The following is a 144,179-nucleotide window of genomic DNA, read 5'->3' as shown; positions in this document are numbered from 1 at the left end:
TGGGTCCCATCTCACTTGCAGTGCCACCATGCTGACACGGCACAATTCAGTTTTTCCTGATTCCCATCAGCTGAATGGGGATCCCAGCCAGGGGCTGGACACTGAGGTGAGCCAGTGCACATGGGTACCTGGGGAGAGGGCAGGAGGGCAGGCTGGCCTCAGGAGGCCCTGGGGAATGAAGAGTATTTACCATTGCACTGAGCCCCATCAAGCCATGGCTGGGAGGATCCTGTGGAGACATCAACCCCAGGTCCCCACTGCCACCATTGCCACATTGTGCAATCCTCCCCACAGACCAAGTGAATGCCTTTCTGCCATATCCCCTGCCCAAAAGCAGCCAGAAACCCTCCAAGTCTCAGTGCAGCCATGGATGATTTGTATTTGTCCCTGTGCCAGCACTGCCTTGATCTCAATTCATGCTTTCCTCTCCTTTGCATTTACCCACTGCTGTATTTAAAGAAAGCTGCCATGCCCCCTCTCAGCCACCACTTGCTGGGCGATGGAGGCCAGAGCTGATATGGTGGGCTCCCTGCTACCCTGATGCTCCTAATAGCCCAGTTCTGCACCTGCGCTGGCAGGGCTTCTTCTGTCTCAACCACAGCAGACAGCAGTTTTCCAGGGGAGATCTTGTCCCTCTCCAGTGGCATTAATACTTCGCTGTCTCTGGGGAAGGCTGTGACTCATACACCCTATGCTCGCATTTGTCTTTTTCATGATGGTATGATATCTCTGCTTCTTAGTTACTCCCATCAGCTAATACACCCAGGTCTTTCTCTTCTACGCTTGTTTTGAGCTGATAAGCTTCCAGCTTATAGTGGAAATTCATGTTATTAGTCCCTAAGTGCATGACCTTGCACTCTGTAATATTGAATTTCAACCCATTTCTATTAGTCCGGTCCTCAAGGTCAATCAGTGCTTCCTGTATCACTCCACAATCTTCTTGCAGAGTAACTGCTCCCAAATTCAGTGTCATTTGCAAATTTCATCTACACATTCCTACTTTTCATGATGAGGCCATTACTGAAAGTATTAAGCAGAATCAGTCCCATGATTACTCCTTAAGCAACTGTACAAGTAGTGCCCCTCCAGCTGATCACTCCCACACCAACATCACCTGTGTTCATCCCTCCCTTAGCCAGACCTCTGCACACTGTTCTTCTACCTAACCCTATCATCCCCTGCTGAACAGATAATTTCCCATGTGGCATCATATCAAATGCTTTGCTGATAGCCAGCTAGATCAGCCGCGTTTCCTTTACCAGGAAAACCAATTAGCCTTCTCTGATAAGATATCAGGTTCTGCTGGCACAATTCACCTTTGATTAAACGAGGCAGCGTACAACCTTGCTTTTGATTTGTATCCTTTATTCTTCCCTGCCAAGACCCCGAAGATGCTTGCCTTGCACAGAGTGCTGCTGAAAGTACACTGGCTGTGCAGGCACAAGCAGCGAGCATTGCCCCGTTAGCAGTATTTTCACCAAAAAGACACCAAAAAGAAAGCGCTGCCATTGCAGTGATCACTCCTCTGCCCCTTTTTCTACAGCCCTCGTACAGTGTGGAAGTAGCAGCATCTGGCACAACCCGTGTACGAGTCCAGGTGTGGTACGTGGTGTAGAATTCAACTACGCCACCAGAAATCAGTGTTCATTGGAAACGCTACAGAGCAGCCTAAGACCAGACACTCCTGTTTCATTCTTCCTGTGCACAGCACTTTGCGGTCCTGCTGAAATACGTAGGACTGTTCACAAAGTAAATTATTACTCTATGAACAGGGTTCAGTGGCTGCCATCTGGAACAATTTCACTGCTTGCCTGAGTTGTTTCTATTATCAGTATGGAGAGGGGTCAGCCTATATGAGAACCTGGCCTACATTTGTTGTCCTGATGGTGGTTGTCGCTTATCAGAGCATCCTCCTGAGGAGTCATGCCTTCTGCAGGCTCCACCGTAGGGTTGCCCCTGAACAGATATGCAGTCAGTGCCAATCTATGGTTCAGGAAGTCACAAAGAACTGAGGTTTTGCTCTTCCTGCATCAAGACAAAACCACCGGTCTGCATTTGCTTGAATCAGTGTTGTGTATCTGCAGGGCTCAGTTCTGCACAGCCTGCTGTACGGGGAGGGAGGTATGGGCTGAGGCTTAGGGTGCTGATGCCATAGGCAGGATATGAAACATTTAGATCACCCATTTGTACGTAACACTGGCAGGCAGAGTTTACTCCATGTCTGTATCGTGGCTCTGTAGGGGTTCCCTGTATCATACATAGCCCTGTGAGCGGAAGGCAAGGAGAGACAGTGGCTCTCATCCCCTCCCATCTTCTTCCCTGGTGTCAGGACTGACAGCACAAGGCAGAAGTCGGGTCTTCTCCCTCTGAGGCAAGGCAATGCCCTCAATTCCTTTAAAGAATCCCCTTAAGTCTTAGAGGGCAGCACCATGGCTTTGAGCAGAAATCCCTCTGGGTCCCTCTTCCCACTAAGTCCCTCCTCTGGCTTGCAGGGGCGCAGACACTTACTTGCTGCTTTGTCATGGACTCTGACGCAGCTCAGGAGGGAGGGAGACGGGCTCTGTCCATAACTGCCCATCATTTGCTGCAGCAAAAGAAGTAATCAGGCAAACAGTCCTATGTATTTCCATATGTTTGGATAAAAGGTGGCATCATCCTATTAGAAGTCTGAGCGGAATTCTTATCCACCCTGACTCCTTTGCACTGGCACGTAGTCTGGGTTAAAGACCAGCCAAGAGTAAATTCCTACTTGTAACTCATCTGAGCATGGTCAGGCAGGTATGAATCTGTGTGTGTCACACGGAAACCGCCTGCTTTCTTCTTCCCTGCTCCTGGATGGTAAAGCACAGCATAAAAGCAAGTCATCATCTGAGGAATTTTGTTGGTTTTGTAGGGGGGGTTTATTATGGTTTATCCTCTTCCCTGTAACAATGACATTGTACCTCTCCAGCTAGCAGTTCAGCTCATAAAGTACACTCTTCCAAGTAAAAAATGATCATGTCACCTAGAAGTCTTAATATTACTTTTAAGGTTCTGCTGCTCTGATAACCTCTTGCAAGGCATTCCAGAGCATAGGAACATTAACAGGCAAATGCTCTGGCACCAGCTGTCTTAAACCTAAATCTAGTCTCCACCAAAAGGCTGGCATTAGATGTCTTCTCATTTTACGTGTTTGCATTTTTACAATGACATTCCACAGTTTTGAGGCTGTTGTAGGCTGGCTGAAGAATTGGTTTGGTGACCTGTATGCTGAGCCTTACCCTGGGAGAAGAAAAGCAACAACCACAACAGAAAAGAAAAATGTAATTTGTTCTTTGTGTTAGCTCTAGAGAGCGTACATCCATGAGTGCATCTCCCAAAACATGGACATGAGCTAGTGTGGCGACATCATTCATTCTCCTGGGCCCAGGGACCTGTCTAACCTAAGTAAAGGAGGGTGTTTTGTCTGCACATTGGTTGAAACACATGAAAATGCTCCCCCCTTCTTTTAATATTGCATGCTGCTGCACTTTTCTTGCTGTTGCTTGTGACAACGATGTCCTCCTGCATGCTGCTCTTCCACAAACCACACTGGGCAAACAGGAAAGGCAAACACAAGGGGACACAAAGTCTATTTCAGCAGCTACTAAGCCAGCACAACTAGAAGTCCCAGGGTGCTAACCAGAATCACCTCTCCCATCTTGTAATGCATAGTGATTTTAATTTAAGAGACATCAAGCCTCACTCCTTCGTCCCGGTGTCCCTTTTCACAAAACATGGGAAGCAAAAACCACAAACCACAGAGAACGTAACAAAATTCAACCAGGCTACAAGTTTAAACCTCTAGTTTGGAGCTGGCAGGGAGACACTCTAAATTTGTCCTGATGCATGTGAGATCAGCATTTCGACCTGTTTCTTTCATAGCAGTCTGCTAGTTGTGATCAGAATCTACACATGGGATTTGCTGCTTTCACTGTTGCAAACTAAAGCATGGAAAAGCAAGTACGAAAGTCAGACACAGAGGAAAGGAAGGCAAGATCATTTATTATAACCAAACTTTGCACTTCATGTCACCAAGTGGGCTTGTCAGTCTCACATGCATAGCCAAGGAAATCAACCCTAGACCCCAGAAATTATGCTGCATATCATATGACCTGCTGGCATATTAATACCCTTTCCTTTTTAAATCTTTGCTTTCCCTTTGGAGCCTGCCCTCTCAGTGGGGATCAGACTGACACATTATAGGCTCAGTTTTCTTTCTGAGCTGACAACTCATCCAGGAAGAGCTGGCTAGGATGTCGGTCTTTGGAGGATACATAGAAAATTCCAATGTAGAATTTGCATATCATCACTTTACTGGAAGGTATCAAAAGAAGAAAAAATACTTCTCTTTTCTAGGGCAATACCTTCAGCTTTTAGCCAGCATATCACTTGAAATAAAAATAAAGTTGCACTGAGTTTCACTAGGTGACAATCTTCTTGGTAATGCCAAGCTGAGAAAAAGCCAGTGCAGAGACACAGCCGCTCTGGGCATCTCCCTTTCCCCTTCTCCCCACATCTATTTATGGAAATATTTGGAAATTGCAATATAGTCCTTATTTTAGGTAACTAGTTGTTACCTTTAGAAACCTTCCTGAAAGTCTGCTTATAAAAAAGAATTCTGTATGAAATGAAGTCTAGAAAGACAAAATAGGAATCTGAAAAATCATAGAGATGGATTAGTTGCTTCCACCATCTTCCAGACGGACAGACTCCGATCTCAGGAAAACCACACCTGAAGTCAGCGCTGGCTGTCCTCATTACTGAAAATGCTATGTTGTTTTTTAAACAGAATAGATGATTACTTAATTATGGCATATTACTTCATAGTTATACCAGAGTGATCAGCCTGTGAGTATTTTTACTATGCAGCAGAGTCTTCATTACCCAAACCACCCTGTAAGCATACACTGCTTGGATACAGAATTAAATTAAGAGGAAGAGCTACACCTGGACACCAGAAGTCATATAATCATACTAGCGAACTTCTCAAGGTAGCTCTCACGTAGGACCCCAGATTGACTGGTGTCTGGAAAATGTGTGCCTGTCTTCTCCACAGCTGGGTCCTCAGCAACGAGGGTTACCAGTTATATTAGTCCATATACAGGCTGGCTACTCCTAGTGCCTAATTTAGAAACAAGCCCTTGGGTGATGTCTGTGGTCAAGAGAGGGATGAGTGAAAAATCTTATCTGCCAGTGCTGCCTGCCCTCAGCAGAGAGAATTGGCCCCAGGACCTCAGCAGGTCCAGCAGGCATCCCAGTAACACATGGAGATGGGACAAGCACCACCAGCAGCCTTGGAGGGAACATGCTCAAACGCAGAAACTTTGATATCTCTTTTTGAGCAGTGTCCACTGCAGCTGATGAAAAAACAAAACAAAACAAAACCAACAAGGCTATGATTTTGTCATCTTCCACAATTCCCTGCTTTTTACCACACTGGAAAGACAAACTGTTCTCTCCTGCTGAAGAATGGATGTGAAAACAGGGGTTATTTGTGCCTTCCCAGCCACCACCATGTCCCCCGGTAAGGCTTGTCACAACACAGCCTCAGTGACCCAGCCAAATTAACAAAAAGCAGGCCATATAAGATTTTAAAAGTGAAGAATGCGGGAAACTACCTACATCCTGTGTTTATTCTATGATCTGCTCATATATGTTTTGGAGCTTCTTTCACCAGAAACTCACGGGAAAGGTGTTACCTCAAGAGACTTACCACCAGGAGAGCAAGCTCTTCAAGCTTCCCCCAAACTTGTACCAGCAGGACAGATGAAGGACCAGAAATGTACAAATGCTTTTCTCCCAACATTTTTTAGGCAAATTCCTTTCTTCTAAAAGTTACTTGCAGAATTGATTCTGGGTGACTTTCTGGAGACCTTGCTGTTTTCTCTGGAGAGCAATGCCCACGTGATCACAAGAGTCCCAGGCTGCTTAAAAGACCAGCGTGACTTAAACCAAGGATGGACTGCTGTGTGTCCAAGAAGAGTCTCTTGTGCTTTGCTTCCTAAAAAGACAGTCACTCTTCAAGAACAGGATGTGCTTGAAGTTAAATCCTTTCTTCTGTATCCTCGTATCCATAGAGCAGAATGTAAGCAGGCTGTGGCTCCCCAAAGCAGCTTTCAATACAGACATAATCCTCCAAGCCCCAGACCATCAAGAGGTATTCAGCCTTGCAGGTGTGAATCTACCAGCCTCAACAGCTTTTTCCACACCAGTCTTGACATATTTTCACTGCGGTCCTTTCATGTCCCATTCATACTGGCCAGCTCACTGAGGGCCTGACTTGTGTCAGGCAAAAGCACTTTAAATCCTCATTCCAAATCTTTGCAGCTAACACGGTACATTGCTACTGCAGTGATAGGAGCAGAGTTAGGTGGACAAGGACACAGCTACAAGCTGATGACAGAATCTCTCTTCTCATTCACTGAATACCAGAAAAATCCGTGTCTCTTCAGCAAGCACCCAGTTAACTTCATTGTGAGAAGACTTTTTTTCTCAAAAATTAAACAAAAATGAACCCTAAGTCAATTAATTGACTGGTAATGAGTGTACCTTTCTTGCAGCATTCGTGGCAGAAAGAGGCCATACAGACAGGCAGGTTTAGTTAGGGGGAATAAAACGTTGTGGGAAGTCCCACATCCATGGCATTGCTGCCATTTTCCAAGGACCCCTTTCAGAGGTTCTCCTACAGTTATGAAGTTGCATCCTTCAGGTTTGGGGATAGATACATCAGGAGTACACCTTTTCTCTGAGGTGCTTCCTTCCTCTGACTTATGTTGAAGTTAACGTTGACCAAAGAGTCCACAGGGGCCAAGATGTCGAGGGGACATCATCCTCTGTCTAGACATGCCTCTGTCTAAGGGCACTCCAACAGTAGGATAAGGTCAACTCAGGAGAATCGCTGCTGAAGAGAGAGCCCAGAGAAGCTGGAGGAGTAAGCCATTTATCTTGCTTTTCTTTTTACCAGGAAGCATGGGAAACGCCTGCAGTTTCTTAGGGTTTTGTTGCTTTTTCTTTAGGGGTTGCTCTATCTCAGCAGCACTGGGGAAACTCCAAGCAGCCTGGTGTGCCCAGCACCAGAAATTCAGTGCATGAGCTGCTGATCTGCACACACGGGGCCCTTCCCACACCAGGAGGGTGAGAGCTCCAAGGTGTGCGCGCCATCAGCCCTGCTGCCCAGCAAACACGATGCATGCGGGACAACACACACCTGCTGCACAAGTTCCGTGGGGATGCCACAAGTTCTGTGGGGATGCCACGTTAACAGACAAAAGCAGTTCAGCTTTGATTTGCTGATACCTGGCAGCCCAGCAAGGGACCACCTTAAACTGCAGGCAATCAGATTGCCACCAGGGTACAGGGCTCCACCTCCACAACTGATAGGTGTAGGCAGCCTGCATTTTGTGGGGTTGTTTTTTCCTAGAGGGCATAACCTGGTCTGTGGTGTTTTCCCTCTGCAGTAGGCTCACACCATGTTTGAGGAGGAGCTGGGATTTCAGTCAGGAAATCTCTGAACAGTAACTAAGTACTTTCAACATTGGCTATGGTTGGCTCTGTAGTTTCATCTCCAGATGAATCATCCTTAAGAATAAATGCCCTGGGTGGGGCATGGATGGGTGTCCCTCCTTGCTCCCACCCCCAGTGCTTTGGATACTGCAGTGTTTTGATTTTTAAAACATATGTCTAACAAATGTAGCAGTGATAATGAGGAACATGTCAATCTGCCATGTTTCCTGTTCAAATTTCCGTTTTCATTTCTAAAGTTCAAGTACATCTTGATCCCCATGAGATAAACGTGAGCAACTACAACAGAAACGTGGAAAGGAAAAGAGGTGAGAGCTCAGCTCCATGATGAAAACTAGAACCACTGTACACCACAGTCAGACTCTGCTGGGGAGAACGGCTGACCCAGCAGCCCCATCTCACCCTGAGGGACCGGTTAGGTCAACAGACCTGAACCCCAGTTTCAGCTGGGCCTGTGGTCTGCCCTGATTTGCCTCATTGCATTCGGTGTCTGATAGATTTGCTTTCTGCTGCCAGAGAGTGAAAGTTTCTGTGGCCAAGCTGTCCACTTCCCTCTCCTTCTCCAACTGCATCTAACGATTATTTTAAACTTATCTGAGTAGCAAAGACCACATAAACTAGCTCTATAAGTGCCTGAACTGTCCTGTGCCATGTCTTCCGCTGCCCAGAGCTCCTTCCCTGCTTCAGTGGATGATGCTGAGACATCACAACCACAACAGGGCACCACCACACATTACACAAACATGTGCATCATCCTTCCATGCAGGAGGGGAGATGTTTCAGGAGCGGGATGACAGAGACACAATCTACTCTCTTTCACACACAGCACCATGCAGCAGCACCCTCTATCACCCGCCACACAGCTAAAATTTTACCAGCATGAAAATACTATCCCAGTCTCTTAGCACACACTTTTCAGCTTTTTTAGTACAAAAAAAAAAAGCACTTTGACTCATTCTTTCAATCACAGGCCAGTTCCTAGAGTTTGTGAGTCAATTCAAATCAGTCCATCCTCACAGATTTTTGTATGATTTTTATTCTAAGAACATCTTTACTAACCCTAAGATTAGAAATTATAAGAAATACAAAAATCTTGGGGGGAAGGGGAAGGGACTAGAAAGAAGATCAATATCTAGGTTATAAGATAACATTTCAGAGGTTTCAGAAAAGTGGCAAACAGAGCTACAGGAAATTTGATTGTTTTGCCAGAAGCTGTACTGAAAAAAACAGCCCAGATATCACGGAAGTAAGGGCAAGGAGATAAAATATGGAAGTGCTATAAAGATATGACTTCTGAGATGAAATCTCATCCTTCTTGCCACAATCATGAGGAGTTAAATTAGGCAACCAAATTCTGGCTATCACTAGTGGGTTATTATAGATAAGGGCAGTTCACTTTAACTATTGCCCACCTATCCACAGCAAGGTTTGAGACCAGCCAACCTACTCCAATAAGCAGCATGACCTACTACGACAAGTTCCTCCTAGCTCTTGTCACAAGCGTGCATTTCATCGCAGAGGAAGGAGGGTCCCCTTGACTGCAGTGCCAGCCAGCATCTAGACTTACCTCTTCCTCCAAAGGAGTCTCAGCCACTATTCCAGCAACCCTCCCATTTGCATGCAATCAGTGAGGGTTTCCACTGACCCACTGTCCTCAGTTGTTCTTCACTGCAGCTAGTGAACAAGTCTAATAAAGGCAAATAACCAACCTAAAAAATGGGTTAAACACGTCTACTACACTGGCTTCACCAGTGCTGTGATTTTTCTGCCCCTTTTAAAATCAGGCCATTAGATTAAGTCCAACACGTAGGTGTTGGGTGCCATTTTGTATGTCTTTGGGTGTCCAGGACACCTAGGCAAGAGATGCACCCTTCAGGAGTGGGAGCTGGATGCCAGGTGGGTGCAAAGAAGTGCACTGGGTGCTTCTGTGCAGGCATCACATTGCTCCCTCCCTCTGGGCTGAGCTACCAGCCTCTAGGTGACTATACTTGCTTTCCTTTGTCTCGAAATGCTGATGCTGTCTTTAAAAAAAAATGGTTGTGCTTCAGAGTTATCTTACAGATCTTGACAAGCCATGATGAAGCATCTTCTCAGCTGTATCACCGTGGGGAAACAGTAACCATCAAGAGAGCAAGTTCCAAGACAAAACTGCAGAATCTGGCAAAGCACCCAAAATCCACATCCATTTAATACACTAGCCCATTGTTATTAATAATGAACTTTCTACTGATAAATCTTTAAAATTCACAGCACTCATAATGCTGCTGATTACTAACTAGCAGTGCACCAGGAACCAGGTATTGATCCCTGCATAATAACTTATCAACAGATACTTCTGCTGGGGCAAGGGAAGCATCACTTAAAAAGCTGGACGCTGTGACTTTTGGGCTGGCAGGGGGTGGGCTGGCTGCCTCTTTCCTAAGGTTGAGCAGACTGGTCAAGTGTCACAGCCAAGGTCACCCTGCAAGCCCATGGCTCAGGAGGGACTACAGCATGGTGAGATCCTTTGCGACACTTGTTCTTGCCCTCTGAGCTCTAGACCCCATGGCTCTTCATCAAAATGTGACCTGCTTAGATAAAAATATCCAGTATTGCTTTGCTCTGGAGCAACTGGTATACAAACTAACTACAGCCTGGTCTTGTTTTGTCTTCAGTAAGCAGCACGGGTTCTCTGCCCTGCCTGTCTTACTTTCAACATGCTGCCACTGGCAAAATTACATAGCTAAATTGCTAGTCAGGATCACTGGAAATAAGAATGTGCCCAGTCAGCCTATACTGACATAAACACACCTCACCATATCACCCACACATTTGGTATGATCAGTCCAATCAATCCTTTCAGCTGCATCCAGAAAAATCACCCCCTGCCTGAGAGCGCGGGCAGCCACAGGCAGCGCGCCGGGCTCGCTGGGCTCAGTGTCTCAGTGCTGGCTGTGCATCGAGCCGGTGTGCAGGTGCGGTGAACGGATCAAGGTTTGTGAGCAAGCAACTCAAGCGTTCAGACACACAGTCTGGGTACCGGGCTGAAGGAGTTACTATATGTCAGCCAAACCTCTGTAACAGTCCATGTCTACATTTTTAGCGTTTCAGTTTAAGCTTCTTTCATCGAGTTTTCGGCAAAATGGCATTACCTCACATCTAGGGCAGACCAAAAGCACACACGGCAAAGAGCTACCAAGGTTGCCACAGCTCAGCTGGCACATGTTGATTCGCTGTGCTGCCGCCACTCCATACATACACTTGCATACACTCATATGCAAGGGCACTACATGTAGGAGACTTGCACAATCAAGTGAAAATGAAGAGTGGTGGGTGAAAACTACCTCAATCCTTTAACATTTTCTTTCTGAAATTCAGAAGGCTCAGGAAGTTTCTTTAACAAAGTTGAGATCCCTGGGATGGGAATCAGATCTCATGCTGGGTGGGAATCAGATCTCTTGTTATTAAGCTGATGCCACTGAAATACGTTTTCAGCGTGAAGTCTTTCACTGGAAGTTTTGCTGCCTAGAACTAGAGAAGCCTAAGAGCTGTATGTGAGTAGTGAGGTATTCTCTGCCTCAAAACAAAGCACTCTTTAATGAGGGTCTTTGATGATGTAATAGGTGACCCTTACAATGAAATCATAAACATGAAGCTATTGAACTTTGGGGCTCCACAGAAACAGAGTCCTTAAGAGGTACTTATGGCTGGTGACAAAAAACAGCTGATGTCATGACGTTTCTGAATTTCTCAAGAAGATCTTGAAAATGCTTAGTTTTGATTAAGGCTGTAATACAGCCTATGCATTATCAGTGACTTCCTGCAACCGAGAAATATTCATGGCAATTCAAAGCTCAACAAAAGCCCACCGCTCTGCCAAGTGGAGTTCAACAGAAACGTGCTGCTATCTGAGGACAAGGGAGCTGGAAAAGGCCATTTAAGCTGGAAGGAGATTATTCCACATTTCCAACACAAAATGCCTAGGAGACTCAGATGTGGAAGCCCCTTTCAGGTTCATCTCCTTTCAGGGCTTACTGCAATCACAGCTCCACAGTACAACTTTAAGCATTCACTTTTCTTTCTGTATTGTGACATCCTTTCTTTAAAAAGAAAAGCAGTAACTCTAGAATTCTTCTTTGGAGGTCTTTGGAGGTTTGTTTCATGCCTGCTCAGCAACTTAAAGCCTTCAGATGGGAGATGAAAAGGAGTGCAAAGGAGGGTCATTATTAACAGGTATGGTCCCCTGGGGTGAGAATATCTTCTGTTGCAGAAAAAAATCTCTGCACTTTCTAACTTGTTACTTGAACTTGTGACGTAGTGTGGAGCTGCTGGTTTTGTCAGCAATTAAATCTCAGCTGTTATGGAAGATGTTTCCAAAAACTTTCCCATGACAGAAGAACAAACACGAACACCCAGTGCTTTACCAGCATCAGAAGAAGCATTTGCAAGCAAGGCTTTGCACACCTAGCTGAAAATCTGCTTGAGTATACCAACACGTTGTGGTGGGATAAAGACAGTTGGGTGTTCAAAACTGAAATAAATGGGGGGGTTTCCTTCCCGTTAGAGCTGCACATTCCAGTGACAAGGAAGTCACCTGGGGTGAAAAGTGTCATAATTAGGCCTTCATGAGCTATGAGTTGATGACAGGACCTCCCTCTTCCATGTTCTTGCAGTTTGTCACTCCCCTAACAGAGCAACAGGGAACCAGCCCAGCCACTGGGTCGTGCCACAAGTCAGGTGCTCACTCTTTGGAGAACCTGATCTATCCTCCCACAGCATCCAGAGCTGAGGGCTCTGCTGGATCCACTGTCCAAGATGTCAAACAAAAAGTGATCTTTTCTCAAAGCATCTGGTTAGTGACAAGGTGAACCACGTTAATTCCTTCAAAAGAGTTCGCAAACACTGCCTCAGGATATCCCGGTATAGGAATCTGGCTGGCAGTGCAGTCACAGCTTCTTTATACCTCATAAAAAATGTGGCCTTGTGCCACCAACGTTGTCGACTGTCCTTACTGCTTTAACCAGGACAGGCCAAGACATGCAAAGAGCCTCTTCCAGCCACTCTGCCACTCCCCAGGGTGATCACCCACCTTTTCAAGCATTTCAGGAACACATTAAGTCATTCTAGACAAGCTTTGCTATCCAGCTAAACAAATGACCCTTTCTGAGCACCAAGCAAAATAAGGGCTTGGGAACAATTGGAGGAAGTGCACCAAACAGACACTCCTGCAGTAATTATCATCATTCACTTGGGGGAGAGGGGGAGCAGGGGAGCACCCTAGCTAGGACCACCCTCTCCTCGGAGGCCGGGGTCTGCTCCCATTGTTCTCACCAGGAACCATGCCACCACCTCCAGCGGGAGCAGGATCAGGCCTTTAATCCCCATTTCCTCTTGGCCGAATGAACTGCAGTGTATGCCAGTGACAGCTAAATGAAGGATTCCTTTTTCCAGAGGACCGGCAACAGCTCTTAACTCATAAACCCAAGGTAATTGACATTACAAACAAGCTTTACCCACAGGGACCCCAGAGCAGTCAACAATTGTGCTTTAATGAGTAGGAAGGGAGAAGGGGGGAAGCCTTTGCACGCCGCGGTAGGACGTTCTAAGAAAAGCTCTTTCCCTTTTCCAGGCAAGGCAATGATTAAAGTCTGTGCACAAAACGCAGCAAGGAGGGAGGCCTTGCTGAAAACGCCTTTCTTCCTGGCTTTCCTGTGGAAAAAAACAAGGGGGATGAAAAATGGTTATTGGGACTTGAGAAGGACGACAGCAGCCAGTTAACAAACCCAAACAATAAAAAAGGAAGCCAACCTTAGATGAAAAAGTTGAAGACAACAGATCTCTGGAGTTTCACACACAAAGGACATCTAATAGAGTTCAAATACTAGTGTGAACTGCCACAGAAGCCAAAGCATGGGGTGGAAGTGCCAGCCCAGGTAGCATATGAGCTCAACCACCTAACAAACCTGACAAATTTAAGAGGGTATCCTGCCTCATGGTGTCTCTTCTGTTTCTCCTCTTGACTCAGCAAAGCCATGGTTGGTTATGACCACTGTGTCAGTGCTTCACAGAGAGACACTAGTCCTGGCCACAGAGGGGAAATGAAGTAAAAGAGCAGTACACAAGAGCATCGCTGTTTGCAGGACTAGGACTACTGCACTTGTTAAGGCTTATACAGCACTGCTCAATTTTCGATTTTACTTGTTGGGCACAAAAAGGCACTCATATTTCATAGGGACATTTTTGTTGGAGTGGCTGCTTCTCCTGAAAGCCTAAATCAAAGGGAGATAACCAGAAACTGATGAGACACTTGTGCATATATTATATGCAGCATATTAGCAATTTATTGGAAAAAGGATGGCATAACGAAAAAAGCTATTAGTCACCTTTACCATAATGTTAGTGCTGCTGACAATGTTTCTAACAGTAGACCACAAAGTCAATGGGCTACCTATTTTATGAAGATGGCAAGTAAGGATGGCCCCTGCCTAGCAGGCTTATTCACTTAGATTAGGAACAACAGGGAAACACAGGCAGAGAGGCAGGGAAGCAAAGAACAGTCAGGGGTCATGGGCAGTGGCCTCAGCCCACCAGCTAGCTAACGCGTATCGCTCTCTGAAGAAAGTGCTGTTTTTCTGGAGTATTAACAAATATTCAGTCAGGACAAGCTTCACTGCATGATGCAACTGATATTTGGTCACGTCTAGGGGCTGAGGGGCAGAGAGAGGCTGTGCGGATCCAAATGGCATGGACCATTTTGGAAAGGGAGGAGCAACCCACAGCTAGCACAAGTGCTGTGCATGGACTGATGGTACCAGATCAGTGTCAGGCAACTGTGGCCAGTAACAGCAGTTTTCTGGGTTGATAACTCATGACGAAATGATTGTACATAAGTAGCAAAGCCCTGAGATGGAAGAAAAGGATTAACCTCCAGGAGCAGGCCAAAAGAAGAGATGGGAATATGTGAGGACTGCTGCTAGGGAGAAGCAGAGCCAGCTGCCGTCGCAGTCCCTGCACACCCATGAGAGGTACGCCATCCTCGGAGCACATGGCAGGAGGTACAGTCATGCTTTTGGCAAGCCCCATGGGGGTCGCTCTTACAATCTCCAATGAACCCAGGACATTTTTGGTTTGTGTACACCATTGTTCTTGCTGGATTGGCTGGTTTTCTTTTGTCAGACCTTTAATGGGGGGGCAGCCTCAGTCCTGCATCTGTTCCCCCATAAAGCTCTGTTTTGTGATGGGCCAGGTGAAAGGGACTATTTCACCAGTGGTCCCGCTACCCAGTCACACCATAATAACAGGCAAACTGGGGGACTCAACTGCAGGGGAGTTATCCCTGAATCCAGCAAACGAGGAGTTAACACAGTAGCACAGATAAGACATTACCAATGTTTTGTGATTAATTAAACCATCTGTCATGTCCATGCCTTTGGTCTGCTCTAGCATTGCTCCCTGCCATAGCTGGGTCCCAATAACACTATCCAATGATGAAACTTAATCAGCTGGGTTGGGTTTGGGCCTTTTTTTTTTCAGTACACACAGAGCACTCAGTTTTTGCCAGAAAGGAAGGAAGGTCTCGTAGGTAAGCTCTCAGGCACAGCACCTGGTGCATGCTGTCTCCAGCTCAGTGCCACACTGACAGGACTATGATTTCCAGACCTAAACCAGCGTGTCTCCCACCAGCTCAGAGTTTGAGCTCAGGGCAAGCGGAGCCAGCTCTTCCACCGGTTTACACCCATCCTCTGCAGCATTACACAGTATGCTTGTGTCAGACGGGAGCAGTAACACTGGCTAATGAGTGCTGCAACAAGCTTTAGAAAGCTTTTCTCAGATGGCGAAGCATTGCTTTTCACAGAAATGGAGCGCAGTATTGAAACAGTCCTGTGTGCCAATAATCAGCTGTTCATAGCTGTTCTCATCTTGGGTAAATCCTGTTGTCTACCTTGGTGAAGGCTATACTGGCTGAAAGAAGCACACTTGTCAACACTCCAGGAATGCTTGCAACAGCTAGTCATTTTGGTGCTTGCTCGTTATCAACAGTGCATGCAAGGGTAGGGAGCCTTTCGCTTAGGTGGGGTTCAGGAGTCATCACCGCTGTGGGCAATCCCTGAGCCCATTGCATAGGGATCCTGCAGTCTTACCATCTATTTAAACCCCTATCGATACACACCCTGGCCATGCTGAGTTCAGTGTGAAATTACAACCTTGAGCCCTAAGGATGCTGCTCAGACTGCCCTGGGATTCACAGCTCATGTCCCCTGGTGAAACGGTGAGCTACACTCTTATTCCTACTGTAACTAACCGCAAAATTCCCAGTGAACCAGTGGGAACAGAGGAAATGTTTAAACCAATAAACTATGGCAGAATGTAACGGGCATCTCTTCATTCCACCAGACCTGGGAATGGCAGGCCAGTGGCAGGACCATCATGTTCACCAGAGGTACCCAGGCTGATACAACACCATGTCCTTGCTAGTATTGCGGTCTAAATACCATAAACCTGTGCGGGGCAAATCAGAGAAAAATTTACAGCATACAAACTATTGTACAAAAAAGACTGTGACTTGCCTAGACCGCTAATATCATTTTGCTTGAGACCTCAAGCTGAACCCAGACCACGTTCACAACTTTGAAAGGCCAGTGCATTATCTGCTAAGCCACCCATCCTACTGGAAAATCTTCTGCATGTTCATGCAAAAGGAACACAAAACCCAGACTGCTCTGGGCTCTGAGCCAAGTCTGAACACAACATGCACACTCCCCAACAGGCAGGGAAAGTGCTGCACCAGGGTTTGGCAATTATGAACAGGCACTGTTGGTTGCAAACTAGGCTTTACCACAAAAGCCTTTATGCTGACAGCCTTGGGTATGCTCAGTTGTTTGTAAACTGCAGGTACATTTGCTTACTGGTGTTATTGCATTCCTCCTGCAAGGGAAGGCAAAGCTGGAATATATTAGCCCTCAGTGGGTCAGAGGTATTTGCAAAGAGACTCTTGAAATGCAGGGCACCACCTTGTTTGTTCTTTTATTGTCTGCCTTCATGCACTGGAAGCATCTTTGTTTTACAAGAGCAAGCACAGAGGGCAGCCAGGCACTGAGAATAAGATTTTCTCTTATCTTGCTCTTTGTTTTGAAATCTCTGGTCACTGCAGTCACCTATGAAAGCTGCTTCCTACATTCCATGATGGGAGCTTCCTCTTAGCTGATGTTCAGCTGTCCTTCAAGAACACACTCCATGTGAGGATCCATCGCAGTGTAGATCTGTTGCTACTTACACCTTAACAATTTATTATTTTGTTCCGTATCAAAGCAAGGCACCATTTATTACCCTTCACCTACATGCAAAACTCCTGTTGAGGTCACCAAAAAATGTGCCCATACTCAGCTGTGTTATGTTGCAAATAAGCTGCTAGAGCACCAGTGCTTTGGTTATTGGTTAATAATGCTGGGCTGGCACTTACAGAACTGGCTTACTGAAGAAGGTCCCTGGGTTTCCTAGTTAATTTTCAAGTCAAGTGGGAAGCTGAGGACATCTGTAGTCTATCCATGACTCTGACAAAGATTTCTGACTTGAATATTGAACAAGTGCTATGTTAACCCTGCCCAAACTGCAAGAACGAGGTAATGCTGATCTGCCCCAGAGTTAGGAATCAGAAGAATCCAATCGTCATGGCTGGCAACATGAGTTTCAGCCTTCATGTGAAGGTTAGTGCAGGTATGTGAGGGTGCCACTATACATCCCTGTCAGGATGACCAGGGAGTCCCACAGCAACTGCAGAGGCCATTTCCCCCAGGAGAGTGAAAGTTTCTCAGCAGCTATGGCACACTGAAAGCCCATTTCCAGGGGATATTTCTGGGCATGAACAAGGGCTTCCCACAACTTCTGCTTCAGAAAAAAAAGCCTCATCACTCCTTCTAGTAACATCCGAGGAAAACAGCCACAGTGCTGAGGGGTGGCAACACCCGTGCAGTACAGTGCAGTGCATGGCACTAGGCTGAAGGCAGACCTCTGCAAATGAACTGTCCCCACCGGCACCACAGGACACCCTCTTCAAGGTCACACCACTTCTGATGGGGTTTGTTTATCATGGAAAGACTTTTCTGAAAAAGTAAATGAGGTGCGTACACAGTGCTGGAAGGGAGCCTGCCAGCATCACAAAAGACCAGACAGATCCATAAATAAAGACCAAGACAGACATGGAAAGAGCAGAAACTGTTCTTACCTTTGAAAGTACTGCAGTGCAGTTCTGAATTAATCATATATACATTTATACAGCATAGACATCCTGAAAAATTTGAAAACCCATGCACAGCATTGCATATTGCGTATCAAGAAAGCTAAGGAGCTGAAGTCAAAGTGCATGCAACAGATGAGCTGGATTCAGAGAAAAAGAAATTTATTCACAGTCCTTCCAAGTAAACCCCTATTTTCGTAAGAAACACCATGAAGTGCATGTATCAGCCCTTCTGCATAGCAAACTGCTCATTTATCAGATGTTTCAGAGCAGTGGAAGGCAGTATCGGTTTTGCCTAGATTTACATCAACAGCCCGGAGTACAGAGATAAAACAAACATGTTCAGACCACTAGGGCAATACTCTTATTCTCTTATTAGAGTTATTGGATCTTTCACTGCTTAGGCATTGCATGAGAGAGATAAACTGACACTAGTTCAGAAACTACTAAAATGCACATTAGTAAGCAGTGAGCGTCATCGCTGAAGCTATACTTGTGGATTGCTTGTTCACAGTAAAGGAGCTATACGATGCTTTAAGGCTTGCCAGGTGATGTGAGCTGCTGCCCAGCCACCTATGTTTGGAAGAGGAGTGAGTTTTCATTTGGCAGAGTGAAAACCTTTCTAAGCATTGGCATTTGGGAGCATTGTCCCCCAGCCAGATCTTTACTACTCACTGGGAAATAATTCCTAGCCTTAGGAATTGCCCCAAATTACTCCCCTGAAGCACAGTTCCTATCAGGAGTGTCTCTGCATACAACCTCATTTGAATTTCTTGCCTCCTTGGAAGCAGAGGATCCTATGGGTGGAACTCACCTGGCCTGCCTCTGGCTGCCAAATGTGCTTGGGCTGGGCACGGGTCCAGTGTGGGTGCCCTGGGGCTTGAGAGAGCCCATAGCCCTTTGGCCTTGTCACATCTCCAGCCCGTGCCTCCCTCAGCCAGGCCAAGCCACCATCCTGGTCCTGCAGGAACCAGCAAACGCTGCAAGTTGCTGTGCCAGTTGCATGTACCTCCAGCCAGGCTTGACATCTGGAGCAGTACCAGCTTTACAGCGATTCAGCGACAGGCTGCTTTAGATGGATATGCTTATAAAAGAGTGATCCCTTCCTTGTCCAAAATATAGCGTATTCTCCGAGACCACAGGCAGAAATAAAGCAAATTCCTCATCTTCCTGCTCATCACTGAGTGATCCTGCGGTTCCCTAAGAAAGGTTTTAATTTCCCAGAGCCACTGAATAGCCCCCTTGTCTGCTCTGACTAACAGGACCTGTAGGCACTCAGCACCTGAAACGTATGGATTTAGGAGCCTAACCTTTATTGCTGTGATCAATCATTTTAGCCCAGCCATGATGTTCAGAAACTTAGCCGGAGGGTCATGCAGCCAGTAGGGATCAGACTGCTGTGGGCTGTGACTCCCACGGTGTGGCATGTAAATGCCTCATCAGCAATGCAGGCTGTATAAAACTGACGCAGACATTTGGAGAAAGAGAGAGCAGTTCAAAATCAGCATCTTCTGCTCGCCAGGCTGCACCAGCCTTGTGCACAGCCCACCACTGGTCCACTAGCCACAAGACACACACGCCGCCTGCAGCAGCAACTGCTATTCGGAGAGATGGAAGGAGCCATTTCTTTGTCATTAACAAAAGGCAGAGTGTCTATTAAAAAATAAAAGGCATCACAAAACAAACAAAATGATTCATTGGGATTTTAGGACTCACCTCCAGACACAGCAGGAGGGGAAGAGCTTGCCGTTTCGCATTCTGGCTGCAGAATGGGACCAGCCCAAGAGAAAGCATGTTCCCACAGTAGACAGTTTAAGCTTGTTTTGTCAGACACTGAGGTTCAAATGACCTTCCTTTTTTGGCACAAGGATTTTGGCAGCCTGGAGAGTGCTGGTGCTAAATAACAGTAACACCAGCTTTTCCCTAGTACCACATACAGTAAACAATGCAAACAGTGTTTCAGGGACTTGGTGGGGCCAAGTTGCAGATCGAGATCCAGAGACGGTTCAAACTCTGGTTAGCAAATGAATTGCTCCCATTTATTTGTAATCTCCACCATGGTGGGGGACACAGTCATGCATGTGAGAGCAGCTCCTTCTGCTAAAAGATTTTTCACTCTCACCTACTCTGTGCTCTGCTTCTTCAGATACCTTCCTGGATATCATATCTGCAGCTAACGTGTCATGCAGAAAAGGTATCAAACTCACAGGAACAGTATGTGAAGCAAATGTAGAGTATTAGCAGCTACAGGAAAAGCAAACATAATCTTGCACTGCAGCTTTTCTACCTGAAGTTACCTTATCATTTAGTTATTGTCTGTTTGTGTCCTTACGTTAACTTTTTGTTTAACAACTTTTGAATCCATAGGGCAATTTCAACTAATTTTGGCAGAGGGATAGAGACATTTTGTACACCACCTTCTCACAAGGTTTGTGAAAGGCTTTGTGAGGAAAAAGTCCCTCTTAAGGACTGATACAGAAGGACCCTGCTGTCTGGAGTCTCCCAGTTACTATTAGACATCAAAGAACCCAAGCAGAGGCTTGGCCAGCTTCTTCTCCAGACCTCCATCTTAGTGGACTGAGCTCCATTCCAAAAGAGTGAGTGTGCAGCTATCTACAGCTCCCTTCAGCTTCCTACCAGGAGCAGACCTCAGAAGACCGATAGAAGGCAAGAACAGGCATTGCAGTTGGAAAAAAATCAATCCAAGAAGCTAAGTGGCATTATCTTTTGATCAGTTTACCTTTAGATTCAGTCTAGGCAGCAGGGCAGAAGGTTTGCTAGAAACCCTCAAAAACACAAGAAAGGTATTGCATGGCTAAGTATCATCTGGAAATGTTTGATTTATTTCCTGAAGACGCTGTCCCTCTCAAATGCTCCAGTAAGTTTACTTTCCATTTGGCAGTTCTTCCCTCTCCAGAATGTCAGACTGCCCCTCTGCCCCACTTCTGACCTCACTGCTAAAAGACACCTTTCTAATTAACCATTTTACACATTATTACAACATTTAAATGAATCCAGGTGGCAGCTTTCAAAGGAGCTGAAGGTGGAAAGTCAACACCTCATTTCCTTCTAAAACCTTTGAAGATCCCACCTAATGGGGCTTGAGGATTTTAAAAGTTCAAAAAAAAAATCTAAATAGTGCAACATACTCTCTCAGTTCTGCACCCAACAAGGCTAGAGCCTAGGAGGCAGATTTTCAGTACTTGAGTCCCTCACTGAATTTAGGAGTGTCAGAGGACATGAAAATAGCTACAGTCTGTCTGCACGTGGGTTTATATCACACCACCTAAACTTTCCACCTGGTAGAAAGACCACCACCTTGTATTTTTGTTCTGCTTTTGCTATGGAGAAGGTCACAGTGGTATGGTGAAAACTTGTCATCCTATGGAGCCAGTCCTGGAGATGTGAGACATAAGGAGACCATTCTGACCTCTTCTAGAGAGGGGACCCCATCATCCCCACCACATCCATCACCCGTCTTCACACCTGGTGGAGGTGGTCTACTCCTCCAGCAAGGTAGTTGTGGCTTTCACTAGCATTGATCAGTTCTGGATCAGTGCTGGTGACCTAACCTGGGCCACACTGCCAGACAGAGGTGTCTCCCTCATGCCTCCTCCTGGGATGCTGCTGCCTGCAGATGTACCTGCACATTTGGATCTTCTGTCAGGCTTGGCAGCTGGAGATGATTGCATGTTTGATGGGTAGTTTGTGTCTGGGAAGTTGGCTTTATTATGCATGTCGTGCTGGAAATATGTAAAAGAAATGTTTTCTAGTATGTGGTACTTGGACCTCTCCCACTCTGAATTAAAAACAGCAGAGCAGAGCCCAGTGCCAGACCTCATCTGTCTGGTGTACCTCTTGGCAAAGGAGAAAGCAGGAACAAGGAACGTATCAGTGCCTTCCGCTTTCCACAGAGAAATCTAATGTAAAAGTTCCTCTTTGAAAGTGAAGTTTCTTTTTATATTGACCTGAAATATAGTGAGGCACATCAGAGGTATTTTTCTTCCTCTGAAAACTGGTGGTACTAGTTTTTTCACGGAAAGCACATATGTGTTACTACTTTTGATCCGTTCAAGTATTACAAATACTGCCTTAACCTCACAGCAGCAAAAAAGTCAAGAATGAGTAAAGAAAAACTTGCAGAGGATCAAATCCTGCTACGTGCTGTGTAACTTCTACCTTTAAGGAAGGTGCTTATCTTGCAATATCAAACCATTGCTCCTTTTCACAACACAAAATTATTTTTCTAAGAATAGTAAGTGCCAGGAATTTGTTATAATTTGGCCATAGGTTATCCCACTATATATCTTTTTGTCTGTCTGTCTACTGATCTGTGTGGTACTATCATATAAAACTAGTCATGTCTCACTACAGAAACACTGGTAACACCTCATAAATAACTTCAAACTCAGAGAGGTAAGAGAAGCATGTGCCCTTCCTTGCTGAGGAACGTGAGTTCCTCTCTGTGGATACAGCTATCATAAGGTGGAGCATTGAACAGAAGCATCCAGGGGTCCCACTGTCAGTGGGAATCAGAAGAGAGCTAAATTAAACAAAATAATTATGTATTTCCCTGTTTGTCCGAAAGAATGCAGAAAAAGGAAAGGCCAGAGGTTGTCTACAGGACCAGGCAGACCATGGATCAACTCAGCTAACAACAGTCATTTGATCACCTTAAGTAGAAATTAGTCATTTATATTTAGAAATGTAAGTAAAAGCATCATCTCTTCAAAAAATAGTTCCCTTATCTAACTGTGGTGCAGGCACAGTGTATCCTGACGAATAGATGTCAGTGGCACAGATCCTGTTTGCTTGGGTCTGATCAGGTGAATCAGGCATACAAGCAACAGATTTTCAAGACCAAAGGGATACTGGACGTGGCTTGGTCAGGTACCCTGACCTGGGTATTAAGCCCCAATCATTCAAACGCTAAGAGAACAGTTAAACATTTCTTCCAATTAACCCAACCTATGCTACCTCCGTTTTCTCCCTGGGCAGGTGATCATATGACCCACACCCAGCCTGATCCCTCCTGCATCCCTTTTACCCAGCACTGTCCTCATTTCCCCAACGTTTCTACAACCCTAAAATGAGACCCGTGGCTCTCTGTTTCAGGCTCTGCCCCACCTACTGTGAGTGATGCTCCGAGACCGCAGCGGATGGTGACCAGAGCTCCTTTCTGCTCTGTGATCATGGGGTAAAATGCCACGTTTTCAAATCCAGACAATGAGGTTATGAATTTCAGCACCCTGACCCTGCAGCACATACCTCGTGTCTTTTAGATCAGTAAAACAGGTATTTAGGGACCATTTGAAAGTTCAAACACAGTAATTTGGCACCTGAGGTGTGTCCTGGTTTGGAAACTGGGTCAACCGTCAGTTTCTCCTCTGATCTGCCCCTTCACACTGGTGGCAGTCAGGAAAAACTATCTCTATAGATTAATATGGCAGAACATTGCCAGTGAATTAGTGTTTTAGGGGCTGCAAAAGTATGTGGTGACTTACTGAAAAGGTAAGATCTCAGCAGCCTTTGCAGGACTACATCCTGAGAGGCAGGACAATTCTTCCAACAAACTGACGTGTCTGATGTGAGAGAGCCCTAATGTGTCTTCAGCCCTTGAAAACTTCATACCCAGTGGCTGGGTGATGCTGTGAGCATGGTTCAACAGGCATAATTCACAGCTTGCCCTGAACAGATGCTCAGGTAAAAGATTATATGAAGGGCAGCTGGAAAGACCAAACAAGGGAATGTTTGTTCATATGCTATAGGAAAACTCTCACGTGCTATAGGCTGAGTGGATACTGAGTTCATATGTTTCACTTCTTGTTACCTATGTGCAGTCATATTAATGAGGGCTTGCTGTTGACGATTTCTCCATTTTATTTTTTATTGTGTCAATCCTGTACACAGAGCTGCCCACAAACTGAAAGCTTGGGGGTTTATCTATTTCGATTTAATAACTACCAAACTGAGAAGTGTTGACCTCAAGCTCTGTATTCGCTAGAACAAAACCAAAAGTCTGCAAAACCACATTAACTCACTTGCATCAGCTACCCAGAAAAAACATGCTCAGACTAGGCTTAGTGTTTTACTAGGCTGCACCAATACCAAACCGCAGTCCCCTCTGTGGAGCCTGTAAGAAGGGACAAGTGAGGCAGGAAAGGAAATCACAGAGTCAGAGGCTTCCCACCTTGGACCTCTCTGATGAGAGATCGTGGTGCCTAACCCCCAGCCCAGCTTGTCTCACCTGAAGGCAACAAGGTCCTGGGTGAACACACAAGCACCATTAACAAGCCCAAGTAGGCTCTTCAGCATAGAGACTACCTGGGAATTCAAGAGGCAGCACGGTACCCAGTGACATATTTTAGCCTGATTCATAAGTAATAGTTTCCTATACACCATAATTGGTGGAAGTGATATAATTGTATCCAATGGTTCTGGTTGTTCCCTGTAATCTGTTATTCCCTGTTTCATCTTGTGCAAACTCCTGACAGTTAACCTTCATCCCAGCCCAAACCTTCTGTAAACATTAGATTATCCTTTCCACCACACCAGCAACACCAGCTGTGGTGAAAACATCCCACTAGGTCTCAGCCCCATGCTGCAGACACTATCCTCAGCGTCTCCCGGCTCACCCACAGGGATGGGACTGTTTGAAGCCCCTGGGACCTCCAACAGGAAAGAGGTGGAGGTGACCAGGGTTTACCTTAATTGTGGTGTTACCATGAGCTGTTTGCAGTGCCCCTACCTCTATTATTCTTAGCATGCTGGGCATACTTTAATTTGGATTATCATTTATACTTGGTGTCTCACTATCACCCTGTAAAATTCAAGTTCCTGTTCTGAGCAGCACGCCGCATGTTTGTGGTGATAAGTTGCAAGATGCTCATTGACAGATGCTTGTTGCTCAGGCTAGCAAATGATGTCTGAGATCATATACTGTGTTTTGGCTATGATTTTTTTTTTAAGTCTCAATTCAAGAAAATTTTCTGCCAGTTTCAAAGCACAACTGAGCTACCACAGGGACTCGTGATTAACTTGGATGTATTGACTGTCAAGTGTATCACTATAGTTCCTCATTTTTCTAAATTCTCTGACCTAGTGCATTTCCCTTGATTAAGGAGCATGTCCATCTATTTTTCTGTTTTGAAAGAGAAGCTCAGGGGTAACAGGAGTTCCTCGATGCTCTAGAGAGACCTAGCCATCTCTGAGCCCTGTTGAAAGAAAGTTATCCTGAAGACTCTTCTGATATAAGTGGAGGCCGGCTCCCGCAGTGTGTCACCCCTGCCATCCCCTCCCAGTGTCAGGACCAAAGTGGGGAGCAGCAAGGGCCAGCTGTGTGGCCAAGGTCTTCCATCTAGTCACATCAGGCTTTCTCCAGCCATACATATTTCTAGTCAGCATTGGACAAGTAGCAAAATACTGCATCAGCGCAGGGAATGTTTAAGTCTTCCAGAGAGTTTGTTTAATTTTGCAATTCTGCAAACAAAACCTGGGGGGTTGACCTATTTCACATTGTTTCTTCCTTTCCTTACTGCTGCTTCTACATTTTCCTATCAGTTGTTCTTCTCCTAAACACTGTTGCTGGAGTGGTGAAGTTTCTCCACTAAAAAAAAAAAAAAAAGTCATTATCGTTTCTGCAGCCTGACAAGGCTCCTCTCTCTTTGTTACTCTGTGCCCCACTAGGAACTGGGAGGATGAGCTCTATGGCAAGACCCCCACTCTAAAAACACTGGGGTGCGCGTGTGCATGAGCATGTGCGTGTGTGCAGAAAGGGAATGCGAGAGGGAGAGAATGTGTGTGTCCTCAGTTTAATTAGAAAATTTAATTGGATGGAGTTTGGGTCATTTTTTTCCCCCCTTTAGAGCTGGCTGCAATAAACAGACTTTTCTCTTTCCCTTTCATCCTTCAGTGGTTTGTAGTTCTGCATCTGCTCTGCTGGCATTGTCTCCGCTAACGGCCATACCGATCAGGAAGCCAGAGCCAGGAGGCAAATGAAGGGACTGCATTGATACCGCTGATCACTGAGCCCCACATAACTGGCAACTGTTTCTGTCTTTTACCTCTGGAGATGAGTTGAACAGATTGTGTAAGATTTGGTGGCTTCCAAAAAAGAAAGGGGGGTGGGGGAAGAGAGAGGGACGTCTTACTGCCTCAGCCCTCTCATTACCTGGTACCCAGGGGTCTGTTGGAACAACATCCTCAGCACAGGAAGCAAAAGTGAAAAATTCGTGGAAGTGAGCAAATCCGCTTATTTCAGGGAATGTTTGTACAAAAGAGTGAGAGACTAAACACACTGCGCCCTTTTCTCTGTGGGCGGATGCTACAGGCTTAAATCCTACTGTGGAGCCCTCCACCTCCCGGCTTTGGCTCTGCTGTGGCAAGAGAGCAGGCAAAGCCTTCACCATATGCTCGGGGAAGTGCTCAGCTTGGACACAGAGGAACTGGTGCCAGGAACAGTGACTAACATTCAAGAGAGGCTGAGGATGTGGGACAGTCTCGCAGATGCCATTCTCCCTTGCTCAGCAGCATCTCATAACACAGGATATGGGCCACAGTCATAAGGTGAGATGGGTATTTGTCATCTCTACCCAGAAAAAATGGCCTGGGGAAGATGACTGATGGTTTTCTGCTCCCCTCAACCCATCTTCCAAGCAAGACAGTAAAGAACTTTTCCCTCACCACGTTCTGCCACCTTTCTGCACACATTAGCAGCCTTCCTGATGTTTGCCGTGTGTTTGGGTATGCAGGTGAATCACATGTAGGTGGATGCTTGCCCATCCTTGCCTGGCTTTGCAGAGGATTATGAAAAAAAAATAGAGGGCAGATTTTGATGGGAACAGTCCCTTTCTCTGAATTTTAAGATGAAAGGGACAAGGTGGGCCCCCACCACATCATCCTGCTGGTTCCTCAAGTGGATCAAGTTCAGACACAGGCATTATATGGTCCACACACCCTATAATTTCTCTCTCTTTCTCTTTCTTCTTGCTCTCCCTGCCCCCCCACACCACATTACGCAGTCAGGCTGGGATCAAATTCAGCTTACTTGAATGTATATCATTTCCAAGTTGAAGTCTAATCTGCAGCCTTGTCCCCAATGAGATACTCAATTTACCACTCCTGTAACTAAAGCTCATTGTTACGGCTATAATAATCAAATGTATCATCTTCCTAAAGGATACTTCTGGTCAACGTTTTGCATTTTTTAGAAAGTTTTGTATAAAACTCTTCTCTTTGTTATGTCACACGCAGGCTTCCTGCTCCATTCAACCTTTCTTTTTATTTCTGTGTCCCATTCATTACCCCAACATAGAAGCAAAATAATTTATATTTCCCCTTAGAAGAATCAAAACTGTTCATGTCAATGAAAGAATAATAGCATGACCAGGGACTACAGATCAATGTTATCCAGATCAGCACTTAAATGGAAATCACTCTGCATGAAAAATTCACGATGCCCTCTATCCTTTACATGGATAATGGGGACATCCGGTTACGACAGACAGAATCATTTTACGTATGTATATATGTGACATACAGACCTGTGTGCTTTTGGTGTAATTCAGACAATGACCGACATTGCCAGAATTAGTTATTTATGTAACTGTTTTGAGGAGTCTAACACACCTTCTTCTAATGAATCCAAGGCCCTAATAGCAGCAGCATCATAGAGAGCATACTGAGCTAGATAAGATCACTGTTGAGACCCCGTGATGCCTGCGGATTACCTGCTGCTATTTTTTAAGTGATGTTTTTAATATTGATAAAAGGGTCGATGGCCAGTCCTCCAGCCCATTCATTTCTTCTTCTTTGATCTCAGCTCCAGTGAGGTTTCCCCTGCTCTGGGACTCGTGGCATCACAGACACAAAGAAGGAGGCAGCACAGAGCCTCTCCATACTCCATGCACTTTGCACACTTTTTGGCCACTGGTGTCAAAAGCAAATTATGTCATGGCAGCCTCGTAAAGTAGCTAGTGGACACCTGAGAAAATGCAAGTATATCTTAAACCTCTGACCACCCTACTGAGTTCTGTATGAACCACATGCATAAGCCACCCTCACTCCCCTTCTGAAGGCTAATGCTTTGGTGCTTTACGTCCGAAGACTGAACCGGACCCTCTTACCCTTGAAACACAACCAGAGGATGAGTGTCAGCAACACCGCTGGCCTTCTGATGTGGTGCACACAGGGCAGGACACCCTCCCTAGAAATTGGGAAACATATCTTCATCTCTCCCCATGTCCCACAGGATTTGATCCCGTGCCCGTGCCAGTCTGAGGAGGGAGTGCCTTGGGAAAGAGACTCGGGAGGGCTGAACAGAGAGGCAATGCCTCCATCGCTCCTCCCAGAGGTGACCAGCACCCTGCGAGGGATGAATGCTTCAGGGGCTAGAAGGAGAGGCAGCGCCAAAGGGAGCCCCATGCTGCAGCCTCTGCCTTTAGAGGCGTACAGAAGTCTCAATTTCTCAGCCCTACCCGGCTGTGGATTTATGCTTAACATGATCCGGACCTTGGACAGAAGTTGCTAGTTTTGATTTGTAATGGGGATATCTCTGTCTTTAGCTAGGCTTTTGAAAATAACGTTAGTCCTATATTGTGTTTCTTCTCACACTTACAGCTACTTCATTTTTGCCTGAAAACACATCAGAAGTCTAAGGAAATCAGTGAGCTTCCCCCCTCTTTCTTGGGAAAGTCAGGGGTCAGTGTGCAGTGTTGCGTGTTACCCCAGAGTCTGGGAAGTATCTCCTGCCCATGCCCACCGGCAGCCAAGGCCAGAGGACTGGAGGGTAAGTCTGGGGTCTGGGAAGGGAAGCAGCAGCACCTTTGTCAGCCTGCAGCAGCATGGAGGAAGGAAAGGTGGGCGACTATGAGGTTTTTTAATTGTCAGGCATGAAATGTGAAGATAGAGGCCAGCATGGAGAGAAGACCCATCCAAGTGGTTTCAGGATACACACACGCAAAGGTGTACATGTGTTAGCGTTAGAGATTAAGACACAACCTGTCCTATAGCTGGAGAAAATACATGAACAAAAGAAACACCACCTCAGCAATCCAGAGATAGAAATGATAACAGATTAATCAAGATTATCTCCCACTGCAGAGGAAAATTAAGTTGTATATTAGCTGTTCAAGTTAATGATATAGCAGCATATGCTTTTATTAGCTATATATTTGCCTGTCTTGGATAATATAACCAGATTAGAACAGCAGAAGCAGATCCCATACTACGTACTTATGTCCTAATAAATATGCATGAACACTACTTCACACACTGCTCAGGCCAGAAGCTGCTCTCTCCATTGCCATTAATATTGATTGGTGTTTAAGTGGAACTCACTGTCAGTCCATTGCACTAACTCTAGTGTGACAGTCATGGTTAGTACAATTTCTGTTTCTAACACAGACCTTAACCTTTCTGCACTTACTGATTCCGTCAGTACCCCCATCCGTTCAGGAGTGCTGCCTCAATCAAACGAAGGCCCGTGACACAGTTTACATAAAGGAGATGAGAATTTTTTATATGAAGAGCATAAAATTTTTCCCCATCACTCACACAATTTTAAACACTCAGATGAGGAAATTAACTGTTGAGTGGTGCAGACTAGTTCTAATCTCATTAATCCAACAATAATTGAAGTACAGGACTTCCCCTGAGGCCATGGATTAATGACCAGCTAGGTGGAGCTGCTGACATGAAGCACAGCCAAGTGCTATTAACCCCAGGCAGGCATTATTTAATCCCAGAGGAAATGTCCTATGCAAAATTCGTTACTGCTGGGGTGAGAGGAAGAGGGAGGAGAGGGTGCACGTGGGCTGGGTGCATGGAGGGCGCCCTTCCGGCTGCCGCAAGCGGGGCATCCCCACACGCACCCCTCACCTCCCGGCATCCCATTCATCTCGCCGCGTCCCCCCAACCCACGCTGACCAGTGGACACATAATTAAAATGAATTAATGATCTGAAGCAGAAACTGTGTTTAATGAAGCCCCACTCAGACTTGTGCACTAATGCCAACCCTGTTTGCCGACAAATATTTACTAACTCTCTGTGCATAAAGGGTCGGGCCACCTGTTCTTCCCTCTCATTATGTCTCCCTAAGTCTAAAGGTAGCACTGTCTGGTCAGACCTGCAACGTCCAAGCCGCTTGAGAGGCTCATAAATGTCTCCGACAGAGCTGAGCCAGATCTGCCAAGCTCTATTTGTTTCAGTCTCCTTCTTTTTTAACTCCAGCCATTGTTCACTTCCTAGATGTAAACTCAACTGAATGCTGTTGCCTCTTTTAGCGTAAGAGGTAATTTCCTGGCTAAAGGTTCCCACCAAAATAATTTCTGTCTTTTCAGCCAGAAATTGGAAATCCTTTAAGCTGCACATGTCACTCCCAACCTTTACGAAGTGCTCCAAAGAAAAAAGAAATAGGTAATAAATCATATTATTAGTTGTAATAGCAATACTAGCAATACTAGTCATAGTAATAGTTGTAGTAGACATAGTAGTCATAGCAGTAGTAATCAGCATTATCGTAACATAATTAATAGTAGTAATGGTTTAAGAGCATACTCATTTTTTATTGAACTTGATGGGAGTTGTGGGATTTACTTCGATGGGAAAAAGGTCAGATCCTAAAGAAGCAAGGGGTAGCCTAACGAAGAAAAAGGAAGCAGTATAGGATTAAGTCTCACTCCCCTTTCCACTCCAAGTAAAAGAAAACCAGGAAAGATTAAGAAAGCTGTAAGGGAGACAGACAAGCAAGAGACAAGCAGAGGTTGAAAAGCAAAGCAAGCTTCACGCACAGCCCTGCGTGGTGCCTCCATTCGCTCTAGCAAGGGAACGTCCACCTGAGCCATCCCAGCAGGACTGGGCTGACAAGTTGTCCCTTACCAACAGGAGTGAGGGACTCCACACACAGTTCCTCTGAAAGAATAACAATGTGCCCCACATTTCACCTCTCTGCTCAGTGGCTTATGCTTTGATGCTGCACTGAGGTGTTAGGTGGTCCTACACACTCAAGCTGCCCACCCATCCCGACACGGGAGCACAGGAAGCTCTGTGATCCACAGGAGATGTTCCTGCACAGCCAGGTAACTCTTCTTTGGCACACAGGCTGGAGCTTGCTGCACACAGACAAGCAAGCGCATCAGGGTGAGCAACTGCAGCTTGGACATTCAAGTGACACCAAACATATCTTTCTCTGCATCAGGCCAGGTCTGAGCTTACAACAGTCAAAGCTGAACCACATTGTTCCTTGTTGGAGGCCAGGAAGAAGAGCCCCACAGGCAGCCCTTGCTCACATTACACCACGCTCAACACAGTTTGGGGGAAGCTAGACCTAGGGGGTAGCTCTGGCAATGGAGGTAGGCTGAATAATGCACTCCTGGTGAGAGAAGGAAGAGCGACTGTGAGCGCAAGATGCACTCAACAGCTTTTTTCCACCTCTGCCTCCTCTGATCCTGCCATCAGCCACAAAACGTTCTGTTTCACATCCGTATTTTTCTGGGAATGGCATGACACAAAGTAAAGCCCCACGGTATTACAAGGTCAGGGAAAAAAAAGGAAAAAGAAAAAAAAAAAAAAAAGGCACTGCCTGCTTGTTCCTCCATCTAACCATAGCCAAACATTAACAACCGATTGTTCCTTTGTAGATAGTTGGCTGCTTCCAGTCCTGACATGTGCAATTGCTTTCTAGTCTCCCACCCGACAAAGCACAGTGTGAAAGGATGTACACATGAAAGCTAGGGTAAATTCAAAAACATCAGTCCCAAGCTGCAAGGGAGCTGAATTTAATATCAGCAAAACATACAGGAAAGGACAATGTATAATGGAAGCAGAGGGGGACAGAGGGGGGAGTGTGCAGGGGGAGGGGATAACGTAAACATTCACGCATGAAAATATTACATGATTCTTGTTGCACAGTGACTTGAATTCAAAGTATTTATGTGGTCATTTCAATTTCTTTTCCCAAGAGGGTGCTGGGACTGGCATGGCTGTCAGAGGAGTGTGAGAAGATGCCAGCACAGGCAAGCAGTTTCCAAGGCAGAACTACAGCAATGCCTGATATTGTATTAATGTGAGTGCTGGCCATCTGGCCATTAGGGACAAGCTGCTGCCAGGGTGTCTCTCTTTTTCCATCTCATTTCAGAAGCTCTGGAGCCTGGGACTGAGACCCCTAGGGAGATTCTGGCTAAAGATCATTCCAGCATCCACTCAGATGTTGTAGAGAAAGGGCCAGAGAGCTGATAAGGCAGGAGAATGTGCTCACACCCACACAGAAAAAAACAACGGAGAATAACACTGAATGGGGGGGTTACAGGCAGAAAGAAAATGAGAGCAGATGAACAAGGGAATGGTTTAAACAAATAAAAGGGAGGAAGCAGGCGAAGGAAAAGAAAAACAAGAGGCACAGCACTCACTCAAAGGAGCCTTAAAAGGAGGAGAGGGGAACAGAGAAGAAAAGGAGTAGAAAGGGTTCAATAAGGAGAAATGGCTATCATTAAAGAAGCAGGGGTTATGAAAGGAGCACAATGCACCTTTTCGGATTTTAACTACTCAGGGCTAAAGTAAGTTCACCCTCTTGAATAGTACCTTGTCTCAGAGCCTGCTGATGTCAGTGCTCACTGTAAGGGATTAGGGAGCGTGGGTAGGAGTGCCAAAACTTTGCCTTGTCAAAATAAACGCTCTTCCTTATGCTTGTTTATCTACTTCTTAATGGTCACTGGAGATGCTTAGACTAATCCCTTGGGAATTTTTTCAGTGTATAGAAAGCTAAATGCAAAGTTGATAGTCACCATTTTATATCAATATGGAAGACTACGTTTCTGGAAATGTCAGTGGCTTTACTAGATTGCTGCTAAATCAGAAAACTGAAAGGAAGAAATGAGGACATCCAATTCTCCTGTAAAAGAAAGCAAAACATCTACCTACAAAATAAATCTCGGCTAATGGGTGAGGAAGTGGCATGGAAGAGCAAGAGTACTAAAATGACAGCCTGTGAAGCCTCGCTTCCTGCAAAAGCTGCTCAAGAACCAGCGTTACAGTGTGATTTCCTGAGTACATTACTGAAAAGTAGGCATCATACGCGGCTGTTATTTCTGTTGCTGTTATTATTATACCACTGTTGTTTGGATCCATATCCTCCAAGAGGATCTGCAGGCGGATCTGGAAGTCTGAAAACAGGATCTCTTGTAAGATTTCCCATGCTTCCTCATTTTACCTAACGTCTGCCTGATGACATCTACGGGATGCTTTCCAAGAAGATGCTTCTGGCATAAAAGCTGGGGCATTAAGTCCACACTGAGGGGCCTAAGTCCATCACCAGATCAGGCTAAACCAGGGTAGGCAATCTGAACTGCACTGCAGCACAAAGTAAGTTCAGGTCTGGGTGGTGAGTCTGGTGTGGGTCCCACGGCTAGGGCTTATCGGTGGCTTCAGAGGACACAGATTGCAAATCTTCCCATAATGGGATCTGCAGGGCCTCACCTCTCACATCAGCAATGGATAAACTCTTGCCACATGGAATAGGACCAAACCTCACTAAAATGAGTGCACAGAGGCAAGTAACTCACTAAGAAATTATTTCAGAAAAAAATAATTATTGACAGCATTTGGGATGGGAGTGGCTGGATTTATGTACATGACATTCACTTGGGTTTAGAGCAGAAGAAATATTTGATGTCCATTGCTAATTAAAACCAAACCCAACTAAGTACTGGCATACTATTACCCTGGAACTAAACCAGTATAACTGGGACCAAACCTGAGGTTTGGTTCCTGAAAATCCTCCCATGCAAGTCACCCCTGCTCACCAGAGCAATCCAGTTAAGGTGACATGATTACTTGTATAACTTCCCCTAAGTGAAGCAGCAGAGAAGGGTGTCCTTAATGGATGTTTTTCTGGCTATTTGACATTTGGGGTGATTTTTTTTACAGTGGACTAGCCATTCCTGTCACAAGTTCCCTCTAGCAGCAGTGCTGGCTGCAGGCAGCAGGCACAGGGCTATGCAGGAGGATGCTGCGAGGCTGTGGGGCTGCAGAGCTGGGTATGGCAGCAGGACGGATTGCCTCTCAAAGGCATCCAAGAGCCTCTGTCCCAGGGGAGGCGACTTTAGAGGAAGGCGGCCTGACAAAAAACCCCAAACAATGCTGAGGAGGGGAAATAGGATGGCCAGAAACCTGCTTGTGTCCATGGAGCGCAGCTGTGTGCTATATCATACAGGGGAGCTGGGGTTTCTCCAGTGAAACCAAGTCACATCGCACTTTTATTCTAACAATTCATTCTGTGCTCATCTCTTTAAAAAAGATTCTCCAGCCACGTACACAGATTTCAGTGAGAAAAATAATTTACAGGAAATGTACTGGTCATTGCATCCATTCCCATTTAAAGGTTCATTTAAATTTAGAGTCCCTTTGCAGGGGTATCACTAAATTATCACTAAATTATAATATCACTAAAATATTGAGGGGTTACCACACAGGTGATCTTTGTAGGCAGTCTTCAGTAGACATAGAAAATGAAAAATTTCAGAGAGACAGAAACTAATTGAAATGCACTGATATAAAACCAACCTAAATGTCTTCACCTTCCTGGAGTACTTTTAATGCTTCAGGGTGCTTTAGCTCCCTTTGTGTTATATTTTATTAGCCAAAGTTAAATTGATAACACTCATAAAGATGATTTTTTTTTTAATGCCCATAATTACTTCTGTGAAAAAATATCCTGGTTGGGACAAAGCATATTGTAGGAAGATACATGATAGGAAGAGGAAAAATCCTTTGTCTTCCACAAACGGAAGAACAAAATGATGTAAAAGTTCTTTTGCACTTCGAGTTTCTAAGATTTAATCTACCTTCTTTACACTTCTCAAGCAGAACTGACCAAAGCTCAGGAAAATTATTTACTAAATAGGAGTGAAAATCAAAGCCGATTTTATTTTACAGAATTTTCAGTGGATACATTCTTGCACAATTTCTTAGGGTATTTTTCAGATATTCTTTTTCCCTAGCAAAATTTTTAACAAAGTTTTAGGCTGAAGGTGGGTTTTTTACTTCCGCATAAAAAGACTTCATTTGATGAAATGTTATTTTCCACTAAGAGAATCCATTGTGCTTGATTTTAAAAAATTAAATTATCGTGCTAATAAAAAATAGTGGAGAGAATCTTGCAAAGTCAGACTAATCTGACAATGATTTAGGGTTTTCAAGATCTTTAAAAAGCAGTGAAAATAAAAACATCTAGCATAAGAATTGAAACAATTATTTTCTCAGGATGACTTTTTCAACTCCATGTGGCCATGCATTCTTCCTGTGCTCTTTGAAGCAACCACAGATTAGGAAACTGTGTGTTGTGAGGAGGGGTATGTGTTATTAACCAGGTGTCTGTGTCACTGTCTGTATTCTCCCACTGCATTAAATCACAAGCACCCAAGAAGCTGTTTCATCTGTTGATGTCTAAGTGGGATGGGACAGAAAAAAAACAAGACTACTTGGTGCAGACAAGACAAAGATGTGGCTAGCAGAGTGCCACCTCTGCATGTGGGGAGTAAAGATGAATTAAGTGGCACAGGGACGCCATGCGGTACCCTCTGCGCAGGGCTGGATTTCACCTCTGGCACCAGAGGCAGCAGGGGAAAGGCCAGGCGAAGCGGCAGCAGGCAGGATGGGGGGTGGGCAGAAGAGGAGCTGGAAAGAGAGCTCTGTTCACTGACATGGGGTCTCTCACATCAGGAGACCTGCACCAGGAGCAGTCAGAGGATACCAGCACTCTGCGGGGGGGGGGGGGGGGGGGGGGGGGGGGCTCTGGGTTAATCTGGTTGGACAAAGCAAACCCAGAGCCTGAGTATCTGCTGCTCAGTGGAGTTAAGGATGTGTGATTAAGGTATTCCCTTCTCCCTGCAGATCGAATGGAGAAGTACAATTTTCCTCCACCTCTGAGAAGCCCGTGACTGTCACTTCTTCCCCAGGGAGGTGGCTCGGGGCACAGCCTGTGCTGGAGCAGAGCAATAAGGGATCCTTGTATGGCTTGGAGAGGTGGCACTCAGCAGGCGGCTTCCTGGGGGTCCCACCTGCACAGGTGCACTCATGGTGCTTTGGTTCCTTCTGAGGCCACCAGACAGCCACTACTGCTCTGTGGCAGCAGTCACCCAGCTGGGCACAGATACAGCTATTTGCTTTGCCAGGAGGCCATGCTCTTGCAGCTGTGGAGGAGATGGCTCGCTCTCATGTCATCCTCTTGAGACAGTGGAGAGAAGCAGCAGAGGAAGGAGCAGTAGTGAGATGTAGACAAAACTGTGGGAAAATGGACCAGGACCCAGCCAGCACCTGTCAAAACAGGAGTTCGCAATGGGCATTTCGCAGAGTGGCCCTACAAGCAGTCATGAGACTATATCAGTGTGGTCCTGCCATCTTGGCTGGACAGGGAGATGATGGCACAGAAATCAATGACAAAGCTCCACACAACATCAGTTGCATCATCAGGCTCACAGTGCTGGTGAAAGCTGAGGATCATTCTGCAAGAAAGCACTAGCCTCTATATCACAATTAGTATTGAGGCCAGCTTTACAATATTTACAACCTGTGATTATGATATTCCCCGGTTAGGAGAACATCCAGCAAACAGATGGGTAGATAATGGATTACACGTGTTGTTTGGGATTTGATTTTACCCCGTCCTGTGAAGGCAGAAAAACTATGCACTTTGAAGGCTTTATGGTTTGTAAATAATATAATTCACACTCAAGGAAAATCAATCCTAATGCAAACATTTACAAATAAATATGATCTTCTTCATAAAATGCACTTTGACATTAGAACCCAACCTTGGCAAGTCCTGAAAGGCTGCGTTCTTCAAAAACTAAAGGTTCTCATTACCTTTCAGGACCAGCCCTTAACCTCATTCTTTCCTTAATGTTCATATGGAACTTTCTTCCCTTTTAGGCTTATTTTTGTTTTTAACCAAGAGCCAATTAGACAGATTTTGAATAAGGTTGGAGCTCTTTTTGTTCAAATGAGAAATTTTTAGTCCCTTGAAGTGTAATGGGTTTTCAATAGAAATCCTCTCCTGCTGTGCATTGATCAGCTATTGATTGGTGAGGGTTTAAACTAAATTATCACTGCCAAATAAAAGACCTTCAGGATGAAGGAACTGAGCTGAGCACAGTGTTATATGGAAAGTAAGCCAATCCTTTGTGGTGGAATCGAAAGGCCCTGGTCACTCTTGAAGAAAAAAAATGTTAATTGAAAAATTCCTTAAATAGGTAACAGCTCTGAAAGTCTGCTTTACATAAAAGATATGAAATCACAATCAGCCGACAGAGAAAAAAGGATCCTGCAGCTCAAGTGGTTTTTCTCTCTAAATGGTGCTGATTACTTTCCCATTCATGGATGACATGGAGTGATGGAAATTAGTCATTTCAGAAGAAAGGACTAATGACAGCTGAACTTGCGGGCACTGGGGGAAGTTTGACGATTGGCTCCTTGAGACAGAAAGTTAAAACAAAAGAACTTCCGATTGGGTGGAAAGATTTATCCCAAACCTAGCAGGAAAACAAATACACAAGCTTGATTAGGCTTGGAAAGATCCATTTTTTAATTTTAGCTTTCACTAGCAATCACAGGGGTTTTGAACTTTGTTGAAAGAGCAATGAAAGAGAACTATGTTGACCACACACAACTGGCTATTAGTAAAAATACCGTCCCGAGCAAGTCTTTTTCTTTACAATTTGGAAATTTAAAGAATGGATCTTGCTGATCCTCAGAGGCAGGTGTGGAAGGTCAGGGCTCCATCCAGCTGCTGGAATTTCAATCAAAAGTCCAATCTGCAAAGGCACTAAAAAGCTTTTGGTAGCCCCCATATATGTTAAAAGGTCATTATTCTTTAAGTAGGCCAGATCTTTGAGGAGCTAACTCTAGATATCAATATCTCAACATGTGCAGGACTGCAGGATCAGGCAGGATTGTTCCCTGCCAGAGTCACAGAGTGCTGCAGCCCAAGTTGCTCCGAAGTCTCCAAAGCTGCATTCCCACACCTCTGCTGGAGCATGGACATGCCTTGCCTTGGCCACATCGATGCCCACACTCAGCTCTGCCTCAACGCTGCGAAGCTCACCTGCTTCATCTGTGTCATCTGGCACGGCTCTGTCTCCTCTGCTAAGAAATGTCTTCACTGCCAATCTTCAGAACATGTCGTTTTAAGGATCAGGCAACACGTACTTAATACATATGATCTTTCTTAGCGTGTCAAAGGGTAACATGGAGTAGGATCATTTAGTCAACATATTTCAGTTTGTCATTTTATCACAATCAAATGTATTCCAGGAGGACAAATCCATAACCCTGTTTGCAAGATTTCAGCACCTCAAAGTTCAGGATTGCTCAGTTTCAGGGAAAGTTTTTTTCCCATATCTGAATAGCTGGCTCCATAACTAAACAGGGATTCCATAACATCATAATTGAAATTCACATTTACAGGGCTTTGTAGTGTCTGGTTCTGGGGTCAGTTTTGTTTGTTATTGAGATCTCTGGAAGATAAAGGTCTGGTTTGGACTCCACAAAAATTCACTTTCACTCTGCCACTCTGTACAATAAAACCATGTGCATTTCAAGACTTCAGAGAAGTCACAGCAATATGTTGATTGATTTCTTTCAGTCAAAGGAACCATAAATATCTAGTAAATGCACTCTCTTTGATTATGCTACTTTGTAGGCATTTAGCTGCTAGTAGCTGTAAATTGATTGCTTGCCCAGATTTTGATACAAATGTTTCATCCAACAAGATCCAGTAGAGGTCTGCCATACCCTCTCAATCAAGCAGGATATCACAGCAGTAACAGAATAAATATTTCTGTCATAACTTCTCCAGTATCATAAATACAGTGTCCAATGTCAGAGCCTTCAAAAGAATAATAAAATGCCTCAAAAAGCCCTTAATTTTGTAACTGTAGATACCTTGAATACTAAAGTCCCGGAAGAGCCTTATCATTCATAATCTAAGACCGGATAGCATTCACATGAGTAACATTTTTATCCATACAGATGTCTACTGTTTTTTCTTTGTTTTACTTGTTAATATCCCAAAGCTGTGAGTTTTCATCAGATAATGACATGTGCAAGCACAAGCTATGCTTTAGGCAAGCATGCATTCAGCCAGGCTTGAAAGAGAGGTAACTGGGAAAAATATAATCATTTCTGATAAACAGGAGGTCAAACTAAATCATCTAGTTGTCCCATCTGGCTCAAAGCTCTATGAAACAACTTAGCACAAAGAATCATGCCCTTCTATTCATTTTACACCCGCTGCCTTTTAACTGAGATAATTCCTTTTTCATGTACTGCTGTGTGCAAAAGAAAGTAGGCAGTAGCATCTATCTCCAGTGCAATCTCCTGTTGAACACACAATTTTTCCCCATTTCTGTAAAATAATTACAACAAAAGAGTATACTGCATAATAAAAGCCCAGTCTTCTTACCATTTCAGTAGTAATGAGTCACCTGGCTTTAGTAGGAGAAAGATCAGGCCATACACCCTGAAGCAAATGAATCTGGTGATGCTGAAGATAGCAATCTGGGAGAAGGAAAACTTATGCAGAGGAGGCTGGAAATATTTTCTTCCCCTGCTGCCCACAGAATATCTTCTTTATTCTTGCTCATCCCAGCATATTTATGCAACAGACAGATTAATAAATTAAATAGTGCCTCCCTAATCTCCAGTTTATCCCCAGCATATGGATACAATATGTTCCAAATCCTAACTCACTGATAATTAGGATGGATTTTAGAGTAAGAACTAGAAGAAAAACCTCTAATGAGGATGCAGAAGTTTACCATCCACCTAGCAAATATCTACAAAATCATGTAAAGTAAAATCTAGTGGTTTGATTGAAGGACCTGATTTGACCCATAACTGGTTGCCACATTCCATGATATGTCTCTAGAAAATCAGTGCTTTGGGTGGCCAGAAAAGTCCACTGGCCTGGAAAAGTCACGGTGCTGGAGTAATGCTGGGTGTCTTCCCAGAACACTCCATGAAGGCCTAGGATCAGACTTTCAAAAAAGAAATTCAAAAAGGGAAGTCAGCTCTCACCTCTCCTGTACCTTGAATTTCAGAACCTACATTTTATGTGTCAAAGTTTCAGATTACAACCACCAAACTGTCAGGCTTTGGCATCTGACACAACATGCCTACTGGGCATGTTTTTCAGACTCCACAAACTCACTGGGCAAATGAAGAATAATTTGTTTAAGCACCCACACTACTGCTTTGATGTAGGTATAATAAAAATCTCTATTTCACAACAGAGAAAACTGAAGAATGGAAAAAAATCACCTACCTAAGGTGAGGAAACCAGCATCATAGACAATGCTAGAACGCAGATCGTCTAATTACTGGACTGTGTTCTCCTAATTGCCAAATAAACCCACAACTCTAGCAGAAGAATGATTGCTCCTTCATCACCATCCTGTTTACTCAACAATCTGGTAATAGAGCAATGACTGGGAGAAAATACTTTTTGTTTTTGAAAAATTATCTCAGAGATTCGACAAGTCCTTACACAGAGACCTGCAACGAGTTCAAACCACTCTTGAAATAAAACTAAAATCTGAAACAAGCTTCTGAAAAGGAATCTGTGTCACTTTCAGAAACGAACAGTTCATTTACATTCCTTTAATGATCTGACCGTATTGAACCCAACACACTGAGTAACACATGCAAGAAAGCTCATTTACACTTCCAACTTTGTTTTTCCAAGGGAGCTGTATTATTTACCTCCTCATTTCCTTTAGAGCATTTACGACGGGATCTATAAGCTAAATGTCTCAAGCAATAGATGGAAGATGAAAGGTGACCAAATATATTCAAGCCTATAATAAACAGCATTTGTAGGTGAAAACAACCAGCTTGGCACAAGAGAGAGAGAGATAATGCAGTGGGTTTAATAGGAGGCTTTTAACATTTCCTGTTCAGGATTGGCTGGCTTATTAATGATTTAAGCACAAATTGAATTAACCAAATATTGAACATATGTTCTTTTAAACTCTCTTAAATCTACCAGAGCCTTGCACGGGAGAGCTATGTGGCCATGCTGTTGAAGTGGGAGGAGGATGACAAGGGGGTATTGAGGGTGACTGGGTAAGTAAAACATAACCTGAAGGTGGTCAATTTAATGCTGTGTTAGTGGCCTGAACTTTCAGTTCCCAAAGGGAAAGGATGATTAATGCCACTACCAAATGTATACCCATACCTGACCCTGATCTCATCAAATCCTGCTGCCACCATCTGCTGTTTTTAATTCCTCTGCAATATTTGTATTTGCTACCTCCCTCCTACAAAGAGAGGGAGAAAAAAAAATGTTCCTTGCTTATGAATGGTGTGATCTGGTTGTACTGGCTGAACGCTGGCCAGGAGGCATCTGTTGCTTATAGTCCTGACAGCATCTGCTACTATTTCTCACTTTTCCCAGCATGCTGTGAGATATGGTTTCTCCCAAAGGTGGCCTTTGTATGCACCATTGTCAATTCCATCATTGTCTGCCACAGCCTGTTCCCACGATGCAGTGGTAGTTATTACCACACTGCAAAACCTTTTCTTGCAGGCTATCTGTAATCTAAGATATTGTGTGATTGAGTTATGCAGTTAACCCTTTTCCTATGCATCAAACCATTAAAATAAAAAGAAGCAGGCTGGACCATTTTTGGAAGGAAAATCTTCAAGGCTTGCAATGGATGGGAAAGCGAAACAGATTTTTGTTGTTGGGGTATTTTTTGCTTTTAAAATAATGACAGTTTGACACTAAGTAAACTAGAGGTTTAAAAACAAACAAACAAAAAGACAAAAAGCAAAAAATGTCCTAACTAGCAGTTTTAATTCTGTTAAAAATACTATAAAGGATGCATTGTTTTTTCTCCTGATTCCTGATACGGCTATTAAGCATTGTAACCAAATGTGTGTGAATGCTATTATTTATGTGTCTGATCTTTAAATACCCTCTGCTAGTGGGATACAGACTGAGACTTCTGATGGACATAGGCGTCCCAAGCTGTCATCTTGCCTTGTCCTTCTGTCAAACAGTTAGTGTCAAGCGCTTCTCCTGGGAACTTTTAGAGTAAGAGACTGCAAGCGCAGAACGGTCCGGTCTCCAGAGAGCTACTTTTAACTCACGACAATATCCTTGGTGTCAGCTCAGAATAGCCCACTATGGGGCAAGGAGAAAGAAAGCACAACAGATGTTACTAGTAAAACCATGTTTACAATTCTGTAAAGTTACTGCCCTTATGTACCTTCTGACCAAAACCCACTTAAAAGATGGCCAGGTTCCTAGCGGTTGGATTTTTAAGTCAATTCTGCTCACATAAATCTTTGTGCAGAGAATAGATGCGATTAAAATAGACATCGCATCTCCCACGTGTCTGTGCTGCTCCCGTTACCCCCCAGATCATTTGTAACACCATGCACTTTGAAATAAAGCAGTTACCACGTTACAGCTGTATTTATGTATAAGAATTGCAAATATCTCTCCCTAAAATACATAGGACATGAGTGACGTTTTATCTCCCCAGATACACTCATATATCTTTTATGCCTTATTCCCCCTTCTTTTTAACTTTTCATTAATTTGGGGTTGTTTATCACATATGGAATCATGCCTAAAACGCCTCAGAGGTACTTTCACAATTTTGTGATAGCTAAAGTAAGCAAGGTGACTGACTCTGGAAGCAATAATGATAATGAGCTGATTTTTAAAATCCATCTTAGAGCAGACCAAAATACTGGAGAGACAGGGGGAACCAAACATGGAACTTGTGAAGAAGGCTTTTAAAACTAAGCCCCCTGCAAATCCTCATCTCTCCTTCTGCCCAGTCCTGAGGAGCTGTCAGGTGGTATAATACAGCACATGGTGACAAAGCAAATATCAGAGAAGCATTTACAAGACTACATTTGGCTACTGTTAACCTTTCTTGTACCATTTTTTGCATCACCTATATTACACTTTCTGGGGGACAGTGCTTCTGAGGATTTTATATCTTGGCCATTCCTATTTTAAGTGGGGATTTACATTCTTTCGACTGTGTTTCTACCCTGTCTGTTCTAATAATACCAACCGTAGTACCAGCATGGAGGGAACATAAGGAACAAGTACCATACAAATGTACTACTCTCTTTGGTACCAGTTCATCTTGCCTTTACGATTTTGCTAGTTATTTTAAGTCCATTTTCAGTGTTATCATATATTTAAATGAGGAAGGCTATTTAAAACTGCTTTACATTCTCTCTGTGCATGTAAAAGGTTAGGGAGGGTAAGGCACTTTACAGGCTAAGCCAGGTATGATGTTAGATAAAACATCTGCCAAGCTGCTGGTTTAAGACCATTAAAAAAACATTGCTGAATCCAAGGTTGAATTCATCTCTACGCTCTGAAATCCTTCTTCCAGAGGCAAAAGATAACAGAAGGAAAACCATGGCTGGGTCATACGCAACTTTTCTATTGCAAAGACAGGATGAGCTTGGGGAAGCACATAAGAGTACCTAGAGCTGGACCCCTGTACTCACAGCGTCTGATCTCCACGATGGCTGCAAAATCTGCACAGGCAGATTTGTGTGGAGAAATTCATTATTTCTTTTTAAAAAAGAATGAAGAGCATGTGTGTGCATGTGAAAGAATCTGTAAGTACAAACGGTGAGTGACCCGCTTTTATAAAAAATTTAATATCCATAGATGGAAAGCAATAAAATTATCCTAGCAGTCAGATAACATGGCTTGGGACAGAATCATTGCACAGGATCACAATATACAAATGGTCTGAATGACAGATTTTAAGCTACAGATTCCTCCCAGGTGGGCTGTGGAAACTGAACCTCTGCAAACCTACCACCATTTCTGAGTCTGTAGTTCCCTGAGGCACCACTGCATCCTTTGCTATTTCCATTAGGATACAGGATCCTTTACTGAGAGCTTTTTTTCAGGAGGAGCTGTGTGTTTATTATTTCCTGTGACAAGCTGAACCAAGGCAAGACCTACTACAAAACAGCTATGACCTTCCTGAGATCTTCAGCAAAATACAGAAAACCCTGGGTGTGAGGTAAGGAGGCACAAAAGCACTTGCTTTCAACAGAGATTTGTACACTAATAGCATTGCTTCAACAAGCCTCACCAGGTATTTTTCCCTATTTCAGGCTGATCACGGGGACTCTGTTGCTCTTCATTTTGGCTTCTCTCTGCTCAGGGCCTGGCTGAAGTCAGCCAAGGGCTCCTTGGAGAGGCGGTGGGCGCACGCTGCCCCTCCAGCACCCACGAGAGGCCCAAGCCTCACCAGTGTGAGAAACCAGAACGAACGTCAGCCCTGCCAGCAGCTTCCCTGAATGAAAAGTAGCACTGGCACGTTCACAGACAAGCATGTGTACAAATGTTTTCCCGAACCAGGAAATATTGCAAGGAGGCAGCAATATTTTTTCCCTGTTTGTTTCAGCAGCAGGAACAAGTACGGACAAAATTCCTTTATTATGGGTAAGCAGGGTATTTAGGCTAGGATCTGCTCTCTCTTCTCCTCCTTCCAGCGTTATTGTCAGTAGATCTGTTTGCAAGCTAGAAAAATATCCTGCCATGTGCAGGTAGGTTTTGATAGCAAGCAAGAGCTGGAGGCTGCTCTCACTCAACCACTCACTCAACCACTCACTCTTTGTTTGTTTTTCATTTAGCCAAGCAGCTACAGCTCCCACCATGCACGACGGAGTTTAAAATAAAGCGAAGCAGAGGCAGGAGAGGCCTGTGCTTAGTTTGGGATGAGGTTGCCAGAGGAGGAGATGGCGCGCCAGGGCAGATTTGCCACCCGGCCTCGGCAGAAGCTTGCCACCCAGGCACTGGCCCCAGGCCTCATGGCCGCGAGCGATCTCTCCCTCAGCGCCTGCGAGGCGCCAGCGGCGGCCCCCGCCCAGCCACCCTGTGCCAGCGCCCGTGGCTGTGCCGGCTGGGTGGTGGGGCTGGCTGGGATCTGATCCCCCAGCCTTCCCTAGCCTTCCTGGCCTCCTCTAGCCTCCTCTGGCCTTTCCCGGCCTTCCCTGGCCCCTTCCCAGCCTTCCTCTCCCGGCAACAGCAGGGCAGCAGCCAACGGGGCCAGGCCGGGTCAGGGCGGCACAGTGGCGGCAGCGGCGGCAGCGGCGGCAGCGTGGGCCTTTGTGCAGGGTGGCAGGTGACCACGGCGGGGGAACAAAGCGGGGTCAGGGCAGGAGCCGGGTCCCTTTTCTCAGGCCCATGTTCTCCACTCCTCACAATCTGTCTGAATTTAACTTGCCATTGAGGGCCCTGGCTGTAGAAAACAGCTTTATGTCGACTAATCCAGGCAGAAGTAAGGGTAGACACAGAGACAGGTTTGAAGGCGGGGACATAGCTATTCTGCTGCCTCTTTTTTTTTTTCTCCCTCCCCCTCCCTTCCCCTCTGCCTCCAGTGAAAAGTTTTCTGAACCACAAAAAAAAAAAAAAGAAAAAAAAAAAAAAAGTGGTGACAAGATTAATCAGCCCGTGGAGCTGAAACACATGCTTGACTTAAACAACCTCTTTGCTGTTATTAACAACTGCTCCAGCATTTCTCTTGTTATGCTAATGGTACAGATTAGAGTAAAATCTATTCCTTCTTTGCTGAACAGACCAATTGATAGAGGCTGATCTATTTTTCTCCCCCATTTTAATTCTTTTTTTCTCCAGGCACAAGTGTTTGCGGCAGCAAGAACAACAGAACATGAAAAAAACCCAAAACTGCACACAAAAGTGACTAGCCCCCACATACACCAAAATCATTAATAAATACAAATCTATATCGGTCTCTGCTACAGCCTGGAAATAATGTCTGGGTGTTGTAAGATAGGCTGATCACAAAAGACAGGAAATTCAGCATAGTGGCCAGTGCCCTACCTTTAACTCATTCGGGTTTTTTTTGTGCACAGTCACAGAGCGCCTGGTAAAGTAGACAGCTTTGATTATTTGTAATACATTCCTGGGAAAAATGAAGGAGACGGGAGCATTGCTGGCAAGTCCTGAAGAGGGCAACTTGACTCAACACCACAACATGTGTTGGAGCATCATTCTGATGGAAGGAGACAGTTGTTGCCATCAAGGCAGTAGGGCCTTTTGCTCTGTGGCAGCAAAGGGAAGCAGGGTAGGTGCCTGCATGTCAGTCTGGGCTTGGTGGTTTGTGCCTCCTGTTTGCTTGGGTTGGACCCTAAATGCTCTTTAGTTTTTCTATTTTTTTTCCCCACAGCTCTTTAGTAGTCAAAGACTGGGACCTGTTTCACAGGTAACAGCAAATGTGACATTGCAACCTATAAGTTCATGATATGTTAAATATTTAAAAGCCTAATATGCCTGGCATCCCAAAGAGGAACTTTCAGCAGGTAATAACCACTGAGTAAGAATGAATGCACCATCAACTTCCGTGTGCAACATGCACATAGTATTTATATCAAATCCTGTGTTGCTTCCTCTGGATTTAAGTTGTTCCTATATAAATAAGTGGAAACAACATGATCCTGGTTCTGTGTCATCCTAAGCCAACTCAAGTCAGTGAGACTCCTCACACTGATTTTGCTGATTTCTAGATTTGGCCCTAGCATATACCCTATATACAGTGGCTGCCAAGCGGTGAATGTACTGTTGCCTACCACCTTCTTCAGCCTCCCCTGACCCATTCACAGTTGGTCAATTCTGTAAACTTGTCTAAGTTCAACATCCCTTGACTTCGATGAGTTCAGTAAATTTCCAGGATCCACTCGTGAAGCCTGCAGTAACAGCAGGCTGATCTGCCTGGGTCTGAAGGCATTAAAGACTCTCCTGGACCAAGCCTGAATTTGGAGGTCAGGACTTTGCTAGCACTAAATTTGATCGGACAGATTTCATAATTTCACAGAGTCAAAGACCACAGGGATTGTTAGATCATCTGCTCTGACTTTATGCATACCATATGCCATCGTATTTTGCCCAGTTATTCCCATATTGAGCCTAATTACCTGTACTTGATTAAAACAGATCACCCATTCTGTCCTAATGAGATGAAATAAAAAAAATGGGAAACTACTACCTCCTGTAGTAGATTGTGCCAGTGTTCTAATGACCTTCACTCTTCAAAAACATGTGCCTAGTTTCTCATTTGAGCGGGCCTGTCTTTAACGTTCAGGTTTGCCTGGTTTAGCTTTACTAAAGTAAAAAAGCCTTCCTGAACCTGGTATTTTCATCTTGTCAAAATATGTAGATCTCTTTGCAATCTTTATGTCTTTAGTCTTTTTTTGCCAATATAAAGTGGTTTAACTCCTTAGGGTTTTCACTGGAAGCTACTTTCTTGATCTTTCTTTGCTGTTAGGTAGGGATTGCCTACTCTCACTCGCTAATCCTTTGATGCAGGCTCCAAAGGTCTGCTTTGACCCCTTTGCCATAGCCATGCTCAGGCAGCTTGTCCGCTGTGAGTGCCAATCCCCTCCAAAACTGCTGTATTCCAGAAGGCAACCTTACATTCTCAAGGAGTAGCCCACCTTCTTTGTTCCTAAGTGTGCACCATTTTGCAGTTTCAAAGGCATTGTGTTTGTCTGACATATGATCATATTGCTCCATATGACTGCTGTGTTCTCAACCATCCTGATAATCTTTGTATGTGAATGTATATTTACAAGGACATTTTTTTTACTCCAAGATGAGCAGGATAAGGCTTGTATCTGGCTGCTGTCAAGCACACTAGGAACAATCTCATTGAAAGATAATTACCCAGGGACAACTTCTCTTCAATACAGGCTAGTATATAGTTTATCACATGATCTAGTGATAATTTAAAGAACTTTAGTCTTAATTAGTGTCCCATAGCTGTATGAAATATATTGTATCTGTAGTTATCTTTAAAAGTTGAACTTTGAATCTCATTGAAGGAGTTTGCAGTTATTTGACACGATTGGCTTGCTTTGGTGTCACTAATCCAAAGATATTTCCATCTTCTAATTCTTTATTGATTAAAATCTGTATAAGTCTAAGCATTATTTCCCCTCAGATAAATGGCATTACTTGGGTCATCCTACTTGCCCCCTGTATCAGCAGGCCATTTGCATTCTGTACAGCCAGAATATCCTTAGAAGTCTGAGATGAATTGAAAATTAATGTCAACAAGCTGAAGATTTCCTCAGTCAAGGGTTTCTGAACTTCTGAGTATAAGGTACAGAGCTCTGATGGTTTATAAATGTTTATCGCTAAAAGATGTTGCCTTGCTTTCCTTCCAGTAACCCAGTGTCTGAAAGGAGCTTCCATGATCTTCGTAAAGGTACATCAAGAAAAAAAACACACATAGCTGTGAAATATCTATTTTTCCACATCCAAGGAATCCTTTTTTGTAATCTCCATCTGCTAATATTTATATCCCATCATTAGGATCTCTTTTGTTCCTACTGTAGTTAAAAAAATCCTATTCTTTGTCTTCAGCATCTACAGATGGAGTTTTACATAACTTTGGCTTTCCTTGATCAGTTTTCTGCATTCCATCCCTTATTACAGTCTTTGTTATTGATTTTATCTTTTTCATTACACTTTCTTACTTCTGACTGCTGCTTTCAATATTTTGTCAATGCTCTTGTTGTTTCTTTTTATCTGCACAGTTACAGTAAAATATTGCTTCTATCCAGAGACAATATAAAAATGTACTGCATATCAACACTGTGATAGACTCTAAGAAATCACAAATTCTGTGCAAAGCAGTCCTCCTTCCAAGAGGAAAGGGGATACATACCAACATATCAATAACTTCTGATGCAGCCCCAGTCCAAAGCTGCAGGCTGTACCACTGCATCCTCATGACTGTGTCACATTGGCAAGATCATGCAGAGAAGGCATCAAGACTAGTTCAAGAAATCCCAGGCAGAAATATGTATGTGCATGACACGTGGCGGGTGTGCAGTCACGAGCAAGACTGTCTCAGTACTCTGTAGTCACACTACTCGTGAGCAATGGCCCAACAGCTGGCCAGAGGCACTGTTCTGCTTGGGTTGATGGACATTGGGAACCCCTTGAATGCAAAAAAGTGTGAGAGAGGCAGGACCTAGGGCTCGTTTAGGGTACTGCCACTCCTTCTCACCCTCAAGTAAATCTGCAGGTAGGCTTGGCTTCCCTGGATAATTCTGTGTGAAACAAGCATCAGAATGCACATGGTGTTAGCTGGTTCTTAAACAGAGAGGGAAATCCAGGCAGTTTGAGCCATGTACTAGTTAAAAGAAGTTCTCACTCTGCACTGAAGGAACAATGTTCCTGAGAGAAATATCTTCCCCTATACCCAAGTAAGAACTCAACAACAAAAAGAAAACAGAAAAAACATTTATGATTTTTACGCATGTATCTTAAAATCATGAGTTTTTTAAACAGGATTTCAATATCTACTTGCAAGTCAAATATTTTCCTCAGTGAGACTCCATCTCTACACAGAACAAGGCCTGTCAGTTGTACCATAGGCCACTTTTTTCCCCTCACTTGGAACATGTAGGATGTCATTATTTCTTGTTCCAGTTTAGCTGGTGGCAAGCAATGAGAGAAAAGTGAGAGGAGAAACATATTGGTCTCTGGTGCCAAATCCCTGAGTCTGAGCTTCATGGAACCAATGCCAAAATACGGATTAGGCAATATAGGAGCCAAGATGCTGTACAGAACTCATTGGCAAATTTTAAATAAAACTACTGCCCTTAGAGAGGAAACTATTAGATCTTAAGAATAATCACCACATTGTCCAGCACTAATGCCTCTTATAGCCAATAACTACAACCCAACACAGCATTATACAAAGGGCTAAAGCCAACTATTCTTGCAAATTGATGAGAAAAAAGCAGAAGTGGTATAATTGCTGCAATATTCCTATTATTATTATTATTGTTGTTACTATTTCTGTTGTTGTTGTTGTTATTATGATTGCATAATTTTCTATTCCTAATGCTGCAGCTGGAGACAGTGAACTTCCTTTTGCAGCAGATAGTCAAGAAAGCTGAACAAAACTCTGCAATTTCCATTTACCAGCATTCACATAATTTGCTTTGGTCCACATACCATGCAATCCCTGGTTTACCCAGAAATATCTTGTAGACAGAAGCTGTGCCCAAAAATAAGCCAGCAAAGGAACTAAACACAGTAATAGACTTTGTTGATAGGTGTAACATTTTCAGAGAATTGCACAACATCTAGCAATAAACACTTTTCCAAGCTTTAGCTACTCCATCATTAGTTGTGTTGTGCACTGCCTCTTCTGTTGTTCATATTTTTGTAGCATTACAGAGTGCTATTTGTGGACCCATTCTATATAGGCATCAGTACTCTGTTGAACAGTACCAGATTTTGTGGTCTTGCAAACCAGCTACTGGTTGGAGCAGAAGTGATACAGAGTCTGGGGATTTTCTCAGTGTGGGAGGTTTCAGGCTTTCTGGATCAGAGACTTTTGACAGCCATTCACATTTCTGTCAGTCTTGAGGTACCTTAAACAGTCACCTTTTAGCTGTATGCACTCTAAAGGGAAGATTGTTCCATAAACCAGCTCCTTGGACAGCCAATGGTGCACTGTACGCAGGCTGGGAAACAACTGGTTAGACAGTATTTCAAAAAAGCTCCAGGGGCCAGAGTTTTTGAAATGAATCAGAACATATTAAAGAAATACCTAGACTCTGCATCACTGTCTTAGGGTTTGGCTGCAAAAAGCTTTGTAGGCTGACACAAGCTCACTCTGCCCACACTCCAGGCAAGCACAAACTCTTTCCACCCTAGTGAAAACCAAGGAAACTTTGTTCTAGAAGCCACGCAGCTGTATTAATGTTGCCTGTATCCAAGGTGTTTTCTCCTGCATCTCTCAGCAGGACTCCTTAGTAAAGGCTCAGCATTCCTCTAGCCACAGCTTCCAGTTTGGAGCTGTCATGGGTCCAGCTGCTGCGCTGAATGAGCAGAATATCACCCAGCCATCACCCATACAATAATGTATTCTGTATACTCTGTGTACATGAGATATGGGAAAAAAACACTCAAAAGTCCATCGCCTGAGACTTCTCAGCAAAAAATATTGTTGTGCAATTCATCAGAAACAATCCCGTTTCTAGAATTCTTTCCAGTTAGACAAAACCAGGGTCAAAATCTTCCAACGTTGGAAGTGAATTACCCAGGGAAAGAGGCAACATGATTTAGCCTAGCAGTTTTTCAAGGACAGAATAATGTTCTTCCTAAGAGAAACAACTGGTGAAGCCACAGGTGACAGTCCCATGCCAAGACTGTGCCAGACTGCAGGTATTGTATGCTGTTAATGAATGATGCCACTGCTATATTAATTTGGCTTGTATAAACATAAGAATACATTCTATCTATTTTCATAAATACATGTAATATTATATCTTATCTGTTATAAACATATATTGACTTTACAACAGGCATTGTCAGTGTATGACAGTCCTGTACTTAGGTCACCATTTGTGCTCTGTGCAAATTTCAGTATCAATGTTGAAGCAAGATGTGCAGAAATGGGAAGAAGCCCAAAGAAGATAAGAGAAGGCTGGCCAACTTAGGGTGGCCACATTCGGAAAAGTCTGAGGGACACCAGGATGAGACTCTTCAAACATGTGAAAGGCTGCCAGTAAAGAACATAATAACCTTATTCTCTTCTTTATGCTTCTTCTTATCCACAAGCCAGGAGCTCATTCAGACATTAGGAAAACTTCTGACAGTTGAGACAGTGAAACACCCAACTGGATCATTGGAAATGATGGCAGGATCTATGTCACTGAAGGTCATAAAGAAGCAATTAGAAAATACCTCTGGGGAAGGGAGATCTATCACATAAGCAGAGCTGCTCCTGCCTTGGTGCAGTGCTATGGACTTGATGACATCCAAAGATGCCTCCTTCCAGGACTATTTTTCTGGGGTCCGTGTTTTCAGTATTACCACCTGAATGAAAGAGGCTTGCTCTCAAAAAGAGCAAGAATTCTCCCTTTAAAGACCCAAAGACCAGTGCTAGCCAGCTCCAGCTTGTCAGTGGTAAAAGCTTCAGAATAAGGGCTGGTGCCTGCTGACTTCTGTGGGTTAAATAAAGTGTCTGGAGGAATTAACTACTGCCTGTTCCTGGTCTTCAACCATCATCCATGTGCTGGAAATGCAACAGCAGACATGACAAAGAAGCAATTATCCCAACAAAATCAATTACCAGTGATTCATATGGTAATGATGGTCATGAGGATGATGATGATACTGCTCAACTGTAGCGAGGATGGTAATAACCAGTGTTTTAGGGGATGGATTACAGGTTTAATCAAAATGAATAGTTTATCACAGATAATGAATTTTACAGGGGAGTATGGCCCTAGGAAAATGCCTTGTTCTGAATGCCTGAAAATTACATTGATTTAAGTAGTGGGCTACCATATTTGCACTATTCATTTAGAAGAAGAGAGAAATTTTATGTAGATATTCTTTGCCATCCTTTAAAAATGGGTGTTAATGTCATGATCATGGTAAGGAGAGCCATTACAGAGTCCCACATGTTTATTGGTAACATTTTTATAAGCTCTAAAATTTTACTCAGGTCCCATTTATATCATCTTTGTTTTGTCCCTGACATAGAAAGAAAAAACTAACCATGTGCTAAAAAGAAACAGATTTGTGAGCATCTTGTGAAATTCATAAGCAACAAAGATTCTAATTCAGGAGAATTTTGAGATTCCTGTTACTACAGTGGGACTTAAACACAAGCGTAGATGAGAGGGAAGCTTGCTCAAACAAAGTGTAAATGGAGAAGGTCTGGAACAATGTATTAGCACTAAAAAAATTGATAAGCATATTCATTTCCCAGTATGTATCCTTTTTTCTAACAACAACAACAACAACAAAAGTTAGAAGCTTCCTTTATATATTGTAGGGTGAGGCTAGGGAACAAAAAAGGAGAGAGAAGGGTGTGATAAGATAGAATTAAAGAGTTGCCCATGTTTTAAAAATTGATAGAGACTTTTCAGACCCAAGAGAATATTACTTTATTCCCTAAAGGAAGCAGATCTGGACTACCAGTGTATATCCTTTCCATTCATTTAACTTTTCCTTATAGAGCTTGCATGTTGAATTGTCTGTTTTGCTATTTTGCTATCATTGTTGATTTCAAACCATGCTCTGCTTTACTTCACAAAGTGCCCTCCAAACTCAAACAAGCTGCAGAAATACTGAAATCAATACATGCCTCTTGAAGGATAGATCTTTTGTAACACAAAGGAGAGGATGACTAATAGATTACTGAAGCCTTAACAAAACCTCAACAGATCCCCATATGGTGCATTGCAATTAAAAGAGTAGAGGATGGATTTATAATTTTTAGGGTGGAGAAAAGAAAAAGAAAAGAAAGAGTTTTGGACAAGAAAATGAGTGAGGTGGAGACAGAAGTGATGTGTGACCATACACAAGATAGAAACCCTTCTTTCTGAGCCTTTCATCTCCGGGTCACTGGTTCCAATCGAGCCCAGGTCGATAGCGAACAAAAATCATTTTAATCTGATGGCTGTTTGCTGACCTATGTGAAATGAACTGGTTGTGTCAGCCCACTTCCCAGCTGACAGCTCTCCCCATCATCAAGGCCATTGCTACAAGTGGCAGTAATTGGTACTTTTTTTGAGGCCAGCTCAGCTAAAAGGCTGAAGAATGGAAAAAGCAATAGGGCTGAACCACCTCCTCTCGTTCAGCTGCTCCCTCCAGGTGAGTGCTGGGGGACGCTGGGGGAAGCTGGCACTGCTGTTGCCTGCACCACATCTGCTCTTTGAACCAACAAAAGACTTCGGGGCAAAGGGGAGTCCTCTGAAGTGGTAAAGACCTCTTGTGAACACAGATTTCTTGGGGAAGATGTGGGGTAGTAAAGCCCCAGGCCTGCAGTGCATTGCGGGTGGATACCATTGTTTGTTGGTGGCCCCATGGGGGGCGGTACAAGCAATGGGACTCTGAAAAGACCCATCAGGCTGCTGACCGCCATCCGCAGGGCCTGAGGATCTATAGTTAGAATTCCACCTGCAAAACAGGAGCAAAGAGGCCTAAGTCCAGCTTCCACTGATGTCAGTGGAAGGGCATCTGGGCTCACCCACATGCAGGTACGTCCAAAGAACTTCAATAACATTTTCAGAGATTTTCCGTCTGTAATGAAACAAGTTCATGTGAGGGGGAATCTGAGCTGTGTCTAAGATATTCAAAGAATAAAGGAAGAAATAAAAGATTAACTTCAAGAGCTTAATAAAAAGTAATGCCCTGGAAAGGACAGTTTTAATCGTTAATTTCATCAGCATTTCTCTGAGCATCTGATACCTCCCCTATTATCAGGAGATAATCTGTCATGAAGGTGATATTATGATGGGGATTTTCAATTACATTTTAAGCCACGGCCACCTTGTCTCCCTCAGGTGCCTCCTGGGAACAGCGGTTTTGCCATGAGCCATCAGAGCTGCCAGGATGATCTGGCTAACCAGGGCACCAACGGGTGCTCCAAAGTCTGCCCAGATGGTGCTGGCCAGTGACATTTTCTGCAAGGTAAATCTGTGCCTGCCACTGCAGACAAGAGGGAAAGTGGTGAAGGGTGTCAGAACTGCTGGCAAAGCTGTGAAACGAAGCCTCACAAAGTGGAAAATCCACCTTGTGAGTATCTGTCTCTCTTTCCAGGGATACACACAGAAGTATAAGAGGGTGAGGTCCCATCAGGCACTCTCCAGGTGGAACGATCCATGCTGCAAGTGGGTTTCCTGATACCTGAATGAGCTGACCCTGACATGGCACTTCATGAGCAGACTGTGTGATATTACAGCTAGGAGATATAGGTGCATGGGATAAGGACAAGAAAGAAAACAAGTCTGAAAAGATTAGGAAGAACCTGAGTTTTGCAAGTCATTCCTTGTGCATGTAACTAAGTCTTTGTCATACATGCTTCTCTTTCACATATACAAAAACGTCCTTTTCAGCACCCCCATCAAGCATCATTGTTGCTTGGCAGACTGTGCGCTAGGGAAAGCAACACTTCAGTTCTCAAAGTAGGGGCAAGAAAAAGACATGATGCTCTCTCATGTGGTGCCCTTCTGACCTCCCCCCATTCTCATCATCAGCTAGACTGTGTCTATAGGCAATCTGTGTGGAAGGCTGCCAGCGGTCCTTAGTAACACAGGTACCCTCTACTCCATTTCTCTAGAGCTGGAGAGAAATAAGCGATGTGTCTGCATGGAAGAAATTCCTTTTCAGGTTTCATTGGTAATCCCTCATATTACTTTCAAGAAAAGAAAGCACCTGGACGCTTTTAGCAACTTCAGTCTGGACACTAATGAACACTGACCACTAGCAAAGTTGTCTGTGCATACTGTATTTCCTTCTGGCTCAGAGTCTGAAGAGTGGGAGCATCAGGGTATCTCCAAAATCTGGAAGGGAGCTGTTGCCTTCCCACTAGCTGAGGTGATTTGGAAGGCTGTAGGAAGAGGTAATGGTCCAACAGGCACAGGTCCCACCTCAGTCTGAGTCAGTCCTTAGGCAGGAGGATGAAAAGCAAGCACTCCAAGGACTTCAAGTGAGAGATGCATGTTATGACAAATGAGCTAGCTGGGCTTTGGCTGGAGTCTCGTACTCCCTAGGATCCTTTCTGTGTTTAATCCAAGTTAAGTTCCCTTTGCTCAGAGGTTTGCCAGTAGGGTAGGTGCAAGGTGAGTTTTGCCGTCATGATAAAGAGCTGGGGTGAATGTCCTGCCACAGGCAAGGAGGAGAAAGAGCGGAGCTGGGATGTAGAGTTTGTGGGATGAGCCAGGGTATCTCCACAGTATGCTGTGGGACATAAGGTTTGCGATTCACAGAAGGGTGAGGAATTATATTAAAGAGGAACGTCATTCATATAGCATCACTTGGTAAGTTAAAATGTACGTGTATGATATAGACTAGTCCTCATCTCAGAATACAAACCAGAACAAAATGTTCACGGGCAGGTAGAAACATCATCCAGAGATGAATTGCACCTGTGAGGTCTCTGACCTTCCTCTGAATAATCTGGTCTTTTCAGAGATTAGATCAGTACTGTAATAAATAGGCTGCAAATGGAAGAACACCATTTCAGTTGGAAAGAGAGAAATTTCCACGGTGGCTTAGACCTTTGGCCCATTTAATTCAGTACCCCAATGGAGCCACCAGCACAGGCTTGGTCAGAAGCTGTTACACCCCTATAATAGTTCTGTGAGGATATACCTGTTTTGAGCTGTTTCTGTCTAAATACTGCAATACTGTCACCGCTTCAGAATTTGGGTGAGCCTCAGTGAATATTCATAATTTGCAGGCTATGGGGTTTAGGGGATTGGAGTTCTGCAGTAATTGGGAATTACATGAGACCACCTAGTTCATTAAAACAAAATGAAAGACAGAGTCAAAGCCAGGCCTGCAAAGGTAAACAGTGCATGAATTCACTGCCTCCATGTTTAAAGCCTTCAAAGCCTTTCAGTTAAAATCCTTTTCCGCTCTGGATCTCAGCATGAGTCTGGCTGCAGGGAGGTTTTGTGTGGTGGCCTGTCAGCTTCCATCTCCAACACAGTGAAATTCAACTAATTGTAAGTGCACATTGCTCCAGGCACACACTGCACACTGCCACTCGGGCCACGCACACGTGCCGTCACCCCATCCACTTACTGTAAAATACAGTATTCTCTCCCCACACGCACACACTTTTCTTTTGTTACTTGCAATCACCAAAAAGATGACAGGCCAGAGCAAGGACCAGCGATCCCCATTGTTTTTCTGCAAAAGTCAGTGTGGATGGATTTAGTCCCACATCTGCGTATGTGCCAAGAATTGCAGTAATCGTTGGATTGTGTCTCCATTAATGAAAAAGGGTTGGCCAGAGCGCACAGTGTGGGGCTGCGTCTGCCTTCAGACTTTGATCTTACCTGCTGAAGCTGACCTCACCGCTATGCCAGGCATATGCATTGCAACTGAGGATCAGAAAGCACCAAGAGGAAAAGAGGAATAGAAAAATGGGAAATACCTCCCCGCTGAAGACCCTCCATGACTCAAAATAGCCACTGTTAGTGCTTGTGAGGTTCTGCAGGGTCAGGCCTAATTTGATCCTTGTGCAAAACTTTCTTTACTGAGGTTTCACGGCAATAGTATAGTCACAGATTACTGGCAAACGGTCCGCAGCAAGCTTTTTTTCAGCACATTCTCATTCTTCAGAATTTACCATCTGAACTTGACAGAAGTCAAATGAGTTTGTTTCTGTTTCTGGTTTGGATAGGCCAGGCTTTACTTCCATCAAAGCAGGGTTTGTTTTGTCACTCCTTAAACTAGAATTTTTTTCAATGTAATTTTGGCTAACAGCTTGACCATCACAGGTTATGAGTGATGTACTGCTTGCATGAATACCATCATCTTCAACTGGACTGTCTTTGGGGGGAACAATATAGGAGTATGTTTACCTTCCTCCCCAACAAATTTTCTGATTCCCCAGCTGAGAGGAACATTTGCATCATTTTGCTGCTGCCGGTTGATCAGCAAACTATTACAGCTGCAAGTCATACGTTTCATCCTTCTATACTCACTATTTTTGTCCATCTGTGCACTCAGTGAGGTAAGCAGCCATCTGCTCCACAACACCTAGCATCCTTTGTAAGGGCCTCAATGCTTTTAGGGTGAATTAAGCATGATCCAGACACACCAAGACATCAGCCATCAGAGTACTCAGGCAGAGCATAGGTGTCTCCAAAGCTCAATGAGCTTGGCCTTGAGGCAAGTGCCTGCCCCCAGGATTGTAAAGCTCCAGTGGCAACAGGGAAATTTCGGAGAACATTGTGATCCAAAATCTCTGAATCTGAATGATTCTAGGTGCCTTCCCAGCAATGGAGAACTGGTTTTCTGAATTAATCTCTTTGTGCCTTAGTCTTCTTTAGCTCTTGTATAAGGTTCTGGAAGAGGTTGTTTCAGTCCCACCCTATGCCTTTATTCTGTGTTAGTACCTGATCCTTCACAGGCAACTCAAAGTGCTATGTAAATAAGATTAGTATTTGGTTAGTTGTTAGCAGACCTTTCAGGGTGATCCTCATTAAAGTTAAGTTCAGTTCTGAGCAACCTTTCCAATGTAACTAGCTTCTTTTTCATTACTTTACTGCAGAAGTATTTCTCCTTCTTCAGATCACCTACTAACTCCACTCTCATGTTCAGTCGACCTGTGACACTCTATAATTCAATGCTGCTTCAGTGACAATAACACTGAAATTCAACCACACAAGATCAACAATTTAAATAAATAGTTCCGACTGCTCTCAACTCATAATCCAAAAGGCTTTCACTGCCACTCACCACTGAACCTCACCACTTATGCTCACCTAATTATTCAACGCTTTTCTTCCCAACCCATTGCACCTGAAGTGCTGATTGTACTGTACTTGGAGTACTGTGTGCTCTCTGAAGGGCTGTTTGCGGTCTCTGTAAGGTTGCTACTTGGTTCCTGATAGAAGTCATCCCATTGTTGTTTTGGAGGCAATAATAGAAGTGCTAATGTTCAGGGATGCATCCACAACACCGCAAGAAGTAGCAGTGCAACAGTTCCCTTTTTGGAGATGGGGATGTTGGTGCAAAGCAGTTAGCCGAAAATCTCACCATTTCTGGGCAGTGTGAGAACTATGATCCAGGAGTGCCAGACCCCCCTCCCGACTGCGAGAGCATCCTTCTCCAAAAATAAATGCTAGGCACGGGAGGCATGAGGAAGACAATAGCTGTCACTAGCTGTCTCAGGAATTTGTATAGAGAAAAGACAATCTCAGAAATATTTGAAGGAACAATTCAGTTTCCTTAAACAATAATAAAAAAAATCTTAACGGAGTTAGTAGAAAGAAACATAATATGGTGATGTGTGTGGTGTATGTGTTCATGTGTGTCAGGTAGAGAGATACAGATATGGGTATAGATATAGATGGGGGGCGTGGGGGGGGGAGATTGTCTCTCCCTAACTGAAGTATTCTCATTAGTTTTATTGCTTCATTTCTTTCATTTCTATATTTCTAGGTGGTTTAATAAATATTTTTTTAAAAAAATAGATCATTCCAAATACTAGAGTCAAGGGGGACTTTTTTTCTCAGACCTTTTGATGTTGCTTCAGAGTGCACTGGATTTTTCTAATAGAGCGAAGACAGCCTTTGCACATACAGCCAGACCAAACCGGTGTGCCAGTGAAGTCTTGTTTGGAGGACTTAAATGCTAAGGACCTGGAGAATTTTACCGATTTTCTGCAAGACATGAATTTCATCTATAAGTCTTCACAAGGTAAAAAGTGGCACCATAGCAAACCAGAAGCTCAAGTGTACTTCTTCTCACTTGGCCCTAAACTTCTTACCCACTTGAACTCACATTTCCAAGAAGAGATTACAATTAGGAAGAAGCAGATTAGATAGAATTGAGTGGTTCAGCTGATCCTGACATGTATTCTGATAGGTTTTGTGTTTCTGGAAGTAGCTGTTCATGAGAGTTAGGGCTCCTTCCTTTAATGGAGACTCTAGGTCTATCATATCAGATGGGTTGTCTCACAGCACCTCACCCACCTTGTAGGCAGAGAGCCAGTCTCTAACACCAAAGTGCAGAGGGAAATGTAGGAGGCACAGCCCAAAGGAATGAAAAAAATAAATAGCATGTCCTCATATGTCCTTCCTTACACAGGGACTTGAGAAGGGCCAGACCCACTGTTCTCACAGATTTCTCAGAGTCCCAACTCCCATCTCCTACTTTCACACCAATTTCTGCAAAAGAACATTAAAGTTTACCAGCCCTCAGAAACCCTCACAAGGCAGCTTTCTGTGCCAGCTGAGCCAGGGCTGGGAAGCAAATGGCTTCCCACACTCTGAATTCACAATTGCCTGTGATCAAGCCTACATTTTTCCTTGAGCATTCTGGATATGAAGGCAAAGCATTTTCTCCCAGTAGGGAAAATTCTCTTGCCTGGCCTCCCCTGCAGTTGCCCTATGGGTCTCCTGAGAAGCCAGAAACACCTGGAGCAATTGCTAGTACAGTTGATTTTGCCGTGTTGACAGTAAGGAGTAGTCATCGGTAAGAAATTACTAAATTCCCCATGATGCATCTTTCTCTTAAAGACATTATTCATCTCTCTACTTTCTTTCCTGCCGTGCCTCTTTTGAGATAACTATATGGTACAAAATTCACAATTATTCTACCACTCTTCTAGTCCTAATCTTAATAAGCAGTAACGGCTGAGGTGTAGGGATTACTTTTGAAGAGTTACAGACAAATCAAGAGGAGCTGTTGGTTTGAGGTGCAGCAGAAAATCGTTAACCTTCAGCTAGTCATTAATCCCCAGGAAATGTCCACCTTGCAGTCATTACTGCTCTTAGGATGAAAAGTGTTATGTAAGAGTGGAGTATTATTATGAGGTGAGAAGTGGGGGGGGGGGGGGAAAGACATTTTTCTAAGAGTAAGCACCCTTTGAATTTTATTTGGTTTTGATTCCCTTTTCCCAACAGTATTGAACTTCAGCAGAATGAGCGCTGGGTTGCTTTAAACTATTGCTTCCCTGACAATGTAACTCAGTTTGTACAGGCAAGTTTTGTGGTGGGTGGTGTTTTGGGTTTTTTTTTTGTTTGTTTCTCTGAATACTGTTTATTTAAGTAATTGTTGGCTCTTTTCCTGTCCTTTGTTGACCCCAGGAAACAACTTTTTTTATGTGTTTCCATTCTGGGATTTCTATTATCTACTGACTTGAGCTGGGTGTACCTCGGTGAAAAGGCCCAGAAGAGAAGGAGAGAGCTGAAGTTACTCTTGAACTAAAGTCAACTTGTCTTCCAGTCTGAGGCCCAGGAAAACCATCACTTGAAGCAAAGCACTTAGAAGACAGTTTGCAAGTCTGCTTCCCAAGTACAAACCAGGATGCGGTGTTAACACCTTCATGAAGTGAAAGGAGGTGGTTTTACAATTTAGTGGAAAGAAGTCATGCTGTTAATTAGTCACATTTATTTGACAAAAAAAGTGGGGGAGGGTGAAAAGGGGAAAGGAAGTTGGGAAAGCAAAACAGAACAGAAGGGAAAAAATCTTTATGATGAGGTGCTCGGCAGGATGAAGGAACAAAAGGAAAGCTTTCTGCCTGTCTCCTGATATTTTCCAACTCAGCAAAAAAATCTATTGTGTAGCTTAAGGGGGAAAAAAAGTTAAAGTTGAAAGCTTAGTGTGTGAAAGCAACTGCTCAACCATTGTGTAATATGGGCTAATGTAATGTCACTGTTTCCCCATGATGTAAGTTGCAATTTTTGTTCCAGTTGCTGTGGTCAATGTTATCGCTTTCACTTTTCAAAAGCAGGCAAAGGGGTGCATGGAGATGGTATTTCTCTTTACCCCCACCACCCCTTCCCCACCCTGAAACAAATACTTCTGTTAGGAAATATCAGTGCTGACCAGATGTCACTGATTTTTTTTTTTTTTTTTTTGCATGTGTCCCTTAACAGCTGGCAAGAATATCAGCTCAAATTATTCACCACAAGCACACTCTTTCTGTTTGTCTCCAGATAAAGGGATTTGAAATCCTGGTTGTCAGAAAGGGATGCTGAAAACTGTGGAATGGATTTCTTTGGGCAGAGGGAATACTTCTTAGAGATCTTTAAACCAGTCAGGGATGGTCATGACTAGCATGCAAAACCAAACAGATCCATTAGGGTTAGCACTTCAGGTTCTCAGAAACTGGTTTAGCCCAGGATGTTTTCTTGGAACCACTGTGAAGTGGCTTGCTCATAATGATCAGCAAATCTAAGTGTAGAGACAATCCTTGTTTCGCTCATATCAGTTAAAAAAAAAATCTTGTGTGGTCACATATGAGAAAAACTGGGTGGATGATAAAAAGAGACTGCTGTGCATGGATGCTCTAGAATTGATTGGCACCATAGCCATGTGTCTGTGCTACCTTGAACTACAGTCTCTATATCCTGCAAATGGGCTGAGGGCACGGGATAGCACTAGGTTCGCAGTGGGACCACTCCCCACACAGCCCTGGTTTCACAGGGCTCAGGAGGTGGCAGTGGTGATGCAGCAAGTGGCACTGCTCCACCTGGAACCACACTGGTGGGTACCGCAGTGCACAGTGCAGAATGGGGGCTGATTTATCCTCATAGACCAGAAGCTAGTGGCCCTTGTCACTCACGTCAGTGAAGACCATTACCTCCTGCCTAACCATAACCTTCTCCTCTTCCCTCATATTTACGCTAACAGCTGCTTTTCTCTTCAAAAGTATCATAGGTAACTGGTGTTGTACAGAACAGTGCTGTGTTCTTCCCCAGATATGTCTCCATTGCAAAATAAGCGTTTTCCTTATATGCGCAAAGATAATTAAGGAGCTCAGTACATGGAAATTATAGCATGATAGCATTATTTTTAACTTTATCTTCAGATGAATGAAAAATCAAGGTCAGATGAAGGTAACTCAGAGTTCCTGAAAATTCCCAGGCAGTGGGAAAGCAAATCTCAACTCTGTGCTTCAGCTCTGTCTCTAAACCAGAACAAATCACCACGTTTGTTTAATATTGCATCTTGTCTTTGGCAACAATTTTAAACAGTCACTTTAAAAGAAAAAAGTAAAGATTTTTAATAAACAATAAGGACAGCAACTAGCCTTGGAAGAGTATGTAATACATGATGTGTCTCAGGTATGGTGATGTTATACTTCAGCATATTAAGGCTTTTATTCTATTACTTATCATCTCTAATGTAGTTGTAGAGACGCTCACTATTGATATGAACAACAATGCTTTTCTAAAGCATGCTAAGCTCTTGAAATGACATCAAAGTTGTTCATAGGCACTAAATTCCATTGGTGAACTACATGTAGTTTCAAGTCCTCTTATTCTGGCCTTTTCCAGCAAGCAAGTAGGAGAAGCCAAACCACTATTCCTTGTACTGTCATCTTCTATCTTTACCTGCTCTTTAGTGAGGAAACCCTAGCATTTTATCATGACCTGGAAGCCTTTCCACACGCCTTGTAACCTCCCCTGTCAGCCTCTGCAGTCCATTCAGTCTTGAACCTATCTGTTTTGAAATGCCAAGATGGGAACTGACTGTGGCTTTCTGGCCATTTTAGGATGCAGGGAGATGGGGCTCTAGACTACTGGAAAGGCAGTCTTGGGTGACCTAGATTTCTGTAAGAAATCCTAGCTCTATTTGAGTCAATACAAGCATTGCCATTAACTTCAAAGGGGTCAGGATAGCAGCCCCCATGCCTTCCTTTTTGTGCCAAAAAATGTGATATTATGGTACTTGCCATTGTTTCTGAAGTGGGTTTAGATGCATATAAAAATTAAATTCTTGAATAAAAAATAATTATAATTACTACAGTATTTTCCATATTGTTTTCCATCACACTATTTTGTTTGCTTCTCTGATGGCCCCAAGGCACAGAGCAGATGTTTTCACTGAGCTGTCCTCAATGACTTTTAAATTACTTCATCATTGAAAAATGGCAACAGTGCCAGTCTTTCTTGTAACATTCAATCTCATCATCCCTCATATGTTTATAAAAAGACAACTTCAGGGACAAATATAAATGGCATTGGAACCACTGTCTGCAGATACCTCAGGTAAACAGAAAGAGGGAGATGGAGAGGTAAAGAGAGACAGGAAAAAAAACACAGAAAAAGTGAGAGAACACAAGATGGAAATGGGCAGAAAGAAAGAAAGTCATTTGTACAATTGAGAAGCATTATAGTTTGGATTTTCCTCAATTTTTGATGGCCTGAAACTCAAACATGAATTTAGCTTGATTCTTGGATCTGTTTTGCCTTAGAAATAATGCAGGAGCACTTTATTAGAAAACAGAAAAAAATTCCTCGAATGTCTGACAATGGAGCATTACTGAAAACTTCTGATTCCCCCAACAGAAAACCTATTTAAAAAAAGACAAGTCATTAATCAGTAACAGCTGCTCCCAGCACCTGTTATTTATTCCCATCATTAACACTTCCTTTAGCATTTCTGACAGAAATGGGTATCTTTTCTACGTGATAGAAAAGTGCTCTTTGGAACATCCCCAGAACTTGGTGGCTACATTTGATGTACAATGTGTGTTTACAGCTTACCCCAGCGTGGTATCGCAGCTTTTCTTTTTCACTTGTGGGTTCTTTATTCTAAAAGTAAAAAGCACTGAACACCCCATATCTTTTGCGGATGTGGCCTTTAATCTTCAATATGCGCTGGTTCATCGGTCACAGGGGCAGGGGCACACAGTGACTGTGGGGTGCGTACAGGTGCCAAAAGATTCCCAACCACCACAGACCCCATATGCCTAATTCTCACCAAGGCCAATGGAAACTCAGAGGGCCTACAAGATGGGATTTCAGTGCTATGGGTGTTGTAATGTTTCTGTGTCCGTTTTGTCTTCTGTGGGGGCCTCTGTCTCCCTGCTCAGATCAAGCCCAGCCAGGGGTTCCCCAGGCAAAGCAATGCCCTGCCTTACCTCTTCCTGAAACAGCCCCTGGCTGCCTCTTGCTCCTTCCATCCCAGTGCAGCAGGCACCCAAAGCTCTTCTCACATGGCAGAAGAAAACAAAGGAGACCAAAGCTTGGTGTAGGAAGCCCTGCTTTCCGCGATCATCCAAACCCCTCCTGTCCACATGCAGAAACGAGCTCTGAAAGTCCAGCCAGTTCTGGCAATCCTGGATTGAAAACTTTATAGTAAACACTAATATATACTATAAAACAATACATAATATAAAAGACATGTAGATGTGGTGCTTAGGGACATGGTTTAGTGGTGGACTTGGCAGTCTTAGGTTTACGGTTGGACTCAATCTTAAGGGTCTTTTCCAACTTAAATTATTCTATGATTCCATATTTCTGCACATAGTTGAACACGTCAGCAGCAGGGAAGAAATGCAAGCACACCTGTAATACTGCTGCTCTTTGTTTCCTTTTTCCCCCCCCTCCAGCTCTCTCTTTTTGCTTAATAAATACCGGTCAAATCTGTTTCATGCTTATTCACAGTTTAAACACTGAGATTTGTAGTGGTTTCCTACCACCATTAGATAATGTTTTTCATCTGAAAGCCACTGTTTTCATTTAGGACTGTTGAAGCTGTGGCAACATTTCTGTTAGTCTTGGGGTTTATAGCGTTGTTTTAGTAAAAAGCATGCATGAGGTTGGGTTTAGGAGAACATTGTTTCTTTAATACAGATAGATAAAGAAAGCAGTGTACTGTATTTATCAAAGGGAAATGTCAGCAGAACTTTATAGTCTGGTAATTAGATAACACAGATAAGTCTGCTGAGTTTGTGTGCTCACAACTGCCATTTCAGATAACACTTCCTGAAGTCAATTAGAAAAACTTACACAGCATCATATATTTTTTCAAGGTTTCTTTCTTTAAACTGATACAGAAAGAAAGACAGACAGAAAGAAACAAAAAAAGGCTACAACAAGCATAACACATAGTTGTTCCACATTAGTTTTTTGCTCTGAACAATTCCACTGACTTTGAGCGAGAGCGCCGGGCATCTGACTTTTCCAAAGACACCCGCAATCACGGCAGAAACAGCAGCAGCTGTGCCAAACCATCACCACTGCAGGGCAATGGAGAATTCCACGGGCCCTTTGATTCAAACCAAGGTAAAACCAGACCGAAGCGAGGGGTTTACATTTTTCAGACAGGTGGCCTTTGTAAACACCCGCGTTTGCATATATGGAAAAGCTGGTAAAGGAAAACCTTTCAGTGCCTTGAAAAGGAAAGCACACAAGTAATAGCCAAATTATCTTGGATGTGGAACTTGGATCCAAATGTTGGAGGCCTGATTCTCCTCTGTAAAATTTTTACTTTAAATGTAGATGAGGTATTTTGACTCTATGCCTGTTGAAAACATTCTGAAGAGGTTTAATTTATTTGTATTAATGGTAAAGTGCTAACCTTTTGTGCTAGGAGTTCGTATCTCATAATGCTTTCTGCCTCGTGTAATAAGTTGTTCTTGAGGATACCAGTTTTTCCTTGTGCAGGTTATCATTAAAAATATTTTATGACATATGGCCAAATCCTGCAGTTTGCTTGCGTTAAATACAACCTCAGGACACTAAGGTGTTACTTAGGGCCAGAAAACGGGGTGAGAGGGAGAACTTATCTTTAAAGATGTTCACATTATAAAGCAAAATCAAAAGTAAAATATACCACTTTTTAATGAGATAAAATTCCCAGATCAATTCTATTTTTGGGGCGAGGAAAAAAAAGAAAAAGAAAAAGATGGGAAGTTTTCATCTAATTTTCTGTCTGTTGAGAAGCACTTACTTGTCGTTTTGCTATCTTGCTTCACAAAGAAAGTGAAACTCATAATAGCTTTTCAAGAGGGTATTTCAGTTTATCATAGCTGAAAAACATTTTCCCCACTGAAAATCTCCTTCATAAAAATACTTACTTTGAAGTGTTAGGGAAAAACATAATTTTCTGCTAGATAAAAATTCTGATTAGAAATGGTCATCAAGTGCCTCCAGCATGAACATCCTGGCAGCAGTTGGTTCAGGGGGCTCTGCAGCACATGTCCTCCCTGCACCAAGGGCTGGACGGAGCTGTCTGTCTGCTCTGTCCTTTCCCACAGAAAGTGCTGTCCTCGCAAAGTTCTAGTTTCATGTTACAAAAGAGAACGCAGGACACCCCCATCCTGATCCTTTCTCTTGCTCAGCCTTCAGCACCCTGGGAAATTACCCCGTGGAGATACACGCACTAACGAGCAGTCCTGAGCCTGCGCAACTGTGAGTGCTGAAGCCTTGCCTGAACAGCCATTTACTTTGTGAATTATACCTGTGTCTTTATAGCCACACAGCCACGCTCTGGAGAGTGCACTGGTATAAAGTTGGTTTTACTAGCACGGTTTAGCTAAATAAACAGGGGAAGGGAAGGTATCTCCACTGATGTACGTGACCTTTCTTCCAGTGGAACTACATCCACACTAGCCATTCAGGTGGTATAGTTTTATACCATGAAAAATATCACCCTGTTCATATATAATCCATACACAGAGCAGGCTTTAAAGCAAGCAATGCCAGTTTATATAGTTGCCCCTAAAAGGTGACATGAGCCCGCACTGACCCTTCACAGTTACCCCCACAGCTGACGTACAGCGTTCCCTCATCTATGCCAAGGAGTAAGGCATTCCTGAACACAGCACTAGGATGCTCTGGATACAGCTGTGCTGGGAAATTAAGCAGCTCCTGGTTTCTGGAGAACAACCATCTGTATCATTGCATTGCTATAGTGGTCCTGCCATGCTTTTGCCCCCACGGTTAGCACTGTCCCAAGCTGTTCCTAGGCACAAAGCAGGAGCCATCCCCCACAGGCAGTGTGGATGTAAGCAGCTGGATTGGGAGAGTAAGGCAGTTTAACGCTACGGATGCAGACTGATCCATACCAATGGGCTGCAGGGCCAGAGAGCAGCCCCAGCAGAACCGAATTTATTGGTGCAGGAGATGAGGCCGTAGCAGCAGAAGAAAAGATCAGAGATGCTTCTTCCTAAGAAAAAAAGCCAACCTGCCACAAAGACGGCGTGACCTCCAGCCCCACCTCCCTGCCCCACTGGCCAGGCAGCAGCCCCCACACCACAGCGGCTCTGTCACCCACCTCTGCCTCACTGCGAGCAGCGGGATCAGTTGTCACATTTCCACAACAGTAGGTCCCATGTTACATCTGAAAGATGTCAGGCATCATGAGAGATTGCCACTCAGTTTGGGATTTGTCCTGGAAGTAGTTCTCAGGTCATTTTCTTTGAAATAGATGAGTCTGGATGTTAGGCCATAACAATAGGGATGTTTCCCAAGGTCTGCTGGTGAAGAATTCCCACCTGTATCATTTCTGCACCTTTCCTCCTTTTCCCTCATAGCTCCAAACAAAGTTTAATCTATATCTCTACCTGCAAAACAGTTTCGCTGGAAGAAAGCCTGCTACAGCAGAGAGCAGGCTACAGACCCTGATGGCAGGTGCTGCTCTGTGACAAGAGGCTGATGGCACTGTGGCCCCCCGCATTAACACTGCTGCGTGCAGCATCCTTTCTGGGCAGTGGGCACACAGCTGCAGCGCATCCCCCCGCACACCCTGCGAGCACACCACAGCTGCCTCCCCTCCCCCCACCAGTTCGTCTCCTTGCTGCCAGCACAGGGTTTGCGTATCCTTTCCGAGATGATGGATGTTTCAATTGTGACAGGGGTCTTTATTCCACGCAAGCATCTGAAAGTGCTTTGCAAAAATAGCTCACCACCTCGCAGACAAGCAATCTGATGTGCAGAGATAGGAAATAGCCTTCTTCACCTTGGAGGGCATTTAAACATTCCCCACCACCATGGTATCCTCTCACAAGCACAAACTGACCTTCTCCTTGTTAGCACAACCAGGAGGCCCCCATTTTCCTAAGGTCTTGGAAAGATAAAGTGACACAGGTCCAAGGTTGCACAGGAAGTCTGGAGGGAGCACTGGAAATAGAAGGGGGCCCTCCTGAGTCCCTCTGCACTGCCTTGACCACAAGACCATCCTTCCTTTCCCAAGGTTACACATCAGGTCTGTGGCGGAGCCAGGAATAGTAGCCAAGCTTCCTGACACCCAAGCTGTCCTCCTGCACTGTGTATGAAGTTAGCACAAATATCAATTTAAAACAATTTATAAGCCTGTGTCTTGCAATTAAACCAAAGACATGCTGTCTGAACCCAAAGCTTCCTACATTTCAAAAGCCTTGCTTAAAAAGTCCCCTTCCACAAACAGGGCAGCTAACACCTCCCTGCAGCTAACCTCTCCTGCGGGTTCAGTGCCTCTAAGATTCAGACATGTCCTGTCCATGCCAACCCTGCAAACACCGCTGGCCACAGAGAGACAGGTTTGCAGGCAGAGGCGTGGGCTGAGGGATGCCTTCTTGGGCCACCCTGTTGAGACCTGGCACCAAAGCAGGCCAAGCTCTCCCTGGCCACTGCAGGGTGGAGGGGAAGAGGTCTTGCCGGTCAAGGTGGGGGCATGAAGGGACGATGCCACAGTGATGGCCTGGGGATGGACCCCAGGCCCCCCAGGTCCTGGCACAGCATGCGGGCTGGAGCCAGGGGGATGAGCTGCCCAGGGGGCAAACCTGGCTAGATGGGCTCTAGGCTTTTGTGGCCCCCACCTGTGGGGACACGCACCACATAGGTATGTGCAGCTTCCCCGGGGAAGGACGGAGATGTGCTGTGTCAGGAGGGGCATGGTGCCATGCGTCCCTGCAGCTCGTTGGAGCCTTTCCATTAGTTTTAATGGGCTTTGGATCAGGCCCTGAATTCTCAGCTGTCCCAGCTAAGCAGCCTCTCTAGGCAGGCTCTCCTCTTGTTTTAGAACGAGGAGGCTTTTTGGGGACCCTGCTGACAGGGAGGTTCCCGACGCTTTTTGGCAGGGCCAGCGCGGCCCTGGCAGGGCTGAGGCAGGCACCATAGCCGCCCCTTGCCCACAGTGCGTGCCACCTGCACGCACAGCTCTGCACCTGTGTGTGCCGCCCTCTCTCTCTCGAGCAAACACATGTACGACTTCCACCCCCCGCCCAGATCATCCATTTTTTCCCCCTAGAAAGGCCCAGGCACTACAGGAGAGGAGCATGGAGCCAGTGCTCCACACTGCATGGCTCAACCTGCTCTGGTCACTGAGAGTCCCCGTATACACGCACACTCAGGTTCGGGGCACTTAGTAATCCTGTACAAGAAGTAAATCCTGCATGCAGCAGTAGCCCCAAACCTGTTTGAGACAGAAAAGGAAGAAGCTGTTTGGCTCATCTGTGTAGCCACCATTTCAGAAGGTGCTTCAGGACAAGACCGAGCCCTTCTCCCTGCCCACGTTTTATTTTGCTCACCAAGCTCAGCACTCCTGGTAGTTAGCACACTTGGACAGACTGAGCTTTCTGAAGCTATTTTATTTTTAAGTGAAGCTAGGTAGATGCCAATGTCATGCCTTTCTACAAGAGCAGGGAGCTGTGTGCTTTTCCAGACCTTTACCTGACACCATATTATAACAGTAGATGTATATAAATACTATAGTAGTATTTGCTGTAGCACTAAAGACCTGACATTACAGAGGCATTCAGCCACCTATGACTTTCTGTTTGTTGCTGTTATTTCTACGGAAGCAGCATTACGAGGGCCCAGGTGAGACCACGGCACTGACTGTGCAGAGTGCAGTACATTGTAAGAGACAAGCCTGCTCCAAAAAGCTTGGGAAGAGGATACAGAGAGTAATAAAGTGATTGGCGCAAGGTTGAAGAGCAGATCAGCAACAGAGATGGCAACAAAACCTACCAAGGCTCACTTGCATGAGTCAGTAGATGTTGTCTAAGGTTTGGCTTAGCCAGAAAGCCTTATAGTTATAGACAGACAAGTCCCTGCAGTCAGTGTGAGATTTCCATCAACCTCACAGTACAGTTCCAACGGTTCATGTATTTATGTACACTAAAACAAGGGGAGCACATATATACTTTACAGTTATAGATCACCAGCTGTGATAATTGCTTGATTATATCTGCTATCCCACTCTTTGTGTTTAGGATGGCTCTCCCCCTGACGTGGATGGGAACAGAGGATTTTCACCAGCCCCCCAAAGCTGTGGAAGGAGGCCTACAATGATAGGGGTTCACCTTTAATGGAGCAAAAAGGAAATTATTTCCTAGGTTTTCCTGAAGTGAAAGAACACTTGCCTGTTTCTGAAGGACCTCTGCTAATTAACATGCAGCACAACCTGAAGGAGAGCTAGTTAGGGCAAACTAAACTGGGGACATTGCCCGAGTGTTCGGGGCCAAGCGAGAGAACGGGATCACACCCTGCCCCAATACGAAGGCAGCAAGCACCAGGGGCAGAGTAGAAAACAAAGATGCAACTAATACTTCAGACAGGCATAGCCAGGAGAGTTGAGGCCACCAGGCAATTCAGTGTCACCCTTTCCTGGAGAGGAAAGTGCCACCCCCTGGCAGGTGTGACTGGGGGAGCGCACATCCCATGGGTGCACATCAAGGACCTAAGCTGGGGGTCCTCACCGGCATGCCCTGCACGTCCCAAACTCCCCCGAGATTCCAGGCAAGTGTTTGAGGTTGCAAGAAGTTAAAAGCTGAGTCATGATGAGCCCAACATCTGGATTACGACAGAGCACACTCACATTGCTCTTCCTCGGGAAGTGATGCTGTATGTGTTTAAATATACACCGCCCAACGTGACAGAGCAAACATTACTCAAGGTTGTGACAGGCATTCACCTTTGGGGTAAGAGTGAGCACAACTGCAGGGTCAACAGTTCAGAAGCTTTGGATGGGAAGGAGGGGGGTCTACACAGAAAAAGTTGTTCCTCAGTCTTTGTGATAGGTCTCGGTCCTACCCCATTCTCCCAAGAGTCCATAGAAGCCTGTCAGATGCCTGGTTGCAAGGTTCAGTCAGTTCATCATGGTTTATGGAATAAACGTAGCACTCTAGTTATCATTAATAATATTTATTTTGGAAAAATATTTTAAAAATGAATTTCTTCATTAACAAAACGGTAAAAAAAACTCAAATAACATTTGCACAATATTCCATAAATACATTTATATACAAAAAAATATAGTCACATAGACCCGAAGTGCCTTTGTACATATTTACCAAAAAATTTAAATTATAAAAAAACGAACATCACAAAATACTCAAGCTTTACAATTATCATGAAAATATTTTTACAGATTCAAAAAAATAACACACTTTTTCTCACCTAGTAAAAACACATTTTAGTATCAAAAAAGACAATAAAGGCAGTGTTTGTGTCTCTAATTCAAGAAAAGACTGGCTCATAAGAATCCAAAATATACACTTCAGGCAGTGCATGCTTCTTATGTAGTAATTAAGTCCATTCATTTAAATATATATAGAAAAGCAACTGACCATAGTGCAATGATAAAATTCATAAAAGGCAGTGCAACAGTAATCCTTGAACACAGACCCTTGCCTGGTGTCCATCTTGTCTTTTTATTTTGCAGTCACTTTGCTAACTTCAGTAGAGAACCAGCTCAAGCCTGAATTTAGTTTCTCAGCAGCAGTCAGTGAAGGAATCTATCTCCCATTCCTCTTTCAGCAGCATTCATCGGGGCACGTCTCCTCTGAAATTGTTCTGAACAACCACCTTGCCGTATCACCTCTGGTTTACACCTGGTGAGAGAAAACATGAGCAGAGATCAGGAGAGGTTAATGGAAAGTAACAGGAGGGTTGTAGGGCTGCAGCAGACTGGGACTCTTTTGTCTACACCGGGCAAGAACAGATTCTGCATGAAGCTGGCCAAGCGGTAGGTCAGCAGACCACAACCACACTACCACTGTACCCTTGTCTGCAAAAGCTGTCAGACTCATAACATCCACAGCAGTAAGTCACTGAGCTTGTCTTTACAACGTCCAAAGCATAACAAACTCGAGCTGGCTGGATGTCAACAGGTACAAATCACTGCGGCAACATGGAAAAAAGTTTAGCTGCCCTGACATGTGTTAGATGAGGGTTGTGCACGGAGACTTCTCCCTGATGTTCCAACCGCCAGGCAGTATACTAACCTCAGTTGCTATGATGCACTCATCTTTCTCTTCTGATATGACATACACCGACTGGTACTTTGTGTCCTTTGAAGTGGAATATACTGAATCTGGTCGTTTTCTTTCAGAAGTATCACTATTGAAGACAAAAAGAGACAACACAAGTCAGATGGATGTTGCTTAACACTACCTAGAAGACACAAACACACCCTTCCGAGTCAAGCTGGCCCCCCCATACTCAGATGTGAGAAATACCTCTTTAGTTGTACTGCACTTTTCTCCTCTGCCTCCGAATCATACGTTTCACACTTGGCTTCACATTTGCTGTGCTCCTCTTTAACAGAGTCCTCGTTCTTGAGTTCATGCACCAAATTGTAATCCACTGATGGGTATCTTACTTTGTAGCCATTTTTATCAGAGTTATCACTGTGAAAGTCTACTTTCTTATTTGTGTTTTTAATCTGAGTGGCACCAATGACACTTATGGAAATGTCCTTTTCACGCTGGCAGTTCGCTAGGTTGTTCATGGTCTCAGTCTCGCTCCTGCAGGCATCAGGCTGGTGGTGCCTCTTTTGCACTCTGAGCCTGACGCAGACGACCACAGCAGCGCACCCCAGCAGCAGCATGAGGACCAGAATAATCCCGGCGCAGACGGCGATCCAGGGGAACTGGGTGTTCTGGCCTTCCGTGTACTTCTCAGTGAAGTCAACGATGACCGGTCCCTGAGGCGGCTCGGGGAGCAAAAACTGGCAGTTGAGCCCGCCGTACCCCCGGGCGCACTCACAGACATAGCGGTTGTTTCTTTCGTGGCAGGTGGCCCCGTTGTGGCAGGGGTTGTGTTCACACCTGCTCACCGGGGTGCTGCAGTTCTTCCCGTTGTATCCTGGGGGGCACGTGCAAGAATAGTCATTGATGCCATCCTGGCAGGTCCCTCCATTGACGCAGGGAAAGGAGGCGCAGTCGTCCACGTTATCATCACAGTGTCTCCCAGTAAAGCCAGCCTGGCACTGGCATATGTAGGAGTTCCCCAGATCAACGCACTGGGCTCCTGCAAGACACCAAGGGGGATGAGCGTTGAGTGGTGCGCAGCCAGACCCGACAGCCTCCCACCTGCTGCTCTCAGGGTGACTGTCACAACCAGAGGCTAAGGAAAGCTTTCCTTTTTGAGAGGTTAGCTCAATCTTTGCCCAGTCTGATCCACCAGAAAAAAGTATGGGGTTGGTTTTTTTAAGGAAAACATTTGTTAAGCAGATCTATTTTTCATTCTCCACCCTATTCAGTTTTTAACATTTCACTCAACATGGACAACAAAGCTAGTCCAGATCAGGTTAACACCACAGTCTCCCATTACAGAGTTTGAGTGGCAATGAATGAGGAGGACTGCAGTAAAGAAAGTCTTTGCTAGTTTAATCAAAACAGGAAGATTACCGTTACCAGATTACAAGTAATAATATTTAGCACTTGTATGGCATTTTGCATCCACAGAGCTCAAGAGCGTCTTTGCAAAACATTTGCAAGTATAATCTTCCACATTTTCATGCATGAAGCTTCAGGCCAAGTTACCTGGCTACAGTCACCCCTTGAGAAAATGCAATCTGCAGCAGTAGCCCAAATCACACCATTACTTTTTAAGTGCAGTTCCTCCACCAAGTCAACTATTGACATGACGTGGATCATGATTGACCTAGTGGGCCTTGTTATGAACTCCAGACCAGAAGCCAAAGTAACTGAATGGTCTCCTTTTAGAAGGTCACTGTAGCATGTTTGGCCTTACCATTAGCACAAGGGCTGGAACTGCAGTAATCAATTTTCTTTTCACAGTTGAACCCAGAATAACCCAGTGGGCAGCGGCAGCTGTATCCCCCATCAGGGTTGTCAGTACATCTCCCACCATTGAAGCATGGTCCGTCAGCACAAGTCATCGCGCTCAGCTCACAGTTTTTACCATAGAAGCCCGGGGGGCAGGTACAAGAATAGCTGTTCTCGAGATCCTGGGAGGAAGAAATGAGAAATTGTCAAAAAAAAGCAACCTGAAATTGCTTTGAAATCCAAAAAGGGATTTTGAAAATCAGTAAAACTGACATTAACTCCTCCCTTGGGGTTTCAGCCGGCACGAGCAACTCAAACTTACAGTGCAGCTTCCACCATTCTTGCAAGGGTTGGCGTCACATTCATTGATCTCAATCTCACAGTTGGAGCCTGTGTATCCAGGTCGGCAAGAACAAGTGTAGCTCCCCTGACCAGTGTTGGTGCATGTGGCACCATTCTTGCAGGGCTTGTGATGGGTGCAGTAGTTCAGGTCTGTAAAAGATTATTTATGTTTTTTTTAAAGAGGGCAGTCAAGATACTTGCTCCTTTGCAAGGCTAGCACAGGGTGGGTGAGCTGGAAATAGTCACTTGCTTTCTGCATTTTAAAACAGATGGTCAGGCAAGGACTGAGAACTCACCCTGGTTGCAGAAAAGGCCACCCCAGCCTTCCTGGCAGTTGCACTGCCATGGCTGCTGACAGGTACCATGGAGGCAGCCTGGGTATCGGATACACTCATCACAATATCGTCCCTGCCAACCCACTCTGCATCTGGGGAAAAAAAAAAAACAAACATCAACAAAGTCTTGTCAGATTTAGACTTTTCACAGTTGGAAACCCTATCACAAACTCTACAAACACACTGATGTCAGGGATCAAGTTTCCTAAAAGCCCTCAGTGATCCTTCATGTAAGAAAGTCACTGAGTCCAACCGTAGCATCGGCTTTCATCGGTTCCAGCTATTTCTTCCACTTGCTTAGACAGAGCCATGGTTCCAGGTAGTTAATTTGTTTACTCCAGTAACAAACAGCTAAACCTTACACACAGCACTGTAAACTCATCAGGTTAATATTAGTGGCACTGATGTTTGACTTGTAGATTAATACTTTGATCTGACATCACCTGGATTTCTCAAATTACCATCTAACATGTAGCAAGGCATTTAAACAGACCTTCCAAATAACCAGCGGCTTCCTTAACACCAGAGCATCAATGTTAAAGACAAAGAAGGGAGCAGGAGAGGAGTGGAAAACTTACTTGCATTCCCCAGGTTTGTCACAAAAACCGTGTTGCTCATCGCATCCAGGCAAACAAATTGCTGTAAACAAACCAAGCAGGGAAAGACATCAGCACCAGGGCTGAATGCCTCCCTTTTATACATCCCATCCCGAGAGCACCTTGCGAGTGGGGAGCAAGCCCCTTTTACTAGGTTGGGGCAGTTAAGCACAGCTGAGTTAATCTCTGGAGTCTGCAGGAATATTGATCTCGCCCCGTAACTGGGCACTTTACTTATCGCCGGGGATGAGCATTCTTCTTAATACAGTTGCACACAGACAAAAGAAGACTCACAATTGCTCCCTTCCCCACAGCCCCTCACCCCCCTTCCCTTCCCAGTGAGGGTCAGAAGTCCTTTTTTCCAATTCTATGCACACAGCTCCACCTCTTAATATCCCCCGAAAGTGTGTGTGCAGATAAGAGTGGACAGCTGGTGTGCAGGGTGCCAGTGCAAGACAGCTGCTCTATTGTCTATTCTCTCCCAGCAGCTGCCCCACTGCAACAATACCCCGGCCCCGGAGCCAATGGGGCCGGCGGCCGGCGGCCGGCAGCCTATCCCTGCCCACAGCTAATCTATGGCACGCGCGTGATTTCGCTGCAAAAAAACTTTTTTTTTTTTTCTTATTCAAATAAATAAGTCTAAAGTTCTTCCTCCCTCCTTCCCCCCTCCTCCGCCCCGCTGCAAAAAGGGGCGGGTGGGTGGGTGCAGCCCTGGTGAAAGAGGTAAGCGGGCCAGCAGGAGGGAGGATGAGGGAAGGGAAAAAAAAAGGGACTTCTGCTCATTACTTCGCCTGGTTATGGAACTCATTAAGCAGGCACTGCAAAGTTTTAATTCAACAAAGCCAGCCAGAGACAATGGCATGCGAAGGGAAGCGGGATGGGGGGGTGGGGGGGGGAGAAAAAGAAAGAAAGAATCAGCGCTGATAATCAGATCGCCTCCAAGTTGGAAAGAATGGAGCTGGGGGCAAGGCAACGGGAAGCAATCTGCAACTGGCAGCTCCGTTCGCTAACGGCAAAACAGTCTTTTTGCATGCATACATAAACACATCTCCCCTGCCCAGTAGGTCTGTGTCACTGTTACAAGCTCTTTCTTTCTGAGAGGGAAAGCAGAGCGAAGGGCATACGTAACAAGTCAAAAAAGACGAACAGTCTTCTTCTTTGCTATGGGAAGAGCAGTGATGTACAGGCATCCAAAAGTGCTGACAGCCCCGAAAGAGCTCATTATCAAAATGCTTCCTTTTCCCCCACCCCTTGACACAACTGGGCTGGGCACTTTTGATCATGGGAAAGGTTGTAGTTCCTATTTAAAGCACTATCAAAGGAAATGCGAGCTCCTCTCCCTGCTGTTTATTGTGCAACATTGTACCATGCACTGCTAAAAGCATCCTAGCAGTCACTAACAGTGTGAATAATCAATCTGGGTTCATTTGCTAGCAGCTCAGCTGAGACCACCACAGTGTAGGTGGGCTTTAAGAAAAACAAAAACACTAGAAGGGAACCAAGAGGCTGGTTTACAGCCTGTAACTGTTTTCTCCCTGCCTGCCTGGCCCTCTGATGAGTGGAGAGGAGCACGCACCCAGTACGTCATCTGCCAGCATACTTCAGAGCCGTGTATACACACAGAGAATGCCATCACATGCTGTGGCAGGAGCGCTGTGTGCATGTTTGGGTGCGCACCGCTACGCATCTACAAAGGGCAGTAATCTTGTACAAAGCTGCAGGTATCTCACATCCCTGACTATCCTCTGTGATATGCGTACTGTCCCAGCTTTTCCTGCTGTATCAACACACCACATTCCTTGACAACTTCAAGCTCAGACATACTTTAAAACTCATGTCCCTCGCTACTTTATTAGCAGTGATGATCATGGCAATGGCACAGAAGAGAGATGGGGAAGAAGCTGAATGTTCTTGTGGCTCCAGGTACAACAATCTCTGTTACTGGCCATTTATGAGTACCCCAAATGAGAAAGGTACAGTCTAGGGGCCAGAGAATGTATCTTGCGCCTCCCAATACTTTTCTCAATACAAAGCGGCAAGACATCAGACCCTAACAAGCCTACCAACAAGCCTGCCGCATGGGTGTTGCCAAAGCCTAGCTCCCTCTCCTGAAGTCATGTATCCTGCAGATGATGATAGCAATGTACCATGGTTGAAGGGATGGCTAGGTTTAGAAAGTAGTCCTGATACATTTTAATAACGTCTCAAGCAACTGCTGGATATTTTGCTATCAGATTTCATACCTACAGCAAACGAGCAAGAGTGTAATGTTGGCACTGACATTTTATTCGTTTGAGAAGGGGCTGTCTGCGTTAACTTTCTGTGGCAATGCTGAGGACCTCCCGTCCCCCGCACCAGTAAAGCCCGTGCACAACACCAGACCTCCACCCACTGTAGCTTGGCTCCCCCTGTCCCGTGGGGCCTGATGGCAGAGAAATGCCCATCCCCAAGAGCTCAGGGGACACTGCTGCAGCCGGTGCCCAGGGAGACAAGAAGGTGGACACTCACGCTCAGTGCAGTACTGGCCTTTCCAGCCCGGGTTGCAGACTTTTTCGCCACGCTCTCCACAAGTGAAGTGACCAAAGGCATCATCCCGGGGGCGGCAGAAGACAGAACAGCCTTCTCCGTAGTAGTGCTCGTCGCACACGAAGCGATAGGAGTACTTGAGGTCAGTGCGGCCGCTGCTGTGCAGGTCCTGGGACCACTCTTCACCTACCGCCAAGTGCCTCTGGGTGGCCAGGCGGCTGATGAGGCGCTCGGGGTTTTCTGTGTGAAAGTGGAGAGGAGAGGCGTGATTAGGGAGCCCGAAGCAGGCGTGGGGGGAGGAAGATGCTCCACTGGGGGTCTCTGGTGGGAGGGGAACCACAGAGGCAGGATGACAGGGCTGCACGCCAGCAGGCTGGCCTCTCTTCCCATGACCTCCCAACGAGGAGCAGGGATGGGATGGGGGGAACATGCTGCACGCGGCAGAGAGAGGGGCCAAGTGGGGCCGCAGGGCTGGGATTATTCTGGAGAAGAGTCTGTTTCCGGGCAGTTACCTGTGGTGAGGTCATCAGGAGAGTCCGTATGCAGAGCTTCAATGATGAGCGAGAAGGTGCCCTGGGGAAAGAAGGAGCGGAGACAACCCACCGGGAGAGCGTGAGAGCAGGCAGGCCAGGGGTCAGCGCCCCCAACCCCCGAAGTTATCAGTCCCCATCCCCCCCCCCGACACCCCCGGGGGGCTCGGTGGCCCCTCGGAAAGGCGCTCGCCCAGCTGGGGTGGCCCGGGGTGGGATGTGGGCCGCCCCCTCCCGCGCCGCCCCCCCACTTACGGGCCAGGTGAAGCCGAAGGGGAAGCGGATGGGGTTGCTGAAGGCGGGGTCGGCGCCGCCCGCGCCGTCGGGGACGCTGAAGGAGTTGGCGCCGAGGACGGGGGTGATGGCGCTGCCGTAGGTGCAGGGCGGCTCGGGGGAGACGCTGGCCTGGTAGTGCTTGAGGCAGACGCGGAAGAAGGTCTTGCAGTCGCACTGCTGCAGCCCGCCGCCGGGCCCCCCCCCGCGGCAGCAGTTGCGGTTGCTGAGCAGCCCCTTCTTATTGACAAACTCCTGCAGCTTCAGCTCGAAGACCCCGGAGCAGCCGACCTGCGGGGCGGGGACAGCGGCCGTCAGCCCGCCGAGCAGCCCGCTCCCCCGGCCCCGGCCCGGCCCCGCCGGGCATCAGCGGGCCGGACACCCCCTGCCCCGACGCCCCTCCCCGCTTCTCCCGGCTGCAACAGGCAGCAAGTCCCCGGCAGCCCCGTGGGACCCCCCGGTGCAGGGAACACCGCAGGTATTTCTGCCCCCCGCCCCGCGGGCACTTACCTGGCAGCGGCTCAGCAGCACCGAGAAGAGGGCGAGCGTCAGCAGGAACCGACCTCCCATTTTGGAGGGGCAGCTCTGGTGCCCTCGCGTTCCTGCCCCTTGGCTTCTCGTCACAGGGGAAAAGGGAAAGTGTCTCTCGGGGTTAAGGGAAAAATACAGCGGCCAAAGCCGCTCGCCCCAGCAGAGCTGGAAGAGTTAGTGTCACGGTCTCCTTCTTTCAGGAGTGTCTCTGACTTTTTTTTCCCTCTGTCGATACCTCTACGTATGTAGCCTGTCGGCGACTGACAGCTCTTTCGGATGGTAAAAGAAAAAGGAAGGGGAAAAAAATGTTAAAATTAATCTGCTAAACTCTTTTTCTTTCCCAATCCACGATGCTCCTCCTTTTCTTCAGGAAGAAAATTTAAAAAATTAAAAAATAAAAGCAACTTTATTCCCAACAGAGGCAGAGAAGAGGCTTCCCAAGGACGATTTAAAAAAAAAAAAAAAATCGGCGATCTGGAAATCCCTGCAGTAGCAGCGGCGATAATTCCCGGCGGTGCGGTGCGGTGCGATGCGGGAGCGGCCCTGCTCGGCTGCGCTCCCCTGCGCACGTGGGGGCGGGCGGGTGTCAAACGGCAGCGGCGGCGGGCAGGTCACGTCGGAGCCTTGATCCCCTTTTTTTCTGGTTTTTTTTTTCTTTTTTGGTTTTGTTTTTTTTTGTTGTTGTTGAGAAGAAGCGAAGCTCTCTTTCCTTGTTGTGGGCTTACTTTTGTTTTTAGAGGAATCCCAGCCAACAAAAATAAGCTCGTGTCTCAATAGCGGCGCACTGAGCGTGTCCGGGTGTGCTCCTACGGGGGAGGGGGTGCCTGCTCTCTGCTCTGCTCTGCTCTGCCGTATTCTGCTCTGCTCTGCTCTGCCGTGTTCTGCTCTGCTCTGCTCTGCGCCGCAGCTCGGCGGCTCTCTCCCAGGGTGAAGCGCTAAGGATCTGCCTCTCCTTGGGCGCCTGCCTCCCTTATATTCCGCCGGCCGCCTGCATGCCTAATGAGATGCAAATGAGCAGCCCCCCAATCTGGCTAGAGCTGTCACAAAGGAGCCACTTTTCCAAACCCTCCTCTCAATGGATCGCCAAATGGTCAGTGAGCTGTAAAATGTGCAACCCTCCTCCCCCTCCCCTCCGCGCTCACAAAACGTGCTCATTTACATTCCTGCAAATTTGGTAACCGCAAGAATCCCCCTTCTGCTCCGGGGAGAGGGTGACACCCCCTCTGCACCGGAGAGAGCCAGCGCAACACGCTCCGCCGAGAAAACAACCCCGGGGACGGCGGGCTGTAATTACCTCTTGAAACGTGCAAAGCAACCGCCGTGCCCCCAAAAAGTAACTCGGTGGTCGTGACCACTTCCGAGGGGCATCTTCGGCTTTAAAGGGACGAGGGAGGTGGGAGCCAGCGAGCCACAACAAGGGCAATCTGATCCCTTGAAATTCACACCGCACTTCCCCTGGCATCAGCGGGATAACTGGGGAAGGGGGAATGAACTGGAGCGAACCGAGCCGGGTCTCGCTCATCCCGTGGCTCCGCTCCCAGCGCGCATCCCGCCGGCGGAGGGAAGGGGGGGTCCCCGGGGCTCCAGACGGCGGGGGAGGGCGCGGGCGGGTTCCCGGAGGAGACCCGCGGAGGGGATCCGTCTGCGGGGCTCCGCGGGTACCGTCCCCACCACCACCGCTGCCGGAGAGAGCCACCCGCTCCGCCCGGGTCCCGCACCCCTCTATGATTATTATCATCATCACCAGCAACCTCTCCCTCTCTCCCTCTCTCTCTCTCTCTTTTTTCCTCCTTCAGCTTAGTAAAAAGTGAGTTTGGTGTGTGTCGTTCGCGTGGCTGTCATTAAGGCCGTTTGTTATTGTGTAAGGACTGAATCAGTTAGCTCTTTGTGCTCTCAGCTGTATGGTAATGTAGACAGCACCTGCTCCCAGCACAATGCGAGGGAGAGAAAGAGCTCCCCTCGGCGCACGCTACTGCCTCTACAACAATGTCCGCACATTTTTTAAAGAAATCCCTTCCAGCACTTCCCCCCCTCCGTAAGAAAGAAAAAAAAAAAAAACAAAACAACAAAAAAAACCAACCCACAACCAAAAAAAACCCAACCCAACTTCACACCAACCGTCACCTTATTATTTTTTTACATACCCATCAGACACTAGAACTTTTGTTTTGATCTTAAAAACATGGAAAGGAGTTTACTGGTGCGGCGAAAGAGAGATAGAGATGATTACCATTTGAGCAGTTTCTTAATGATGGATGGAAGCGGGGGATAAAAGTTGGAGGGCAACTCCGGCATGTCACTCGAAGCGGGGTTTTCCACTTTCTTCGGGCCCTCTGTTTAAACACCTTCGGTAGGCGCAGGCGGATTCATTAGGATGCAAGGTGTAACTGTCTCTGTAAATGTCATTTTAATTGTAACAGATCATTTCAGCACAGATTAAGCTTGTATGCGAAAGGAGAGGATTTGGCTACAATAACCTCACTGTAGGTATGCCGTGCTAAAAGCCTTATTATGGCGACTTTATTGGGTTGAAACGTGCATTTGCATGGCAAAATGTGACTTTCATTGAAGCAGATGTCTTGATCAGAAATTATCTTACAATGCGCTAGAAAAAAAAATCTTAAAGACTTCTTAAAGTAAAAGCATTGGGTAATACTAATTACAAGAAAATCACTAATGAGTTCATTCAGCCCAGCTCTTCTTGACTGTTGCAGGACTATAGCTGCCCATGTTCTTTTACTGGAGGTTTGTGACACCTACCCCAAACCCAGGCAGGTACCCCTCGGTGCTTAAAACAAGCATCCAGACTTTTGCAGCGCTTCGCCACTCAACGCGCGTCTTTTACAACTAATTTCGGTCGAAAGAGCCATCTACATCCAGATACTCTTCTTCTCCCCTCTCCCTGCCCCTCAACGCTTAAGCAAAAGCTTAAATGTACAGGAATGTTTAGATGTTTTTTGGTTTTTTTACCCCGGAGCTGTATCTGGGCAGAGCGGGGAGCAGCGATGCCGCAGGCACCGTGCGAGGGCGCAGGGAAGGCGGCCCTGGCGGCCGCGGAGCGGGCGGCGGGTCCCCGGAGGACGGGCCGCCCCCGCGGTGCCCAGCCTCTGGGGGGTAGGCGGGGGGGGGCACCCTGCAGCAACGCTGGATTTAACTGTACATTACTTTTGCCACCTAGCGTCAACATCTTTTCAAGTAGACACTTGCCGCTGCCTCGCAAACTTTGCTGCGGCGTTATCCTCGGGAAAGGGAGAGGTGGGGGTGTAGGGGGGTGGGGAAAATCACTTCGTACCGGGTTTACTAAGCAAGTAGGGTAATATATGTCTTGAAATTTGGGGGTAGCCCGTCGGTGGAGGCGAGAAGTGATATATCACCGCGGATCTTTTAATCTACGAAAGACAGAAAGTTGGTCCATTAGCATCCCCTTGCTTAAAAAACTGGAAGTAAAAAGTTACACGCGCGAGGGCTTTAACCTAGCGATAGGGTAAAAAAGAAAAAAAAAAAAAAAAAAGACCCGAAGAAACTTGCCCCCAAATCCTTAACAACCCCCCTTCGGTACCGGGTATTTGTTAAATTGACGTGGCACAGATTTCTCGATTACCGCTGCTGAGCGTAACTGAAAGGCGCCGTGAGAGCCGGCAGGATCCTGCCCACGGCGCTCATTCTTCTCCGGCTTAATTTATGCCACGCGATTCTGTATTGGGGAAATCAAGCAGAAAGCTCCTTTTTCTGCTTTTTTCCCCCCTCTCCCTCTCTCTTTCAGATGCTGGGCTAACGGGGAGACTGTTTAACTTAAGTGTTTCTATAGGAGGCTGTTGTAGTTTAACTCCTGCCCACCAGTAGCTGAGGCGAACAAAGGAGGGACTCGAGGTCTAACTATTCATCCATTCTCTGCACTTTAATTTTCATTGATTTCGAAGACAAGGGGAGCCCTTAGGGATTCTCGCTGAAGGGGGATGACACGCCTTTAGACGCGATCAGCCCCCCAGCCAGCCATCTGCTCCCAACCAAATGGCGCTTTTTCGCTCCCAACCGCGTGTCTCCGCACCGCGCTCGCCCGCCGCCCCCCGCGCCGCCCCCGCGGTGTTAACCGCGCCCGCGCCCCGCCACCGAGCCCCGCGCCCGATCCCGCCCGGTCCCGCCCGACGCCCTGCCCGGCCGCGCCCGCCCCGCCGGGGTGAGCCGACGGCGGGACCCCCCGGGGGCGGGCGCGGGGCGCGGTGACCCCGCACGGCCGGGACGCGGCGGGCCAGGGCTGGCGGGGTGTTGTGCTCTCCCTCCGTGCCCCTAACTGAGACCCTTCCCCCAGCGCCGGCCCCTCTCCTGCCCCGGCGAGGATTTACGGTCCCGCCGCGGAGGAGCGCGGCCGGGAGCTCCCCATCAGCCGCGGCTTTTATTTCCAAGCGAGGCACATTATGGGAAAAGTCCCTTCGCGGGGGGTGGCGGGGGGTGGTGGGGGGTGGTGTGTTAATTAGGGCGACGCGCTGCCATCGCTGGCGCGCAACCCTGATTTTTCCCGGGACGGAGGGCTCCGGGCATATGGCGAACCGTGCTCGGCGGAGGGACGTGTACGTGTGGAGCTATGTGTAGCAGAGTGTGCATAATATTTTAATTAGGTCTATAGTCCCTACGGAGGTATGTGTGCGCGGCTGCCCCTCCGCCGCAGCCCGCGCCGCACGCCCCCTTCACCTGTCCCCCGGCCCGGGCCGAGCCGGGCCGGGCCGGGCCGGGCGGGAGGGGAGCGGAGCGGAGCGGAGCGAAGGGGAGGCCGGGCGGGCCGCCCCCGGGCCGGGGCTCTGCCTGGGGTCCCCCGCCGGCCCCGGGCTCGGCGGCGGGGCAGGGGTGCTGGCGCTGCTCGGGACCCCGCCGCCGGGCGCCCGGCCCCGAGGCGGGTGGGCGGGGGCCGCGGCCGTGCCGGAGGGGCGCTCCACCGACCTTGCCGTGTGCGGGGAGGGGGATTAAGAAGTTTAGCGTGTAGGTTAGCCCAAAGTTGCAAAGGCATGTGCTGATTAGAATAAGAAAGGGCAGTCGCGTGGCTCAGCTGGCACACAGCGAGGCCAGATGATAGATAAGCAGCTCTGGGCCTTCCCTCCCCCCCAGCCCCCTTTTTCAAATCGCAAATCATCTGCTCCGGCCCTATCCTAGCCCCTCATTTTCATGACAATGGTTGTGTGTTTACCTGTGATCCTGGGACGGGGCATTCCTTTGTCTCCCGAGGAGATTACCGCAGCCAGCTGCTCTCCAACCCTTCCCTGGGCAAATCCCGAAGTGGCCCCTATATGTATTTTACTGATTGCACACGAGGAGAAAGCGACACCCCCCACCCCCCGGTCCCCTGGCCTACTTGTTTGTTTGGGTTTGCTCCCCGGCTTGCTTCCGACGGGATTTTGCGTGTGGGAAACTACGAGGGATAAAAAATCGGTCAATCGTGTGCATGAGCTGTCGTTGCTCCCGAAGTGGGAAGGGAGAAGGGCTGCCTACCCCTGCCAGGGCGCGCCGCCCGCCCCGGGGGCAGAGCCTGGGGACGAGGGGACATCAGGGGCTCGGGGGAAGGAGGCTTCCCTCTGCCTTGCTCCCCCCCGGCCTCTCGGGCTCCCCCCCCGGCCCGGGACAGCACCTTCCCCTGAAACCTCCCGTGAGTGCCCCGGGCCGGGTGGGTCCCGCTGCCCCCCCCCGGTTCTCTGCTCTGGGACACGGCGGGTTAAACGCTGTCACCGCCCGCACCCCTCCGGGGATCAGCTCAGCCTCGCATTTGGAGAAGTGGCCTCTTCGACTCCGAGGACTCACACAGTCTTCGCCCGGCTAGAAACCACGCATCGCGTTTGTACTGATAACCTTCTGAGGTCCCTTCCAACCCGAAATATCCCACGATCCCGAGATTTGCCCTGTGCCCCAGCACTTCTATTTGGCCTGTCAGGCAAGCCCAGCGTAACCCTGTGCAGGGCTGAGGCCTGGCTCATCTTGGCGGGGATGTCACAGAGCAGGGAGGGTGAGTGATTGGGCTCAGATCACGTATGTGGGATAAAAAATGTGATGGCACTTCTCAGAAAAATGTTTTGCATTCTGGCTGTGAGATTTCACTGGATGGCTGGAAAGATTCCCTTCCACTACCAAGCAACATTTGCTGCATTCATCAGTTCTTGTAGGGAAACTCCCTCTTCTCTTTCCCCTGGTTTTATTAATCATCATCTTACACTGGAACTCTGAAATAGTAGCTGCAAACTACCATTCCAGACAGTAGCTGCACGGGCCACTCTCTCCCTGTGACAGCCAGCACAGTGTGCCGCTGTACTGTACTGCATTTCATGCATGAAGGGTTTTTCTGTTCCCCTGTGGCCTGCAGCCCCCTTTGCACGGTGTGCACATCTTGCGCATTGTGCGCTGGCTGCAGTGCAAAACCTGCTGCTAATAAACTTTAGAGGGGGGACAGTTTGAGTGTATGTTTCCGAGGCTTTCCAAGCCACGTCCAATTTGTGTCGGTTTTATTTCTTTCTGCATCTCTCCATGTGCAGGGAAGCGAGGGGGAGGGGAGGGAGGAGGGGGCAGAAAGTCCTCTGCAGAAGGTGATTATGAGAAAGAGGATGGGGTATGGTATGGATGGGGCGGGCCCGAGCTTTTGGAAATGCTCTCCCCTTTTCTGAGAGCATCTGCCCGGAGACGAACAGATGTGGGCACCTGCGGTGACAGGCCACATATGCTCCATCCTATTCACAGGCATTCAGACACGGCTACAATGGTGAGGCTTTGTGCACGCAGTCACCAAATATATTAATCTGTGCTCCCCAGAGCACCGCTCTGTTTAATTTTTCACTGGCAGTAACATCACATCTAACCCATCAGCTCCCCCACGTCCCTCTCCCCTCCCCCCCCCCGAAAAGATGTGAAGTTATTCGGGTCCCCACCTGTTGCTGCCGAGCTGGGAGCAGGTTGCACACCCAGTACGCCTGCGGGCCGTTACCCCCGCAGCCCGGCCGCTACCCCGGGCTGTGTGATGGGGTCACCCCGGGGGAACCGGGGTGTTCCCCCCCCAGCAACTGCCGAGCAAGGCGAAGCACACCCGCCCCCCGCGCCACGGGCCGGTGCCGCCGCCCGCCGGGCTGCCCCGGCTGCTTTGTTCACACAGGGCCGGCGCGGCTCCGCAGGCCGCGCAGCCCAGGCCCGACATAAATCTCCCATGTACGACTCGGGGGTTTTCAAGCAATTTCGGTGCGCGACGCTTTCATCTCCCCACGCCCCCCCCCCCTCCCCGTCCCGGCTGGGTTTGTCCGGGGGTACAATGGCCCCTCCGGCCCCATTGTGGTCGCACAAAGCCGAGGGACACCAGGCCGCGGGCGGGGACAGCCGCGGTTCAAACCAGCCCGGCCCCCCCTCGCCCCCCGCCGCTGTCATGCGAAGGGCCCCGCTGCAGCCGGCTGTCCCCGGCAGGGTGGGCAGTGACGGCGCGACCAGCGAGGGGACGGGTAGCGACGGGGACAGCGACGGGGACGGCGACAGCCCCGTCCCCTCAGGCCCGCCCCCGCCGCCGGGCGCACGCGCGGCCCCGCCCCCGCGGGAAGCGGAAGCGCAGGCTCGGGTCAGTGCCGGGTGCCGTGAGGAGGGGCGGGTGGCAGCGTAACGGGCGCTGCGCGGGGCGGCGGGGAGGGGGCGGCTTGTCGGGTGTGAGAGCGGCTGGAGTCCCGGTGCTCGCTCGCAGCACGGCCCGGGTGCTGCACGGCCTCCCGCGGGGTCAGGCTGGGCCCTCTCAGGGCTGGGCGCAGCGGCCCTCACACCTGGCCCAGTTGGGGGCTCGGCCCCCCCTCAGCGGCGGGCGGTACCCCCGGTACCCCCGGCCCTTCGCCTGCCTGCAGGCCCCCGCTGCCGTGCCTCAGGGGCAGGCTCCGGCCCTTGAGGCAGCGGGGGGCTGCGGGCCTGGCTGTGCGCTGCTGCCGCTTGGACGCGGAGGACGTTGCTCCTTGTGCTGTGGGCCTCAAACTAGAGGCTTCTTGTGAGGGCTGGAGCGGTTACTGTGAACATTTCTACCGACAACCCTTTGCCATGCTCTGTGTTACTATGGGCTTAATAAAACTGGTGGTGTGGTAGTTTTTTGCTGACCAGTTCAGTGGTGTCATCAGCTGTTGTAGGGGCCATTTCTCTGAATTTTTGTGTTTATAAAGCCAGAGGGGGGAAATTACTTTGATTATTTCAGTTTGTGGATATTTTACCCCCCCCTGCATATTCATGCACTTGATAGTAGTGCAGTTGAGATCCTGTAGTAACCTGAAATTTCTGTTTCACACGAGTAAGATTAGAAGTAAGTGTCTGTCCTGAAACTGTTCATCTGTTGCACAGAATGTGTTTTCCTCTTGGGAAACTTAGCATAACAACATAAAACATTTCAGTCCTGATTCTGCCAACTTCATTGAGAAGCCTCTGATGAAAGTACTTTTCAAGACAGTAGATTTTACTTGTTCTCTTCTCTGCTGTGATGGATTAGAGGGTAATTTTCTTAACATGAGTGCTACTGTTTAGTAGCGAATTGAGATGGTTGACAATATATACTCTTCAATTTTTATTATGCTTTTGGTCAATGTGTTGGATAGTAATATTAAAATGCCAGTAGTGGCCAAGGTACTTGTTTATGTGTTTAGGTGCAAACTTGCCATTGATTAAGCTAAACTAGTACTTGTAATGGAAATTTTTCTGATAATCTCTGTATCATAACTTGCTTAAATTGTTAGGCAAGAAGAGTGCTTCAGATACAAGTATGAGGAGGTGGCAAAAGGTTTCTTTCCATTTGTTACAGTACAGTATAGCTAATAAGTGGTTTACCACACTTCTTGCTCTAGGTGTGTATCCACTATGGACAGAATCTGTACTGAATCATAACTCAAACTTGCTTGGATGCAATGCGTTTTTGCAGAAGACCTGCCATAGTCTACTGTGTCTGTGTGGTGACCTCGGATCATTTAGTCTGACCGCATGCGTTAGTGATTGAAAGATGAAGACCCTCACACCTACTGCTAGATTTCCATGGAAAGTAATAAAAAAGGATAACCTAACAATGCCCAAACTGTTTAGAATCAGAGGTACAGCTTTCCTGGAAAAGCAAGTGTCTGGAGTCTGAAGGGCAGCGAGGTAACACTGGAAGCAGCGCTGTAGAGAGAGCAGTGCCCTACCTTATATCCATGTGCAGCAATGAAGCAGATCTAGTGATCAATGAAACTGATCTAGTTTGTAGGGGGCTTGAACTAGATGACCTTTAAAGGTCCCTCCTGACCCCAGCTATTCTATCATTAAAGAGGATGGTATTCAAAACCTGTATCTGGAGGGTATTTAGGTATTTAAAATCTGAGGACTCAGGAATACCTTTAAAAGCTGTCAATTCACAATACTTCTGTGAATTCTTCCTTTTTTTCTTTTTGTATGCTATAAGCACAGATACTGTAATGTAACACTCCTGAGACAGTCTATAATCAAAATGTCAGAAATGGGTGATGTGAAAACCAGGAAAAGTTCTATCTGCTTAATTCAAACAGTGAACTCCTTCACTGTTTAACTGAGAGTGGATTTTACTTTCAAGTAAAATCAAAAAACAAATCAAAACATTTTTGAGAATAAAGAGGAAAACAAAGCTTGGTGGAGCTTATTACTTCCATTTTTCACTGGAACAGCCTTTAAAATAAAATGGTGCTGTGGGAGAGGAAATTGATGCTGTAGTAGAGGAAAGACACATCTATCACAGAGGCTGTGCCAGACTTCGTTGTGAGGAGATGTCTAGAAATAAAAATGGAGGTCATCAATGGTTTTAATTTTACCTCACAACTCTCATTCTACGGAACATGTAAACTGGTTCATTTGGCATGCTATTAAATTCTGCCACAGAATTCAGAGACTCTTTTCTTCAGTCTTTTGGTATTTCCTAAACTGAAAATAGGCTTATTTGATTTTTCATTGTTATTACGTCTAGCTAATACTTGCATGTGTGGTTTTTTTAAATAGATTGGTTCAAAATTGCTGTGCATGTTAGAAATCCCATTTAATAGATTAACTTCACTATTAATGATAGATTTGTAGATTCACAAAGTATAGGTAAACCTTTAATTCTTTAAACAGGTCTTAAAAATTATGTCTTCAAATGACAAGATGGTAAAATGGACTGAATTTCTGATTCAAAGCAGAACCAATACTACAAAAACAGTTTAAAAAAAAGGCAGTTGAGGTATTGCACCTGGTGGCTTATCAATGGACTGCTGTCTGTGAACTCAGATGTTAACTGAGCCATTTGCACAATCAAGGTACAAGATGATTTCCAAAGTTACTCAGGTTTTTTTCCCACTGACTTCAATTAAAGATGTTCATATACTTTTAGTGTGAAAATCAAGCCATTAATTCCCATGTTGTACACTTGGCATCCAAGATGTTATAAAGCTTTTAATTACATCTATACTTGCTTTTCTAGCAGTGTGTACTTATCTATATTTTATGCTATTAATCTGAAATTTTTGAAGTCGTATTTATGAAAACCTTTTGATACTTCGAGTTTTCACTGATCTGAAAAGCAGAAGTCGAAGGCAAAGTGAATGGGCACTTATGTCCAGTTTGTTGATGGGAAGAAAACTGGTTCGAGCTGTTTAAAGGCCAGGACAGCACAACAAGTGATCAGCAAAAGCAGAAAAATAACAGTTGAGTTTTCAAGCTGCCTTTTTTTTTTTTTTTTTTTTTATTGTAGAATTTCATTACATTGCTCAGTATTGCATTTCAGAATGTTGTTTTTCTTTTTCTTCTTCCAGACTGCTGTGAGTTTCGGAGATCAGCCATGGGCATTAAAGGTTTGCAGGGATTTGTGGCAAGAGTTTGCCCTGATGCATGCAGAATGGTAGATCTGAGAGAAATGGCAGAAAAACATCGCATCGATCATCCTGATTTCCCACCTGTTATTGTAGTAGATGCCATGAGCTGTGTTAGATACTGGTACACACCAGACTCCTGGGTGTGCGGTGGCCAGTGGAGGGAGTACCTTGACATTTTAGAGGATTTTATTAAAGCTTTTATGGCAGCTGGTATCAAGTTAGTGTTTTACTTTGATGGAGTGGTAGAAAAGAAAAAGAGGGATGAATGGATCAAACGGAGGTTGCAGAATAACAAGGAAATAGCCAGAATATTTCAGTTTATCAAGACTCACAGGAAACAACCGGGAAGAGAAATGTTCACTGTTCCTTCAGCTTTGCCTACTTTTACACGTTTTGCCCTGAAGTCACTTGGTCAAGAAACAGTATGCACATTGCAGGAGGCAGACTTTGAGGTGGCTGCATATGGTTTGCAACATAACTGCATAGGAATTCTTGGGCAAGATAGTGACTACCTCATCTATAATACCTGCCCCTACTTTTCCATTGAGAAGCTGCGTTTGGACAGACTAGTCACTGTTATGTACTCTCGAGAAGATCTTTGCCGTGCATTGGGTCTTAGTTTGACACACCTCCCTCTCTTTGCTTGCTTGCTTGGTAATGACATTGTTCCAGAAAGCTTGTTGGAAGGCTTTTGGCAGAAATGTTTAGTCAACAGTCCCCGCAAGAATAACAGCTACAACAGAAGAACAAACATACTTCTAGCTGTGGCAAATTACATCTCACGTGTTCCATGCTCCTACAGCAGCCTGAAACACTTGGAAGAGGTGTTGCCTTTGGGATCAGACAAGACAATACTTTACAGAGGAGTGGAGTCCTATCTTTTGCCTGGGCAGCAGTCTCCCTGGATTCCTCCAAACATAACAAACTGCCAAACATTCTCCCTTCAACAACAGACTGAACTGTGTCAAGATAAAGAAATCTTTCAGGTACCTTGCCTTTTAAAGCTTAATGGTCACTTTATTGCCATCTTTACTTAGTGGAAGTTGATGATGAGTACACTGAACCTATTGATTTAAATTTGCTTGAGCAAAATCTTTTGTCTGTTAAGTACAGCCATGGTTAGGACTATTACATGCATCCTGATGAGGGCAGATTCAGCACCTTTAATTAAAAGTGATGTCTCTTTTTTTTGAAATGTCAAGCAGGTCAAATAATGGGGAACAGTTCCTATACGGACTTGTAGCTGGGAGCAGAAATGTACTTCCTACGTATTGCATGATGTAATGATGTAAAAAATTGCTTTTTGCTTTGAGAATCCACAGGACAGCTATGGCTGGTTAGTGGTCTGCTTGGCTGTGCCTGGCACATGCAGTCAAGGTGCCAAAGGGAGCTGTACTAAGAATGCAGAAGTTGAAGTTACTGTTATGGAGGAGATGAGGAAACTTCCTATAAATCTATATTTCATGATTTTTTGGATCAGGTTAATTATCCTTCAGATTCATTGTCCCTGAAGGAACCAAAAGCACTTTGCGTGGCTTGTTAATGCTTAAAGGGCAGGGCTGCACTAGCAAGTGTCACTTATGGCTTCCCACATGAGCAGAGATGTGCTGGTGTTGGGGTGAGAAATGGTACGGCAGGCTGGGTCACTGAGAGATTGCTATATGAGCTAGGATAGCCTACCTGGCTGAAAGAAACTGAGGTACTTTGCATCAGAGTTTACGCAATAGTAGTAAGTCTAGAGTAGAATTCTGTAAATTCATAGCAGTTAAGATGACATTGAGATTTAATTAAAAAAATCCATATGAGGCAGTGTATTTTAGATGCTATATTAGCCATCTGTTACTCCCCATTTTGTTAGTTCCGAGTAGACTTCAAAGAGCCTTTTCTTCTGTCTCTCTTACTTATCTTGAGCATTTTCTTTAAAACTATTCTTTTGTTTCCTCATATTACTCTAAAGTAATCCTATAATTTACGTTTTCCTTCTCTAAAAAGACTCTAGAACATTTAAAGCTACATTATACCCTATATACAATGCTCATTTCAGCTAAACTGCAGATATATTTGGGGTTTTCTATTAACCACACACAGATACAATACACATCGCTTTTGACTGTAGTAGTTAAGTAGAAGACATTCTTTAAAAGAAAACAATAACTAATAAAGTGTTGAAAAATACTGTTTATGCTTGAAGTGCAAGGAAAAATTAGCCAGAACGTAATTATATAGGTTGGATTATGGCCAGGACAATAGTGGTAATGTCCTTACTCCTTAAGAGAATGTACCATGTGGTCCTTATGACAAGTGGTCATTACTTCTTGGCTTGATCTTTCATTTGAAGGGTTGCAGTTCTCCAGCATCATGCTGAGCTTCTGCTGTAATAAAATAATAATAATGTTTAGAAACTCTGTTGAGAATGCTGCACTGCATAAATCCTATGTCAAGCTAGTCCCTGGGCCCAGGCATTGCAGTCAAAGTCATAGACATGTTAGCTTGTCCTTTGTTTTTTTTACAGGTGTTTAAATATTTGTATATGCAATATGTATGTCTGGCTTTCTATTTTGAAACTGGTACGTAGTTCTGCTTACCTTGCACATGGTCTGAGCTGCATGTGAATGGCATACACGGCTCAGTTCCAGCTTTAAGAACATACCCTCATGGTGCTGCTTTTTTCAGAAAAGAGCAGCATAACTTTCTAGTTGACTGTAAGTGTAATTCAGAAATATTTTTCAAGGTACAGCATTGAATACAGCGGTACTTCTGAAATCAGCTTAAATTTTTTTCAGTACATAAGGTTGTACATACTTTATTGACAAATTGCAAGAAACTAGTATTTTCAAATGATCTCATCTGTGACAGTGGTTTGTATGAAATAGTTCCGTGCTGCATTCAAATCACGCTTGGAAATACTCAACTCTTTGTTTTTGTTTTATACAAAATTAGCTTTGGGGGATTACATTGTTTACGTGTGTTAAGAATACGGAAGTATTTCTTTCAGGGCAACCATTAATTTATTGCTGTAAGTAAATGCTCTGTTGATTGGCATTGTAGGCAGAAGCCTGTCATTGATTTTATGCTCATGTGAGAACTTCTTCTAGAAGTATTACATTTCAGGAGAATTAATTTTAGTCAGTAATGACCCAGTGACTGACTGTAGCTTTGACCTGCTGAATTCACAGGGTTGCAGATAGAGGAATTCTGCAGGGATGGCGAAAATATTTGGCTCTTGCCAGGGGTCTGGTAATTACTAGTGAAGGAGGCTGAGATACCTGCATGGATGGCACGACCCAAGTAATACAGGTAGTGTGACACATGCAGGGAGTGCAAAGCAGAGAAACTTCAGTGCCTGCTCACCGTAAGGCATGGGTCCTGGGGAATTTATTAGCGGCACCGCATGGAAATAATTGGCTCTGTTCAGCTTTTTGAACACCCCTGTAGTTTTGGTCTAAGGCTGTGAAGTAGAAAGTCTGTCTGGCTCTGCACTTGGCCAGTCCAGGTTACAAGTGTTACTGGCTGAAATTCTGCACTGCCTGAGAGCAGTTTTTGCTTCTGCATCTTAAGCTGCTCCAGACCAGCAGTCCCTGTGGTACTGAGGCTGCTTGTAGGCAGCTGCTATAGCCAGATGTATCTGTAGCCAGTGCATGGTTAGTATGCAGGCTGGGTGATGCTGTGATTCTGCTTTCCAGCAACAGCCTGAAGACTCGTTTTTCCTCATTGGAGTAGGTTGTATTTCTTTTGTGGAAGAGCTGTTGCACAAAGTAAGAGTGTGGTGAAGTGTTCTCATTTCGCCCTAAGTAAACTACACAGAGCTAGCTCAGGTAAGAAATGGAGCTGTCTTACGTAGTTCATCTTGCAATAAAAATAAGTTTGGATTTTGTCATGCCCTCACTCAGTGTTTAAAAAGGGAAGATACATTTTCAGGTGACTGGAGGAGGGCAGGTCATTTTTCTGTCTGCATTCAGAATTAATTTTAAGAATAATTACTCTCTAAAAAACTGTCATTAAAAATACCCAAGTTTTAGCAATTCCAGGAGGGGCTAAGAAAGGCAATGATGCATTTCCTGGGGATTCCTGTCTACAAAAAGATAGGCACCTGAAGATACACTATACTGGTGTTATTTGAAAAAGCCCTTATTACCTCCCTGGCCATCCCCTCCATTTCCACTGATAGAGGAAGTACTATTTCCTCGAACAGCGAATACATTTTGTCACCTTTTGATCCTTGATAATTTTGGAGATAATGTCTTCTTTCTTCTTTGAACAAACAGTTAGCTAAAGAACAGCATATCCAATCTGAGAATTATACAATCTTCAACATCCTGAGTAATGGAGAGATCGAGTGCAGCAACTCTTTGGAAGATGAATGTGATATGGAAATTCCTGGACAGGCACTTATCTACCGTCCTGCTCGTCAGCATATTTATTCTGTCTTGTTGGAGTCTGGAAAAGGTAAGGATTAAACTACTTACACCATTATACAAGCATACTTTCAATTTTGAAATAGGAAATCTTGAATTAATTGTTTCAGTGGCTTCACCGGTGTGGCCTTTAGGAGAGAAACTGGGCAGCTGAAGTGTACTTCTTAATCAGAAAATGTGCAGTGAAATTGCAGTTTTTCTACATGTTCAATTTCAGTGCTTTTAAAGAGGTTTTTAAAAACAGGTATTTTCTTCCTTGTTAAATGGGAATTTGTGAAAGTTCATCATCAAAAGACTGATCAAAGCAATGACATTTAGAAGATTTTAAATGTTTGAGAGGGTATGAAACCTTACATTGCTTTGATGAGCATGGCTCCTAATGAATTAGTGAGTTGTAATATACTCCCACAAAACAGTAATGCAGTGTTACTATTTTACCTTCTATTGATTTTAAGTCTGCAATTTTAAGAACAGTGGATAGTTACTGTAGTAATACAAATGCAAGTGGTCATGCCACTGATTATTAGTTCTTTCATCGAAGTGCAAGAAAATATGATTCCTTTATCCAGCGGTATAAACAGATACTGTAGCAGGTATACACATATCTGTTTTTATTCTCCTGGTTTAAGACAGGGAATTCGTTATTCACATCCTTGGACAATCTTTGTGTTCTTAAGACTTCCATTAATGTTATCTTTAGAGTGTCTTTTAGACAGTTATTTGAAAAATTAAAATGTACTGAACTTTTATTCTCTTCAATACATTGATTTCACCTTGGTAATCATTTTACATTTTACTGATGAAAATACACCACCATCAAAGCTAATCTTCAATGTATGTGCTTAGAAAGGCACAGAAAGGTAATTAAGTACCTGACTTCCTTCAGTAGCTAGAGGCTGAAGTTGTGCCATAATAGGGAAAAAAGTAGGAAAAACTGAATCAGAGTTTACATAGTCACTTGGAGAGAGTTAACAAAAATCTCAGCGGTAGTCATGCACATCTGTCATTTTTCATTTTTCAGCCTACTGCCTCTAAATTCTGTAGACAATTATAACTTGGTTGGGTTTTGTTTATTCTTCTAACCAGCAGGATATTCATTGTTGTCTTCTGAAACAACCAGACCAAAACTTCTAATTAACAATTGTTTCTGTGAGATGGCAGGGTAGTAGGCAGATTTGCATTTGTGTTACAGTGTTTGTAGTACTCTGATGAAGATTAGAATTGAAATACAGAAACATTAATTTAGAATATTATTGAAAATGAAATTTGAACATGAAAGAAGTCAAGAATTCTTCTAAGAAAGTGATTTTAGAAAAAAACGTAGATAACTTATTATTTCTTCCCAGTTAATACTTCAAATTACGGAGATAATTTTCTAAAGTAAATCAGTGTACCCTCAATCCTTAAGCCTTCCAGAAAGGTAGGAAGAGTGTGTATGCGTGGACACCCCTATTAAATCTGCATTTTTAGTGCATGTATCTACCTCTAAAACTGCTTTAACCATGCCACTTCCTAGTAGTTCATGGGTTGGATTTTTATTCCAGTGGATAGTTGCTTCTAAGGTGAAAGTGTAGCTCAGTAATCAGAGTCTGTATGGGAATTCATAAGGCAATGTAAGCATTATTTTATATGAATTTGCTGCTAGACCTACGAGGAAGTTTTGTTTATTACAAAGTAACTAGAATCCTATGCTGGTTTTCCTCAGATGAGGTCAAGTTGACTGTTTTTTCTGATTTGATGAGGGGTAGGATGGGAAGAAGTAACCTACACTGTATGTAGGTTATAATAGTATGTAGAATTACTTTGGTTTGGCATTAAAAATCAGTTTATTGGAAGGAGGTAACCAATTAAATTAGTACACGTGGAGTCTACTGCCATTACGCTACAGTCCCTGATGTAGCTCATTTGAAGCTAACTTGGCTAACTCTACACAGTGTTCCACTTTGCAGCACAGATGTGTGTGTTAGTGATCCTTTTTTTTTATTCCTTAAGATCCCTCAATTACAAAATCCCTGTGATGGAAACTAACCTCTTTGCAGTTTGCACATCTGCTTATTTATTGTTAAATAGGGATAGCAAAGCAGCCAACATTTAGTAAAAGCAGTGGTTACAGTTTTAGTAAGAGCAGATTAAAAGTAATGTTAACTGTTTCCTTTATCCTGAAAGAAGGAACTGTTAGTTTTGAATGTCTAGGTTGAGATTTCCAAGGCTCCTTAAGAGACCCAAGAATGCATAGGAGCTGGATGTTGTCATATCTTTTGGAATCACCCACCTAGACCGTGCCACTTTGCCTGAAGCCACAATATGATAAGCATTTCTTTTGCTGTCACTGCCAGTTTAAGTAATTTTCTTGCACAGCCACTCATTTCAGTCCCTGCACAACCTCTCAGTTGTGCTGGTGCAGCTGTTGGTGCAGCTGTGTGGTGTCCTAGTTTGAGAAACTGAAAACAGTCCCTCTCTCCCTTCCCTCACTTTCTTGCAGTCAGGTAACTAATCTGGTTCTGTTTCCCCATCTGACTCTGTGCAGCCACAAACTGCTGTGGTGAAACAGCCCGAGAGAATGGCAGGGAGTGGGAATGAGCAAATCAGTGGTAGCCTGTAAAAGTTAGCAGTGCTGCTCAAAGAATTACTCATGTAGCTATGCCTTTGTCATAGTTTGGTATATGGTAAGCATGCGCGTACCTTTACTCATAGAGATGTTGCTAGAATCACAGTTTTATTTTTGACCCTACAAAAATAAATAGGGGTTGATGGTGATCCTAATAACATGGCATTGGTTGCCTGTGTATTTTAAAAATATCTTTAAAATTAATTGAGCTTTTTCTGATCATTACGTGGAATATTGCATATAGTGATACATAAATTGTCAACTTCTAGTATCTTTCATAGAAAAACAGTACGATTGGGAAAAGTCAAGGATGGGAAAATAACAGTAAGTAGTGCTCTTTGGTAGGCCAGCCAAGCTCTTTCTTTTGTGTGCGAAGAGTTCAGAACAAAGCCAGCAGGTTTTGGCACTAGTGCAGTCCATGGAAATACCTGCACCTGCATAACTGTTGCCAATTAGGAGGTTATGTAACGTAGCCTAAGCCTGTGGCCAGCTCCTGGAAGTCCTGGAATCACTCCCAGTTCAAACATCAGCAGGCCAGACTGATCCTCACTGTGATACTGTCAAAAACAGTCTGTTAGAAGAATTTTTGCCAGTTATCACCAGTGACCACTCAGGAGGGGTGGCATCGTTGCAGGTGTAAGAGAGCACATATAACAGCGTTTCCAGCTGTCTTGTGTTTTGGTGTTTTGCACATAGTTGAAATTTTCCTTAGGCTGTCTAAGCAGTGCTTCCACAGGTTGTTCAGAATCTATTTAAACAAAGGAACTGCTGTTTTTTGAATTTCAGTGGTGATATTCTGTAAGTACAGTGTGGGGAAAAAAGTTTTAAAAATTACTGTTTTTTTCCAGAGATATTTCCATGCAGGGAGGGTTGGCATTTAGTAATCATGTCTCCATTTTGTTCTTGCTATGTTAATGTGCTGTTGATTTGCAGGACCTTGCTTTCAGCTTGTATTTATTTGGCTACTTACGGGAACAGTAATATACTTTTGTAACTAATGGAACTAATGGACTATAATAGTGAAAAGCACGCAGCAGATGTGGTACCGTTCCCTGAGGTTTCCTATTGACTTCTCTTTTTACTGTGCTTGAGGTCAATGGGTGATGTAAAAATAGTATTTTACTGGCATGTGGAATTGAGAGACGTTTTGATAAGTTGTTCTGTGAGTTGTGGAACTCATAAAGAGTGACTCTCCTCACCAGCTTCCCCTCAGCAAAGCTTTTATATTTCCATTCCTCTTCCTAGACTTCTCTTAGCCTCTCCCCGTGTCCTTCACAACTCCTTCTGGCAATATATGAGTTGCTAAGTTTGTTCCCTATTGCCTTCTGCTCTCCTCAAATCCTGTCTACCTTCTTACTCACCTCTGGCTCTTTTATAGCTACTTGTGTATTGATTTGCCATCCAGTGTGTTCGCATACATGAGGTAACTTGACTTTCCTGCCTTTGTTTCAGTTGGTGCTTTAACAGGATCCCTCAGCTGAGTCACCAGTTTCACAAAATGTTTAGGATTTTAATAAATTTGAAGTCTTTTCTCCTCTGTCAGATTTAGTTGAAACGGAGCAGTGCATCCATGAATTAATTGCAAGACAGATGTCCTAATTGTATTAGGCTTGCTTCATTAAGAAGCCAGGCTAAAATCTGGGAGGCTGGGTAAGCTGAACAGATTGAATAAATCAGAGTAATTTACATAATAAATCTTAAAACAGAATGCTAAAACGTCAGAATGTTTCTGAAAGTGACTTTGGGTTATTAAATTGGAGGGGTCTGTTCATGAGATAGCGTTATCGTAGGCAATGATTTGTAATCAAGATGTGAGACTATTCAGGAGTACGCAGATGACTGGTGTGTGCAATCTAAGGCTTTGTTTTTCCCCAGTGTAGGCATTTTTTCATTTTATTCTTAGTGTCATCAGGTTTTGATCAGTGAAGCATGGCAAGCCTGGTGTAATGCTGTCCCTTGTTGGTCCAGATGTTGGTCCTTCAGTCCTTCACCTTTATTGGGAGTTTGTGTTGCAGGTCCGTGGGTAAGGAGGGAAGAAGCAGGACTGTAAAACAGATTTTGTTGTGTTCTTTTCCCTCCTTCTTATCCCTGGCACTAGAATTCCATCTGAGGAATTTCTGCCCTTGCACCATAGCACGCTATTTGTTCATTCATGCTAACAGTCTTTTGCATTGTTGAGCTATGAACAGGATCAGGAGATGAATGTGAACAAACTTTTTGGGGTGGTAGAGTGGGGTGTTGGAGAGATTTGTTTAGTTTGTTTTAAGCTAGGTGAAGTTTTTGATTACGGCTTATAGTGTGGTGTCAGAAATACTTGTGCAGTAAAGTGCAGGCTGATTGGAATTGATAAAAGGCAGGAATTTTTAAAACCAGTGGCTTCAGCACTGGGTGAGAGCTGGAAGGAATTAGAGATGCAGTTTTGTGAATCTGGAAAGGGACAAGCAAAGGGGGGCAGGGGGAAAGAAAGCTTTGAGATTTGCCTGGAAAAGATTTGAAAATACTATTCCAAGTGCATAGGACTAGCTAAATCTGTTTAATTTGTGCTCTTTACCAGACTACAGAGAGTGGAAATTTAGGGTTACCGTAAGCAAAATCTGGACAGAATTCAGAAGCATCATTTATAACAATGATAATGATTGTAGGGTTTTTTTTATGAAGACTTGCATTGGAATGATTGGATATTTGATAGACTGCATTTCAAAAATTCTTAAATGCCTGAGTTTTTTCTGCGTTGTTTGGTTGGTTGTTTTTTTTTTTTTAAAGCTTCAAGTAGATGCCCAATTTCAGTAGTGGAATTTTTAATTTAAGAGGCACCCTACTCTTTACTGGGGGGCAGGGCAGAATTGAGGTTAGGGGGTGGGAAGCCACTTGAGCTATTATGCATAAACAGTCCCTTTATACTAGATAAAAGGTCTGGAACAATGGGCTGTAAAAGCTCTGCATCTGACAGTGGGATGACTCCATTGCTGTCAGCTTTCAAATAGCCATCAAGGCCTCCTTATAAAGATTTTGTCTCAACCCCTGACACAGGAAATGTCAGGGCAAGTTGGGAGGAGAATCATATTAAGGACTGCCTGCATATGTGGCAGTGTGACAGCCTTGAGAGACTGAGGTGTCCCATATAGGTCCCTAAGCTGTGCCAGATACCTCCACAGCTTGCTGAACTGCCTTGGAATGGGAAGGCCTAAAACTGGCTGAAAGCCATTTTACAATGCCTTCCACAGACTCTTGTACTTACCTTTTTGGCTGCAGTTCCCAACTCCAAACTTGTGTTTATAGTATGTAATTCAAACTCTCTTCCTTTATTCTGGTGATTTGGTATAAAGATACCAACACTAATTTTCCTTGGTTTGTTTTTGAAGAAGCTGAGCAAACAAGTCATTATGAAGCGCCTTCTATTACTTTACAATCCTGATCGCCACTGCTTCCAGCTTTTACACTAGTGTCAATACTTGCATTTGACTTAATGATCCAATTCTGTGTTTTTTAGGTGGACCCTATCCTTTGGTAAAAGAGTGGTTTGTCTATTTTGGAAATCCTCTCCAGCAGCCAGAGCTGATACAACCTGTACAACCTTCTATTCCAGGTAAAATAAAAATGTGTTTTAAGTCTGAACGGAAATAATGACATCACTAAAATCAGGTTAGACAATCCATCATTACATGTTTGATATGGAATCCAAAATTACTGTGGAGAACAAGGAGCTAAAGTAGAAATGCTGCATGCCTGTAATTGCTTTTAATTACCCTGTGTAATTGTAATAGGATTCAGCTTTGACCTACATGTTATTGCTATCACAGAATCATGAAACCATTTAGGTTGGAAAAGACCTTTGAGATCATCAAGTCCAACCATTAACCCAGGACTGCCAAGTGCATCAATCAACCATGTTGCTAAGTGCTGCATCTACGTATTTTTTAAATACCTGCAAGGATGGTGATTCCACCACCTCCCTGGGCAGCCTGTTCCAATGCTTGACCACCCTTTCAGTGAAGAAATTTTCCTAATATCCAATCTAAACCTCCCCTGGTCCAACTTGAGGCCGTTTCATCTTGTCCTATTTCTTATTATCCAGGAGAAGAGACCGACCCCCGCTGCCTATGGCCCCTGTCAGGTGGCTGCGGAGAGCGATCAGGTCCCCCCTGAGCCCCCTCCTCTCCAGGCCAACCCCCCCACGTCCCTCAGCCGCCCCTCACAAGGCCAGTGCCCCAGCCCCTGCCCCAGCCCCCTGCCCGGCTCTGGACACGCTCCAGCCCCTCCACGTCCCCCTGCAGTGAGGGGCCCAAAGCTGAACACAGGGGTCCAGGGGCGGCATCACCAGTGCCCAGCACAGGGGGAGAATGTGTCTATGTGCTAATTCAAACGTCACTTCTAAAATGCAAACAATTTCTTAAAGGTTCTAAATGTGGCTCTGAGGTCAGGATAAGTGGTGTGTAGGGCCTTATTAAAATTCTTCTGTTAAGCTGTTAGAGAGTGTGTTAACAAGGCTGGCGGAGAATATAAAAAAAGAGTACTTTTTAGATCACCTGTGAAAACCCAAAAAGAGAATCCAGCTTTCAATTAAAAAATAATTAGGCGCTCTGTTTCTGTGAAGCTCTTTCTGTGGTCATAAGTATCAAGTGTTTTGTGTGTTTTTATCTTCTTTCCTTTGGTAAAGGACACATTCATAAACACTCTTAGTGAAATTAGTGTTAGGAGGAATGTGTTACATTTATGAGGAAGTATCATGCACATTAGTGAAAAGATTGGTCACTGTATATGTCACTAAATTGTGTCATGCAATAAAAGTTTAGGATAGGAAGTAAAAGTACTGATTCAATCTTGTTATTTCAGAGGGAAAATTACTCTGATTGTTCATTTCTCCATGCTATTGTAGTCATAACCCCTCTATTTACTCTCACAACTTGCTCTCTCTGTCTAGTCATCTGCTATCCTGTGGACCAGGAGCTCAGAGGGGTTTTTTTGTCTTTAAATTAAATTAATTAGTTCCATTGATATACAATATCATTGCCATGTTCTTCAGAAAAATTATCTACTCAACTTTTTGAGAGTAATTACCAGTGCTTCTTCCCTCTGTACCCAGAGGTTTCTATAGTAGTCCTTGCTCTGATCTGGTCTAAATCCAGATCCAGAAGCAGTTGAAATGCATGCACTTTTTTTTTTTTTAATCTTTGTTGGTTAGATATTGCTTTAGAACCTGCTTGGTTTTACTCTTCTAAGGTTATAGTAAATTTTCTTTTAAGGTATCCTAAGATTATATATTTATCTTCATATTTGAAACTCGTATGTTTGATGTGAGTCTTCTCATTCAAGGATAAAGGTAAAACAGTTGCTCTTTAGATGTTAGCCTCTTCAAAATCCTTTTGAAGGGAACTGTTTGGAAAGAGATGAATTATACAGAAAAAGCACAAACAAGGTTTCATTTGATATACAGTGGTTTCACTGTCCAGTACCCTGATATTAAGAGAGTGATTATCTAATTGACTTGATGATAGCATAAAATTGCTGCAAAATTTTCCAAATGGATATGAATATGCAGGATAAAAATTGATTGGTCTGTCCTGTACAACTGTTTTATTTCAGCATAAAATGGTCTGGGGACATGCATTTGTAAAACAAGCAAACAAAATTCAACCAAGTATAGACCATACTTACGTAGTTACATTTCAGTTTAATGATAAATATACTGTATTTATTGTTATGAAATTTTCCTTCCCAAATAGTACAGTACCTTTCTCCCTTTCTGGAGAGGAATCCCCTTAATCTCACGTTCGCTGGTTGTACTGCGCTGCAAACATGCTACACATAGAACCCACCTTCATGTTGACAGTAAACAAGATTTGAAATCACTGTGTTTGCTTGTTTTTAGTAACCACATAAGAGGAGTTTATAAAAACAGGGTCTTCTCAGCCATAATCTTTACTAACCCAGCAATGAAAGGCTGCTCAAGCAGACTATTAAAAAAGGGGAGGAGGACTTCTAGTGTTTATTTTTAGTGCTCTGTTGTCATTCCTTCAGCGAACAAATATTTTTCTAAAATTTTTGCAGTCCATATTTGTATGCCTTACATTCGCTCATGCATCTTTTATTTTCCACAGCATGACTTTCAAATTCACCAAATAAGGTTCTCAACAGCACATCACATTTTTCAGACAGGGATCATATTTAGAGCTAAATTTAAAGAAGTTGTTATAGGAAGTTAGAGTTCAAAGCTGTCAGTCAAGATCAGGTTACTCAAACCCAGAAAAAACCTTACCAGAAATTATCTGAAAAATCACAGGTGCAATTAATCTGGGAAGGTTCTTTGTTTTATGGTTTTTGGAAAACAATTACTTTAGAAGTATACTGAGAATATATGGGAAATCATGACTCTAAATTTGATTTAGATTAAAAAGTCTGTAGAAATAATATTTGATATAAACTTTGAACTGTAATTCCCATAACCATAGATATTTTAAATTTCGCATTGATTTTTTTTTTAAAAAAAGTAGAATTCCCACTGATTTTGTGCATGTGCAAAAAACAGCAGAATGTCTTGCATCTGAAAAGCTTGCAGGTGATAGATTGAATGTTAGCTCTTTTTTTAAAATGAAATATTAAATCCTAAAGTCTGGAAGATGATAGCTTAATATGTTTTTAAAATATAGTGCATACTATGTATATGTATTTTTCTTGAGAGACAGTCTTCTGAATAAGCATCTGCATTTGCTCGTATTCTCTGTCTCTTTCTCCCTTCTGGAATGTTACTTTTCAGTTGAATGAATGTGATCATGATGTTTCCCACACACTGACAGAGCAGCACTTAAACTGATAAAAAATGTCTCTGAGAAATTAATTTTGTTAGAAGACCTGTGATCCAAGAAAGTACTTTTTAACATCCATATCTTGTGAACATAGTGGATCTATTTGATATGTGTGCAATTTATATGGAACAGAGGAAGTTTTAAAGTCTTTACTGGAAATTTATTGATTCTGCTTTTTATTTTATTTCTTCCGAAAATGCGTAGGATATTGTAGCTTCATACCACAGGAGTTTGGATGTGCTTCCAGTATTCTAATCATTGCATCTTACAGGAATATGTCACAAATACGCTTACGTTCAAAATGCTGTCTCTGGAATGCTTCTTTAATGGTCAGATTTAACTGGCCTTTGGGTTTATGGCATCTTTAAAATTGGCCACAGTTGTTGACAAGTTAATGTTGAGTGTTCCTAGCAAGTACATTTTTATAAACTTATTTTCATTGCTCAGTATTTACATGGGCATGTAAAGCGATTAAATGTTAAAGTTCTGTTACTGGTGTTATAAAATGAAGTTTCAATAGTCACTACTTCAAATGTGCATTAACAGTTAATATTATACATTTATGCCTGTATACACAGTGATGGCATGTTTTAAGTTAGTATGAATGTGAGGATCACCTTTGTATAAGCCTTGAGTTCAACGATGTAGTATTAATGCATTCCACAACTTTTGCATGCATCGCATATTCATAAATCAGTTATTGAAGTTCAAACAAGTGAAATAAATATTTATGCATTCCCTTGAAGTGCTCTTGATTATCGTGATGCTTGGTATATGACAGTGTCTTTGAATGTGTGAGTGTAAGGGAAAAAGGAAAAAAAAATTAATCAATGCTTTTTCTCTTAACTTGTTGGTTGTCCATTTTGTATTTAGGCAAGAAGTATCTCTTGACCTCTGTGGAGGTCTTTGTGACTCTCTTCTTGGAGTTCCCAAGGATTACAGTTTACATAATACTGAATATGATTTTCACGCAGTTTTGTGCAAGTTGAGAATAGCCATAAGTATATGCAGTGTTTGAATATCTCTAAATCGTATGAACTTAGGGCTTCTACAACCCCAGTAGGACAGATAATTTTCTAATGACTAATCTTTACTGTAAAGATGTATCAATAATATATACCTAAGTATGTTTTGTTCTGTTTCCCTTTTGTTACTCACTTTTGGGGTTTTTTTTAGGTTAATTTACTAAATATTTAGATGTGTTCAGAAAGTAACATATTGCTCCTCCCTCCCTATGTAAGTGAATTCTCTCTTTCAGGAACATTTTCTAATTGCTGTGAAGTATGTAGTGAGAATGTAACTAGAGCAGAGAGCAGTTGTGGGGGTCTATTGTTGACTGCACACATGATGGGAGAGTCATTACACTTCAGTGTATTTGTTTCTTTGTTTTACTTATCTTTCATTTAAGGGTTAATGTAATGGATCGCTGTTGGTATTACATGAAATTTAATTACTCGTATAAGAGATCCTTTCAGAAAAATAATGCTTTAGGTTGGTATGTTCCAAAAAGAAATAGCGTCAAGTTTTCCTTCCCAGAGTAAATAACTCATAATTCATCAGTACCTCTTTTTCCCAGACACAAGTAGATGTTGATTCTCAAAGTGTAAGAAACTGTTTATGGAACAGATGTCTTGAATTTTTTGTTGAGCTCTCTCAATATAGATATGTAATCTTGATTATTGATGTAGTTCATGGGTTTACTCTGGAGAAGGATTTCTATAATTAGGTACCCCTGGATGCAATTCATTAAAAAAAAAACTGCACAAATGGAAAGAGTACTTTTAACTAATTCTTGGTGTATCTCTTCATGTGCAGCTGGCTGGGAACCTTCTGGAAAGCAGAAACCATCAAAACTGTTTGAGTTTACCCATGCAAAAATTGTCTCAGACATTAAAGTTTCTTGGGCTTGGTAGAAGAGCTGTCTTTGTTTTGTTTTTATGCATGTTATATTTGCTTTTCTTCCTGGAACTTAGACTCTGCTGTTCTGTTTTTGTTTTTTGTTTTTTGTTTTTTTTTTTCTTAAGGCAGCAATTACCAGTATCAAAACCAGCAATCTGAGTCATGCAGTCTGTACTGGCCCACTCACTCCCAGTATTTGTGTTATTGCTAACCTGCATTTCTAACACTGATCAAGCAACTGGTATTTTTTTCTTAATATATATATTTCCCTACAATCATGATGGTAGATCTTTACATGGTTAAAACTTTTGATGGGAGAGTTAGTCTTAAAAATAGTAAAAAAAAAAAATCCATCAGGGAGATGAAGAAAGAAAATACTAACTTCTCTTCTAATTTCCCTCTTTCCAAAGAATTAGTACCATTTGGTTAATGGGCTTTCTTGGCTAAATAAACATCCTCTGTGTAGATTTCAGCACCTTGTCACTTTAACTATTTATTATCACCCAAGTGTTCCTAACTGGACTACAGCTGCTGCATGTCACACAAAAAAGGAAAAGGTGTTACCAAATGTAGCTTAATTAGTCCACATTTAAAATTCACACCTCGTTTTAGTTAACTACAGAAGCAGCAGTACTTTTGGGGAGGATTCTGGCATTAATTGGAATTCTTAGGCTTAACTAGTTAGCTGTTCTGTTATTTCATGTGCATTAGTGTTTATTCTGATAACAGATTAAATGTAATTTAAATGGGGAGCAAATCTGACAGTTCACACGTGGCAAAATGGGGTAAATATCAAGGATTTAGAGGCCAGGGTGAATGATGCTGTAGAAAGACGGGAAAAATACATTATACACAACTAATGACAATTCTTTTGTGTGTGGTTGCAACAGTGTTTCATACAGTAGCCTAGGGAGTGCGAAATACCAGATAGATTTGGGTTTTGTTCCCAGACTGGAACCTACTGCGGAGGAGATACACCAGCACAGTGTGTTTTGGAGGATGTGTATTGGACAGCAAATGGTGTAGGTGACCCATTTGTTCATTAGAACAGGTGATTATAGAGGCAATGCAAGAATCCTTCAAGGACCTCTGATACACTAGCTCTAGGAGAGAGAGAAGAAACAGATGTGGTTGTTTTCTGCTGAATCACTATTTTTTGATGAAGCTAACCTTGTTTAAAGCTGTGGATCCCCAAGGGAAAGGACACACTTGTAGGCAAACTTTGTTCTTGCAAAGGGTAAAAGCCTGCTTGTCTATATTGTTATAACAGTTGAATTCAGTCCACTCTGCTTAAACATGCCTGGATTCAATACAATTTGTTTAAATTACAGGCCTTAAATTTTTTTGGTTTTTTTTTTTTTCAAATGCCAAGTTTTGTCAAATACATTTTAATTTCAGCTCTGTGGTCTTTGCAAGTGCCCAGAGCAGATCAGTTGTTTCCTTTCAGATTGTAATGAGGTAGGCATGTTTTATCTTGTTGCTGCCAAGATAAAATAATGGATTTCTTTTGTAGGTGGAACACCTAATTTGAAAACACTGTGGTTTGCCAAAGGACCTGACGTGGAAAAACAACGGTATAGTACATTTCTGGCATGCTTTCACCTTCAGGACAGGATGGAAGATCTCCAAGCTCTAGAAGCACCTGTTGCAGCATTCTGCTGCTTGCTGACCTATCTTATGATGCAGGTAAACTGGGACAGTTGCTTTTTCTTCAGCTGTCAGCCCCGATAGATGTGATTGGCTAATAAACTGTTCCTTGCTAGCCTGTGCTGGATTTTTCTCCTAATCTTTACTGTAGGCATAGTTGATCAAATATAATAGTACTGCATTACAGTATTTTTAATTACTCCATTTAACATGCATCATCTTGTTCAAGAAACACTTGGGGTTTTTAGTGGTTAGTCATAAGTCTCACATGCCCATGACAAATCCCCTTGGGCAGTTTAACAGAGAGAGTATAAACTGAGGGATTTCCTCTGCTTTTTGGGACCTGTTTGCAACTTAATGCTTCTCTTTTTGTGTTTCCTTTGTGTCGTGAGAAGACGACATTCCCTCAGGTGACTATGCAGACTGTGTAATCAGGCATTATAAATATTTAGTCAGCTTTCACTACTTTTTTACACCATCTTGTCAGTCTACTCAGTTTTAAGCTAGAATTGAAGACATGGCTCTTCTCATTAAATTCTGAGTAATAGGGGATCATTAGCTAGCAGTTCTGTTATAATTTCAAACATTTGGCAGCAGCAGACTACCTTAATTGTAATAAAAAGGAACACCAGATTAAATACAATATTGCTTCATTATTTACATTTCTCTTAGGTATTTAATATATTGTCTGTACTTGCTACCTTTCAAATGCTGATCTCACAAGCAGATTTTCCTCTCTGAGGATGAGAAAATTGTAATGCCTTTATCTAATCTGATAAGCAGTAGTGCACTTTTACTTACACTGAACTGCAGTTTGTCTTCTGTTTTGCTTTTTTTGGACTTCACTTTCCTCAATAACAGATTTATACTGGTGTGTGATACGTGAAAACAAGTTCTTCCTGACTTTTGCTTTCTTTTTCCTTCATACGTGTTTGATCAAACTTAGATGATGTGTTGAGGAAGTACACATGGGAATTATACAAATGATCCGTATAGCTTTTTTTTTTCTTATTTTTATATAGCAGATTATAAATGGAAAGTTTTTGGAAGATGAAACTCATTAAACATCAATTCATGTCATGTTGTTTCAATTCAGCAAGATACATATGTACTTAGCTTTTAACATACCTTAAGTGTTCTTGATATTTGCATATGAAGTTACAGTTTCTCTTTATCTATTTTCACGCTATCATTTAATTATTGTGCTTTCCTTTCATAGAATGATTGCTAAATTATTTGAGAAGGGTTTCTTTAGTGGGACTAAGAAGAGGAGTAATGGGACAGAACACCTACAGAAATGTGGATTTACTGAGCCTTGATCACAGCACATTAATAAAACTGAAAAAAAAAAAATGCTTTTAGAGATATGGTTTCAGAACTTATTATCCAAAGGCTAATGTTCAAAACAGATGTGAAAACAGTTTTGCAGCTCATGTTTTCAACAAGAATAATAGCAGAGACATCACACAAAGGGCTTAGTTTGATGGATGGTTTTTCATCACAGTGCCAGTTTTTCAACACCTGTCCGCTTTTCCTGATTCTCTTCTGCCCTCTGAGTTGCACTGATACCATCTAACCTGTGAGCCAGACTAGGGCATTGATTTGGATTAAAATGTTTTTCACTGCTGAGCTATTTCAGACTTTGGTTGGTTCTCTGATATTGTCCATTTGGGTTTTTGGGGTGTTTGAGAGGAAAACATTAGAGCAAGAGTGTCAGCAGCCATGCTTTGAGCTGGCCTTCCTGCTTCCGTTTGTTTTATAGCTGAGAAAACAATGCTTGTCTAACTGTAGCCCAATACTTGTCTTTACACTTCAGTCTTACATTTGTATTAGAGAGGGAAGATGGATTGTTACCCCAAAGGTGATTTAACTTGAGCAATTGTAGGTTGCCTTGAAGCAGGCTAACGTAATTTCCTTCAGCTCATATGAGGGAGAAATGAGCTTCTTAAAAATTTCATTTCTTATCATTTAATCTAACCTAAAACTTAGGTGTTTGCAGGAATCACATACTGACCAACCCATCGGGCTTCCTCAGAGTTTATATACAAGTATTTTATGAAAACTTCAGATGCTTTTTTTTTTAAGTCAGGAAAAAAAAATCCAACAAGCAAATCTTAACTATGTAAAGAAAGGAATCTTTTTGGTGAGTGTTCTTTTAAAATGTCCTCCACATTAAGAAAAAATAGTGAAAAAATTACAAAATAATAGGTTTTTCTTTAAACTTGGGGAAAGGAGTGAATGAGTTCAAATATCAAACTCCAAAGAAACGGGACATTTATCTTTCAAGCTTTTACAGTTTTGGAAGAAATCTGACCATGGAAGCATGATAACTCACCAAGTTCAGTTACTGAATAAAATATTTCTTTAAAGAAGTGTTTTAATATTCACAAGCATTTTGGCTGATCTGCTCTGTTAGCAGTGTTTTCATGCTGTTGTACTTGCAAGCAATATTTGACTTAACTTTTCCTAGGACAAAATTGTGCAAGTATTAAGAATTGTCTAAGTCACTTCTGTTACTGCAGTGTATGAAATGTGCAGGTTTAGCAAACCTCTCTTATTGTGATCTACGCAAGGGTGACACCTGACTTGAAATACAGGGTAAAGTAGGGCCATTACCAGATTTTAGCAGCCAGGTGGAGTTAATGAATACCAAGGAGCATTTTGAAAGCTTAAAACTGTTCTGATATCCCTCACATTCTTGTGCTTTGTGCAAGTCTTAACAGCATCAGAGAGGGGAAAGTATTTTACAGTGGGACAAGCAGCAAGGCCTGGTTTAAAAAAAAAAAAATCTCAGTAGAGGTTGAATAATTTTTATTTTGAGGAAGAAATAATGGGTTGCTCCTCCTAAGCAAGTGAATGAAGTAATTATAGACAGTTTCTTAGTGTTTGGGGTTTTTTTATTTTATTTTTCTATTGATTTACATCAATACCCTTTTGTTAGTTTTCCTCCCCTTCATTTTTTCTGTCACTTTTTGATTTTTAATAGCCATAGTAAAAACTCTTTAACAGATTCAAATGGGGTGTACACAATATCCCCCCAAAATTACACTGTTAAAAGAAAGGCAATGCAGAGTTTTAGGCAGCCTTTTAACTGTACTGTAAGCCCACAATGCATATTTCCACACTTTGCTAGAGGAACCTTCCCTCAGGTTCCAATTCATAAATAATTGTAAAGCTTTATGGATCTCACTTAGGGCCCTCTTCATAGCCTCAGCATTTGTAACGGGTATTTGGTCTTGGTGTACATGTATAATCAATAATGTACTTACAAGAGGAAGCAAGTGATCCGAAATGGACTGGTTCTGCAAGGGAATCAGCCCAGCTGGTCTGGAGGTACTGTCTTTTTCCTGAGGTGACCATGTGCCTTTATAGAATCTCAGAATACTTTTTCACAACAGTAAATGCCCCCATTATCCCTTTCCTGATAGAAGTATTACAGTGAACTGTTACATGAGTTTAGAATTTATCTTTTCCCACTTGAACATTTTAGGTTTAGTTTTCTTAGTTCTGAGTTTTTCCCACTTCAATATGTAGCCTAAAAAAGCTAAAAGAATCTAAATGTTTTCTTAAATCCTGACATATAGCTTAATATAGGTAACTGAAATATTTTAGATTCTTTTAAAAGCTTCCAACAGATAACTGTAAGCATTTGAAATAAATCACAATGGTCATCACATCTGTGGTTTATTGAGGTGGTTTTTATTGTGGGCCTTGATTATAAAGCAATTAATATTTAATAATATTTTTTTTTTACTATGCCTAGTGTTATGGAGATGAAGAATTTTCCTGTTATTAAGAAACTCTTAAGGGAAGAGGAGAAGGGAGTACATGAAGGGTGGGCATTTTGTTTGGTGTGTGGAAATCCATGTATATACACTATACACAGGTATTGGGGTATGCACTTCACTCAAGTTGTGAAAGTAAGTGTTTTGTTTCCTTTAAGGGTTTTTTCGTAGATGATACATTCATGGTGGTCGTAACTTCTTGAAGTCATTGATTTAAGTTTTATGTGCTTGAGCAAGAAAAGTCAATTTTCGGAAAGTTCCTCTTCAGAGCCTTCAGATAATGTGTGTTTTTTTATTTTAGGTCAGTAGCCTCTCTCTGGAGGACTTAAATGCATTTGTGGCACTCATTCTCTGCCTCAAAGGGAAGTCAGCTGCTCAACTGGCGGGTTTGCAGGTATGGACTGGAATAATGCTCATGGTAACTTTGGGATCAATATTTTTTGGAAAATTCTTCTACGTTTCTTTTCAGATCCACAACTGAGGATCATGGTAAATATACAGGCTCTTAATGTGTTACAGTTCATGTGAATACTTGCATTTGTTAATAATGTAAAAAAATAATATAGAAAGGACATTTTCTAGTGGTTGCAGTCCTAGGATAAACGAACTAGTCTCAGATTTCTTCCTGACTTGGCCTCCAGACTTCCAGCTGATAGAAAATCTGTAATGGTGAATCCTGTCTTGCAACATTGCTTCATTCTTTTTTCCTGAGGAAGATAGTATTTTTGAGACATAAGTTGTATGAAAATTACTAAATAAAGTTTAGTATTACTACCTATGGGAGGACATAAGCATAACATAAACCTAACCAGGAAAAAGGTCTTGTTACCTGTTGTAGCTCACTATAGTGAATACCTTTTGGATCACACTGTTCTGTAATTATTCAGAAGTTGTTTTTTTTTAAAAAATTATATACTCTGTAAATCTTTTTTCCTCTTTCCTATCTTTTTGAATTCACATGTGGAAAAGCAGGTTCCTAGATGATTATCACAGTAGAACCATCTAAATAGTTCTTGCATGTCTAATTATGCAAGAGCATTTTCAATTTTACAGCTTGAGATTGTATTCAAAGTATTATCAGTGTACAGCACAGACTGCACGTGTCAATGGCTGTTTGAGTTGTGGGTTTACTTAAAATTGAGGAGGAAAGGGTTAGAAATGGTTGGAATCTTAATGTACCTTCACTGTGAAAATCTTGCTTGTGTTTCCAAGAAATTCTCTGTTACTTTAACAGTCCATGCTAAAGTTTTAAAAGTACTTTTTGCTGATAGCAAGGTAAAACCACCGCTCCTGTTACTATCCATTTGTTTCTAGTGCGCAGGGACCAAAATAACAAAACTGCTGTGATTCCAGTTTCATTACTGGATTCATCATTACAGATGAAGTCCAGCCTCTTATCAGTTTCTCCTGAATTAATCACAAATTTGTTCTGCAGCTGATCAAGTGTTAGATCTGTGTAACAAAAAGGAAATGATGAAATGAAGGCAATATGGTAATTTCTGCCAAAGACATTGCACATAGTGTTGCACTTAATATTGAGGGTGTCATTACTTTATCGAGTCCATCATGGCAGTCATTCAGTAAAAGCATAAAGGAAGCCCAGCATAAGCAGGAAATGTTGAAGCAATTTGTTTATAGGTGCACTTACAGGTACTATTATATAAGTTTTTAAAGTGCTTGGAAGTTTATTCTGTTTGAATTAGATGTCTGTGTGATTCATTTGTGTTGTGGTTCTATGAAATTATAAATCTGAGTGTTGCATCCAAACATGTAATATGAATTAATGTATACTACTTAGCAATGGTCATTCCACTAATTCAGAGTTGTTCACAAAATTTTGTAACTTTCCCACAAAGCATATGGCAGGTCAGATTTTGTCTGCTCTTCCACTGTTGACATAAAAATACATGAAACACAAAGCTGGACTTACACTGTATCATGTATCACTCTGTGAAGTGGACAGTACATTGTTTGGATTTACTTATGGGTGCTGTTGGTAGGTCCTTTCCAAAGTTACATCAGTCTGCTGCTTATGTAAGCACTTCACACACTGACACGTAAGGGCTTCTGCTCTGCTAAAAGCCAATGAAAGATTCGTATAATGCAGTTGAAATGTTTGTGTCGGGCTATTTTGTAGAGCACTTCTGTGTCTTATTCTACTGAAATTCACGGTCCTGCCTTTGGTAGTAGTTTGAGCCAGAATAAACCCCTCTGAAGAGAACAGTGAGGAATGATTTTGGTCTCTTTCCCTTTTGAGGTTGTAAACAGGTGAATAACGGTTTCGAAACTTACCCTTGTTGCCTTCAAGTTAATCCCCTGTCCTGTGTTTTGATGACCTGGATCTCCCAGTGAAAAACAGTTGCTATTCCTCAGTTTGTTGTGTATCTCTGACTGGTTAAGCTATATCAAGAGGTTATGTTTTATTAATTGCCATAAAAATACTTTTTTTTCTTCATATATAAGCTATCTGTAATTTTGTGGTAGCACCAGGATCAATTTGAAGATTCATATGAGGATAATCTCATTTCACAGGAAGAGTAAAAAACTGTTTCTTGTTTGCTTCTGAAATGTGGTGTGCAGATGAACTTAATAATATCCTGTGAATTTTTGCTTGGAAGGTCAGGAGACTAAATTAATAGAACATCTTATATAACTGTTCTAAAAATAATGATCAATAAAGCAAGCTGAGTACTGTAATTCAAGCATCTCATTTTCAAGATTCTCTCCAAATACCTTAACCTGTTTTTACTCCTTGCTATGTTTATTTAGTACATTTACAAAATTGAGTTATACTGTTATTTTAATACTTAGTAAACAGGGTATCAATACGTATTCTTAACAGCTTAATTTTCTAGGTATTTGTGTTTAGAACTGAAGGATCCAAGTACAATGAATTTCAATAGTACATAGCTAATTAATATGTTGGGTTTATAGTAGGAAAACAAAGGAATAGAATTTAAATCTGTTTACCATACTTTTTATTCTTCACTGAGAAGTTAAACGTGATCCCTAGGAGCAACTGAATAACAGAGCTTTCAAGGAAGTTATGTTAAACTTAGTCAGCGTCTGCAAAACTTTATGGAAATGTTTGCTCATTTGCAATTTTGGACTTAAGACTACATTATTATTTTAAATGTAGAAAAAATGTTTACTCCTAGTAAATAGTTCTGTGAAGAACACTGATTTAATAAAAAAATTTGCTTTGTTTCTGCAAAGGAGTCCGTTAGCAAGTATGTTTTAGCAGAAGAGAACTTTAACTTCCACTGTTAAGTATGAGAGAAAATGTAAATAGAGCCTGTTCTTTGATAGGATGAAGAGAACTGTTTAGCCTTCACTTTAAAATCTGCTTTCTGATATGCTATACATATTTCATAGTTAATGTGATCCATAAACCTGCAGATTTCTGAAACAGAATTGTCCATGGTTTGAATAAATTGGGTTAAAGTCATAAAAAGTATAGTTTATGTCATGCTGAAAGAAAGTGGGCTGCGGACATATAACTAAAATGCACATTAAGTATTACTTTCTGAGAATAACATGAAGATTTGATTATTTTTTAAGATCGATGGTTTCAAAATGTGCACACGATAGAGAAGACTTGTTATACATTCTTTTTTTCATAAGTTTGGGGGTTTTTTTCCTAGTTTGTTGTGCCCCCCTTATACGGTAGATTAACATTCTATTTTGCCCAAGCCTCCCATAGAGCTTATACATAAGATCAGAATTAAATTTTGGACCCCAGGTTGCCTGTTTCCCTTCTTTCTATTTTAATCTGGTGTGTGATGTTGGCAAAAAGCCCAGAGAGCCGTCAGTCTAACTTAGAGGCCATTGTAGAGAAAAAGAGGCACCAGCAGGCATGCTTGCAGTCTTGTTTCTTATATTGTGCTGGCCCTGGTTGTTTACAAGTGCGTTTATAGATCATCTTTCACCTGTAATGCATGTAAAATACTGCCCAAACAGGAGAGGCCATAATGACTTATAAACACAGATACGTTTTAAATATGTGACCATTTAAATATGTAAATATGAAAAGTTTGTATTGGAGGTGTAAAGTTGTGAATCACATCTTTTCTTGTGGCCAAAGATGAGATGGGAAAATCTGGTTAAAAAGGAAATACACCTGGAAATTGGTAGATGAAATCTGTGTCCTGTTAAATGCTTTTAAAAGTGAAGCGTATGTCAGAAAATATGAACTCAAAGTTAGTAGCAGGTGCATGGGTGGACATACACGTCACTGCTGGCATGTATGACATTTGCAAGCTCTGTATAGCTTCCCAAAAAATACTCACTTATACTAGAATATCTGCTTTGGAGTAATTACATCTTTTGAGCCACTTGTAAAAGGAACAGTTTGGCTGTGCATGAGGTATAAGAAAGTCAAGTGCTGAAGTGTATGCCTTCAATTCTTCAAGTGCTTTTGGTTATTTAAAAAGTATTACTGATACAAAATGAACACTGTCATTTTAGATCTTAAATTTTAAGTTCCAGAGACTCTTTGCAATTTGATTGCAAATGAACTTTCATGAAATACTTCTTAAGAATTAATTAGCTTTTGGAATAATAGTTACAAAAAACCCTCAAACCTTAGCAAACTAGTTAACTAGTTTGACGGGCAGAAATAGCTTTAGCAAGAACTGGAGTTGTATGGAACCTTCAAATATTTTCTGGTGTACAGTGTCATGGAAGCAAAATTAGCTTGGTAATAGAATTATAGCAATATTGCACAAGATATTTTTCTCTGAATATTTTCCTGAGAGATACTTAGCCACACATGCAAAAAAGCAGTATGTTTTAGAGTAGTGTGTAGGTATCTTGGTTAGGGTCCCTCAAATTTCAGAAGGATATTGCTAAATCTATTCTTTATTTTTAAACTCTGTATTCTTTCTCCCTTGCCATGCAGACAGAAAAGCATAAATAATACCCAGATTCTGAACATTCCAGAATTTCAGTCTTCTGACCTATTTGGCAAGCCAAGTTACATTTGTCAACACCATTAGATGTAATACTTGTCAGACAGACTTGGAACAGCCTTTGTGAGCTATCTATGTTTTTCAAAAACAGTTGTTTTTTTTAAAAAAAACTTTTCTCCCCAGGCAGTGTATGTTTATTGTGCCTGTGTGACTGTTTCCTAATAAATGTTTGCTTGAAGTCTAATTGGATTGAGTAAAACATAAAATAAATTGTAAAGATCTCTCAGGTAAACTTTTCTTACATACTTAGGACCTGCTTCTATGGTGTTTTAGTATTAACTAAAGTGTAATTTGAGTGTATTCCTAAATGCTTTACTGAATCAGGGGTTATATCCCCACAAAATTTGCATCTGTCAAAAGTGTTTTTAAAATGATAGGTGAGATTTTAACTGGCAGGGGGTGGGGAATGGTGGGGATTGCAGTGGTTTACTGGTCATGGAATTGCTGCTCAGCCCATTCTCTCATCTGCAGTCTTCAGGTTTTCTCAATGTACTGGGCTAATCTGGAACAAAAGTTCAGCAGTATGGGATGTGATTTCAAGCTGAGATTAATTCAGTCCGTCTGCAACCTCAGAAATGTAACTTTGTTCTCATGTCCTTGAGATGGACTTATGTCTTAAATGGACTAGTCCAAAGAGAAACAGTTCAAGTCTTCAAGTAGTTAAACTATTTTTGGTTTGAAACATTAAAAAAAAATATATAAATACAGAATTAATCAAGAGAAAGTTGCATTAAATGAGCCTGCTTATAATTAATGTGTGTATTAAGGCTGACAGTTTTCAGACATCTATACACTGCTTTTAATAACTGTGTTTTGGCCTCTTAAGCCTGCAGGCCTAGTTCAGCATGCTGCCTTCATATTGCAGAACCTATTTATTTTCTTTAATGACTTTGAAGTGGTAGGTATGGCTCCCTTGGTCTGTCACTAAGAGTGACGTATTGCACTTGCATGGATCATGCGTTACTGCAAATACAATTGTATTGCAGGAGCTGAAGCTACTCACTGCTTACAGCATTCTTTGAAGGTCCCCTCTCTTATCTGTTGCTTATTTTCATAAGCATCTTTTGAAGTTCTGAAGAAATTCAGGGGTTTTTTGGTCCTATTGCATGGACAACTGGCTCTTTCTTTGCTGCTGTTCATTCATAAACATGCAAAAAATCTTTTCTTAGGGTAACAAATTCAACTTCTAGATAAGATTGCTATTCTGCCCTTCTCTCTCCCATTTTCTTCTTTACCAAATTTGGTATATTTATTAGTATTATTAGAGTTTATTTCCCTGAACATTTTTTATATTTGACGTAAGCTCTAGTATCAGAATTCACATAACTGTGTGAATTCTGTTATGTGTCACTGGCACAAATACAAACCCCAGCATGACTAGATCAGCTCTTCTACCTTCTGAGAAAAATCCATTAATTTGGTTGGATTCACTGTGCTTATGAAGAAAATTTTGAGCAAAATTTTGAGCAAGGGCCTCAAAAGAAAGCATTTGTATTCCTTTGTGGAAGACGATCATGCGTTTTTTCTCCAGAACTGTGTAAACTTGCTCTGCTTTTCCTTGAGTTTTCCTCTTTACTGCCCTGTAGCTCGTCATTAGCAAGGTTTCAGCAGCAAGAAATAGCAGCAATGTTTCAGTTTAAAATTGCTTTTAGACTTCATATAGCGTAAAGAATTTTCCAGGATGTTTAAGGTAAAAGACATTCTGGAATTTCAGATAACAAAATTACTGTTAATTTTTAATCCATGCCTAATATTATTTCAGAAAGTGAAATGTGGTTATTGGTGGTGAGGATAATAAAGCTCTCCCAAAATATTAAGGAAACTGACAGCTTTGAAAAAGTCAGAGATAATTTGTTACAGAGAGGGGAAATAATAATTTCTGGTTATCAACTGACATTTTCCTGCCAAGTTTGTGTTGGTCAAAGTGTATGTTTACTCATGAGATAAATAGTTTTCACTTCCTTGCATACTGTATATTAGAAGGAACAAGCAGTATCTTAGGGTGGGAGGTGGTGTTTGCATGACATAGGTGAGGTTGCTCTCTGCTGCCTTTAAGGGCTGACCTGTGGCCCCGCGGGGCAGGTGACGTGCAGGGGCTGGAGCCAGGAGGGAAGGGAGCGTGCTGGCAGGAGGCGGTGGCACGTGTGCACCTGCCTGTCCTCTGCTCAGGGCTGCCTGCACCTGCCTGCGTGCCCCTGTCACGCCTGAGCAGGAAAGCAAGCTGCACATCTGTCTGGGCTTTCCCTGGAGAAGCAGATGGTTATGTGTAACTTCAGCAAAGCAAAAATGTTTTCTGAAATGACCTAATGAGCCATTTATAGGTGGATGGAGAAAGAAGATAAAAAAAGCCTTTAGGCATATGGTTACAGTGCTTTGTAGGATGTACTGGAATTTTTCAAATTACTATAGCAGAAATGTTCATCTTGAAGATACCAGGAACAGCCAAGCTAACCAAGAACTGATTTTGTTCCCTTTCTTTTCAAGTGTATTCTTGATTGACATAGTCATTATCCCAGGGGTTAAAAGTCAAGACAGTGTCCAGTTCCTGTCTGTTGCTTCCTCTATGACTTTGGTCAAATTGTTCAGTTCTTTCTGGTATTTTAGTTCTTTCTTCTAACAGTCATGCACCAGTGGTGAGAACAGTAGAAGTTCTTTAGCCAAAAGTGCTGTATAAATGTGATTTTTAAAATATTCTTAACATTAATGATGTTGCATGTATATTCTCCTCCTCTTCACCTTTATTTTGGAATCATTTAATTTGGTGTTCACTGAACAATAGCTGAGATGTGGTTAGAGGAGGTTTTTAGAAAGAAAGGAGCTGTGTTAAGAAGAAAGCAATACATGTGCATTGTAACATCTCTTACCAGCATTACATCTTAGCATCTTAAGACATCATCACTCGTTAAGACAATTCTATCCCGGTGTTATAAGTGAGGAAAAAATACATAGGGACAATAAACACCAGATGTGTAAAGGTGGTTTGTGATTATGGAGAGATTTAGTTAATTGCTTAGGAATCTAATCAGTGTGTTTAGTGTTACACCAGCACTAGTAGGAAGCATATGCACATTAACTGAAAAGGTATATTACATTCAGCTAGGCTGCTATATATTCCCTTGATAGATTTAAAAGATGAGACATTCAGTTCCTTGCCAAATGCAAAATTATGTATGTATTGGTTTTAGCAAGGCCAGTTAATGCATACCGAAGTATCATTTCCTATTTAGCAGTAGTTTTGTATTTACTTTCTGTGTATAGGATACAGAAGTACATCTTGGCAGAAAATACTTGTATAGACTGAAGTTGCATAAATTCCTACATAAGGCAATGAGAGCTTTACTACTGAATTTAATAAAAGCAGAGCTATGCCAATACACTTTTGAAAAACCATCCTTCAGTCTACTCAGCGTTATTTACTTTTTAGCAAAATCATACAACTGTATCCTGTATTTGTGCACAGAGGCTTCAGTACAACAGAGACATACTTCAGTCTGGCAACAATGGCAAGTAATATTTCTCAATTACAGGAGGCTGAAAGCGTAGTGGTTCTGCAGGAAGTTTATTTTTGCACAGCACTTTATGCCAAAAAAAAAAGGTACCTTTTGTTTTAAAATGGCTGTGGATCGGTTCCTGAGGCTGGAATGTCAGTGAATGCTTATTTCATGAGCAAAGTGCCTGCAGAGTCCAGTGCTGGCCAAAGTGCTGAGATCCTAGTTTGACTTACTACATGCATTTTCTTTTAAACAGCATTCTTCTCCTTGTTAAGTACTGCTTTAAAAATGGCCAAGTTACTCTCACATAAACTGTTTCCCTATTTATATTAATTTGCTCTGACATAGTGCTGATACAAGAAAATGTAGAATATTACATGTGAGTAATGTTATTTTCTTTAAAACCTTTATTTGTAGTCAGTTCCTGAATAGCTCAGAAGACCATCTTTATGCAACAGATGTGTGCATCAAACAAGGATTCTCTAATATTGCTGTATGTGTTCATCTAAATAGCAGCATGGGGTTGATGTTCTTGTGGCAAAAGGTAGCAACGTTCAAGCCGTGTATGACAGTTTTCCATTCCAAAAGAAATAGGTATTCTGGAAGTGGATACTGTATTGCAGCTTAATTACAAATCAATTCCTAGTATCTTGAACTGATCGCAAGTTGCAGATTGGCAGTTCCTTTCACAAGTCATCTGGGATACTGCTGCAGTGATGTGTGGTTCAATTTGTCTTGGACCTTGGGATTGTCATGAAACAGAAGCAGAGCAGTTCTTCTCTTCCTCAACCTGTGGACTTAACAGCTAGAAAATTCCTTAGCCAGATCTGTTTACCTTGGACTGTATCACTTTAAAAGGTGAACCGTAGTATCAACAATTGTATTGTGCAGCTGCCTTGCAATACAAAGAAACTCTCGGGGAAAAAAAACCAACAAACCACAAACCAACTAAACCTATCTTGCGTTGGCAAACAGTATTTATTCTGGAGCTTTCTATACTAACCATCTTGTTTCAATGACAGTTTTATTTGAAGGGCTTATATACCAGACATGACATTAGTAACAGTTGTCTTAATGTTTCTGGAACCTGCAGTGCTTCAGACATACTAAATCTTGCCTAATCTAATTCTGTTGAAGTTCACTGGTCTTTCTGTTGGTTTCAGTTGGAATTAGTTCAGGTCCTTAAAAGGTATCTACTAAAACAGCTTGAGAGAGGGAATGGTCATACATTAGGACAATTAAATAAATCTGAACATCTGTGCGGCCTCTGGGGAGAAGAAAAAACAAAACTAACTTTTAAGCTTGGCTGATTAAGCCTTGGCCAGGTTTAGCAGTGAACTCCCACCTATCAAAATTTCTTTGTAGTCACGATGATGTCTTAATCCACGGCAACGGTTTCACAGTACACTGTGCAAAATGTCCGCAAGACAGGCCACCAGACAGCAGCACACTGAGCAGTTGCATGCCTAACCAGCTATCATTCGCCGCTATAGTCTGCAGCTGTGAAAGGACACACTGCATTAGCAAAGGTAGCCAAGCACTCTCTGCCGAGTAGTTGTGCTGGTGGCAGAATTATTACTCCTAGAACTTTGTTCCATGGACTAGTCCTATGATTAAACAAAGGGAAAGGGCTGGGGTAAGGTGCGGCTAAGGACTTGAGAGCAGGAGTATGGTCAAGATGCAGGTAGTGACAAATGGAGCCCCCCGTGTTAAAGACTTTGGGAAAGGGGCTGGTCAGTGGAGAGTAGAATACAGAAATGTGTAGTGAGTGTCAGAAAGTAAGGGAATGGAAGAAGTTTGGTCTTTGAAGGCTTGCAATGGAAAGTTACTGGAACTAAGAGAGGAAAGTGACCTTTTGATGGTTTTTAAATTACTCTCTGTGTTCCCTAATAACTTTTGAGTATGTTGGCTAATTTCAGAGACGGAGTTTGACAGAGGTGTAGGAGTCTGAGAGAAATAAGTTACTGCTGATTGTTTTAAGTAGACAACTGGGGAGAAGGGTAAGGCACTCTAAATTGCCCAACAGGATGAAGCTTTAACATGACATCGCATTATTAGGGCATCTGTGTGAGAGGGAGACATTGCTACAGGCATGGGAAAAAAATTCAAATAATTACGGAATTATTTCAGATGCCAGTGACATAGCACGTACAGGAGCCTGTCAGGTCCTGCCTGGTGCAGACATACCAGGAGTCTGCTAGCAGTTTGTCCTCCATCAGGGACAAACTTTATTAGTTGCAAGGCAGATGGAGCTACTAATGCTTCCTTTTCTCATAATTCCACAACATTTAACTAATGTATTACAAAAAAAAAAAAAAAAAAAAAAGGAAAGGAAATGTGATCATAAGAGTTTTCAGGGTCCCAAACAAAATATATTTTGCTACCAAATAAATCCAGTATTATCAATATGAGGGAAAGGTGAGGAGGTTCAAAAGTAAGTACATTACCAAAACCACAAGCATGTCTTTAAGATAGTAAAAATTAAAATCCTAATGAATCTATTCAGTTTTATAGAAAGAATGTGGCCTCTGGCTGGGCTACAGTCAGATGGTTAGCCTGATGGCTATAACTCAAAATTTATGTGAATGTTCTGTAAATGTCACTTGTATTATGGACTGTCATTAGCCCAGTAATCATTTAGATCAGATTCAAGCGGTTGTGGCTAAAGTAAGAAAATGTAATGTTATTTGAATCTTTTTTGCAGGTGCTAGCGTGCTGTCCATTACATAACTGTGTACAAATAAACTGAAGGGACTAAACTTTTTAACTGATGACATTCATCATTACAAAAGTGTCGTTTGTGCTGAGTTTTGTTGTAGGTATGATTCAAGAGCTCCATGAAAAGCTGGTATTTTTGAAAATTAAACAAGAAATTAGAAACAATCTTTCTGGAACTGAAGGAGGTTTTTATCTGGTGGCAGATTGGTTAGCAGTAGTACTTGTGTGTTATTGTTTTGTAGGGTGTTTAAAGGTAAAAGCAATTTTGACTTCATTGCAGGTTTTGGCTTAATGGAAATAACAGTGTTGTTCCACAGAGAGGTATCATTTTACATCAAACTCCTGATAAAACCCAGTAAATAAACTTTCCTCACATATAAATACTAAACAATTGGGTTGTTTACTGCCAAATATTTACTGTGAAGCCCTGGAAGTGTTTGAAAACTGGTTTTTCTAGTTTCTGTTGCAGCAGATGCCCTCATAGGATCTCTTTTCAGTCCCTTTTCCTTTGCACACACCTTGTTTAAGCAGGAAGAGCTTAATTTAAGCCCTAATCTTTTATCAGAATAAACCTTAGTCATGTTTTCAAAATACCTGGTGCTTCGCTCCCCCCTCCATTTGACAAGTCAGGGAAGCAGGTGATGTACTACACTCCCAGCAGCCTGTTCCTTAAAGCTGACTGATGCCAGGCAAACATTGTTTCACCAGCGCATCTCTGCAGGGTAACACTCCTTAAATTTACCACCATTGCACCAGTTTAAGTTATCTTTGCTCTAGAACAGAGCATATAGCACCAGTGCACAGGGATTTTAGCATCTTTTGACAGCTCACACTGGGAATTCCTGCTGAAGGCAGGAAGACCTGGAATTCAAGAAAGGACTCTTGTCTTTTGCTTCAAAGAATTTTAGTGATACTTTCCCTTGCAGAGAATTTAACTTTAGCGAGGTTGTCATCAGTTGACACAGTTCATCTCTTTATATTTGGAACACAATGTGCCTTACCTCTCCCAGACAGAGCTAACCCTTACTGTTTTAGTGACAAGTTCCTGAGATAGGATCTACCTGCTGCCTTTATTGCTCAACCATAAATTGCCTATGGCTAAATATATGATCATTTAAGATACAGGTGGGTTTGGGGGAAGGTAATGAAAGTAGTGTACTGATAATATGCTGACTTGAGTTCAAAGTGGATCTAAAATGAACCCGTTAAACTAGGAAGGTGCTCAAGATTTTGATCACCATCACTTGAATTCCAGCAGTTTATTGCTTGGGGGAAATTTCATTTTTTTTTTTTTTTAATTATTGTTCTTCAGTTAATTGATTTGAACTTGAAGTTAACAAATACTAACCTGTCCTTGAGTGTTATGTTTACCTTTTTATAACAGAAACAGGTACATTCTTTTGAGGGTGGGTAGGGTAGGAAAGAAGGGAGGGAAATGCCTTATGCAATTTTAAAGTTATTTCTATTTAAATTAATATTGCAAATTATTAGCCATAGTCATATCTTCTGTATTCAGCTCAACCACAGGAAATAGGCAATGGGTTAGGAAAAAAAATTAAATACGTAAGAAGAGCTTTAACCTAAGTAACAATTTTTAATACAATTTTTTTCATTGAAAAAGTGTGTGTCCAGAATGTTGTTGAAAATCCTACTAAAGGAACCAGTTCTTAAATGAAATGTAGTATTTAATGCAGTGAGATACAGATGATGTCTAAAGTAATTCAAGTAAAGAATTGTAAAATTATTATCATATCTTTACCTTTCTCCTTAGTTTCTATAAATGGTGTGTGACAGCTTTGCCCCTGGGTATGGTTCTGGCCTTCGTTTGTGTCTGCTGACATCTGTCACGTTCAGATGCTTGCCCTCGCATTACAAGCACAGTAGAACCTGTTCATCCTTCCAACAGAATTTGAACCTTCTAATCTCCTTAGAGTGGTGAAGGAGTCGTGGGGTTTTTTTAGTATGTTCCTGAAAATAGGTTGTGCAGCTTTCAAAGCGTATAGGGTAAAGTTTACACCTCTATCAAAAAAATCCCTTGTGAAGCCACAAAGGAGACTCAGAGGACTAGTAGTATTTTCTTAAAATATAAAGGTATTTTTACGTCCTGATTATTTTAAAATTATTATTTAACTAGATGTAACGTGGACTGGAAATGTGCATTTCTTACACAAGATCCATGTGTTTTTCTTCTTGTGAGTAAAAACTGCTCTGCAGGATATACAGTCTCTGGGTCTAGATTTGCAAACTGCTCCTGTGAGCAAACACTTCCCTTCTTGCAGAGCCTCTTTCTGTGGTCAGTGAGGTGCACACAAGCACAGAGATCAGCCTGAACGTGTGGTCCAAAGCCTAAAACCTTGTGTTTCTAGAGCAGAAAAAGGCGTAATATAAGTCTATGATGACAGCTTTTCTAGTAAAGACATTTCTCGAATTGTTGGAAAAAACCATGATACATTAGCGATGCAGGTGCCGTAGCAATTCTCTTGCTCTTTTCAGGCGGGCTAACCCAGTTCAGCTCAGGCATTCGGAGCACACCACCAGTAACCTCTGCTGCAGTGATAGTAGAGGACTGTGAACTTTGCGTTCTCAGTCTTCTGGCAAATGGGAAAAGTCATCTTTTTCCCTAAACGCTGAGAGGGTGGGGAGCTGCCGTCGGTCGGAGCAGCAGGGGCACAGCGTGGGCAGCTGGTGCAGGAGGAGCGGTTCTCACGCACTGTGGCTCTCACACAAATGTCATCAGCTGGTGGTAGGAGTAGCAGCAGTGGGAGCACAGGGGTGTATCTCACATGATTCACTGGGGTCCTGAGTTTACAAAAATAGTAGAAAGAACCGGCACAGTTTCCAACAAGAAGTAATCTCTAGGGTGTAATGCCCTGGAAGGCAAGCCTTCTTTTCTTTTGGAATTTTCCACTTCTCCTTGTCATGACGTCTTTGCATTGCAGACACCAAGCAGTTGTGAGCATTCCCATGGCAAAGCAAGTCTGTGGTTTGCCATGTGCATGGGCTCATTGTTACAGGCTCGCTGTGCTTTCATTTTCTTTGTTTTTCATTGCCAGACACGGGAAATAGAAACTACCCTTTAGTGAATGTGTTTCCTGCTTATTGAAATAAAGGTAACTGTTGATAGTTCTCACCTTGGTCTTGCCAATATTGATTTCCATTAAAATCCAAGCTTTACCTGATGTCCATCTCCCAATACTTTAGTGCTTTAGGAAAGTTCTGGATTGATATCCCTAGACAGTGAAGCCTTCTACCTGTAAAACCTGTTACCAGCAACATTTTTTACCTTTTTAACCAGCGTGTCTCAAGTGTAGTTGAAAAGAGCACAGCTAGGGTTGTGTTGGTGGCTCAGACTTCATGTTCACTTAGGCAGAAGTAACAATTAGGATCAATGACAGTACTATGCTGATCTCCAGCTTAAGACAGCACTCAGAAGTCCTCTTCTATATTTTACTATTTTGTGCATCACCATCAGAAGCAAAATATTTCAAATTCTCATTTAGACACTTGTTCTGCAAATATCTATGCATTTGTTTTGCACTAGAATAACATCACCAAAGAAAGCTGGATTAGTCACATACTTCTGTAGTATCTATGCTTAGAGTTTTCAGAATACAATAAAAATATAGAAGTTTTGTGTTAAGATTTATGGCCCAGATGGCATCCAGCATCCACATATAGTATTAGTAATCTGTTCTAACAGCTGTTTTACATCCTTGGTACCGGTGGGATTAAAAAGGACAGTAAAAACAACTTTGTCAATAAATGACAAAAAGGTATGAATTAATAGACATCTAGTACACAGCCACTAAATTAGAAGATGGGAAATTGCTTGCTGCAGATGACAGCATTTACTGTTCTCAGCAGCTTAAATACTTGTTTTCCTTATTCTTCATGAAAGTTAGTTTTCAGTAATTAAATCTTTTGATGTTATCAGTACTTACTTGATAAATGAGTGACAGAAGATACTGATTTGTATGACAGGGAATTTCAGTCTGGTTTTGTACTGTTCTGTAATAGAGGCTATTTGTGGTATAAATTATATCGATATAAATTTGGCTAAGATTTATTCAGTTGGTGTGCTACTGTTGTTCATGGCCTCTACTGCTAATTTTCCTTTTTTATATATTGATATTATAATATTTTTCTATATTATATATAATACATTTATATTATTTATAATAAAATATAATAATAAGAATATATTTTAATATAAGGATAAAACACATCCATTTTCCTTATAGCTTAAGAGCAAAACTTCACCACTTGTCAAAGTGCTCGAAAGTATTTTACTGAAGTTATTTAAAGTTCAATTTATTGTTGTGTTGAGAACAAGATCAGGATGAATAGGTTCTGAAGTAATTCCCTAGCTGGTTTAGTTTACAAAAAAAAAAGGGAGTTCTGAAGATTCCCAACAGTTCTTTACTTCATGCTCATAAAGTCTTACTTTGTGATCACAAACCAAGCAGATTCCATTTTAAAGCCTGTAATGATGTGGACTCATTTCCTTAGTAGGTCTTAAGATTTGATCGGATGATCAGAAACAATCTGGTTAGTGCAATGTAAGAATCTCACAGCTGCAACGTGGTAACTGGCGGTGTGCATTCTTAGAGTCTACTTTAGTACAAATCATACTGGCTCACTTAAACCACATTCCTCTTTCAAGTACCTTTCAACATTGTTAAATGGTTTGCAAAAACCTGCTTTACTTGCCAGAGCAGAAGAGTTGTGAGAGTGCATGTAGTTACTAGTCTCAGCTGGCAAAACGATAGCTTGCTTCTGGAGGCAGTAGCTTCCTGAAACTCAGTGGCCTGATCCCGGACTAAAAATACTTTTATTTTAAAGGGAGGGGAGAAGAAGGTCCCCCTTACTCAAGTATGAAGTGTCACAGTCAAAGAAAGGTGGACCTTTCATTTTCTCAAAGACTGCTTAAATTAGCTTGTGTTGTCTGTCTGCATTTGTCTGGATGTCAGTGGTTGTCCTCGGTTGTCTGTGTTGGGTGAGTTTCAAGTACTGTGTCACGTTGGGTCAGTGCCCTGGTGGCCAGCATGGTGCCTTTCCAGGAATCACTAGAGGCAGAAAAGGTTCTTCCCAGAGGGCTCTGGACCACCCGGCCTGGTATCTTTTGCCTGTATCATTATCTCTGGGTCCTTTTTTGCTTTTGTGCTGTAGAAAAAACAGCCACTGGAGGTACACCTCATACCTTCAAGCTGGCTTAACAGAGCCCTGCTGCCCCTTGTCTGTGGTTGGGGGGAACCCTATCACAGAAGCCAGTTTCACATAGTCAAATTATGCAACAGACTTCAGCTCGTTGCATAATAATACAGAAAACCTAAGTCCTCGACTATGTTCTAGCCATATTCTCCAAATTATTTCTTGTGTTTGTCTCTTCTGGAAGAAGCTTTGTAGCTCCATGTTGCTAGCAAAGGTTCCCTGAATTTGTTATATAGACCTTAGGGAGGAGAAAGTTCTGATCCATTAGTACAACATTTGATGTTGTAGTACAACATTTGATGTTGTCTGCTGTTATTTGTAATGTTTTCTAAATAGGGCACTGATGGTGTATATGCATACCTTTAAGTCTTTTGGGCATCTTTCAAGATGTAAGATGTTATTGTTAGTAATAATGAGCCAACCCTTTCCATTGCATTTCATACAAACAATTCACAGCTCTGCAGGAGCTAGGGCTAAGACAAATTTGAGCCACATTTTTGTCCTTTCTGTTCTGGACTATTTTGGATGCTATTCCATTCCTGGTATAATTTATACTGTAAGGAAAATTGTACTGTAAGGGTACAACAGCTGCCATGGATTACAGCGCTAATGGCCACACTGTTATGAACCCATCCCTGTCCTGACAGCCTGCTCCAGTACAGACTGTGGAAAAGGCATTCCCCACTGAGGAGCTTTGGACTGTTTACACAATACTTAAAGTCACGATTTTTCCCCATGTTGGATTCAAGGCTTTTATAGCTTGCTATGCTCTGCCACAGCAGGATGTTAAATTCACCCATAAAGTTTATTTTGGCCATGAGTTTTAATTGTCTTGTTGAGTTTCTCATTTTGTGTTTTCTGGATGTTGTCATACCATTCCAGTATTTCTTCTGGAGACATCCAGGTTGAAGTGGAACAATTTCACTTTCAGACTACAGTCTGAGGAAATTTTAGTGTGTTTAAAATAAAAGCCTGGGTACAATAAACTTTGTTCTGTCAAATCTTATAATTTAAATAATCTCTAAGTACTGTAACGTTTCCCAGTTGATCAAACTGTGGAAGGTCAATGGATCGCCGTACACATAACTTTATACTCCCAGTTCATGTTTTGCATTCCACTAACAGAATTCTTTTTGGGGAACTGCTAATGCTTGAGAAATACTATGGAGAACAGCCATTTATTTTCTCTTTCTGTTTTCATTTTGAATGTAACTGTCTTAAAAACTTGAGTGAGATGCTGTATTTGTTAAAACAAACTTCACTTCTTTCACTTTATTGAATAAAAATAGATACAGGATCCTTTGATGAATTCTACAGTGCAATAGAGGAGCATCATTGTCACAGCTTTGGGACTGTTCATCATTTGCTCTGCTGTATGCATGGTTAGATGTGATGGTAAGATTGCTTATATTTCCTGATTTTTGAGGCCTTTTTTTTTGTATGTGTGTGTTAACAGCTTGCACAAGTGGACTCCAGAGGTGTACATCTTGGCGCTGTCTTTGTTCGTGGCCTTACGACTTTGCTCATGGCCAATAGTGCCTGTGGCTTTCCATTCAGAATGGATGATTTGATGCCTTGGGAAGTGTTTGATGGAAAACTTTTCCAAGAAAAATACCAGCAGTCACACCAAGGTTGCCCTTTGGAAGAGCTTTTGGAAGGCAATGTGAGTAATCGCATTCTCTTAGACAGCTCTGTATTCCTTGAAAAATGTACCTGTCCATATATGTTTGTTGGTTTAATATTCATGTTTACACTGGGCTCCTTTCTTTGTGTATTTCCTCTCTTCCTTATTCCGTTTTCACCCTCTCTGCCAAAAAAAACACTTTAAGAAGGTAGAAATACTGAGACCATGAAAGAAGCTATAATTTTACCTTTATTTTTGTTTTCATTAGTCAGAAAATAATATAAGGAAGTGTCAAAATGTCAATTTAAAAAAATGGAAATAGCTGTAATGGTTTTCTAGTATTAAGATATCAATGAGATCTTTTCCCTGTAAGATTTTAGGCAATGTATTAAGAATGTCTTTAAATAAGCATACTGGGTATAATTTTAAAAGTGTTTAAGAGCGATATTTTTAAACGTATTAAGGAACCTAAAGTTTGAGAGAAAGGTTTGGTGAATTCAAAGAGGAACTGGATGTAGAGGAAGATGTGTATTCAGGTATTTTTTTTTTAGAATCTCACCGAGTACCTTCCTGTACCTCTAGGTACTTATTTAGTTCTCAGTCCCACTTTTCAGAAGCTGGGGATTTGTACAGTTTGCATGCTATGGTACCAAAAAGCCGTATGACTTAAAACATGCCTGCCCAGGCAAGGGCAGGGAGATATCAGCAGAGTCTTGCTGGGTATGGACCATATCTGGTGCAGTAGGGTGGTATGGCTGGGCTCAGAGATGGAATCTGCTAGGCAGGGTACAAGGCTGTATTAATGCATTAGTGAAGCCTCGGACCAGACCTGGCTTGTGCCCCATGAGAAGAGAATATGTGGAGAGATGCTTGGGTAGATCTGTACTCATCTGTTAAGACCTTCAATCAATGTGGAACTGAAAATCCTGTATAATTTAATTACTTTTGAAAATTTTACCTTTGAAAATGTTTTTACCTGCACTTACATATATCACTTTAGGTTAAAATAAATAAAAGTGATTACAGAGAAAAAAGTTACGAATTTTGAATTATTTTAATCTCAATGTAGTCAATACCAGTTGTATAATTAGTTTTCTTTTCTGATTTTGTGTCCAATTGCATACCATACTGATCTGATGAGTGAAGTGGGTTTGGGTGGGTGGAATGTATGTGTTTTCAGCATGGAGGAGGAGGGTAATCCTTTCCACACGGAACCAATCATATGATTAGGACTATAGCCTCTACCCAAATCCTGTTGTTCCTATTAATTGGTCCATTGATTTCAGTAGGTTTTGGACTGGGCCAGTGGTTCATCCAGTTTTTCATGTAGGACTTTTGCAGAACAATAGAGGATCTAAAGAATAAATGGGAAAATGTAAAACTCTACAGATCTATGTGAAATCGATACTTCTTTTCCATTTGGATAGAATTCATGTTAGCGTGTAAGTTTTACGATAGGTACCTAAATCTGCACAAAATTTATATCAGCTGAGAGGTATTTTAGAATGTGTTAGGTAGTGTGTTTTATCTAACATTTGAAGGCCTTGATGTGGTCAGGCTAAAGTTATATTTTAGAAGGAAGATGAAGGAAGATACTTAGATTCCCTAGAACTGAGTTGGGAATTTTCTTGATCAACTGAAATATCTAGGTTAGGGTTTTTATAAGCCTGATACTGTAATTTAAACAACCTCCAGATAAACTGTTCTGTTGTGGGGAAGAATAGTCTGGCTCTGTGAATTTTTAAAGTAGTTTAAATATCTTTTTTAGGTACGACTTTATGGTACATATATGGCAGAGATAGCTCCCAGACTAATAAAATAGCTTTCCAGCTTATCAGTTTGAGGAAAGAATCTGTTTTGGGAGAATTGCCAAGAGGTGCCAGTTTAGCTGGGGACACTGGCAAGGCAACAAGCATATGTGACTGTTTTTTCCTATTATTCTACATTTAACTTTAATAAAACTGGTACTTAGTTCCTGGCAGAGCTTAATGTACCACTGGAAGCCAAGATCTTTCAGCACTTGTTAGTTAACAATCTACCCCTGAGCACCATAAATCTAATCTGATGATAGTGACAGCATTGTATTCAGAAAAAAAGTTATTCTACATGTGTGTTTTGTTATAGAAAAGATAAGTAATAGGAAAAAGTTACTTGTTTTGGTGTTCAGTGCTTGTCTCCTAACTCCTAAGGTCCTTTCTCTGTGATCTGGACAGTTACATTACTTCAGGGAATTCAGGAGATCTCGGAATCAGTGTTGGTTTGATTATGGTGGGCTTAAATACAGTTAACAGCTTTATGGAAATCGTATTAGAAATACAATCTTGGTTAAATATTTACATGTATACCAGAAATTTTGAATGTTTTGGGGTTTGCTTCCCACAGATTCTTGTACCAAAAGAAGAAAATGTATAAATTAAAAGCAGTTGCTGTATTTGTGGGCAAGTTTTTGTGTAGCTCAGCTCTTTGTGGCCCAGCAGCTGTTAAAGATAAAAAATGGAAAGCTTCTGATAAGAATCAAAAATAGAGCCATCTTGCTTTTTTAAAAAAAATACGCTAAGCTCATATTATGCTAGTTCTCTGTTTTTCATAACAGTAATCATATTAGTTTGTTTATCCACACAGAAAATTGGATATAATAGTCTTATAAAGCAGTGAGGCAATGATATTATCACTTTATTAGCCTTTTTATTGTGCTGCTCACTAATGAGTATGTTCGTGATCAATTTTTTTAAATTAAAACTAAATTACCTAATGGGGTCAGCATAAGTGATATGTTTTGTCTTTTTCTGATCATGCCTTTCATCCAGCCTTCATAAACACATTCTCAATCTGTTCTCCCAGGAACACAATGAAAGTTTTTCCCATTAGTGGGTGTTCTTCACCGACTGTGCTCGGTTTGTGCGGAAAAAAAATATATCTGTGGGTTTTGCTTAAGGCTCTATAAAGAGGTTTGTTAACTCAAAAAATGTGCTAGGAAAGTTCGCAGGAGGGTTCAGAGATTTAGACTCTACCTTTAATTTAAGGAACCTCTCTAGCTGCTGTAGTCTTGCCACCTACTGGATTTTTACCTCCTGTAGTCCTCTCCCCTCCTTCTTGCCTCCCCCTCTGCCTTGGTGGTTAGAAAAGGCAATTTTCATCATATAAAAATCAGTTCAATTTTATGAAAATCACGAATTATGTTATTGCTCTAAAATCTGTCTTTTCATAATTCTTTTCAATGCGTACTACTGCCCATATGCGTAGTGCAAGTGAATAAAAAAGACAAGTATTCTAAAACCTGACATTTCTTCAAAGCTCGCTGAAATGGATGAAAGTTCAGGATATAGCACATCTCTTAATATTGCGTCTTTAAGTAGTTTCAGCTTGTCCTTTTGACAGTAGAACTTTTCATCACACCACAAGGTAAACATTTTTGTTTAATCCCCCCATTTCTCTTTAGACTTTGTTACATTTTTTTCAGTCAGGAGTCAGAGCTGATGTATCACTATTGTGTTAAGTTTTGTTTCTCATGTATGATGTTAAGACACTTTGATTTTCACTGGTGTGTTTTCCATGAATCCATCAGTTCTTACCTGGAGGCTTTAACCACCTCTGCCTCGGGTATTGCTGATAGAAGTCTAGTCAAGTATATATACAGAAGGCAAGGTTATAGAATAGGGAAGCATGTGACTTACAGATCTGAACAGAGAAGAAAAACTTCACTGAGAAAGGGGAAAACATTCCTTCTGCACCCCTACCCATCCTTCCAAGGATACACTTTTATTAGCAAATGTTTGAACTTTGTTTCCTGAAAAAATGTCAGTCAGATCTACGACCTTCATATATGCATGAGTGTGGCTAAGGCAAGTCTTTTAGTTGTTGTATATGTGATTGATTTGTGCTACACCTGAAGAGAGAAAAGCAGAACAGTCATTGATGTTTAACCCTATTGTCTGCAGGAGTCTTTGTATACACCCTTCCAGAATCTGAAGTCTTTCATTTGCAAGGCTTGCATGGCGAAGAAAAGAACAATACAGAGCAGACCAAGAGGGAGTGGATTTGTCACAGGTTGGCATTGTGTTAATTTTCTCAATAAAGTCAATATGTTGATGAGCTCAATTATCCTCCAACAGCAGCAGCATTTACATAGGCAGCCCATTGAGCTGAGTAAATTGTAAGCTCTTTCTCCAAACAACCGAAGGAGAGATCTAAGAAAATATTTCCTGGTTTTAGGAATTCCTGTGAGTTGGGGTTTTTCAGCCTGGAGAAGAGAAGATTATCATAGCCCTCCAATACTTAGAAGTGCCCTGCAAGAAGGCTGGAGAGAGACTTTTTACAAGGGCATCTAGTGAGAGGACAAGTGGCTTTAAACTGAAAGAGGGTAGATTGAGATTGGGTATTAGGGAGAAACTCTTCACTGTGAGGGTGGTGAGGCGCTGGAACAGGCTGCCCAGAGAAGCTGTGGATGCCCCATCCCTGGCAGTGTCCAAGGCCAGGCTGGACGGGGCTTTGAGCAACCTGCTCGAGTGGAAGGTGTCCCTGCCCGTGGCAGGGAGGTTGGAACTACATAATCTTTAAGGTCCCTTCCAACCCAAACCCTTCTGTTATTCTGTGATGATGATTACCTAAGTTTGGGTAGAATAATATTTCCATCTGGCTATGTAGTTACTGAGATATATGCAGTACCTGAAATATCGTTCACTGACAGAAACATCACTGCTGTTTACTCAGTGGCTAAAGTTATTTTGATAGGAAGAATCAGATGTCTCAGATTTTTTTCTTCCTTTTCCCTCAGGGGACCTATCTTAACATTGATAGTTGAAGGTCTGAGTGAGGCACTGAAGAGAGAATACCTCTTACTGGACTGATTGATATAGTCCAAAATATAAGAAGCTTTTGAGCAACTTAGAGAACAGCTTTGTTACTGCCTAAGACCTTGCATTTTTTCCCCCAAAATTTATGGCTTGGTTTACTAAAGGTATTTGTTTTCCCCACCTAGTCTGCCTGACTTACAGGGAAAAAAAATATCTAAAAGGTTTTTAGCATCAGTCACAGATTAGCCTGAACATTGAGGCTTTTGAGGCTTCAAAATAATTCACACTGAGTCTCAGTGTTTATGCTGGTATTATGTTTATTACCTGCTTATTACCAGATTACTTAGAGTGTCTGTGAGGACAAAAATTACCCCTTCAGAATTCCTAGAGCAAATTGCAAGGCAAAATGATTTTCTGCTAGTTCAGTACTTTGCATTATGTGACAGTGATACTTCAGCTGTGGTACTGCACTGTACTGGTGCTGGACATTCAAAACTAAGGGTATCTGTTGGTGATTTGTGATACCAGACCTTGTTAGCATCTGCTATTGCTTGAGAGCTGTACTTAACCATTTTAATTATGATTTGTGATTCCAGTTTGGACAGGGATTTCTGTTTTGTTTTAATGACTGCAGTCTCCAAATCTGTGTCATAAAATTTTGATCTGGTTTCTAAATACATTTGTTAACAGCTTGTAATCATGATGTGCATAGATGGAAATGAGGACAAGAACCATGCTTATTAGGCTGACTTCAGTTTGGAAAAACCGTAATTGTGCGCAAGTATTTTGGCATAAAACTAAGAAATGTTTCCCCCCAAAAAATATGCTGTCTCTCTTTTTCTTCATTTAATCTTACATACAGTCCGAGTTTCTTACTAAATTCTGTTTTTCAGAAACACAACAAAGAGAATTTAATCCCAGGTTCCAGCAAACACACAGAAGTTCTTTTGTTCCTCCATATCGTCACCAGATGAGGGGGTTCCTATGGAGAAATCCTCAACCACAAGGTAAAAAATGTGTGCGCGTGTGTGTATTTGGAATTGTCTCTATCAGCAATATAACAGCTCTCTGTGTATATGCAGTTTGTGCTTGTATGTATGCAGTTACCCTGTGGCTACAGCAGCCAGTAACAAAAAATGTTTCAGTTATAGTTGCGTACTACCATTAGCAAAAACTTAACTCTGCAAGTTGAGGTAGAGTGTAGTGTTATAATCTGGAGTCATCTTTTACTCCCAGTGTTCTGGGGAAAAAAATGCTTTCATGTGGTATTTAAACTCTCCATGCTTCGTCTCAGCTAAACTATATTTTAAATTGTAATAGTTTTAAAACAAGTTGGCACAGCTGCATAGAAATGTCTGTCTGAAGTCTTTAGCTGCAAATCTTAGTTCATACTTAAACAAAACACTTAAGCATATGAATAAAGCTAAACATATTCTTAAGTGGTTTTCTAGATCAGGTTCTCAGTTTCAGATCATTGCTTAAGTGATTGTGTTGGGTCTGGCTGAGCCCTGTGGAAGCCCTCGTAGTGCTGTGCTTGTACTGGTAGCTAGAAAGGTGGTGATAACACAGCAGTGCTCTGGCTGCTGCTGAGCAGTGATCGCTCAGGATGGAGGCTCTCTCCAACCTTCACCTGCCCCACCACCCAGTAGCCTGGGGGTGGGCAAGATCTTGGGAGAGGACAGAGCCAGGGCAGCTGACCCAAAGTGACCAAAGGGATATTCCAGACCATATGACATCTGCTCAGATAGAAAAGCTAAGAGAAAGGAGGAAGAAAGGGGGGGTGGGGAGGGCATTCATTTTTTACGTTTGTCTTCCCAAACAACCGTTCTGTGTAACTCCCTGCTCCTTGGGAAGTGGCCGAACATCACCTGCTGATGGGAAGTAGAGAATAACATCTTTTGTTTTCTTTTGCTTCTGCACGTGTGACTTTTGCAATTGCTTCATTAAACTGCCTTTATCTTTTGACCCACAAGGGTTTTCTTCCATCTTATTTTCTCCCCCCCACCTTGTTATGCTGAAGAGGGGAGTGATAGAGCGGCTTGGTGGGCACCTGGCATCCAGCCAAGGCCAACCCACCACAGTAATACAAATGCAAGTTCTGTCTTGTCTTGGCATTAATCTTAAGTCATTCACCAATCTCATTTCCTAAACAGAACAGACATTTTAATGAAGCATTTCAGTTTTACTTCCTCATTATTATGAGTTAAAGCATATACACGTAGATAAAATGTAAAGCTAAAATATGGTGTGTGTATGCTGACTGTGAGCAGAACCCAAACTGGTTATTCTTACTGTGGCCATCTCAGGAAGCCTGCTGTTCAGGGGTCAGGTCATCTCGGGCCAGCTCCAGAGACCTTACGAATAGATATATTCCACAAAGTATGTTCCACAGTAACTGTGCCGAACTGTGTTACAAATGTGTTTCAGTAGCACTATTAAAACATCTTGGCTTCTTCTACACTAGCCCTATTTACTGCCCTCAGGATGCTCTTAAAACATGATCCCCTAAGTGCAGTTACATTGCCTCTATTATAAGTAAAATAGATTTAATGGGAAAATAGATATCTCCCTCCAAAAGAGCCGTGCAGTGTTTTAGAGCTCCTTTTAAACTGATCTGCCAAGATGACTCATTTTGACAAAGTTTCTTTTTCCTGTTTGCTAATATTAAGACAGACACTTGGGTTGCTTCATTTTGTAGCTTTTGTCTCTGCTGTAAGTGTGTGTCTTCCCAAAGAGGGAGAAAAAAGAACAAAGAAGTGTCAATTTTGTCTTCCATGATAGCTTACATGATAAAACTTCCTAGTAATGTTGCTGATATCTGTCTATCCCATCTTTTATATCCCTTCTTGTGGCATACAGCTATGGTTTCTGCTGTTGTATATTATGTGGAAATCATTGGATTCAATTCATTAAAAAGTAATGGAACAGTAACCACAGGACCCATATCCTCTACTTCTCATCAGGAGTGTACCTAAGGATTAGGCAGCCTTTGCTTTCTTTTACAAGTTAATGTTTAAGAATTCCATGACGATGTCTCACTTCAGCAGTGGAGGAAAGGGTGCCTCCACCCAGGAAGCAGGAAGCTTAGAAACACTGGCATTTCTCGGAGATGGTGGTTTAGATCCCCTCAGGCAGAAGGAGAATTGAACTTAGGCATCTCTCATTTTATGGTGAATACTAACCGCTGATCTCTTCTGATTAATATCTCGTCTTCTGGCTGTATTTTGAGAGAAGGGAATTCAGCTGTGAGGTTTTGGCATTTTCAAAGGGGTTGGGTTTTGGGGCTTTTGTTGTTGTTGTTGCTTTGGCTTGATTTTATTTATTTATTTTACATTCTTTTTGTAAATTTCTTGGCTGTGTGTCACAAGTAGAGAATTCATCCACCTAACTCGGAACAGGCCATCTAAGCCTCACAGGGAGGTAGATTTTCCCTTGTTGTTTCTTGTTTGTTAATTTAGGAGACTTGCTATTAAGCACGCTGACTTACATGTATCCCATTCTGAGTGTCTGTCCATTCTGATGCTTGTTAAACATATCGTAGGTGTGCAATTTAAAGTTAAGATTAGGCTTCTGTTACTGAGATATGAAACTTTGCATGGCAGCACTTTATAACCTGTGTGCTTTGAGTTTAAAAAACTTGCCAGAGGTGGCATAGATGTCTTTAATGAAGCATGACACATGGATTCGTGGCTGAAACACCACAGCGCATGCCATATTGGTAGACAAAACTTCATTAATTAGCAGTTAAGGCCACTAATATGTTGTTTTGGAATCACATTGTAACCTCATTCTACAAATAGCTAAAAATAAACTGAGCACTAAGAACTATGGAAATCAATATTGAGTATCGTGCGTCTTTGTCACTCTTCAGCAGTCCAACTGGTGAACACTGAGATTGTCATAGCATACAAATTGCCACCTAGATATAAATCAACATAAAAAAATAGCAAAAAAAAAAAGTCTATAACCTTATCTGTGCATTGTCTTACATACTTTTAGAGCTATATTTTAAAATTTCAGTGATTTTTACAACAGTTCTCATACTAGTGTTTGAAAACCTGTCTGAAAAGCGGAGTGAAGATAAGGGGAGGAGATAGGGGAGAGAGTGTATGTGGGATTGGTTGTAGCAGCTGCATGAATTGCTGAAATCAAGGATACCCTAATACAGCAGCAATAGTGAAAGGTATTGGCAAGGATATAGAATTTCTGCTGGTGATAAGGTAAACATCATAACTCTCTGTATGACAGACCCAGGGGAGGGATGAGGACATAATGAGTAAGAGCTGTCAGAGCGCTGGAAGTAAGGGATGATAATTTCAGCTACCAGTCATCTACCACCAGAATCATAAACAGTGAGATGGGGAGATAGTGAAGAGTTTTGACCATTTCATATTTACATTTAGAAGGTGTTGGATTTGGTGGTCAGCTATATTCTGCCTAAGAAAATTATCTTCCCTCAAAAAAATTTAGTTTTGCTTTCTTTGTTTCCACCCACCTTTCCTTTCTTTTTCTTCCTTCTCTCTGATGGAAAAGGAGAGAAAAAGGGAAACTTTGGGACTTTTTTTAGAGCATTCTAGAGAATTTTAGTTGAATTTTAAAGAATTCAAAAGTGATTTTTTTTTACAAAAACCCAAAATCTTGGAGAGAAAAGCTTTCATGGAAAATTGAAACCAGTTTTTCAGGGGAAAGGAAGGATGTCAAGGAAGGATATGGAAAAGATAGAATTGTTGGAGGTATGTCTCACTCAAGAGAAACTCTTTTGTCCAAGACAGAAAGGAATTATCCGGAGTTCCATTTCTTCATGGAATGTAATTGCATCAGAAGGGTTCATATATTTCAGTCTTGGCACACTGTAAACCATGTGCTGAACATAATGCAACTATACTGAAAGAGCTGAGTTTGTAGCACCATTTCATTTGCTGGTTGTTTAATCAAGGCTTCCACACTCATGTTGCATACTCTGTGTTCAAGCATGTTTCTGATTAATAGGATTTTGATAGAACTGTAGTGTAGGTGGGACTTGGTAGAACTTCGGTGCTGAAAAAAAGATTTCATTTACAGCTTGACTACTGCTTTATTTGTAGGTATTTACACAGGCACAATTAAACCAGTATGAAAACATTTGTTAATATAGCTTGTCTGGTTCTAAAAGTGTATTTTCCTCTCCTGAATTCACAGAGCCTGATCTACCAGCCACTGTGTATGACCTGTATGATTCACTATACCAACCCATTAGTTGGACTAGATTTAAAAGTTACAGTGACCCAAGAGCTTTAAGAAGAGCAATGCCACCATGGGCTTTATCCTCCAACATCTCAAAATACTAGCCATAATTATACACCAACTGGAGAGGAGCTTGCTCTTTTCTCAAAATATGTATAAATGTAATTTTTCTTGCAGACTATCTGAATAAGCTCTTGTTTTCATGCTTTAATGTTAATTAAAAATATTTCATTCCTCTCCTGCTCCTTCCAGGTAGAGAATATGGATTGGGATATCCAGACCGGAGGAGAAGATTCCACCTTCCTCCTCGGTAAAGAATACGTATGTACAGGTAGCAAACTGAGAGGACGAGATAGACAAAATTATCTCAGTGGTAACTATGAGAGCCTCTTTCTATGAACTTTACAGAGTACCTGAACCATGTGACTGCAGAGGAAATCACTCAAACCTGAGGCTATTCAGCTTGTTAATCACTTGTCACGTTAGGTCTAAGCTTGCTATGAGACCGAAATCCCTAAAATTTAAGTTACAGGTACCAGCTGAAGCACTGTAGCATATTAGTATACGTACAGTATACAGTATAGCTATACTATGGTGTCTATTTAACACTGGAAAGTCTGAGGTGTTTTTACAACATCGTTAGATGTTCCTGACTATAAGTTTTAAGACTTAAACTATAAGTTTTGCGTATTTTCATTATAATTGTATATATTACAAGAGTTTGCTCACCATGAATGATGTGGCATATCCATGCTGAGTTGTGGTTTGTGTCTTAATTATGGATTATATTTTTATCTGAAGGGTTATACCATCGTTACTGAAACCTGTTGAAAAGTTTGAAACATGGTATCGCTGATGTACACATCACCTGCCAGTGAAACAAAGTGACCTTCCTGTAAAATGCAGTGCTTTCTTACAAGAGCCAAAAATTGCAATTATTTTTGGTGCTTTTAGTTGAACAACTTTATCTCAGCTGGCTGTGTGGAGTGAACCACGTCAGCACTGAGAAGAGAAAGAATCTGTCATGCTTTACTTCTGTAATAAATAATACCTATGAGAACTAAGTATTTTTCCTGTCTAGTAATCTAATTTAAACACTTCAGAATTATTTCTTGAAAATTAATATATTTCACTTTGTGATTCAAGTTCAGTGATGGTTGTATTTAATTATAAAATTAATTCATTTTAAGTAGAGTTAACATAAATAATACCAAAGAAATGTAAAATAACGGAGCATATACGGTTTTTAACAGCATCACAGGATCATATATATCATAGTAAATTGGTACTGCAGAAGACCCTCTTCAAGTCATTTCTTGTGTTTTTTAAGAAACTGGTTTAGAGATTACATCAACTTTCTTATGTCTTCCATTTCCATGCTCATTCAGTTAAAAATAATCAGAGGTACTTTATCTAATTACTGTCTTTAGGGAAAAAAAAAAAGGCAGTTATGTAGAAATCCCATTTTAAATCATGAAGTGTAAAAATTGTACCAGAGGGAAGGAGTGTCAACAGCATTTATGTCACATAGAAGGTGGATGACACACTTAGAACCAAGTTTCTCTCTTTACTGATCTGCATCTCAACCTGATTGAAAATTGTTCTAATCTATGTAATCTTCAACAATTTTCATGCTTTTCTTATATTTCTAGCAAACTTTGAATGGGATTGGCTTGAGTGGATGGGAATCGATGGGCTTTCATCTGTTTATGTGCTTTGGAATCACAGTATCTTTAGTTTTGTACTTTAGCATTTTCAGTACATGAAGTTGTATAATATACCTCCTGTATGAGGAGAGGTTATGATGAAAGAAAAATGAAAGCCTGATGTCCTGTTCCTGCTCTCAAAAAAGACAGAGCAGCAGAAAAAGAAGAAACGCAAAGATAGAGGCAAAATGTTAAGAGCAAGTTTTGAAATCTGACACAGTTTGCAGATTTTTATAAGAGCATATTTAGTTATTGAAGATGATGACTATTCCAAACAGTAAAGTCAGTGGTCAGAAACTTGGTGCACATGCTCAAAACTTTGTATTAGAACTGTAGGCCTTAGTGTTTATTATGTTGGATAATCCACTCTTGGATTATTTTTCTTTTTTGTTTTGAATATTATTGATTAGTGTCTTGTTAGTGTAGTACTCATAATCATCATTCTAGATTTTACTGGTACAGAAACTGTATTAGGCTTCTTATTGTATTACTGCCGGAATTATTTATTTTTATAAACATTGGAAAATTAAATTTCTATCTGAAAACTGTCTCATGATCCATACTAACAGAGAGTAGCAAACGCTGTAAAACTTAATGCTTGCATTAAGGCTTGCAGAACTTAAGGTTCAAAACATAAGTGCTTATCTGGATAATTAATACATAGATCACTAAACCCAGAACACATCATTATGGTAGTTTAATTACCCGCATGATACAGATCACAAAATCTTACCCTGCAACAGGTCGTTAACTTCTAAAATTGTTTCAGTGTTGATGTTCATGTGTCTTACTTGGCTCCTCTCAATGATTTGTCTTTTAGATCACACAGGTGACCCTGCTTATTACTGGAAGCGAATGAAAACGGATAAAAGAACAAGATACATTTTAATGAAAAGCTGTATGCTGAAGATCATGAAAACTTCATCAGTATTTAAAAAATGGTGGTGGGAAGATTCTAATCAGAAATTTATCATGCCTCATTTTCAGTTCCATTTTAATTTGTATACTTTTTTTCTAGCCTATAGCTTAGAGAAGTGAATTATGAAATGCTGTGAAACAACTAATATATAATTTAGGTTCCAGCTACTATTGTTTGAAGCGCTTGACAAAAACCTTGTCGACACAGTTACAAAAAATGAAAAATTATGTCTAAAAACTAGAGGCCAGTCCTAGGTGTTGAAAAAGGCTGCAAAAATTTAATTAATCTGATTCTGTTGTGAGAACTGTGTCTTCCATTAAAGCTTTTTGCTATACGAGGCTGAAAGTGCCTGGTCTTGGACAAAAAAGGGTACTTCTAAAGTGTTTACGGTCATATCACAGTTAAAAAATGTTACTTTTCTGTCACGTGGCTTACTTTCATAGTTCCTCAGCCTCAGAGAATAAGAAAAGGGTAGCTAAAACATTCCAGAAAATTATAAAATTAGTTTCTATGTAAAAAACTGCTACAGCTTTTATTTTGGGGCCTTTCAGAGCTGAGTCAAATGCGTAGTCCTCTTCTGGAATACCTACAATTCTCTCGCCTCCATATGTAGTGAGTCATTTATGAAACATTTAAGGTTTATGCCAGACCTCATATCTGTCTTTAGCCTCAAAGTAAAGGTGTCGGTGCGAGCCTTTGGCCAGTATAATTTTGGAGGAAATTCTAAGTCAAGGGGAAACTAACAGATGATTTGAATGCATTCTTTTTTTTTCTTTTTTTTTTTCCTCTAAGTGGCAGTTGTTTGAAGCCCACAGGGTAAAAATTTTTCCCTGTTGATATTATTGGTGCATCTTTTGCAGATATTAGTGGCACCATGATTTTGCTCCATACTGCTAAGGTAGTCCCAAGAGATTAATTAAATGGACAGAGTACCGGTGGGACAATTGGGTATCTCCTGTATTAATTTTTACTGGTCTATTACTCATCACACAGACTTTATTACTATTTTGGAGATATGTGTATTTTTAGAATAGTACCTAAGTACACTTTAAATGTCTTTTAGAAGTGTTTAGCATGAAGAAAAAGCATTATTTTTATATTCCAAGGAGAAAAGTTAGCTCTAATTTTGAAATCTATTTTCAGGAGTACTATAGATATTGTACAAATTGCACTTCTCTTTATGATACAGTGTTTACTAACTTCAACTCTGTGGGTTTTAATCCATTATTGTTCAGTTAATTTGGTTTCTTAGGCCTTGTGCAGGTAACCTCTTTGAGTCAACTGTCAGTGGAACTTAGTTCCTATTCACTGTACGTGTTATGTCGAAGTGAATAGTATTGTCAGACATACATAGCTCGTTACTATAATTTCCTTGCATGTATTTTTCTCGTTGTAACTCGATAAATATATTCTTTCATGCTCTGCATATAGCAACAGTCCAGCTAAACTGGTAAATTGGTAGCAATACAGGATTTCTAGTTGTATTAGACGTTTGAGCAGACACAATTTTTACACAACACGGTGTCTGAGTTGCGTTCCAGGGATCCTGTCATGATAGGGGCATTCCTGCTTCTTTTCTCTGTTGATTTGTCACTGCCTGTAATTGTAATATCACTTTTTTTCTCTTTTTCCCCCCCAAACCTTTTGGAATAATATGGTCTGAGTTTTATGGAAAGTTCTCTGGTTTCAGAAATCTCATAATGTATAATAGCGTATTTGAAAAGAATGTAACTGTGTGCCAGAATTTGTTGGTAATTCCCCCTTCAGGCTTTGATATGAGAAAAGATTTCTGTTGGCCTCAATAAACAAAGTTAAATACAGTTAGAGTGGGAGTTTTGCTGTGCTAGTTGTGGTATGTTATGAATTGTTGGTAATAATTACCCTGACTACTGAAAAAATGTTAGCTTCTCTGTTGAGGTTTTTTTTTTTTCCTCCTAATGTTAGACCATAAGCAGAAGCTGCTTATTATTATTTCCAAGCCAAAAGATTTTTTTTTCCCAGCAGGAATCATAGAGTGAAAGCAGAAGCATGAAATTGAAACGCAGAGGTGCTACTTTCCTGTCTCAGTAAACTTTTTAAATTTGTCAGAGTGCCATAAAGCTTATGGACTGTGGAAGAAAGTCTTCTACAAGAACATGACCTTAAAGATTCCAGTCTGATAGGGTTTCCTTAATATGTGGACTACAGGGTTACTGTGAACGGGTACAGGACAGAGGTAAAACAGATGTGTATTTGAAGTGAAGGAGCCTATGTCTGTGCAGAAAAATATTCTTGTTTCTTGTTTTGCTCTATTGCTTACTGTATTCTCTGGACTATGTACTGGGTAACTGCCTTTCATCAAATGTTCACTGA

At 42.7% G+C, this 144,179-nt stretch overlaps 2 protein-coding genes across 4 annotated transcripts; one reads left to right on the top strand and one right to left on the bottom strand.

The window, feature by feature from the left end:
- Positions 1 to 71,193: 71,193 nt before the first annotated feature.
- Positions 71,194 to 80,270, bottom strand: DLL1 (delta like canonical Notch ligand 1). Its single transcript, XM_037392884.1, has 11 exons — positions 79,166 to 80,270; positions 78,638 to 78,946; positions 78,365 to 78,425; positions 77,835 to 78,092; positions 75,309 to 75,369; positions 74,692 to 74,822; positions 74,376 to 74,545; positions 74,019 to 74,235; positions 72,500 to 73,292; positions 72,266 to 72,380; positions 71,194 to 71,872 (listed from the first exon to the last, which is right to left on the bottom strand). Exons 1-11 carry the CDS (start codon positions 79,223 to 79,225, stop codon positions 71,867 to 71,869), a joined length of 2,181 nt encoding a protein of 726 aa, XP_037248781.1. The 5' UTR covers positions 79,226 to 80,270; the 3' UTR covers positions 71,194 to 71,866.
- A 6,455-nt stretch (positions 80,271 to 86,725) lies between these two features.
- FAM120B (family with sequence similarity 120B) lies at positions 86,726 to 143,647 on the top strand. 3 transcript variants are annotated; one of them, XM_037392618.1, is made up of 11 exons: positions 86,726 to 86,759; positions 89,956 to 91,001; positions 94,281 to 94,461; positions 100,529 to 100,624; positions 107,254 to 107,426; positions 111,474 to 111,566; positions 129,019 to 129,225; positions 133,125 to 133,233; positions 134,873 to 134,986; positions 139,455 to 139,512; positions 141,729 to 143,647. In XM_037392618.1, exons 2-11 carry the CDS (start codon positions 89,982 to 89,984, stop codon positions 141,739 to 141,741), a joined length of 2,064 nt encoding a protein of 687 aa, XP_037248515.1. In that variant the 5' UTR covers positions 86,726 to 86,759; positions 89,956 to 89,981; the 3' UTR covers positions 141,742 to 143,647. The 3 variants fall into 3 exon arrangements, with proteins under 3 accessions (XP_037248515.1, XP_037248517.1, XP_037248516.1); XM_037392620.1 differs by having other exon boundaries at positions 139,455 to 139,523; XM_037392619.1 differs by having other exon boundaries at positions 139,455 to 139,533.
- The last annotated feature ends 532 nt before the right edge of the window (positions 143,648 to 144,179 follow it).

This window comes from Falco rusticolus, chromosome 6 (genome assembly GCF_015220075.1).
Source record: "Falco rusticolus isolate bFalRus1 chromosome 6, bFalRus1.pri, whole genome shotgun sequence".
Lineage (NCBI taxonomy): Eukaryota > Metazoa > Chordata > Aves > Falconiformes > Falconidae > Falco > Falco rusticolus.
This window is presented reverse-complemented; position numbering and strand designations above follow the sequence as displayed.

Bases quoted from the DNA above. Each gene is read 5' to 3' on its own strand.
- FAM120B (XM_037392618.1), top strand. From the start codon at position 89,982: ATGGGCATTAAAGGTTTGCAGGGATTTGTGGCAAGAGTTTGCCCTGAT. The intron at 107,427-111,473 runs GTAAACTGGGAC...TTTTTATTTTAG, and splicing joins TGACCTATCTTATGATGCAG to GTCAGTAGCCTCTCTCTGGA. The intron at 133,234-134,872 runs GTTGGCATTGTG...TCTGTTTTTCAG, and splicing joins AGGGAGTGGATTTGTCACAG to AAACACAACAAAGAGAATTT.
- DLL1 (XM_037392884.1), bottom strand. From the start codon at position 79,225: ATGGGAGGTCGGTTCCTGCTGACGCTCGCCCTCTTCTCGGTGCTGCTG. The intron at 78,947-79,165 runs GTAAGTGCCCGC...CCCGCCCCGCAG, and splicing joins TGCTGCTGAGCCGCTGCCAG to GTCGGCTGCTCCGGGGTCTT. The intron at 74,236-74,375 runs GTAAGTTTGAGT...TCTTCCTCCCAG, and splicing joins AGAATGGTGGAAGCTGCACT to GATCTCGAGAACAGCTATTC.